Here is a 139,196-nt window from a genome sequence, read left to right as displayed (position 1 = left end):
GTGTTGATGATGACGACGACGACGATGATGATGATGATGACGAGGATGGGGCTGCTGATGGTGATGGTATAATAAGGATGAAATGGAAATGATAGATGTGTAAAGGATATAATAGTGGATGGAATGAAAATCAAATTCAAATCATTTTTTTTTGGGGGGGGGGGTTGGGGATACTTGTCCTTTGAACATTTGAGATATATGACCATGTCCAAGCTTAATGATCTTTGATACTATGCTTAACATGCATTAACAATTAGATGGCTTAACATCAACTATCCATAACCAACCAATCAATTAATCTGTCGGTCGGTCGATCGATCGATAAATGCACGCACTTACCAATTAAACAGTCGGTCAAGTCAGTAAGCCCCACTGGCGGATCCAGGGAGGAGAGCGATTTTTCCCACCGCAGTTGTGGACATCAATATGAATATTCATATTGCGGTGGGAAAAATAATTCCGCAGCCGGCCGTGCCCCCCCCCCCCCTCCCCTTTGAGAGGCACAATTAAATGTGTAATGTAAAAATGCCGTTTAGTAATTTTTTTTTTTGCTTGTCAAATTTTCCTTTGAAAAATGTGCCCCCCCCCCTTTGGAAAATCCTGGATCCGCCCCTGGTAAACCCTAATCAATTGAATCAATCTATTAAACCAATCACTCATTCACAATTACCCTCTCACACATTCACAGTTAAAGGGATGCTCCGGGCTGAGAATAATATGATTTAAACAAATAAAGAAAAATCAGACAAACAAAACGCTGAAAATTTGATCAAAATCGGACTATAGGAATAACAAAGATATGGCATTCTAAAGATATGAATTATTCCGGTAAAACAGTTCTAGGCATGTCTCCATGAATATTCAATGTACAAAATAATCGATGATATCATATCCTCACTTTCTTATCCTTTTGTATTTTATTATATGAAATTAGGTTAATTATTCAAATTTTTTCTACCAAAGAACTGAAAAAATTGGATTGACAACTGATTTAGTGCAGTAGTTATTCATTGCTTCAACTTATTTCATTATAAAGGAGACACATGACATTATTCACACATAATATGAAAAAAAATGAGAAAATTATGATTTCATGTAATAACATAAGAAAAAGGAAAGTGGGGATATTACATAATCAGCCCATCAACTTAATATTTATGATGACGTGCATATAACTATTTTCACAAAAATTGCTAAACTTTAAAATTCAATAACTTCGTGAACTGTTTTCCGATTTTGATAAAATTTTCAGCATTTTGCTCTGTGAATTTGACTCTTAAATATTTTCAGCCCGGAGTATCCGTTTAACCTCTCACTCATGCAGGCAACCAATTACCATTCAAGCAATCCATCAATAATCAATTAACCCCTCACTCAATCAATTCGACACACTCACTCACTCGATCACTCAGTATACTCACACCCTCACTCACTCACCATAACTCACTCACTCATGCACTCACTCACTCGATCACTCAGTATACTCACGCACTCACACCCTCACTCACTCACTATAACTCACTCACTCATGCACTCACTCACTCGATCACTCAGCCTACTCACACCCTCACTCACTCACTCACTCATGCACTCACTCCGTGACTCACTCACACACCTATACTCGATCACTAACTCAGTTACACCCTCACTCACTCACTCACTGATCCTTCACACACTCCACACTCAGTTACACCCTCACTCACTCACTCGATCACTCAGTATACTCACACCCTCACTCACTCACTCATGCACTCACTACGTGACTCACTCACACACCTACCCTCGATCACTAACTCAGTTAATTACTCACTCACACTGAACCTTCACACACTCACTCCACTCAACCATTCAACCAACCATGCATCTCGATGAGGAAAAATATAAGGGTGTATATTAATTCGTTTACTAATCGTGAACTTTTGGAAATTCATATACAGGTCCCTGGGTATCCACAGCAAAATATGATATAGAGAATATACTTTTGTAATGTTACGTAATTTCCATTTTTATTCAATTTGTTTATTTTCATTTATCTATTTATCATTTCTTCATTACTTTTTTTACGGGGAAAATTTTCTAACCCGGACCCCATTACATTACAATAGTAATTTTATATATTATTTTATAATAGTAATTAAAAGTATTTTTAAGATAAAAGTGTTGCTAGTTTTAGAGTCCCCTCGGGGCCCCGTCTTGCAAATAGTTACGATTGATCCGATCAATCGCAACTATAATATGGACGGCCAGCAACGTCAACATCTATTATGCATGTTTGTTCAAAATATTTTCTCGCCAAGATGTACATGCATTCATTGTTTTCTTGAAAATTCACTGCACCGGGCACTTCTCTTTGCATAAAAGGACATTGTGCAAATTTTTCGTCCAAGAAAATATGGTATGGATGGATTTCCATAGAGTTACGATTGATCGGACCAATCGTACTCTTTGTGAGACGGGATCTCCCTCTTTTCAGTTGACCCACTGTGTCACATTATAGTCTAGACCCTATACCGCTTTTAGAGATGAAATCCATCTCAGAACAAGCATAACGTTGAAAATTCACCAAAATCGGATGTAAAATAAGAAAGTAATGACATTTTAAAAGTTTGCTTATTATTTTTTTCCACAAACTTTATCTCATTGATATGCAAATGAGTGAGTCAATGATGTACGTCCCTCACTTTCTATTTTTATTGCTTTATTTCATCACGTTTATTGTTATGCAATAATTCGATTTTTTGACAATAATTATCCTCTTGATTGAACCACAACATGTTTTCAAAAGTGGCATTTCCTCATGTTCAGGGAAGAATAAAGTTTTGTTTCACATGAAAAATTGAGAAGTTTGTAATACCCTCAATGCAACAAAATCAATACCGATAATGTGCCCCTATCTCTTTGGCGGAGTGCGAGAGCTATAGTCATAGATGCATGCGATCAAGCCAGCGCTAGCTAGCTAGCTAGCTAGCGCCATCGATCAATCTCCCAGAAACTGTACGTACCGGTACGGAACCGGTGGTATCAGCAGTCGCCCTACGCGGGATCGAGATGCAGATGTAGGATTTTCTTCTTTGTCTTGCTTGTACCAAACATGAACTGCTCATAAATATGATTCAGGGATCGACTATGCAAATGTGATCAGTTGTTATCGGCACGGGAAACTTGTATTTTGGCACTGGAATCGTGTATCTACGTATTCAGACTGTTCGTTTTATAGCGGGAACCATCTCATCTGCATCTTCGTTTCCGCCCGGAACTTCAGCGCTTCACAAACTGAAATTCTGCTACCTGTATTGCCCAGCGCCAGCGGCTAAGTATGACTATGAGGTACATTCTCCACAAAAGTGCACCAATAGGATTGGACAAACTTTCAAATTTTGACATACGAAAAGTAATTAAACTCATTTGAATTCAGAAACTTAAATACTTCGAGAACACATAACAACAAACGGGTGATTTTTGACCCCAACATATTTTTCAAGAAATAGCATTGAACTTGAACACCTTTTTACATAGTTTTTACCACCCGTCAGATACGTTACCATTAGGCCTTAGACAAGAAAAATCGCTGTGGATGTATCATTTGTGGACCAATAGTATCAGTAAATATTTCAAAGTAAACGTAACTAATATACACACATGATTAAAAAGTAATTCTTGACATTTGATTGGTCGAGATGTATCAAAATGATAAATGTTAGAAGTCTGTAAGTCAAAATCAGCGCGAAAAAAATAGTATATTTTCAGATAAAATACATTACCTAAATTGCAATTCATATCTCTAATACAATTTGATCTTATATTGCTTTGAAACATTAATAAAAATCATACATAAATGCTGAAATTATTAAAGAAATTTCATTGTAAGCACACTTTACTACAGATTTCATACATTCTGAATTACAAGAAAAGAGAAAATTGGTAACGTATCTGACATACTTCCACAAAATTTCGTTTACTGTGGTTTATATCTCAAGATAACGATAAACTCAATCGTGCAATATATTTTACATCCAAACGAATTATCAACTACGAACATTCAGATTTATAATCCCGATTAAAAAACACTACTCAGTAATGCAAAGTCATGTATTCATCTAGCATATATACGTGCATGCAAATATATAACTGTAATATGTCAATATGGTAACGTATCTTACAGACATCTATACTACAAAATGTTGTTACTGTGACGCAATAACATAATTATGTTCTGTTTGAAATGTATGAGCTAAACTTTTGATTTAAAGTGCACAACGTAGTCCATTTCCTTCTATAAACTCATTGATAATATATCTAACACTATTAAGATGGAACAATATCATCAAATTTATTACCTGCGAGTGCAAGGCAAATATATAACTGTAATATGTCAATATGGTAACGTATCTTACAGACATCAATACTACAAAATGTTGTTACTGTGACTTATAATAGTAACATGCGTAAACTCACTCTTGCATTTTGTCTTTCATCAAAATGTTATATCCACCTCGAACATAATGATTATTTATGATGATCACCTTGACATAGTTCAGTAAATAAAATTATGCATCGATAAACAAACACAGACAAAATTAACCTAAGACATAATTATAATACTGTTTCAAATATATGACCAAAGCTTTTGATTTCTAATGTGTACAGTCTATTATGTAGCTTTGTTAACTTTTAATGAAATATGTAACATCATGCAGTTTGTAAAAACATGATAAATTTGATTACATCCGAGTGTTTAGACAAATATATAACTGCAACGTAGGGTAACGTATTTGACTGTTGATAATTTAAACTTATAAGTACAATGTTATTTCACTTGGGCTATACTTGGTGTTTCGGCTCATTCTTAACAATTAATCACGCTGAATAGTTATAAAAAGATTTGTATAAATTAATGTATTTCCACATGTTCTGTCATAAAATTTGTTTTTAAAATTTTAACGTAGCAGACACAACTCTCAAGTAATTAAAATGTCTTTGTAGCACATCTGATTCATCATCCACTCAAATATTTCGGTACATTAAAGCTTACACTATATTGACGGATTCTACTTTTTCATATTTTTGTACATTCAGAGAGCCAAGACAAAACAACTAGACTACGGAATCGAAATATTCTCCTTCCACATATCAGTTGACAATTAACATTATGTTGCCGCTTGTACATAATGTGGCACGTATTAAAGCAAAAAGCCGGGTAAAAAAAATGATTAGCATGATTTAAGAAGGAAAATACAAACCGGATAACAACCGACAGCAAGTAAAGAAAATATTATATTTCAAAATTTCACATTTTCAGAAAACATATTCTAATGAGCAAGTTGTTCATGTCATCCCCTCATAATTTGTCACGTTTAAATGACATTTTGGATTGTTTTTGCAAGCATTGAGGCAACCATACCCCTTTAAGATATGTCAGAACAAATATTTCAGAACAAATAGCATCTCTCATTCATTTTGTTTTAATTTGGGGTTAGTTGAATAGGAAAACTTTACTGTATCATATTTGATAAATGGATTTTTTAAAGGATTTCTGTAAATTAAATGTGAAGAAAATTGTAAGGGAATTACATCATTAACTTGATCATAAAAAAAGAAATGTTTCCGAAAAAAAATTAATAACGTCATTATTTTCCTTTTTTATTAAAATATGCCATTTTCATCATTCTTGCATCACAGGGAAAGGATTCCTTTTCTTTGTAAATTGTTCGAAAAATGGGAGGATATGGAAAGTGCATAAATACAAGTAATGCTGTCCAAATATTTGTCACCTGCAAATTCTTATATTGATCCTTTTACTTTGTGCTTCTTTATATTTTTTGGCCAAATCTTCGATTAGTGTCAACTGTTCGATGGTTAACTCAGATTTTCTCTCTGACTTTCCGGATCTCAGCACGCGTTTTACCCATGTCTTTTTTTTTCTCTGAAATAAACGAGAGACAGACAGAGAGGAAAAATATCAGCATGGGAGTTTTATATGTACATTATTTTATAATTAATAACAAATAAATATAAAATAGTTAGTCGTCGTGTACGTAAAAACATGACATTAATATCTAATAAGATACGTTACCAGTCGGGTAAGATACGTTACCGTGCCTATCTGGTAACATTCTAATGTTCATTCGAGCTATCACACACACTAAACAATCGCATGCATACGTGTTAGATGTCTTAAGCCTATAACTGTTCCATCAACTTCAAATAACTCTCAAATGTATCATAGTACTCAAACAGATAAATGAACTATATTCTGTCAATATTCAAAAAATGAAAATTCTTACCAACCACGTAGCTGGGATGAATAACAAACGGCGAGAAGCCTTACATCTCCCTCAGACTCTCAGCACGTAACGCTCAATGCTTTGAAGGGTGGAGAAGCGCTAAAAGCGTGTGCAAAATTAGAGAATGCGCGAATGGGCCTATCAACGCGCAATGCGGTAACGTATTTGACGGTAACGTATTTGACGGCCTTTAGGATCAACCTTGTGTTTTCACAAAATAACAACCTTTTCTTTCGTAACTCCCATGTATTACCATAAGCAATGTAGAGTGCTCTAATACAAAATACATTATAACTTTGTTAACCAAGTTATTTTTCTGTAATAGAGCAAAGTTTCAGTAACGTATCTTATTTTACCTTATGGTAACATACACAATTGAAAACTTTGTGTCTGAATATATTCATTATTATAGAGATTCAGTATACACTATTTGTATTTATATAGCCTTGAAATGGACTTCATTCACTACACCGAAATACAGATCACTGCATTATTGTCTTCGTTCTTTTTAGGGCATCATACAAAAAGTAACGTATCTTATCCCGATTTGGAGACACCTTCGCTAAGACCGCAGGAAAAAATATACAAAAGTTTTTTCGCTAAGCAATATGCTTTTTTATTTAGGCACCGAAGGCACTATAAATTAGTGGACAAAACATGAAGTTCGGATATTACGGTAAAGAGCGGGAGTATGAAATATAATCACACAGGTCGCTGGAGACATGGGTAAAATGAGCATATATATATTTTGTGCTGTCGCATATAATTTTTTCATGAGGTGTGGTGACCTCAGTTGATTTTAATTTTACTCAACATATTCTGTAGTATAAATAAAAGTCAAAAAATTGGTTTCTTGATGAATTAAATTATGGTTTATAGCCTAGAGAAGGTTGGAGACACGAAAATGTCCTTTGGTGCCCCTTTTCGGAGAATGGCCCATGAGTATGAGACCATCCTGTTGCTAGTCTGACTGAGAGTGAGGCTGAATTTCTGAACACCCACATACAGAAGGGTTGCATCAGGGAGTTGCCTGGTTGCATCACTGTCTCCCATTAACTGGTGAGTCGGGTTGGTGTAATACCGACCCGTTATTTCATTTTCTCATTTCTGTTTTGGCTAAATAAAAGTAACTAAGTAATGTTAGTGTTACTGTTAGCGCTAAGTTCAATCAATCTTGGATTGAAATCTTTTATGGTCATGGGCATGGCAGTAGACTCTAGTCTCTACCTATATATAGGTATCTATCTCTATATATCACAACCTTGTTCATTGAATGAGTGGTCTCTACCTAGTTGTAATTGTAATAGGTGAGTAGCATACCTTAGACCAGGGAAGTGTTATAGTCTAGAGTTAGATCACGTGTTCACTGCAACCACCCTGCCTGTGGGGAATCTACAGGTTGGACTATGGGCTGAATATCACTTGTGACCAAAATTACTAATTTCCGTACAGTTGCAATTTATTTTTCATTAATAACTTGGGAATAATTTTTGTATTCACTAGAGCGCTCAAAAACTTGAATTTTGGGCATATTTTTGTGTACGCCCTCTATTGGTGGAAAATAATATGGCAAGAAAATTTTCATTTTTTTATCTCTATTTTTAATTAAGAAAAAAATAATTTAAAGAATCAAATTTACTTAAGGGCCAAGTTGTATGACGAATAGGTGTAATGGAAACTGTCAGTGTAAAAAAATCAAGCATTTGTCCCAAAGAAAAAGAGGAAATAAGCCAAACATTGCCATCCTTATTTTGCCACACATGGAGATATAACTGAGAACAAGGTTATATCATAACCTTGTTCATTGAATGAGTGAGTTAGATCTAGTTTCAAGACTTAACTTTGATTATGTGTAGGTATCTACTTTGTGATCTAATTTAGACCTAGAATAGGCCTACCATTATTTTAGTTTTAAACAGAACTCAAGTCTCAAAATGGATAATATTAATAATACATGTTGTCTTAATTTTAAACTAATTTAGAAAAACATCAGCGAAACAAAAAAAGTCCATCCCTTACCTTACCTTACCTTACCGCAAATACTGGAAGAATGCTGAATTAGCAGTCGAGCTTCCAGGTCTATCTTCTAATTTTGTCAGCTTCCTTCATGCTTCAATAAGTATAAGGAGGCAGTAGGGCAAGTTGGTGAAAATTGACATCTCATATCTAATTAAGAGTAGTGGGAATCATAATGCTTATCTTTCCAGGGTCGGTCTAGCCACTTGTTCACTGCAACCATCCTGCCTGTGGGGAGTCTACAGGTTGGACTATGGCATGCCAATGCTGTACAGAGCACACACTTTAAAAAATGATTAAAATATCACTTTTGTGACCAAAATTACAAATTTCCATACAGTTGCAATTTATGTTTCATTAGTTCTTGGGAATAATTTTTGTATTCACTAGAGTGCTCAAAAACTTGAATTTTGGGCATATTTTTGTGTACGCCCTCTATTGGTGGAAAATGATATGGCAAGAAAATTTTCATTTTTTATCTCTATTTGTAATTAAGAAAAAAATAATTTAAAGAATCAAATTTTTTTAAGGGCCAAGTTGTATGACAAATAGGTGTAATGGAAACTGTCAGTGTAAAAAAAATCAAGCATTTGTCCCAAAGAAAAAGAGAAAATAAGCCAAACATTGCCATCCTTATTTTGCCACACATAGAGATATAACTGAGAACAAGGTTATATCATAACCTTGTTCATTGAATGAGTGGGTCAAGCCTGATTTTGAAGGTGTCTACTGTGGGAGCTTCAACTACCTCAGCTGGGAGAGAGTTCCAATCATTGACTACTCGGTGACTAAAAGCTTGCTTTCTCACATTTGTTCTGCATCTTGGCTTTACAAGTTTGAACCTATGACCTCTTGTAGTAGGTTTCAAGGTTTCAAGCTACACTGACTGCCTCCTTCAATGCAATCCTGAAGATTATTGCAGTATTGTAGTACTGGGGACCGGCAGGTGCAATACACCGGGTGAACACCCTACTCTTTGACGAATAGTGTATTGGTTTGAGCATGCATAGGTTGTGACTATCCTATACACGGGACCAACATTTGCGTCCTTTCCGATGGACGGAGTGTTTTCCAACAGTATTCACACCTGCACTGAATACAGTGGCGAGGCACGCTTACACACAACGCTATAGCATCAGATTTTTTGTTAGACGCGTTTCGGCATGAGCGGGACTCGAACCCCTCACGTTGAGATCTACGATCTTATCCGAAACATGCGCTCTAACCGACTGAGCTACGCTGCCTCCCCACTGTCAGCTAGTTGAAAAAAGTGGTCTGGGTTCAAGCCTGTAAACTTCATGAGTGATCTTATACACTATCACTGCGAGTGATGATTGAATGGGGTAACTAACTACCCTTTATCACGTGACCGACTTCTGATCAATCCTATACCAAGATTCTGAGTATGTGGAATATAATTGAAATTTAATAGTCACCATCATAGGTCTATAATTTATCCTTCTTAAAATCCAGGATTGCTGGTTTTATCATCTTCTAAAATACTCTGGCAGATGGTAAATTAAACTAGTGTACTGAGATAGGTGTAATTTCTTTCTGCATGTTTTTGGCAAATTGATTGTCAATGGAAAACTTACTTCTTTGCTACGTTTTAAATCGTTAGATCAAGAGGGTTTTTTTTTAGGGATCGCAAGGAAAATTTGCTGATACCCCACTGCCTTGGATTTTGTCATAGAAAATTGTGGAATCGTTGGGTTAATCGCTATAGCTGGACAATTGAAACTATCATAATCTGATATACATTGTATGGGAATGAGGTAATCCTGTAGATCTCCTGATTGTCAATGAAGTCCTACAAAAATATGTAAATGAATATCAGTTCACAAAGTTACTTACACAAAGTGTGTGTGCGTGGATGTCAGGGAAAACTCTTTGCTGTGCCAGAGTTTATCCAAGCGGAAGCCAGTCTTAAATATGTGGCAAGATTGCCTGCAGTTACAAGTGATTTTGTCAAGTTATTCCATAAACATAATTCAACAGAAAGAACAGATACATTATGTATAGGTCTACCCTTGCAAAACTGCATGACTATTTATTTAAAGCAGTGTTTCAATTGTCCAACTGAGTTTAGTGCTCAGGCTTTTGACATCGCACAAAAGCTTCCCTTGACAAAAGCCAAGATGGCAATGTGAACATATATTCTAAATAAGATTAAAAATTTGATTTGATATGACTTTCATGGAGTGTACTCATAATACTCGGAAGAGCTGATCTGCGGAAGATCTACGAAGGTTTTGGTGTGGCATTGCAATTAATTTATAATATTCCCAAATTAATAAAAAATGTTTTGGTTGGACATTTGACAATTGCAAATTGTGTGGTCTAGAAATTTGTAGTTGGTCACTCGGGTCGTTGGCAGAAATACAGACATGTAAAGTCTCAGGCATTACATGTAGGCATGAGACTCCCTCAGTAGGGACTCAATATTGCAGGCTCTGCCCCCCCCCCCAGATCTCTTTCCAACGCCTGCATCACATCCCATCCTCATCTCATGTCGAGCCACAGTTCCCTGCCTAAAATCTGATGCATCGCTGCACCAGCCCAAGTTTTCAAATCGGCGCGCTATTGCTGATCCGGCAAATTATCCCGATCTGAAGATTATTTGTAACGGAGACGCAATTATCGTGCTAGTTCGCTGGATTAATCTCGAGATTGCAATCCCAAGTCAACTTTGGATTATTTGCAAAATAGTGCAGACGCACTCAGGATTATTTATTCACGGCGTCAGACCATAATGCATTGATGCCTCGCTCAAGTAGGAATCGCTCTTCTTGCGATGGTGGAGACGGGTTTCTTGAATCTCGAGATTAATCGCGAGGAGGGCCGATTGGGCTAAAATCTCGAGATTGAGCAAACTCGGGCAGGTGCAGCACCGCCTAATGTAGATGCACTCTGCGATACAGACTACGACCCTATAGATCACAATCTCCTGAGTAACGGAATGAAGCTATAAATTCCTAATTACCCTGGGAGATTCACCTCTCCATTGTTTCCTACAGTATAATGATCATAACTTTGGCAAACTTCCCTAGTTACTTTCAGGTCTTTCAGGACCTTCACCATTGTCCTTCTCCAGGATGCCAAATATCCCATCTCATCCTGGAGATCAGCTGATTAGGGACTGTTACATATAAAGTCCTGATATAATAATTTGCAATTTACTGACACCATTCAATTTGATTGACTGAGCACTGCATGTAGTAAACTTGTAATAGAATTCAGGAATTTGTTCTTTTAGTTAGTCTTTATGAAATGGGAAAGCACTACAGAAACAGATTGAATACCTGTATGGCTTTTATCTCGAAATAGGTGTAGAGTGGCCAAATGATCAAAGATACACCTCACAAAAACAGTCGTAAACAAGCAAGCTCAAAAATCATATCAAACAGCCAGAGGCACCAAATAAGAAGAACCTAAAATCTAATTGTAGCTGAACTATAAAACTAAAAAATAAAGATGTCGACAAAATGAAGTCCAGTGATGCTCTGATTTATTGGCCTGAAATCCAGACCTCACTAGGCATTGCCTTTACAAATAATAGCCTATACTAGTATTAAAATATATTAAAAAATAGTGTCACATGATTGATTCAACCAATAGAGAAAGAAAGAATGGTAGAACCCAGAAAAGTGGAAGAACCAAGGGTGAAAGGTGAACCAATGAGGATGAGATAGGATGATATGAATGAAGAGGAATGTTCTGAATATAAATGAGAAAAGGACAATAAAAACATGTGGAGCTGCATGGAGTTGGAATGGCAATGGAATGTCCGTGACGTAGAAACTATTAAAGGAATGAGAGAAACAGGCGTGTGACAATGGCATAGAAATGGGAAGTGAAAAGAAGTATGGAAAGCAAAGTGAAATAAACATTTGATTAAACCAAGAAGATTCTATGACTGGAGTTCCAACAGGCAACAAATTTATTCAAGCAGCTGTTCATTTCTAAAGAAGCACAAAAGAAAGAACGGCAATAAGGACCTTTTTGATGTCCGCCTTCAAAGCCGCCAGTTTCAATGAAGAAATCCGAGGGGTGAAATTTTACGAATATTCATTTGTATCAATTTTTCATGTTTCATATTAATAAACAAACTGAACTTTGAATGCATGACAAAACATCAATAACCAAGCACTATTACAACGAGATATTTGCCCATATTATATCATATCAATTAACCTTTAATTAGTGAAAAAAGAAAAAATTTGACCGTTACTGCGGCGAATGAAAATTTCAAATGTGGTCGGTTGAATATTGTTATTCATTACTGTATACATGCCAGATGAGTGCCCGCACCTGCCCAGTCGAGCAAATTTGAGTCATATTTCAGGACATATTGCATAGTTTATTTTCGCATGACTCCGATTTATGTACTACACATATAACCAGACCAAGATGCGGCGAAAAAGTAATTATCACAAAAGCATATTTCCCTTTATGTATGACCTATAGCTGCGGAGTCATGCGGGAATCATTTGTCTACACAATTGTAAGAGATGTTGAGCAAAGTGCATGCCTGACATACTTTCTGCTGGCGGTTCTTAACCTTGTTCAAATAGATTTTATTTGCTGTTACTCCATCTCATTTGAAACCTCCTTGATTAAACATGGTAAAATTCAACCCTTACATAAGCTTCTGTTCATGCAAAATGTTTTCTATCTGTATAGATGTGACAGCATGCAATTGATCCATGGCATTTGTGCAACATTTGCTCCGCTATAAATTCTAGGTACTAAAGCGAACAAACATTTAAACCCTGGATTTAACACTGTACATGTACCTTGAACCTAACCCTAAAGTTAAACCCAACGTAAAACCCTTTTGTAACCCTAACCCTTCAACTTAAAGCAATTGTCGCAGGTGCAAATGATGTGTCACCATCAGGCAAAACATTATTTGTTAATTTTCAGGTGCTATATGTACATTATATTTCACACCCTACTGCCTAAATCTGTGACTTTGGATTTTGTAAGTTAACATTGCAGTGACTGGGGATTTTAGAGGCGAAATCGCCCTAGTCCCCATGTAATTTTTTCCCCTGGTCACCGTGCAATTTGCCAAATCAATTAGCCTGCCTTTTAATCGGTGACAATGCCATCACTTATGATCAGGATTTGGTGGGAGCGTTACCTGACCACTAGGCCTACACCCTAAACAGTGGCGGACCATGACCCGGAGGAGACATAGCATTGGAGGGGCACGTCATTGTTCACAAACAATACAGTGCCCCTCCAATCATTTTCTCCTCCGGGTCACGGTCCGCCACTGACCCCAAACATGTAGAACTTTGTGTATTATCAGGGAGAACTGCCAGACCGTGGCCAGTGGAAATATGCCTGTCTTTTTTTTAACCAAGTTTTTTTTGGCTGCCTTCTCAAGAGCAAACTTCGGCTGATAAAGTACTGTACTGCCTTTGGGTAACTGGAAATTTCATCATAAATTCCAGATTGAAATGAAGACCTGTATCTCAGGAAACATGTCTTTTGCAACAGAAGTTAGTAGTTTTTAATGAAACACCTTTCTGAGTTAATGATCACCTTTTTTCAGATTACAACTTTTTGACGGAACAGGTTTTTTTCTCTTTAACTAACACAGTCTGAGTCAAACTGGTGGTGCGCACAATCTTTTTTTTTTTTGGGGGGGGGGGATTGAACCATCTGTGTTTAATAGCTCCATGGTTGAACTAAGGTTGAATCATGTAAGTGAAATAGTCTTTCTGATAAAGTATGAAGCTCTTGAAATAACTGTTTGCCTCAAGTCACGTGCATGTACATGTAATATATATATATGTTTTTCATCAGGGGTTTAAACTTATTGAACTTTAATATTATTATCTAAACTATTTTAGTACCTAAAGGTGTCAGGAAGTATCATAATATATATTTTGAGGAACACGCTCCATAGCCATAGGTGCTTTCATACCCTCTCGATCACAAAAAACACCTGGGCCGTGTTCAGGCAAAAATAATTTCTGGGGGCTATGTACAGTACAATGAATTGGATCTGTATTACTAGACTACACTAGCATTATGGGTCAGGAAACTGGCCAGGTATGAGTAGTTGAGGACTGGAGATGGCGCTATTGGTTCGTACCTGCTTTAAACAGTGCTCCTACATCTTGTGAATCCCAACTCCACAGTTGAAGATCTGCACTGTTTACAAAATTTGAATGGAGCTTGGAAAAATGATATGTGTGAACTTTAGTAATTTTAAGTATCATTATCAATCATGAAAGTTATGAAAAGGCAAATTATGTTTCTGCTGATGCTGCCATTGCTGCTGTGACGTGGAGGATAACAATCACTGGCACACTTGCAATAAACTTGAGGAAGCCATCCCGCTATAAAATCGAGATTTAAATTCACCCTGATGATAAAAGTTGGTTTAACCACTGTAATTTTGCCTGCAGGCATGCTTCCGGGAAATGGAAGCATGTCCTCATGTGACGCATTATAAAAAGATTTAAAGGGGAATCCAACCCAAATAAAAACTTGATTTTATAAGGAAAAGAAAAATCAGACAATTTGATATGTAAAAGTTTTAACAATATTGGACAAACAACAAGAAAGTTATGAATTTTCAAAAGTTGTAAATATTGGTAATCACTATACCCATGGAGACTTCAAATTGGCCGCATATGGGATGTCTTAGTGATGTAAGGCAAGGACTACTCTTCCATGTACTCCAATACACATTATGGCTAAAATGTCATTTTTTCCAAAAGTTTTATTTCAAATTATATTTTTCTTTCATGGGGACATAAAACAATATACTACCTGGGTTGTAGTTAGATTACTGCCCTAGGGGAATGGGTACTTAGGAGAAAACCACAAATCCCTGATAATAAAGTACATGGCCTATGGGAAAGTTGTCCTTGCCCCTTGTCATAATTTAATACTCAGTTGCCAATTTGAAATCTACATAGTATTAGTGATCTCAATCTATAAGCAGCTATAACTTTCTTATTGCTTATCCGATTTCTTTCAAACTTTCACCATTCTGTTTAATTTATTTTTCTTCTTCCCAATACAACATTTTATGGCCAAGGCTGGATTCCCCTTTAAGTACTTTGGTATCAATAGAAAGTAGAGAAAAGTTCTGTTATTTTGATAGATAATTATAATCATATATATTTTATGTGATGACAAAACAGAAAAATCTTGTATAAAAATGGCATATGATCCACACAAGACACATGAATACACATGGACATGCACAGTATAAATGTAATAAAGTATGTATGTTGAGTGTGTTACCTTTGTAAAAACAGGAATTGGTATGTACATGTAATAAGAGAACTAATTCCAATGATAAGACTAATTGATAGTATTACTTATTTGTTGCTTTACAAGTACAGGATGTGTGATTTTAATAAACAGGAGAAATGAAAACAAAAGATCGACTGGTCCCCTTGCCCCTGCCCCCAAAATGGAAAATTCCCAATTTTGGGGCCATTTTTTGCATTATTATTATTTTTTTGTTCGGCATTTCAAACAACAAACAAAACCATAGAATGATGACATAACAAAGTTTGATAGAATTTCAAAACGGACTCCCCGCTGTAGTTTTTGGTCCTGTCTTACAAAGTTTTGCGATTGATCCGATCAATCGCAACTATGGAAAGCCAGCAAAGTCAACATATAAAAGGCATGTTTGTTCAAAAAAATTCTAGATATGAATGTATAACTTCATTGATTTCTTGACAATTTGGTGTGATCTCCTTTGTTTACAAAGGACATTTTGAAAATTTCCTGTAGAAAAAATTATGACACTGATGGATTTCCTTAGAGTTACGATTGATTGGATCAATCATAACTCTTTGTAAGATGGGGCCCTGGAGTTGCCTGGAAGAAAAAAAGAAATGTAAAGTTCCTGTAACCCGCAAGTCATTCCTTCCAACTCCAGGTAAGGCAGCGAGGGATATCTCTTACAAACATATACATATTATATGCAAACATATAATTCAATGTTATAAGTTCAAAGTCAATGAACTGCAAAATAAATATAAACATCCATCCATTTGTCACTAATGTATATATGTCAACAATAAAGCAAATGAGAATAAATAGCAGATAATTGAACCGGTATTATATGAAAGTTGAGTTCGAGGGAAAAATCCAACATGAGTCAAACGGCAAGTTTAAAGTATGCGATATACAAAACAAAAAATGAGGAAATATTGCTATTCAATCTAATTCAAAATATATATTACACAAAATGAATGAATAGAAATTATGAATCAGCATATGTTAAGTTTTAAACATGGTTTTGTCAGTTGTCTGTGCATAATTTATTCAAACTGAGATTTTAGCTGATTAAGAAAAGAGAATAGTGAGACAAAGACAGCTGCATCCCTGATTGAGTATGGTAAATTATTCCAAATTCTTGCAGATATTAATCACTATAACTCAAGTTAAGGTTAAAGGTATTCTTTTAATTTAGTGTCTATTTAAAGCTGATAATGTGGAATTGAATGGAAGTGAATTGAGGAACTAATTACACAACTAAAGATTAAAGTTTAAAGAAGACCCTTTCAGTGAAGAGAATACCTGCAAACTATTCATGAACGGAAACCATGCCGCTATTAAAAAAAAAGTGACTTATAAAATTTTACGGGGAATGATTGAGATTGGATTTATTTGCTTGAGATTTTTATATCATGCTGGTATTGTAAGGTATCATAAAAATTCTCAGGAAGTCACAGCTGTTTGAAAGTACCGGTACAGTAATACCTGCATTGTGTATTTAATGGCAATCAAAGGAACACTTTAAAGATACAGACACCCAGATGCCAAATGATACCTTTGTCGCTGGAAATCCAAAGCTCTTTATATAGGAGCGCCATGAGCATCTAGCAAGGTGGATACGTGCGCTATACAAATCCTATATTATTATAATATTTATTTAAAGCATATAAATATATTAGACCTAGGGACAGTGATTTTCTGTTTTATAGTAACAGAAAATCTTGTTTGGAGAACTCAATAAATTCACCTTTGCAGGTAATGGAATGAGATTCATGTTTTTGCTGTGTCCATTTTATTTGCCAAACAGACTTTCCATTTTTGATCAAGTTTGAAACAGAATAACGGATTTTTAGAAATGAAAACAAAAAGTTGAAGAACAGAACCAAATCATTGTCCCTAAAACTCCCTTATCTTTTATAGGCCTTTAATACATGTTCGATGAAAGTGTGTACTTACAATGCTATTTTGAAATCTACATTGAGGTCTCATGAGATGTAGATTTCAAAATCGCCATTCTGATTTAAGGCTGGGTATTGTATGTTATCATTATTAATTTGAAGGTACCATATGTATAAAAATATGCAGTTCTGATTTATACCCAAGTGTACATGTACTGACAGCAGTATTGCCCAAAATAGTCACAAATATGGTGAGGGAAAGTCATAAACTCAAGTAAAGAATACTCGTACACAATAATACCCCTTTCATAAACCCAATAAAACCTATCCTCCAATTAGCCGCCTAAGAGTAATGCGGATAATTCAATAAAAATTGCGTTCACAAACTCCGAAAATTATCCGCATTATTTTTACGAGCGCCCGTCATGAAAAAGGCGGATAATCGTCATGACAACTGGACAAGCCCCCTCCGATGCGGTTGTGTTGGAAAAGGGTGACCTTGTGACCGCACCATGGCAATTATCCGCATTATTTGGAAATACGTTCATAAACTCAAAATTTTGTCCCGATGCTGCTATTATGCGGATAATAGCAGCATCAGAATAATGCGGATAACTCTTGTCCTCCTCTGATTTTACGACCAAATTATGCTGCTATTAGCCGCATAATTGGGTTTTATTGGGTTTATGAAAGGGGTATTAGTTCTCCCTAGCTCTCTCCTCAAATGTCCTTTAGCACAAAGTGTTAAAGTAGTGATTGATTGTGGAGCTTAATTATCATGATGAATTGCAATGATCATTATCTACAATCAATCTAATTAATTGTATCATCATAAGTCACTATTCAAAAAGCTTTATGTTTTGGCCGCCCTGCCCCCCTCCCATTGATCATTACATGTACGTAGTGTATAATCAATCTTTTTAATTGTATGTAGCTGGACAAGTCACTATCAAATCTTCGTTTTGGCTGCCCTGGTGCCCGTCTTGCATAGAGTTGATGTGATCAACCTCAACTGTATGGAAATCCATCAACGTGAAAATTTTTTACAAAAAATTTGCATGATAAACACGTTTTTGTAGACATAGAGTAGAACACTGAAATTCAAGAAAAAACAATGAATGTACACTGTACAGTATGAATTTATAGCATATCCATAATATTTTTGAGCAAACTCTCATTTTATATGTTGATGTTGCTGGCTTTCCATAGTTGTGGTTTATCAGGGCCCCGTCTACAAAGAGTTACGATAAATCCAATCAATCTGAACTGTATCAATCCATCCATGCCATAATTTTTTCTACAGGAAACAAAGAAAATCGCACTTAATTTCCAAGAGAATGATGAATGTATGCATACATGTACATCATATCTAGAAAATATTTTGAATTAACATACATTTTAGATGTTGATGTTGCTGGCAATCCATAGTTGTGGTTGATTTGATCAATCGCAACTCTTTGTAAGAAGGGGCCCAGATCAATCAAAACTCTTTGTAAGATGTTTCCCAGATCAATCCCAACTCTTTGTAAGATGGGGCCCAGATCAATTGCAACTCTTTGTAAGATGGGGTCCAGATCAATTGCAACTCTTTGTAAGATGGGGTCCAGATCAATCCCAACTCTTTGTAAGATGGGGCCCAGATCAATCAAAACTCTTTGTAAGATGGGGCCCAGATCAATGGCAACTCTTTGTAAGACGGGGCCCAGATCAATTGCAACTCTTTGTAAGATGGGGTCCAGATCAATCCCAACTCTTTGTAAGATGGGGCCCAGATCAATCAAAACTCTTTGTAAGATGGGGTCCAGATCAATTGCAACTCTTTGTAAGATGGGGCCCAGATCAATCCCAACTCTTTGTAAGATGGGGTCCAGATCAATCCCAACTCTTTGTAAGATGGGGCCCAGATCAATCAAAACTCTTTGTAAGATGGGGTCCAGATCAATCCCAACTCTTTGTAAGATGGGGCCCAGATCAATTGCAACTCTTTGTAAGATGGGGTCCAGATCAATGGTAACTCTTTGTAAGACAGGGCCCAGATCAATCCCAACTCTTTGTAAGATGGGGCCCAGATCAATCAAAACTCTTTGTAAGATGGGGCCCAGATCAATGGCAACTCTTTGTAAGACGGGGCCCAGATCAATTGCAACTCTTTGTAAGATGGGGTCCAGATCAATCCCAACTCTTTGTAAGATGGGGCCCAGATCAATCAAAACTCTTTGTAAGATGGGGCCCAGATCAATCCCAACTCTTTGTAAGATGGGGCCCAGATCAATCAAAACTCTTTGTAAGATGGGGCCCAGATCAATGGCAACTCTTTGTAAGATGGGGCCCAGATCAATGGTAACTCTTTGTAAGACAGGGCCCAGATCAATCGCAACTCTTTGTAAGACGGGGCCCAGATCAATGGTAACTCTTTGTAAGACAGGGCCCAGATCAATCGCAACTCTTTGTAAGATGGGGCCCAGATCAATCACAACTCTTTGTAAGATAGGGCCCAGATCAATAACAACTCTTTGTAAGATAGGGCCCATATCAATCACAACTCTTTGTAAGATGGGGCCCTCCCCCCATAAATATCAACTACATGTACATGTAAGGAAATCCATGGGTGTCATCATTTTTCATGCAGGAAATTTCCACAATGTCCCTTTGAAACCGAAGAGGAGCACACTGAATTGTCCCGACAAAGATGTATGCAGGAGTATAAATCATTGATGTAGAAAATATTTTGGACAACTATTTTTATATGTTGGGATTTCTGGCTTTCTATAGTTGTGGTTGATAGGATCAATTACAACTCTTTGTAAGACGGGCCCCAGGTCCTCTTGGACAATTTCTGGGCCCGTTGTATAAAAGTTACCATTATGGTATCTTTGCTATCTAATGGTAACTCGCTGCTTGCATGGAATCTTTGATTCTGATTGGCTGTTGATCAGCGTTACCATGGTAGTTAACATCGGATAGCAAAGTTACATTCTTAAATAAGTTTTGGTCATGACTGAGTCGATGTATAGGTTTTACAGTACACCATGTATCATTTTGTGGGCTCGTGATAGGTCCTGAAAAGGACAACCCAAACTCCCAACACATGCCCACAAAAGAATACATGGTTTACCGTGAAACCTGAAAACCTGTTCTTTCTCCACCATGGAAACCTTCTAAACTTACATTTTTGGCCGGACATATCTAAGTCTCCCTGCAGCCATGACTTTTATGATATATTGGATGTTTCTAGTTTTTGTGCATGTTAATATCTTTCATCTTCAGCCAGTCATGCCGACAAAGAACCATTTCATAGAATACAAAGAGCAGAGATGGCTAATCTGCAGTTCATACTGCCTGCAACCTCATGCATGAATAGACAAAAGTCAGCATTGAATTTCTTGTAAGTGCTTTTCTTCTGTATTTCAAAGGTCCGCCGGTCTCTTCCCCAAAATCATCTGATTGTGACTCAGCAAGACTATTGTACAGATTGTCAGAAACATTCAAAGGGACCACCTCCGACAATTTGGCAAACATTATTGTCATAGTTTGCAGGAAATTGTAGGGCCTATATTGTAGGTCTTTATACGTAGTTCAGTTTGTTGATCAGCGTTGTGGGTTTGCGTTGGAACTTGTGGGGCATCGTGGTCTGGTGGTTGCCACTCTTTGTCTTTCAGTCAGAGGGACGTGGGTTTGAATCCTAACCGTGGCATGTTTTCCTTCAGCAAGAAATTTACCAACATTGTGTTGCTCTCTACCCAGGTGAGGTGAATGGGTTCCCTGCAGGATTAATTCTTAGAATCATGGACCTTACAAGTGCATGCTTCAATGTAGGCTTCGGTACCAAGTGCCTTTAGCAGTTGGAGCTAGAGCTGGGGCAATATATAGTGTGCCATTGATCAGGCAACTAGAAAATCAGCAACTCATATTAAAGTGCTATATGTAATATTATATTAACTATTTCCACACACCTGTCTGCTTTTGCATTTCTTTGTAATCCATTGATATCTGAACTCTCATTTCAGTGCTGTTATCTTGCCATTAGAAATTCTGAATTAATCATCCAAGGGCAAGGCCATCAAAAGACGTTTACGAGGTCAGTCTCTCCACAGTGCAAGCCTACTTGTATGTCTTCGAACTCTTCATTCACACTATTATCCAATGGGAAGGGGAGTTGCCCTTCCCTGTTATAATCTGAATATTCATGGTCTATAGATGGAGAAGTGCAAGCCTATGTCTTTGAACTCTTCGTTCACACTATTATCCAATGGGAAGGGGAGCCCGGGGGGCCACTTCCATTCACGAGTGGATACCATGCGCGACCATGAGATCTCAAAAAGCACTCTAAACACGTATTTTCCATATTCTGAAATTGCACCTCTAACAAGTATTGGCGTGTGAAACCCTACCCTTAACAAGTATTGGAAACAAAACGATACTATTAGCAAGTATTCCCTGAATTGAACCCCTAAACAAGTACAGCAGTATGTCACGGACGTCGGTTTTACCTTTACCTACATCATTGGGTTTAGAACAGCCCAATTCGCGCAAATAACACAGTGTTGACTCCTAGAGCAAAAAGTATCCTTTATAAAACATTTTAGTCTTGATTTTTATACCCTCGCAAATTTGACCCTAAACACGTACGTAGCTTTCCTAGCGAAATAGATACCCTTTTTTCATTATTTTAGTGTTTTTGACACCCTTATTACGTTACGTACGTAATGTGCCCTATCTTAAAAAAGACATCCTTTTTACGTGTTTTTTTTGGCCGTTCATGGTATCCACTCGTCAATGTAAGTGGCCCCCCCCCCCCTGGAAAGGGGAGTTGCCCTTCCCTGTTATAATCTGAATATTCATGTTCATAGACGGAGAAAATCTCTCTCGATCCGCATTCCGATCTCAGCGAGTGAGGTTCGGGGACAAGATTTGGAGGGGAGAGTGATCTTGGGTGCAGAATTGATGGGGCACTGCTGCTTTTATTGAATGTGCGCACGGCATGCTCTTGACAAAAGTGCTTCTGCTTTCTTGCTCTTGCTTTCAGTAAAAATGATTTGACAAGCAGTAGAAAACAATATGGTTATCAATAAAAAAGTGTCTAAATTTCTTTCCCCGAATAGTTTGCAATGTATACCTTCTTTACTTCTTATGGGGGGGGGGGTGAACCCTAAACTTCCTGTTTGTATAGCCTTGATGTATTCCTTCAACTTCTCTTGAAAGTACATTACCTGCCATGAATAGCACTTTTTCTTTACCTTTTCCAATTAATGGCTTTTTTGCAAAAGTATTGTATTTCAGTACAAATATATTTGTATGCACATCACTACCTTAAGTAATACATGTGCATGTTTATCTACCAATGCCCCTATTCTTTGAAATTCAGCTTTTCATCGAACAAGGTCTGAAACACTCTGTGCCTAAGTAAAAGGGTCATTAACTTGACTCACCCAAGATGTGGTTGGGAGAGCTATAATGGGTGTGCGAGTAACTAATGTAAAATTGCAATCCTGGGATCTTTTTTCCTTCATCATTTCTGCCTGTCACAACCAATCACTCTGACACGGGTTCCATCGGAGGAAACACGCCATCCTCTTCCGTGCAGAGAAAGAGCTATTTTAGACCAGTCTTCAGGAAACTGTAAATCAAAGTGGATGAAACCGCATTATATTTAATTTCAGACCAGACCATTAATGTTGCGTGGAGGTAGTGAAACGATTCGCACCCTTATTGATCAGAAGAGGTGTTTTGAGGATGTGCTATCGGTCCATTATCTCCAGGTTTTTATAGTGCAGCGTGACCAATATTGGTGGAAGATAGTATCAAATGTTTCCTTTTCCCCTCAGTCATAGCCTGATAGTTTGGTCTTCATATTATTATGGACATTGTGTGGTCTCTGTACTTTGGTAGTTTTGAGGAAGGATTGCAGGATTTTACCACATTTCTTGAAGTTAGAATTCAGAGGTAAGATGTGACATACCAGTAGTCAGGCAGCATATGTCATGATTTACCGGCTACTTCGACAAATTGGCGAAGTCTGATTTTTCACTTTTATGTGCTTGGTGACATTACAAGGAACAACTTTCAACTTGGTGACAAATTTCTAATGGTCATCTTGACTATGTTAGTGGTCAAAATGGGGTCAATAGGGGTACATTTTTTAAATTGACCCAATTCTGTCGAGTGACACATCAAATTGTTTGTCTTGTTATACTGTACTGAACAAAAAAGTGTACACAATCATATACTCTTGACCTCCCGTTAAAAAGTTATGACCAGAAATGTCAAAGGTCAACAATCTTTCGTTAAATGGCAAATTACACTGAAAGGGTTATGAAAGCTCGTTTTTTCTGTGTTTTATTGCATGTGTTTATTTTTTTTCCATTGTCCATTGTTAGAAGTCCTTATCCAGAAGATATAAAGGGTCAAGACAAGGTCAGAGAAAGGTCAAGAGGTCAACAAACTTTCATTGGAAGCCAAAATACACGTCTAAAAGTGGTTAGAAGTTTAGAAGTCTTATTTTTCGTGGGTTCTTTATTTTGAAAAGTCTATATCTAAGAAGACATTGTATATAAAGGGGTCAAATGTGCTTATTTAGAACAAAATAGATCAACAGAGATAAACGTCGAAATACATTCAGTGTGGTATCATGGTATTGCAGGAATACCTTGAAACGACTTGACAAACCCGCCCTTAAAATCTTATCTTCATGATGTGATAAGTGCAACCAGATATTTTCTTTTTATTTAGGAATTCAAGTTCAATTCATTTTCAATTTACTATTCTTTTATATGTAAAGAAATATTTCCTTGATTTGCTTTGTACAGAATATTTCAATTAACCGAAATCATTGTAATGTATTGGGGTATACGTATAATACTATGTTAACAGAATAAACATCTATTATTGATCAGTGCTCGCAGCTCCTAAAGAAAGATGCCTAACAGTTAATTTGGATTAACTTGCGAATAAGATAATGAGGTTAGGATTGAGGATGATATGATAAGGTGGGCAGAAATTGCTCCTCAATAAATTAATTCTAATGTATGACGGTTATATTATTTCTGACAAAGAGACAACATCGTGCAGGCATGCTCATTGTGGGTGTCCATTATGCTGATGTGATATATTCTGACCATTACTTGATCTCTGGAGCCAAGAAGGACTACACATTTCTGGTGCATGCTGTTCTGAACTTATCATCGGGGCCCTTTTGCATTTTGTAAAGTGAAATTTAAGGATTTCGTGCATATTTTTGGTCAATTATATTTATTTTTCAGTAAATATGCAAGTCTTCACAATTTCTGGGGGCAGCTGTTCCCCTTCCCGCTGTGGTATGGCTGTGGTTTAATTCAATCACAGTCATATGTGATTATTATTTCTATAGTAACATCCAGGTAGTTCAGCAAGTAGGAAAACACAAGACCGACAAAAGAACAAAAACACAAAATCTGCATGTTTGCACATCACTATCGTGAGAACTGATATTAAAGGAGAATGAAACTCTTGGAGCAAGTTAGCTTTTGTGAAAGCAGAAAAATCAAAGAATGAGATCAACAAAAGTTTGAGTAAAATAGGACTAGCAATAGAAGAGTTATGAGCATTTGAATGTCGAGATCACTAATGCTATGGAGATCCTCCCATTGGCAATGCGACCAAGATCTATGATGTCACAGATGAACAACTCTCCCCTTTTGGACACTGAAAATATACCCCAAAACATCTCTTTTTGCTCATTCTAATCATATGACAAACGATTCATCAATGATATAATGTTGTGAAACCTCTGTACTTGTCCTCTCATAAAGAGAACACCTCACCTTGTGATAGACTCTATAAAAGTGAGAATATAAGTGAAATAAGTACTTAAAGTAATGAGGGAGTTGTACGTGTGTGACATCACAGATCTTGGTCGCATTGCCAATGGGAGGATCTACATGGCATTAGTGATCTCAATATTCAAATGCTCATAACTTTCTTATTATTCATTCAATCTTCCACAAACTTTCAACAAAGTGTTTCTTTGATTTTTCTCTTTGATATGGATTCAGCTGGTTTCAAGGGTTTCATTCTCCTTTAAGTTTAGTTTCACGTTGTATGCTCTGGAAAAAAACACACTTTATAAAATAGTACAAGCCGTGTTAATGGCAGCACATAATCAGGAATGTGTAGTCCTTCTTGGCTCCAGAGATAGAGTAATGGTCAGAATATATCACATCAGCATCACCATGAATGAGCATGCTTGCAAGATGTTGCCTCTTTGTCAGAAATAATATAACCGTCACACGTTAGAATCAATTAAGGAGCAATTGGAGTCCAAGTTATCATATCATCCTCGATCCTAGCTATCCTCATTATCTTATTCGTAAGTTAATCCAAATAAGATGTTAGGCATCTTTCTTAGGAGCTGGGAACACTGATCAATCGATGTGTCTGTTAACATAGTCCACATATATACCACAATACGTACTTTCAATACTTTCTGTTGGTCAAAATATTATGTACAAAGCAAATGGATGAAATGTATCTTTACATATCAAAGACTAAATTGAAAATAAATTGAATTCCTAAATCAAGAAACTCGGAAAGAGCTGGTTGCACTTATAACATCATGAAGATGATACAACTTTTAAGGGCATTATTGGGTTTGTCAAGCCGTTTCACGGTATTCCTGCAATACCATGTTACCACACTGATTGTATTCAACGTCAATCTCTGTTATCTACTCTGTTCCTAAATAAGAACATATGACCCCTTTATATATAATGTCTTCTTAGATATAGACTTTAAAATAAAGAACCCACGAAAAATAAGACTTCTAAACTTCTAATCGCTTTTAGAGGTGTATTTTGGCTTCCAATGAAAGTTTGTTGACCTTTTGACCTTTCCCTGACCTTGTCTTGACCCTTTATATCTTCTGGATAAGGACTTCTGATGATGGATTTATCAAAATAGAAAATAAAAAAAACACAGAAAAATTAGCTTTCTTCACACCTTCAGTGTAATTTGCCATTTAACGAAAGTTTGTTGACCTTTTGAAATTTCCGGTCATAACTCTTTAACAGGAGGTCAAGAGTATATGATTGTGTACACTTTTTTGTTCAGTATAACAAGACAAACAATTTGATGTGTCACTTGACAGAATCGGGGCAATTTAAAAAAATTACCCCTATTGACCCCATTTTGACCACTAACATGGTCAAAATGACCATTATAAATTTGTCACCAAGTTGAAAGTTGTTCCTTGTGATGTCACCAATCACATGAAAATGAAAAATCAGACTTAGCCAATTTTTCGAAGTAAATGACATACATGTATGCTGCCTGACTAACAGCAGGTGAAACTCTGGCCAAGGTCAATACAGTACATGTAAGTTCAAGGTCAGTGAAATTTCTTTAGAGAAGAAACACTGTTCCTTTCTGATGACTTGTACTGTAACTGTGAATCTATTCAGCTACTGCACATGTGTATTTGAAGTGCTTAACAATTGGACCTACAATGTATGTGTCGAAAGTGCGAAAGTTGACGGGTAAAGTCACACTTTTGTATATTAACTATTTAATGAATAGGTTTTGTGGAGGGACCACATTCATGTAGATGCAGCAGGCAATGGGTTTGATTCATCAACAAGCAAATTTATGATTAATCGGCATTTATCTTCAGCTCTCCCTCTTTATTTTTTATGATTTATATCGTGGTTCTCTCTTTTCTGTTTTATCAATATAGGTTTTTATGAGTGGTAGCTGAAGACTGTGTTGTGTGTGCTACAGCTGAGCTAATGACATTGTATCACCAAAGAACCAAAACTACTGAAGTACTTCAGCCATGTCGTCTCACGGGGAAAAGATTAACGAGGAACAGATTAATGAGGAACAGATTAACGAGGAACAGATTAACAAGGAACAGATTAACAAGGGACAGATTAATGAAGCATGGTTCGACAAGGAGCAGATTAATGGGGTTGGGCCAGAGGAATACGATGATTCGCAAACGCAAGAGTCTATGAGTGGGACAATACATACAGATGTTACTCTTGAAGCTGATCAAGGCATGGAAGATTTAGCGGAAGAGGAAGGTGACTTAGATGAGAAAGACACCGATTGTCATGGAGACGATGGACAGACAGGTAGAGAAGGTGAAGGAGGAGGTGATGATGATCCCATTGATGAAGAGGACATTGGAAAGCCTGATGAGGTCCTACTGGTGCCAACAAATGGTAAATGAACAGGATTTTATTTTCATCTACAATTAAAGGAATGCTCCAGGCCGAAAAATATTTATATCTGAATAAATAGAGTAAAATTCACAGAGCAAAATGCTTAAAATTTCATCAAAATCTGTTGACAAATAGTGAAGTTATTGATTTGTTAAGTTTAACAATATAATTATATTGTGAAAACAGTTACATGCACGTAATCATGAATATTCATTAGATGGGCTGATGTCACATCCCCACTTTCCTTTTTCTTATGTTGTTAGATGAAATTATAATTATTTCATTTTTGTCTCACCTGCATAGCAGAGTGAGACTATAGGCGCCGCTTTTCCGACGGCGGCGGCGGCGGCGTCAACACCAAATCTTAACCTGAGGTTAAGTTTTTGAAATGACAGCATAACTTAGAAAGTATATGGACCTAGTTCATGAAACTTGGCCATAAGGTTAATCAAGTATTACTGAACATCCTGCCTGAGTTTCATGTCACATGACCAAGGTCAAAGGTCATTTAGGGTCAATGAACTTAGACCATGTTGGGGGAATCAACATCAAAATCTTAACCTAAGGTTAAGTTTTTGAAATGTCATCATAACTTAGAAAATATATGGACCTAGTTCATGAAACTTATACAAAAGGTTAATCAAGTATCACTGAACATCCTGCATGAGTTTCACATCACATGACCAAGGTCAAAGGTCATTTAGGGTCAATGAACTTTGGCCGAATTGGGGGTATCTGTTGAATTACCATCATAACTTTGAAAGTTTATGGATCTGATTCATGAAACTTGGACATAATAGTAATCAAGTATTACTGAACATCCTGTGCAAGTTTCAGGTCACATGATCAAGGTCAAAGGTCATTTAGGGTCAATGAACTTTGGCCAAATTGGGGTATTTGTTGAATTACAGCCATAAATTTGAAAGTGTGTTGGTCTAGTTCATAAAACTTGGACATAATAGTAATCAAGTATCACTGAACATCCTGTGCGAGTTTCAGGTCACATGATCAAGGTCAAAGGTCATGTAAGGTCAAAGAACTTTGGCCACGTTGGGGGTATTTGTTGAATTGCCATCATATCTCTATAAGTGTATTGGTCTAGTTCATAAAACGTGGAAATAAGAGTAACCAAGTATCACTGAACATCTTGTGCGAGTTATAGTAGTTTTCAAAATCAGCACTGCTGCTATATTGAATCGCGTGATGCAGGTGAGACGGCCAGAGGCATTCCACTTGTTTCATACATGTCTCCCTTGTAATGAAATAAGTTACAGCAATGAATATCTAATGCACTTAATCAGTTGTTATTCCAATATTTTGGTTCATGAAGGAAAAAATTTGAAGAAATCTAATTTCATATATATATAATAAAATACAAAAGAATAAGTGGGGATATGACATCATCAGTTTTCCCACTGACTATTCATGAAGACATGCCAAGAAATGTTTCACTGGAATAATGCAAATTTTTCAAATGCTATAACTTCGCTATTTGTCATCAGATTTTGATGAAATTTTCAGCATTTTGCTTTGTGAATTGCACTCTATTTATTTAGATAATATATATATTTTTTCAGCCCGCACCATCCCTTTAATGGAAGATCCGAGGATACATCCTGTACCTTCTTCGACAATCAGATACATTACCCCTTTGATCTGCTTTCTGTGTTTGAACCACCAATAAATCAAACTGAAATGAGTGTCTAATGTTGAAGCCCTCAAAACAAGAAACAGGTTTATCATGTCTGATTTGATATTTAGACATGTTTAGGGGGTGAAATTTGTCAATAATGCATGTGGTAATGTGTGAGTAATATAGGAGGTTTCCAATCCAGAAACAGGCCTTAAATTTTAATTATTTTGGTCAACATACATGTAGCTTTTATGGCCATGGAGTTATCTAACCCTTTGAAGGTCAAGTCCACCCCAGAGAAATGGTGATTTGAAAAAAGAGAGAAAAATCAAACTAGCATAATGCTGAAAGTTTCATCAAAATCGGATGTAAAATAAGAAAGTTATGACATTTTAAAGTTTTGCTGTATTTTTCACAAAACAGTGATATGCACAACTGAGTGACATGCAAATGAGACAGACGATGATGTCCCTCACTCACTATTTCTTTTGTTTTTTTTATTGTTTACAGATTTGACAATAAGGACCAACTTGACTGAACCATAGTTAAACAATGCTAATTCCACATGTTCAAGGAGAAATTAATCGTTGTTTCACTTGACAATGAGGATAAAATGAGAATATTTCATACAATGAAATACAAAAAGAAATAGTGAGTGGATGACGTCATCAGTCTCCTCATTTGCATACCGACCACGATGTGCACATAACTGTTTTGTGAAATGAAGCAAAATTTTAAAATTTCATAACTTTCTTATTTCACATCCGATTTTGATGAAATTTTCAGTGTTATGCTTAGTGGATTTTACTCTTTTTATTCGAATCAACTTCGGGTTTGGGATGACTTGTCCTTTAAGTCACTTGGGGGGGGGGGAATTAAGTTAAACTTGAGTCAAAGTAAAATGTTTGTGAAGCACCCCCCCCCCCTTGTACAGTTTGGCTCACCCTGGTGAAAGGGGTGAATAGCAGGTCACTATGAGAAGTAATGGCACAATGCTGTCATTCATCATACAGCACATGCGGATATTGTATGATGCATCAATAATTGCCAACCCTGGGACAGAAGATGGTCAAAAAATTGATTATTTTTGACATGGCATGGGTGCATTTTGTTATCACCTTGCATCTCAGCCTATACTTAAGACTTGGAGAGTGTTGTGATAATGATAATAATAATAGGCATTTATATTGCGCCATCTGTCTGGAAATATTCCAAGGCACATTATTATTACCCCAGCTTTAGCTCAAGCAGCCTTCCAGCACTCAGTGCATTTCAAGGAATTCATCCTGCTGGGTGCCCATTCACCTCACCTGCGTTGAGTGCAGCACAGTGTGGGTAAATTTCTTGCTGAAGGAACACATACCATAGATGGGATTCGAACCCATGTCCCTCTGATTGAGAGACAAGTGTCGTAACCACTAGACCACGACGTCCCCTTGATGATTTATCACACTGGCAACAAAAGTTATTTGAAAATGATATTTGTATAAAAAGTATCGCCCTGCAATCCATATATTGCAATTATGTACATTTGTATTGCCATTCCACGTAATGCCATCATCCACTTGTACAAATGTTATGGAAATTCCCTTCAAATATTGAACTGCTGCACAAAAAGTGTTATTGAAATTAATTATCGAGCATGAAGTGTTAACTTCCCAAGAAATTTGTATAATATGCTGCTGTTTATTCTGTTTTGAAGATGTGTTTTTATGATTCAAAGAAAGTCCCCCTCCAAAATATGATGTTGTTAGTTTGTCAAATGTTTTTTAACTGGCAAAACAGTAATCTATTTAGCTTTTTAAAGAAATCATAAGAAAAAAATAAGAACAGTGATTTTAATCTGTATAAAAATTATTTTGCTTGTACATGTAATTAATCTGGTGGTGATCGGATCTCTTCTATTCAACTCATATGTATTTCACTCCACAAAATTACAAACAATCCTGATTATTACTTGACCTCTTATGTGTTTTGAATGTTCCAATCATAACAATCGAAAGAGGTGGACTTGGACTATGTTTTTCATGCACATGTACTGAAGATGAAATATTCATATTCAATTGCAAATAAAAACAAAATTGATCTTGCATGATTATAAATGCTTTGTGGATTGAACTCGTAGATTTGTGAAGTACATGTAAAGGCAAACCACTGTACTATAATTCATGATTTGACTTGACTCAACCTTTAATGCTCTTGTCAAATAGGAAATATTGATGTGCTGAAGATTAATGCTATTTGTTGGTTGGAATTCCAGGAGAAGCTGTGGATATAAAAGAAGAACCAAGCCAGCCTCAAGGCGGAAATGAAGAAGTCATTGCATTCAGTGGGAAATATCAAAAGATTGAAACGTAAGTACTCATAATTGGATCTCTCTTGCTGGTGCCAGTCTATTGTGTAAATATTTCTTTAAGAAATGGAAATGCATTGAATTTAAGCAGTCTTGAGGATTATTTACGAGTGCACATTTTGAATTCATTTGATGGAATTCTTTGAAAAGAAAACGGCATAGGGAGGGTACAATGTAGAGCGTTTTAGATTCAAGTTGAAATTTTGTTGATTTGAAATGAATTGAAGTTGAGCAGTCATGGAACTTTTACAAGTGCACATATTGAATTCATTTGGTGGAATTCTTTCAAAAGAAAACGGCATGGTGAGGGGAGGGTGTTTTCACAAAGATGAATTTTTTTTTTTTTCATCTGTAATGATGATTAATGACTCGTTTACCCCCACATTCAGACGTTCACAGTGCATGATATTATTATTACCCTGGTCATAGCAGAGAGAGATGCCATAGTAACTCTGCTCAACATGCTCAAGCATATACATGTAAGGTAGCCATTTACATACACCCCTGGGTCAAGAGTGGTAAATGTCTACAGACAAATGACTTGCCAAATATTAGTGCTGTGGTGGGATTTGGAACGAAGCCTTGTGGTTCAAACTCCAGGAACTTATCCAAGGATCCGCAACATCCAATAAAAACTGATGAAAGAGTGACAGTATGTTTGTACCTTAAGATATGATAATCTTTATTTAATATCAGGGACAAATTGGCAACTTTGACATGTAACTGTCATTTCTAAAGCAGGGTTCACATCTTTCATTTCCTTCATGAACAAAATTTCACTTTGTCTTAAATAATGGTTGTAAGGCCTATTCCTTTCAAAATTTATAGCATGAAATCTTTATAGAGTGAAATTAGAAACAATAATGATAAAATAATGCAACATTTATTTAGCACTCGGTGCAGATATTTCAAGGGCTGCATGCTGTTACCCCAACAATAGCACCAACAAAACACTGAAAATTTCATACAAAGGAATTAAAAATAAATACTGTAGGAAAATTAAGGCATTGTAGTGAATCTCACCCATATAATATCTTCCTCATGAAATTATTAACTTTTTCCTGCAACAGGGCTCTGTTGCATAAAGGTTGCTATTATGGTAACCGTGGTAACTATGGTCAACAATCAATCAAAATCAACTACTCGATAAAAGTTAACATTGGATTGCAAAGTTACCATGATGGTAACTTTTATGCTATGGGACCCAGACCTAGGGGCCCATTTTATAAAACATGTTATGATAACAAATTTGCAGTAACAGTTTAAAGCTACCGAAATCCTTCAATGTGATTGGCTGATGCATTTGTTATAAGAAATCTTTGATGAAATTGGGCCCAGGTGAAGTAATTGGGTACTTGAGGATGTTTCATAAAGCCGTTTTTCTTAGATTGCCAATAATCTTATTCTAAAAACAAAATATGGCAAGCCTAAATTGGTATCTCAACTTCAGTTACATTTTCTGAAATGGAAATATACATGCTTGCCAACGTTGATTGAAAATTCCTGAAAAGGTTAACACACATTTCTCTCTTTACAGGAGGCATGTCATGGACGACGCATCGCTCATTTCAAAATTGTATTTTCACTGGCTGAACTTTGCGTTTTACAAAGCATGGAAACGCGGCTTGAAACCTGATGATCTATTTCCCTGCTCACCGCATGAGAGTGCCAGCCTTAATCACAATAGGTAAATATACTGATTTTTTTTTTTTTTTTAAGTCTGATGCTTCAATTATATCTTCTAGTATTATTTTTTCAAGTCTCTTATACTGTTTTATATATACTGTGTTATATGTACATGCTTATAGATGCAATTGAGCAATAAATATAACTTGCTATATATTGAGATTTATTGATAATGCATTTTTTTGGTTTGTTATATTCTGTTTCTTCGAGAGCTTGAAACACGATATACTGTACATGTATATTAATTTTTCTCTAGATTTTTTGCTGTCCATATTATACATATCATTTTAAGTAGATCACTCAAATTATTACCCTTATTCTCTGTTCAGACCACGTGGTAATGTCAGAAACAAGTGATGTTATTCTTTTAATATTATTTTTATTTGTGAAATATATTTTTTCTAATAATTCTTTATCTTCCACTTACTTACCCTTATTCCTTTTACTTTGAAATATGAACTCTTTCTTCCCTTTAACATGTATTATCTACATATCATTTATTTTATCTCTTTTCCCTTCTGTATATTTGTTTGTTTCTGTCTCCCTCATCCTCTTTTGCTCCTTTCTCACTATTTCCTCATTTTCTTGCCTCCATACATCCCCACTTCCTTACTTCATGCATACTACACCTTACAGGTTTTCCCAGCTGTGGAACGAAGAACTTGCCATGAGAGGTCCTAAGAATGCGTCGTTGGGCCTGGTTGTTTTCAGATTCTTACTCTTGAGGATTATTGCTGGTAGTATGACAATGCTGATGGGCCTTTCAGTGTCTCTCTTTTCTTCTGTGAGTAATTGCTAATTGTCATAATGACACATAAATGCCAGTCATGGTATTGATGTCAAATTGAGTTGAATTGGAAGTTGTGGCATTAATGTAAAATTGAGTTGAAACGGAATCTCACAAAATTACCACCCAATTGCTTGTTTGTATGAATAAGAAAATATATCCCAAATAATTCTTGTCGAAAATGAATAATTGTGGAAAAAGAAGTAAAGTAAAGCACTCTAGTTGAGTGTACTAGATCTAGATGTACGATGACTTGGTGACAACTGACATTGGTTTTACAGACTTTTTCATCGATATCATTGATTGTTGCAACTACATTAGTTTAGTTTTGTCCAGATTGAAGTTTGATCAACAAGTGGGTCTTCACACAAGACTATCTATCACAAATAAAACTTGCTGTTTCAATTCCTGAGCGAGGGGCCTTCTGTACCCAAGTTATAGGAGGCTGGGCATGCAGACCACTTCATTCGAGTGAAGGGCTTGCTCAGCACAATAGCATTGAGCATGGCGAGACAAATTGTTTGACTGACAAATCACTGTGCATCTCATACTTCAAGTCTACCAAAATGTCCCAAAGTTATGCAGACGAACTTGTGACCATCCTCCTGATTCCACCTTGATTTCATGATTGTGGTCGTAACATTGGTTATTCTCTAAATTGCATCACATCCCAGGCATATATTGTGCGTCAACTCCTCGAATACATCCAGCAGACAGAGTCAGACACCCTGTATGGAATGCTCTGGGTGCTTGGGCTGTTGCTATGTCAGTTGACCCAGGTCACCCTACTCTCATATCAGTTCTACCTGAATACGAGGACGGGGACTAAGCTCCGGGCCGCCATTGTTTCAACCATCTACAGACGGGCTATTAGTGTGAGGACTCTGAAGGGCAAGTCGGCCGGGGAGGTGAGTGTCATTTCAATCTCAGTGGTCCCGTTTTATCAAGAATTGTTATAATAAGAAATGCCCAGTTTCTATTACTAGTTTACCATCAATCATATCAATTGATTTCAGTAGCTTTAAACTGCTATTGCAAATTTGTTGTTGTAAGTTTTATGAAATTGGCCCCAGGGCCCTATAACATAAAGCTTAGCAATTGGTCGTTGGGGAGGTTTTCACCATGGATCATACACATTAATCAATGCAATCAATCATAGAAATAGCTCCAGAATTAAGATATATATATCTGTGCCCAGGTTAGTGAATGATCCTCGGACTGATTTCTAAAATTTATTGCATTGGCTATCATGTGTGAGCGATCATAAAATCTACTACTTGATCAACCAATAGGCTTAAAGTTGAATTAAGAAGACGATTCCAAATATTGAGATATTTACATTAATAGCAACCTTACAACCCCCCAAACACTAATAGGTGATTCGACCCCCCATTTTCTTTTTTCAAAATAGTGAATTTGAACGATTTATCCCTACCCATTTTCCCTGAGTTCGCTCCTGCAATGCCTACCGAGACGGGTGTTCTTTGAGTGTGACGTCACCGGGGGGTAAAGCAGTGCCGTTTTGTGTACTATGCACGTACTCCTTCATATGGAATAACTGCAGTTGAAGTTGTATCTGCGAGCCATAGAACTTGCAAAGAGGAAATGATTAAAATATTTGTGGCCGTACTATTATTCCAAATATGTGAATTCCCTCAGAATGATACCATAGACCCTAAAGGAATAATTTCAAGGTGAATAATATGAAATTTGATCGAGATCTTCTCACCAGTCGATAACGTAGCAGACGTGTTATTATGACATATTTATCCGCGTGTGACGCGGCTCTTGCAAAAAAACACAGTTGGTTGCGGAATTGCTTTGTGCCGACCGGCCGCCCGCTCCGGCGCAGCTAGCTGTCGAGCGACCGTACCGTTCTTGTTGTCTTCAACCATAGAGATGTATACTAATTACTATATATATCTTTCTGTCTTCAACTCACTTGCGAATTGCGTTTGTATGTGTGACGGTGACCCCTAGCGTAATTAAATATAGAAAACAACTCAGAAGGCCGAGAAAGAATACTATACGTTTGGTTTAAGATTGTTCTGTGGAATGAGCTATGAGTGGAAATGATCCAGAGGATATAAAAGTGGAGTCAAAGACAAAAGAAAAGAAGAAAAAACGCCAGGGGATCGCTGCACGGCCATGAACTAAGTCGACATACCAGACCATAACAGTACACTCAATGCCTAGCTGGGTGTTGTGTGTACTAGTATTATGCGTTCAGCGCGCGCTGAGCTCGCCGCCGGAATTACTTTCCAGCTACTCACTTGATTTCAAAGAACATCGTGATAAAATAAATGAGAAATAATGAAAATATCATTCAATAACTCACTGTTTGCTATCTTACATCATGATTGAAGAGTTCATGGTGGTTATTCATACTGTTTTTTATACAGGGAAAGTAAAGATTTGTACATATCAGTCATATTTGTTTGATTTGAGTTGCTTTGAAAAAAAATTGTAAAATATCTTTCTCTCTCTGCATAGCATTTCTGTATGACATTCAGGCACCTCTTATACTAAATTCCCCCCGGTGACGTCACACTCCGAGTGACTTTTCTGTACACTCGTCTCTCGGGCTCTGACAGGTGGCTAATTTCATAGACTTTCAAAGCAAAATATCGAGAAGGCAGAGGATTTTTGTGACATGCTATCTGTTTGAACAACTTATATATACTATATATTGTACGTAGAACCTATATTTATGGAAACTCACCCCCTTCTTAATTCAACTTTAATAGTATCGGTTCCAGCTTTCGTCTTGTGTTCTAGGAGAATTGTTCAGATTTGTGACTATCAATCTGTTACTTATGATCATTCTGCCCCGATAGTGAACGAATAGAAACTGATTGATTGACTTGGGGAAAAAAAAACCAGCAATTACACCCAATGCCCTATTTACATGATATGTTAATAGCTATTGATGTTCCAGTGCATGTTATCAACCAAAAATGCCTGTCACATGGTGCATATTTAAATCTATCTAAACAAATCGACTACAGAAAAGTGCCGTCATCAATTTTCCATTTGTCATTTCAATATTAACATTACCAAAGTACAGTCGAGCATGGTGAAAAATCCCCACATACCAGATTTGACATGAATCATTTCATGTTGACCCAAGGTACCAGTGAAAAGTTTTTATTCATAAGGCCATATTTTGGAACCCATGGACCAATGTCTTACCGAATTGAGGTTTTGGATGTTATTAATCATGCTTTACCAAGGTATGATACAAAAAACACAGTGCCCCCCCCAAAAAAAAAATGTGACATTACCACTTTGGTGCTCTATATAGGAATGCAATTTAACATCCCATGCACTACTATAGCAGGTTGTATCATCGATTATTAGTCAAAATGTTAAAAGACACCATTTCTTTGTCTTTTTTTTTTGTTTGCTTTAGTCGGATCATCTGTCTGATACCACTGACTTCTCTTTTCTTTTTCAGATCATAAATCTGTGTACTAACGATGGACAGAGATTATATGAAATGGGTCTATACGGACCAACGCTCCTTTGCGGACCCCCTATAGCTGTTGCTGGCATAATTTATACCTATTTCCTGATTGGACCGGCGGCTTTATTTGGAACTGGCATCTTCTTCATGTTCTACCCAATCACGGTAAGCTCCTGAGCATGTGGGTCCGAAAATATATGGGACTCTTGTGTGTTTGGTGCTTGTTGGTTAAGGGTTGATACATGTAGGTGAATGTTATTCAAGAAGTGTGTGTCTGTGTGTGAGTGTGGATGTTATTTATATGTGTGGATCCATGAGATCGAATGCTATTTATTTGATGTGTGGGTGATATTTGATTGGTGTGTGGGTGTGGATGCTATTTCATTGTTGTATGGGTGTGGATGCAATTTTATTGGTGTGTGGGTGTGTGTGATATTTGACTGGTGTTAGAGTGTGGATGCCATTTGATTGGTGTGTGGGTGTGGATGCTATTTTATTGTTGTATGGTTGTGGATGCAATTTTATTGGTGTGTGGGTGCGGGTGATATTTGATTGGTGTGTGGGTGTGGATGCTATTTGATCGGAGTGTGGGTTTTGGTGCTATTTGATTGGTGTGTGGGTGTGGATGCCATTTAATTGGTGTGTGGGTGTGGATGCTATTTGATTGGTGTTTGTGGGTGTGAATGCTGTTTGATTGGTGTGTGGGTGTGAATGCTATTTGATTGGTGTGTGGGTGTGGATGCTATTTGATTGATGTTGGTGAGGAAGCTCTATGAATGGTGGGTGGTTGTGGGTGCTATTAGATTGGTCTGTGCATGCAGGTGATATTTGATTAGTGTGTGGCTGGATATACTATTTGGTATATAGGTTTTGGATGCTATTTGATTGGTGTGTGTGTGGATGCTACTTGATTGGTGTCAGGGTGTGGATTATATTCAAATTTGTGTGTGGGTGTGGTTGCTTTTGGATTGGTATTTAGGTGTGGATGCTATTTGATTGGTATGTGGGTGTGGATGCTATTGGATTGATGAGTGGGTTTTGGTGCAATTTCATTGGTGTGTGGGTGTGGATGCTTTTTGATTGGTGTTGGTGAGGAAGCTCTATGAATGGTGGGTGGTTGTGGGTGCTATTAGATTGGTCTGTGCATGCAGGTGATATTTGATTAGTGTGTGGCTGGATATACTATTTGGTATATAGGTTTTGGATGCTATTTGATTGGTGTGTGTGTGGATGCTACTTGATTGGTGTCAGGGTGTGGATTATATTCAAATTTGTGTGTGGGTGTGGTTGCTTTTGGATTGGTATTTAGGTGTGGATGCTATTTGATTGGTATGTGGGTGTGGATGCTATTGGATTGATGAGTGGGTTTTGGTGCAATTTCATTGGTGTGTGGGTGTGGATGATATTTGATTGGTGTTTGGGTGTGGATGCTTTTTGATTGGTGTTGGTGAGGAAGCTCTATGAATGGTGGGTGGGTGTGGGTGCTATTAGATTGGTCTGTACATGCAGGTGATATTTGATTAGTGTATGGCTGGATATACTATTTGGTATATGGGTTTTGGATGCTATTTGATTGGTGTGAGGGTGTGGATGATATTCAAATGTGTGTGTGTGTTTTTTTGCTTTTGGATTGGTATTTAGGTGTGGATGCTATTTGATTGGTGTGTGGGTGTGAATGCAATTTTATTGGTGTGTGGGTGTGCATGCTATTTGATTGGTATGTGGGTGTGGATGCTATTTGATTGGTATGTGGGTTTTGGTGCAATTTCATTGGTCTGTGGATGTGGATGCTATTTGATTGGTGTGTGGGTGTGAATGCTATTTGATTGGTGTGTGGGTGTGAATGCTATTAGATTGGTGTGTGGGTGTGGATGCTATTTGATTAGTGTGTGGATGCTATTTGATTGGTGTGGGGGTGTGAATGCTATTTGATTGGTGTGTGGGTGTGAATGCCATTTGATTGGTGTGTGGGTGTGGATGCTATTTGATTGGTGTGTGGGTGTGGATGCTATTTGATTGGTGTGTGGGTGTAGGTACTATTTGGTGTTTGGCTGTGGATGATATTTGATTGGTGTGTGGTGTAGTACTATTTGATTGATGTGTGGGTGTGGGTGATCTTTGATTGGGGTGTGTGATATTTTATTGGGGTGTGTGTGTGGATGCTATTTGATTGGTTTGTGGGTGTGGGTGATATTTCATTGATGTGTGGGTGTGGATGCTATTTGATTGGTGTGTAGGTGTGAATGCTATTTGATTGGTGTGTGGATGCTATTTGATTGGTGTGTGGGTGTGAATGCTATTTGATTGTTGGGTGGGAGTGGATGCTATTTGATTGGTGTGTGGGTGTGGATGCTATTTAATTGGTGTGGGGGTGTGAATGCTATTTGATTGGTGTGTGGGTGTGAATGCCATTTGATTGGTGTGTGGGTGTGGATGCTATTTGATTGGTGTGTGGGTGTGGATGCTATTTGATTGGTGTGTGGGTGTAGGTACTATTTGGTGTTTGGCTGTGGATGATATTTGATTGGTGTGTGGTGTAGTACTATTTGATTGATGTGTGGGTGTGGGTGATCTTTGATTGGGGTGTGTGATATTTTATTGGGGTGTGTGTGTGGATGCTATTTGATTGGTTTGTGGGTGTGGGTGATATTTCATTGATGTGTGGGTGTGGATGCTATTTGATTGGTGTGTAGGTGTGAATGCTATTTGATTGGTGTGTGGATGCTATTTGATTGGTGTGTGGGTGTGAATGCTATTTGATTGTTGGGTGGGAGTGGATGCTATTTGATTGGTGTGTGGGTGTGGATGCTATTTAATTGTTGTGTGGGTGTGAATGCTATTTGATTGGTGTGTGGGTGTGGATGCTATTTGATTGGTGTGTGGGTGTGGATGCTATTTGATTGGTGTGTGGGTGTGAATGCTATTTGATTGTTGGGTGGGAGTGGATGCTATTTGATTGGTATGTGGGTGTGGATGCTATTCGATTAGTGTGTTGGTGTGGGTGTTATTTGAGTGGTGTCTGGGAGTGGATGCATTTTGATTGTGTGGGTGTGAGTGATATTTGATTGGTGTGTGGGTGTGGATACTATTTGATTGATGTTGGTGAGGAAGCTCTATGAATGGTGGGTGGTTGTGGGTGCTATTAGATTGGTCTGTGCATGCAGGTGATATTTGATTAGTGTGTGGCTGGATATACTATTTGGTATATAGGTTTTGGATGCTATTTGATTGGTGTGTGTGTGGATGCTACTTGATTGGTGTCAGGGTGTGGATTATATTCAAATTTGTGTGTGGGTGTGGTTGCTTTTTGAGTGGTATTTAGGTGTGGATGCTATTTGATTGGTATGTGGGTGTGGATGCTATTGGATTGATGAGTGGGTTTTGGTGCAATTTCATTGGTGTGTGGGTGTGGATGATATTTGATTGGTGTTTGGGTGTGGATGCTTTTTGATTGGTGTTGGTGAGGAAGCTCTATGAATGGTGGGTGGTTGTGGGTGCTATTAGATTGGTCTGTGCATGCAGGTGATATTTGATTAGTGTGTGGCTGGATATACTATTTGGTATATAGGTTTTGGATGCTATTTGATTGGTGTGTGTGTGGGTGCTACTTGATTGGTGTCAGGGTGTGGATTATATTCAAATTTGTGTGTGGGTGTGGTTGCTTTTGGATTGGTATTTAGGTGTGGATGCTATTTGATTGGTATGTGGGTGTGGATGCTATTTGATTGGTATGTGGGTTTTGGTGCAATTTCATTGGTCTGTGGATGTGGATGCTATTTGATTGGTGTTTGGGTGTGGATGCTTTTTGATTGGTGTTGGTGAGGAAGCTCTATGAATGGTGGGTGGGTGTGGGTGCTATTAGATTGGTCTGTACATGCAGGTGATATTTGATTAGTGTGTGGCTGGATATACTATTTGGTATATAGGTTTTGGATGCTATTTGATTGGTGTGTGTGTGGATGCTACTTGATTGGTGTCAGGGTGTGGATTATATTCAAATTTGTGTGTGGGTGTGGTTGCTTTTGGATTGGTATTTAGGTGTGGATGCTATTTGATTGGTATGTGGGTGTGGATGCTATTTGATTGGTATGTGGGTTTTGGTGCAATTTCATTGGTCTGTGGATGTGGATGCTATTTGATTGGTGTGTTGGTGTGGATGCTATTTGATTAGTGTGTGGGTGCTAATTGATTGGTGTGTGGGTGTGAATGCTATTTGATCGGTTGTGGATGCCAGTTGATTGATGTGTGGGTGTGGGTGATATTTGATTGGTGTTTAGTTGTGGTTGCTATTTGATTGGTGTGTTGGTGTGGATGTTTTTGATCAGCGGGTTAGTGTGTTGGTGTGGATGCTATTTCATTGTTGTGTGGTTGTGAATGCTAATTCATTGGTTTGTGGGTGTGGGTGATATTTCATTGATGTGTGGGTGTAGATGCTATTTGATTGGTGTGTGGATGTGGATACTAAATTTCATTGGTGTGTGGGTGTGGATGCTATTTGATTTGTGTGTGGGTGTGGAAACTATTTAAAATGTTTTACAAATTGTTGACCCATAATGGACCCACATGGAACATATAGCATGCATGTACAAGATAAAGCATCATTGCTAGAGCCTTCACAAGGAATACATGAACATTGGTAGGCAAAGGTCTCTCTCTCTCTCAGAATGTATCCTTACTGGATAACATAATCCCATTCCTTTCTTATCATATTTACAGTTCAACAGTAGTTCATCTGTTGGTTTATTGTTTCACACATGCTTGAAATTATTTTTATGTACTGTGCAAACTTGTATTATTGACATTTTTCTTGATCACTGATTGTTGTAATATGTTGTGTGCGTGAGGTCATGTTCTCCTTCTTGTGTAGTCATTGTTGACTTTGTTGAAGAATTTCCCTTAAGTTTGCTCTGAATGAAAGAATGTATATGAGAGAAAGAAATAGAAGAATTGTCTCATTGCCCTACTAGAGTTGTTCACCCCTAGGAAGGTGGAAATTTGTGACTAAGTGATGAATCATGAATGTTAATGTGAATTTTTCCTGCTTTGAATGTCATGTGATATTGTAAGATAAGAATCACCCTTGGGTGGTACAAACTTCTCCAATTTTCCAGGACACCTTAGGCATTACGCAGTCAGTGGAGTTTTTTTTTAGGGGGAGGGGGTATGTGATAGAGAGGCATTACAGTATTCCCATTGTAAACTCAAAGTAGAAGCCATTGACCTTGATAAAATTTACTTGAATGAAATTATCTTTGTGTTATGTGAATTCCTGTTTCATCTTTGGATAGCTGTACATAAAAATGGGAATTACCAATGTAAACTCCTCAAATTAAAAATTGAAATCTGACTTCAATCAATTGTTATAATTTCTCTCAAGATTGTCTTAGAATAATGTTACATTTACCTTCAGAATGTTATTAATTTTCTATCAAATGTTAACTTATGCACTATGATTTAAATAGAAGTGTACTGCTTTGAAAAGTGTGGTGAAGTCAACATTTAAAAGCTGAAAAAATTACCAACCCTCAAAATTTTCTATTTTATTTCTGTGTAGGTGAGTGATTTTTATGCCCCCGCAGACGAATTCTGGATGGGGCATTAAGCGTTGCCCCTGTCCGTCCGTCCGTCCCCCCACTTGGTTTCGCGCGATAAGTCGAAAAATATTCAATGGATATAAAAACAATTATAGGGTGTAGGTAGATGACACCAAAATACAGGCTAAGTTCGAATTCGGAGTCCGCAGGTCAAAGGTCACAGTTAATTAAATATGCAAGTTGGTTTCCGCGCAATAACTCGACAAATATTTAATGGAGTTTATGAAATTTTGGTGTGTCGGTAGATGAAACCAAAGTACAGGCTAAGTTCAAATTCGGAGTCCACAGGTCAAAGGTCACAGCTCATTAAATATGCGAGTTGGTTTCCGCGCTATAATTCGCAAAACATTTTATGGATTTTAATATTTCTTGGTGTGTATGTGGATGATACAAAATACAGGCTAAGTTCGAATTCTGAGTCCGCAGGTCAGAGGTCACAGCTCATTAAATATGCGAGTTGGTTTCCGCGCAATAAATCGACAAATATTTAATGGATTTTAAAAAAATTTGGTATGTAGGTAGTTGACACCAAAAGACAGGCTAAGTTCGAATTCGGAGTCCGCAGGTCACGGTCGAAGGTCACAGCTCATTATGTATGCCAGTTGGGTCAAAGGTCTAAATTTGTTCATTTTATATATATCCATATTGGTTTCTGCATGATAGTTCAATCTTATCGAATGAATTTCTGATCACGTTAAGCGAGGGCATCTGTGTCCTTTGAACACGTCAAATTTCTAGTTTTCCAAATGATTTACTTTCATGCATTCAAACATCAACAAAAACATGGGTTCAAACAAACATGCATTCTTATATTGGGGCACATAGGAAAAAAGGGCACAAAAAATGCTTATCACATGGGCATTGAGGCTAGTCAAAAATGGCATCAAATGCCCTTTATAAAGTCGTTCAATTTAATGTTTTTTTCTGTATTTTATAAATCTTTGTATCACCATAGATGGGAATGGCCAAACTAGTCGCTTACTTCAGACGTCAAGCCATTCAGATTACTGATAAGAGAGTTCGTCTGATGAATGAAGTCATCTCCAGCATCAAACTTATCAAGATGTATGCGTGGGAAATGCCTTTCTCCAAGAAAATATTCAGTAAGTGATATACAAAACTCTATCAGGTGTGATGAAGCTCAATTCAGCTTCAAAGGGAAGTTCACCCTGACTATAGATTGCTTTTGAGAAAAGCGGAAGAGAACTTAGAGATAAGCATTGTGACTGTTTTACCAAACTCCATCAAAGAATAAAATAGGATTTTATGAATTTTGAAAGTTTGAATTTGTGTTGTCATATGCAAGCAACTGCTTCATATGTAATACGGTTACTTTACATTGTTTTTCTCTTTACTGGGGCCTGTTGCAGAAACAGTTGTGTTTATTAAACACATCTAAAGAAATCAAACGCAAGTCCCTAATACAGGATTCTATTGGTTAAATATCAAGTTGCGTTAGATATTTGGAATTGCGTTTGATGGCAACTCTTTCAGCAACAGGCCCTTGGTTGTCTGCAGAACTGAGACATACCCAGAGTAAGAAAATGTTATTTTATTTTATGTCTACACAATTCTTTATAGGAAATATAGTACATTTCTTCATATCAACTTATTATCATTCAATATTTACAAAAGCTTTTTACCATGTTTATGCACATCTTGATTTAGCATGACTTGTTTGTGCATTTGCAATCTTTGGACATGGTTTCACAGTGGAACATCATTGTGATCAACCTTAAAATTCTTCCTGCTTTTTCTCGGCAGATATGCGTGGAGAAGAACAAAGAGCGCTGCAGAAGGGAGGGTATTTGCAAAGTTTTAGTACCATGACTCTTCCTTTGGTCCCAGTTCTAGCGGCGATGCTTACCTTAGTCCTACACACAGCCCTTGGAAACAATCTAACTCCAGCTCAGGTAGAGGCTTTTAATCCGTCCACATCAATGAATTCAATCACTTATTGATCATCCTTCATTTTTCAAATTGGCAACCTTTATGTTTTTCTTTCATCACATATTTTAACTTATCAAATGTAAATAGAGATTAATAGAGACTGATTTTAATAGAGAATTTGTTTTTGCAAAAAGTATGTTCATCAATTTGTGTCAAAAAGAATTGATTTTGACATATCAATTATGTTGCCAATTGTAAGGATTTGAATTATTATTCTAGTACAATGCCTCCGCCGTTGGTCCCGGTTCTAGCAACTACGCTCACCTTGTCCTATATTCTTTTGAAATTTATGAAATTCTTATTGTATTAAAAAATGTTGGTCCTCCACAGGCTTTCTCCTACATTTCCTGTTTGACTGCCATGCGTTTGATCCTTGTGATGACCCCTATGGGGGTCAAGGCTGTCTCGGAGTCTGTAGTGGCATTTCCACGCATCAAGGTAATGTTCAGACTTAGTTGTAACTCGGAGGTGATCATCTTCCATTAAAACATCCTCAAGAAAGTTATACTTTCAGTTTCAGGAGAAAATGAAAAATCATCTTATTGACTGGAATATGTCTTTCATAGTCTCGGTATTTTCCCTTTAAACTAAAATGTTGTTCAAGAATTTTATAGTCTCATATTTTCATGCATAGTATTTAGTGAATAAATCTTGATAAAGCTTCCCATATTAAAACAACAACAAATGTGTCGTCCACTGTGAAAAGTCCCAGAAATTGTGCATAAATTACGATAGGTCCTCATCATTATGGATATATCTGTGTTTGCCAGCTGGGTAATGTGGGGCTGTATTTAGTCAGTTTTAATGGTCAATGCCTAAGTGTTCTGGAACATCTGGTAACCTGATCTACGTGTACCATCATTCTCTTGAACATTTCCAGGAATTGCTTCTGATGGAGGACGTCAAGCCGTTCACCGACAAACCGTCGTCTCCCAACCTCGCCCTCGAGATCGTCAAGGCCACGTTTGCCTGGGACAAGGAGCAGGCCGTGATTGCCGCCGATGGCAAGGGGCTGGCAAGCAAGGAGAAGAAGAATGGCAATGTGAGGGTGAAGAAGGATGGGGGAGCGGAGCAGGAAGAAGGGGAAGAGTCTGCGATTCCCTTGGTCGAAGGAGGAGGATCCAAGGATGAGGAAAATGAAGAGATAGTGAAGACGCTCTTTGATGTTGATTTGAAGATTGAAAAGGTTTGTGGAAGTAGGGATGGACATCCAGTGTCTTCATCCATCTTTGTTATCATCAACGTCATTACTGTAACTCCAAACTGATGATGGGGGTGGTGGTGATGGTGGTAGTGATGATGGTGGTGATGATGATGATGTTGATGACAACAACAATTTGATATCGATGATGCATGATGATGATGATGATGATGATGATGGTGATGATAATAATGTTGGTAGTGGTGGTGATGATGGTGGATGGGGTGATGATGATAATGAGGAGGAGGATTGCTATTGTAATGATAGTGATACAGGTGATATTGATGATGATCACGATAGTTATAATGAAAATGACGAATTTCGTTCTCATTATGGTGATGATGAATATAATGCATATGGTAATACTGATGATAATTATTATTTTGATTATTATTTTCATGCTGATTGTGATGTTAATTATAAAGGTAAGGCAGAAGAAAAATTAACAGGGCTGTATGTTGTCCCTCATCACCTTTATCCGTATAGGATTCTCTGGTAGGAATTTGTGGAAGCGTTGGCAGCGGTAAATCATCGCTCATCAACGCCATCCTGAGTCACATGATCATGGTCAACGGATCGGTAGCGGTCGATGGCACATTCGCCTATGTCCCCCAGCAGGCATGCATCATGAATACAACATTGCGAGAGAATATCCTGTTCGGGTTGGAGTTTGACGAGGATCGCTATGTGGATGTCGTGGAAGCGTGCGGACTCGCTCCTGACCTGGAGATACTAGCAAATGGTGACCTAACGGAGGTAAGCAGGGTTATCTTATGTCACCTCTTGGTCTTTAGGATGAATATGGCCACACAATCTTATATGGTTTAGGAGGTTCCTGCTCACTTGGTCTTAATGCAGTTGGTCTTCTTCTTAGATAGTGTATGAACTGGTTATGAACCATGTAGGTGACATAGAAGTTAGACCAATTAGGTATTTGACTCATAGGTGAATAATTAGACTAAATGACAGACCAAGCGCAGTGTAGACTAAACGGCGATTGGACCGAATTGATAGTAAACCAAATGTGGCATTAGACTATATGAGAAGTGGACCTATTGAGTATAAACCTAGTTTCTACTTTCCAACCAGACCCTCCCTCGGCTGTATATACCATGTATTTGTATGCTAGAACTTTATAGAGCGAGTTGGCTCAGTTGAGCATCTGCTTTTCGAACTGAAGATCATGGGTTTGAGTCCACCCTTGGCTGGTGAGTGAAGCATGTGGGTTTTTTTTACGTGCCCCTCCATTGTTTCATAGACACAGGCTATGTCACAATAGAAAACGCTGTCCCTCGGATAGGATGTTGAATGGATGCCTCATGTAGTGGAGAGTCTTCAAATTTGCATTTTAAGAACAAACTACACTATTCGTATAAGTTTTTTTGGGAAACCCCGGTTTAGTGGTCCACTTGCACATCCCCAATCAGCTATATCGGAAGGATACACACACTGGTCTTGGTGATTCAATGCACATTTCCCTTCTCCGGCACAGGTGATGCCAAAACAAATATTAATGATAATGATTAATGCTATCACTGTCTCAGATTGGTGAGAGGGGTATCAACCTGAGTGGCGGCCAGAAGCAGCGTATCAGCATGGCGAGGGCGGTATACTCCCAGCGAGATATTTATTTATTAGACGACCCTCTCAGTGCTGTAGATGCCCATGTTGGACAACATATCTTCGACAATGTCATCAAGAAACTACTCAAAGGCAAGGCAGTGCTGTTTGTGACCCATCAACTTCAGGTATGTGATAAACATCAAACGAAAAAAATAGCATTCTTAGCAATAGAAGTTCTCATTCTCTTTTAATGTCAGATATATGTACATGTGGCATGCACCTATAACCCAAGTTACATCAGGAAAGTTACAAATCGATGCAAAAGTCCAAGGTTCAAGCCCTGGTTACATCTTTCGGATGGTGATGTTGAAGTTTGGTCCCAGAGCATTACCGTTAATTGCCTTGTATCCCTCCATTTTTCAATCTCAGTTTCTCAGTCAGTGCAACCGTGTGCTCTTCATGAAGTCCGGTCGCATCTCGGCCGATGGCGCGCACAACACCCTGATGAAGAGCGACCCGGAGTACAACGCTCTCCTTCAGAACTTCATGCAGGAGCAGGAGATGAAGCGGGCCTCGGTCCACTCCTCCAAAGACGGAGGACGCGGCCGTGCGCTCTCCTCCATCTCCCTGACCTCCCTAGACTCCAGGCAACGGTCCGAGAGCTTCCGTACCCTGACGCAGTCCTTCAGGGCGCGGTCCAACCAGATGCTGCGTCAGGTTTCGAACCGTTCCACCCACTCCATCCCGGAGCAGACGCCTCTCCCGATCCAGGAATCAGAGACTAACAAGATAAAGCAAGCGGGTAAGCTCCAAAGGCTTCTTATTCACCCTAATTTATTTTGGTATTATTCTTATTTCTCCTATCATTGTAGGAGTTTGCTGGAGGCATTTTTTCGAGGTTGTCTGTCTGCCCATCTTGTTTTTATTCTAGCGATAACTAAAGTACCGTTTGATTGATCAGCTTCAAAACTTTATTCAATTAGGAAATATACATTTTAGAAGTGATGGTGATTTGGTCATATGGTCAAAAGTTCAAACTTATTTCACTTGAAAAAGCCCTTAAACTTTTAATAGTTCATAGGTCACTTTCACCAGTTTTACAAATGGTACTTGAATATAGCTAGAGGTTTTTGTCTCGCCTGCATAGCAGAGCGAGACTATAGGCGCCGCTTTTCCGACGGCGGCGGCGGCGGCGTCAACATCAAATCTTAACCTAAGGTTAAGTTTTTGAAATGACATCATAACTTAGAAAGTATATGGACCTAGTTCATGAAACTTGGACATAAGGTTAATCAAGTATTACCGAACATCCTGCTTGAGTTTCAGGTCACATGACTAAGGTCAAAGGTCATTTAGGGTCAATGAACTTAGACCATGTTGGGAGAATTATTTTCAAAATCTTAACCGAAGGTTAAGTTTTTGAAATGACATCATAACTTAGAAAGTATATGGACCTAGTTCATGAAACTTGGGCATAAGGTTAATCAAGTATTAGTGAACATCCTGCTCGAGTTTCAGGTCACACGGCAAAGGTCAAAGGTCATTTAGGGTCAATGAACTTTGGTCAAGTTGGGGGTATTTGTTGAATTACCTTCATAACTTTGAAAATTTATGGATCTAGTTCATGAAACTTAGACATTAGGTTAGTCAAGTACCACTGAATATCCTGTGCGAGTTTCAGGTCACATGACCATGGTCAATGGTCATTTAAGGTCAATGAACTTTGGCCGTGTTGGGGGTCTTTGTTAAATTACCATCCTAACTCTGAAGGTTTATGGATCTAGTTCATAAAACTTGGAAATAAGAGTAATCGAGTATCACTGAACACCCTGTAAGAGTTTCAGGTCACATGACCATGGTCAATGGTCATTTAAGGTCAATGAACTTTGGCCGTGTTGGGGGTCTTTGTTAAATTACCATCCTAACTCTGAAGGTTTATGGATCTAGTTCATAAAACTTGGACATAAGGTTAATCAAGTATTAGTGAACATCCTTCCTGAGTTTCAGGTCACATGGCCAAGGTCAAAGGTAATTTAGGGTCAATGAACTTTGGCCAAGTTGGGGGTATTTGTTGAATTACCTTCATAACTTTGAAAATTTATGGATCTAGTTCATGAAACTTAGACATTAGGTTAATCAAGTACCACTGAATATCCTGTGTGAGTTTCAGGTCACATGACCATGGTCAATGGTCATTTAAGGTCAATGAACTTTGGGGGTATTTGTTGAATTACCATCATAACTCTGAAATTTATGGATCTATTTCATAAAACTTGGGATATAAGAGTAATCAAGTATCACTAAACATCCCCTGTGAGTTTCAGGTCACAAAACCAAGGTCAAAGGTCAGTTAAGGTCAATAAAGTTAGGCCATGTTGGGGTAATTGTTGAATTGCCATCATAACTTTGAAAGTTTATGGATAGAGTGAATGAAATGTGGACATGGGTGTATTTGACAAGTCTTAAGTCACCGTTCAAATGTCATCTATGGTCAATGAACGTGGTATTATGTCATTATATGAATGGTGTTTTTGTGAATGATTATTTTATTGTAGTTTTCAAAGTTAGCACTGCTGCTATATTAAATTGCGTAATGCAGGCGAGACTGCCAGAGGCGTTCCACTTGTTTTATGTATTGAATACTTGAAAGTAATTTATGCCGAATGATTCACTTTGATATAATGTATTATTTTAGAAATTGATTGACATTCTTCTTGGTGTATAATTTTTTTTACTTTAATCAATCTTGATGTATTATTGGAAAATGCATAAAACTATGTCATTTTTTGAAGGTTTAGATGGAAAAACAATATTTTCTTCAATTCATTGCTTTTCTTCCATTTCTTTTTATTGATCTTTCTCTAAAAAGCATTTGCCTTCAGCTTTTGTGCAGCGTTCCTTTCAAACAATGACATGAATATGATCTGCAAATGCATGATTATCTTTGCTATTCATCTTTAACTTGATGCTCCTCTCCTGTCACTTTTATGATTTGCTTATATTCATTTCATTTTACAAGCAGATGACCAAACAGATGATTCGGAATACCTGCCCATGTTCGAATGTGAGTTGCTTACACTTGTACATCATCAGATATTAAAAAAATCAGTTTCATTAAAAATAACCCCTGTATTTAGTAGAGATTTAGTCTAAGAATTATTTCATCAGACATGATCATGTCATCAGATATTCAGAAAAAATCATTTGCAATATGCGAGCCTGTATTAAAGCCTTTATTAACTTTCAGTCAAAGAATTTTTGAAACTGAGTGTTTCACATTTCAAGTACATCATTTATCTGAACAGGTGTTATGAAAGAGTTCATATAAAAGCTGAGACTCTTTGGATCGCTTCATTTGTGTGTAATGTGTCCATAGAAGTGGAACAAATTCATAAGCTTAGAGGTTGGCAACCCATCAAATACATGTGTTCATAGATCATGTCATGCAGGGTTTTCTCCCAAATTTTAGAAATCAGCTGCCATAATATATAAATTCTTTCCATGACATGTTTATTCATCACTTCCATTGAGTGTGAAATTCACATTCTTCACCAGCTGAACATCATTATTCCAAATTTCAACTACTGTAGTTCATATGGTGTTCATTTGTCAAAAATAAATTTGAGCGAGGGGTATTGAATATCATTAATATTTTTTGATGTTTGCAAATAAAAATTGTATTACAATACTCATGTGTAGAAAGAAATGTAATTTCAGTCAAAATTGTAGAATCAACATGAGGAAATCATCCTTATCATAAAGATATGTATCTAAGAAACATTGAACCTCAGGAAGACTTGTTATGTAGCTTTTTATTTCCCTATATGCATTTTATTTTCTTTCTCTTTGCTTTTTCTCAATTTTTGAGTTGCCAATTTGACGTTGTCTCTTCACGTTCTTTCAATGCATGCCATTACCATTAAAATAAATGACATCAAATAGCGAGGGAAGACGTAAGAAAAGAAAATTCTGATGGAGAGAACGAAGAATCGGAAGAAGAATACGAAGAAGAGGGCGAAGATGAGTGTGATGATGATGAAGATGATAGTGTCGTGTATGATGGTCAGTATAGTATCACGTTTGTTTCATCGTCATTTTGCAGTTGTCTTTTTAAATCGTCTGCTGCTTTGCTTTCCATATCACGCAAACACATACTATAGCCATCCATATGAAAAATGCACAGTGTAATATGAAGTATATATACACAACAAAAAAAGTAAGTCCCCCCTTGAACAAACATCAATAATTTCCGAACCAATACGAGTTTTTGATATATTTTTACATGAGCGTGTGGGTAATTTTATAAGCTACCTTCTGAGTAAATGTTATGGATGTATTTTACGTCATGCTTCAGTGAGCACCGTCAGAAGGCAAAAATGTCACTTTTCAAAAGTCACAAGCCAAAAATCATGACTTTGATTCCATTTTATTGGAACTGATTCCACATTCTCATTTTCATAATGAAAAAAAGTCAGAAGGCTTGTAAAAGGTACTTTCTAAAAGACGATACATTTTTTTGGCTAAATTTCACGGTTAAATAAACACAAGTCCAAATTTGCTATAATTGGATTTTTTACACATTTTCATCAATAAAAATGATAGAATATGATGACAGTTATTTTGGGGAAGAGTATCTTCAACAATATTCATCGTTTCACGGTTCAATGAACATTTATTGAAAACAAAAAAATACGGTTTTCAAATATCATAGGCAAGTATTGTTTCATTTTGGTAACTGAAACTGATCTTTTATAAACTTTTTCGTTATGTTCATGACCAGTTAACACGCTTCAATGATTCAAAGGCGTTTAATTAAGCATTCACACTTGAATGAACATGTGGAATGTGATTAGCTCTTTTTTACGTTATTGGAAAAATTCAATTTGTAACTATGGATATCTGTCACAAACCTCCTTGCATGGTTCATTTGATTTGATTTTTATGAAAATCCCGATGTTTAATGCATCAGTGAGCACATAATATTCGAAAATTATGCAAATGATAAGAAAGTTCAAGGCCTTGGCCCCACTTTGTGCCGTATCGAATTGTTATTTTGGTGTGCGCACCTTTTGGATAGTGTTACTCTGAAGCCATGTGCGAAGTTTCATGAAATAACTGTTAGCAGAAGTAACAAAAACCGTCCATGAAACAAACCCCTTATTTCATATTTGTTAAAAGTCTGACTTCCTCTCTCATAGACTTGTGTACATTATGGGTGCGTATGTTTAAGAATAAGTAACCCCTTATTCGATATGGTGGAACTTTTTTTCAAGGCTGTCTTTAGCAATGTCACTTGGCAGTAATGTTTATCAACCTATGGGCAGAATTCTGTGCAAAAATGAAATAGATTTGTTTATTTACGGAGGAGTGAGCACGCATCAAAGTAGGAAAATTGGTATTTTCAATGTCACAGACTCATTTTAAAGGGTAATAAGGTGAATATTGGGGGCAAATTCAGTTTCAAATGTGACTTTAATTGCTGTTTTTTTATCATCCATCATTTCTATCACCACACACTTTCCGAACTTTTAACATTTTCATGGTTGAGCGAGCACATTCGAAAACTTAGGAATGAATACTCTTTATACTGCATAAATGTATTCTGTTCCTAACAATTTCTCATGATCAGTTTAATTTATGGACAAATCAGTAGTGAATCCAGAATTTAAAAATGGGGGAGGGGCTTATAATCGGGGGAGCCACCAACATTTTCAAATATTTATATGACCTAACAAGTTGTAGAGGATACTACCAAAAACCCCTATGATGATACGTCACAATACAGGGGCCGCGGAACGGTTTTCAAAGTGTGGGGGAGGGGCTGAGCTAAAAGTGGGGGGCTGGTTGATGGCTGACCATGCAACAAATTACAATCGTATGGTAATTTTTACACTTTTGTACATGCTTTTGGAAAAAAGTGGGCCCCCCACCCCGCTTCTGCGGCCCCTGCGATATTGTGCTCACTCAACCATGAACATACGATATCAAAATTGTGTGTGGAGTGGCTAAATGATGGATAGTAAAACAGCATAAACACCATAAAATTCACCTTAAAAACAACTTTTGCCCAACTTTGTATTTGCACAATCTGTTAACGACTCTTGTGACTTTCAAAAATTGTCATTTTTAATTCAATCTTTAATTACTCATGCATGACTCAACCGATCAATCTCATTTTTCCCCGGGAGTTGCTTAATGAGGGTAGAAAATTACCTACGAAATATCATATCTCAAAATAACTCGGTTCAAAAGTTACAGCAATTTGATTTAGGGGGACTTACTTTTTTTGTTGTGTATATTCCAGCTTTACATATTTCTTGTGTTTCCTCTTTGCATGAGTTTTCATTTATTCCAAATTATCCATCCATCCCATTTATTTGTTTGAAATCCATTTTGTATTCTTCTTTCTTTACATCCTTCATGTTTTTATCCTTTCTACATTTTATTAATTTATAACCTTACCCTACATTTAATTATTCAAAGTTGTACAAATGCTGTCCTTTCCTGTATTCATTTTACTGTGAACAAAATGTATCATTAACTGATAATTAAAGGTTAATGATTTCCGGATTCAAGAGAGCGCCGTTGATGATGATGAAGAGCATTTGTATAGATTCTACGCAGATGCCTTATTCTGAATGACCGAACCCTGATGATTTTCACAGAGCTGCCAAGTAGTACGATTTTTCCGTATTTAGTACGTTTTTGCAACCAAAATACGGCAGTACGTTTTTACTTTTAAAAATACGTTTTTTGTACATGTATTTAAAAAAAAAAATAATAATAGTAATAATTTTTTTTTTTTTTTAATTTTATTTTTTTTACAAAATCGAAATTTATTGAGAAAAATCATCTCTATATGTCTCTATTTCATAAAACGTACACAAATATGGTTATTAGATCAATGTAATTTCAGGTAACTTGTTTTTTTTCAATCATTTTGTAAAAACCAGAGTGAGATATACACAAGTTTCAATGTTTTGTTTTTTTCATCTGCAAGAGCAGTGCACATTTTAGCTTGCATGCAGCTTGAGCGCAGTGATGGGCGAGTGAGCCAAGCATTTTATTATGAAATACACTTTTTTTTGGAAAAATACAAAATATTTATCTCACACGGTAAAAATACTGATTTTTTTGTCAAAATACTGATTTTGGGGGATAAGAATACTGAAAATGCAAAATACAACTTGGCAGCTCTGTTTTCAGTTCACGTACGCTTCTGCTGCTGTTTGAAATCTTGGTAGGTTGGCTCCTCCTCCTGCTGTGTGAAGTGACGTCAGCAGATGTCCGTAAAGAGATTCATCCGATTGGTAGAACTCGAATACAACAAATTTTTATCTTTTCACAATCAATTTGGATTTTGCCTTTGCCTACTGGTTTCTGCAGGCTTCCTCAGACTGGTGCTGATTGATTCGCCGCAGATGGGGTAGTATCGCCAGCGCGGCAGTCACAAGGTAAAAACCAAATTGATTGTGACGAGATGAAAATTTGTTTTATTTGACGTCAGCAGATGTTTTGGCCCACGCTGATGTAGCCAAAAGCAGCGCAGCGTATGTGCACTGTTCATAAAGGCATGTGATGCGCGAGTAGCTGATGATTGACAACTGCATGCAAATTGCGTCGATGATCTTCATAATGAAGATGGTGGCGTGTACGTAACCAACCAACAGCGCCATGTTGAATCCAGGAATTGGGCACCTTTAAAGAGGGAAAGTAGTGCTCATGGGGCTTGTTTTTTAAAACTTGTTATGATACCAGCTTTGCAATAGCAATTTAAACCTACTGCAATAAATCTTGCTGAGCTGGGGCTCGTTTCATATAATAACGAATTTGCAAGAACAGATTCAAAAGCTACTGAAATCATTCAATCTAATTGCATGATAGTAAATTTGTAATGTTATAGAAATTGTGCATTTGTTGTTCTAACAAATCTTCATGAAATGGGGCCCTGATGTAATTTATTATGATATTAAATTTGTTATAACATTTGTGGATTTGTTATTATAACAAGACTTAAAGAAACAAAACAAATAGTCAGTGGATATTGCAGTGTAGCATATTTAGATTCAGATTATCATTATATCATGATATTATTTATGAAAATGATTTTTATTTACCTTGTTGATGATATGTATACATATGCAGCTGTTAAGAAGCTTTTTATTACTTGAATAGCCCTATTCGTTGAAATAGAATGTATTAACCCACATTTGCACAAAGTAAAATCTAATATTTTATGTACATGTAGTGTGTTGTTTTCATGAAAGATGAAGCATTGAGAAGTAGATGTAAGCTTATTACATTTATGGGAAAAAAAACCTGCAAATACAGAGAAAGCTTTTTTTTTCAAAACTGCTAACACTTGCTCTCGAAAATTGGAAAATGAATAGGACTGTAGACTGCTTAAGCCCCATTTTATTTCTTATCTCGATAAGGGTCCTGTTTCAGAAAAAGTTACCATTATAGTAACTTTGCCATCAAATGGTAACTTGCAGGGAATCCTTGATTTTGATTGGCTGTTGATCAGTGTTACCATGGTAGTTACCATTGGATGGCAAAAGTTACCATAATAGTAACTTTTGTGCAACGGGAGCCGATATGTTGTTTGATGTTGGGGTTACAGGTCATTGCCTTCCAAAAATTGTTGAATTCCGGCAATCATTATAATAATTATACAAGAAGCGAATGGGCATGAGTGTGATGGTATGAGATTTTGCATGAGGTGAAAGAAAGAATCCCTATTTAATGAGGCATTGCCGAGTTGAATAGAGTGTCTCTTTCTTTCACCGAATGTGAAATGTCGTCCCCTTGCATGTATAAGAATATTCTCTATTTGTGTTTTAAATGCCTCGGAAAATAGCTAAAATGCAAAGAATGATTTCTTTTTTCCTTTGTCACATTTATGAAAGTTAAAGAAATATTGAAAGCAAAAAGCAAAATTCCTCAAGCATGTGAAGCACACATCTGTAGCAGTGGTGTGCAAATGAAAGCATTATGAATTGAATCGTTATGCGCAGCGGTACATTTTGGATGGTACATGTGCAATGGTATGAATGTTTTACATTCAGCCCAAGAAGCTATTAAAGTTGGCATTGTAAAAAGATATATGGTAATAGTAGTAATAATGATTTTTTATTGAGCTTGCTATCAAGGGATGCTTATGGCACCAGCCCAGCAACAGTTTTTTTAATCTTGATTTTCTTCCATTGAAATTTTAATTTCTTAAGAAACCAATTGTTTTCTTTTGTTTGTCTGTTAGTAGTCACACAAAATTTTCATCAGGTAAAAATGATATTTTCTTTGTGCATGGGCTATTTTACCTGCTTTTGTCAATGTTCACTTTTTGTTTTTCATCTAGAATTTACAAGCTCTGTTTTTACATTTCATTGGCTAAGTTGCCCCAACCATCTTTTAGTCACAACATTGAGTAATGACTCTTCATTGGGTGCTAATAGGAATTTTTTGCCAACAGTTAAAATTTGACATAAAAGTTTAACATTAAAAAATGACATATCTTCCCTGTGTATGTATGCGTGTGGCACTAAACCATTGAGATTTCTTGCCTGTGGGCACCGCACTGCTCTCTTTCTAATTCGTTTTAGTGTAGTAAGGTGATGGTTGCATGCTCACAGACATTGTTGTTATTTGTTGTGTAATCATTTTTTATAAGTTTTGTTATATATTTTGAAATATTGTCAATGACAGTAGTCAGATTTCTTTGCAAGGTAAGTGACGTCAGTGGAGCGTTTCATGAAAGGACCTGTCGGAAATGACATCTGACAAGTCCTGTTTTGTTAACAAATTTTTTCGGCATTACTCCCATTTGTTTAAGATCAGTATGCTCGATCTGTAATGAAAATCATAAGATCAGTATGCTCGATCTGTAATGAAAATCATAATATCATAAGTCAGAAAAAAAAAATTGTTTTATCCGACAGTTACCATGGTAACAGTACTCGTCAACCAAGAAATGAAAAGTGAAAAACATCCTTCTGTCCCATTCCTCGATTTCCTCCGAGATATTCTACAGTTCAGGGTTGCTTTAATTTCTGTCCTGATATAAAATTTGTTGTAATATTCATTTGTCTCAATGTACCAGCTCTCTACGATATTCAGAGCTCCATGAGTATCAATACATGTACCTACCATTTCTACTGAAAATTGCTAACCGGTCCAAACACCACATAGTCAATATGATTAGATGAACTGTTCATGAACCAAATTTGACTTGACGAAGTGCAAAGATGTTAGTAAGAGGAAATTAAATCATCTGGGCATTAGACTAAAGGGATGCTCCGGGCTGGAAATATTTATAGCTAAGAGTAAAATTCACAGATCAAAATTCTGAAAATTTCATCAAAATCGGATAACAAATAACAAAGATATCGAATTTCAAAGATTTACGTTATTCCGGTGGAACAGTTCTAGGCATGTCTTCATGAATATTCATTAGGTGGGCTGATGATGTCACATCCCCACTTTCCCTTTTCTTACATGTATGTCATTACATGAAATCATAATTGTTTCATTTTTTTATAAATGTATAAATGATGTGTCTCTATTATTATGAAATAAGTTGCAGCAAGAAATAACTAATGCACTTAATCAATTGTCAATCCAATTGTTTTAGTTCTTGGTAGGAAAATCTAGAATAAACCTTATTTCATATAATAAATACAAAGAAACAAGTGGGGATATAACATCATCAGCCCACCTAACAAATATTCATGAAGACATGGCTAGAACTGTTTCACAGGAATAATGCAAATCTTTGAAATTCAATAACTTTGTTATTTGATTTTGATCAAAGTTTCAGCATTTTGCTCTGTGAATTTTACTCTATTTATTGAAATATAGATATCTTCAGCCCGGAGTATACCTTTAAATCAGCCAAAACTGTGGGTATTAGATCAAGTGTCTATCGCACCTTATTGATAGCAGACCTGGTGGGTTTAGCCATGATGGTGTCAGAACTCCGGAGAATTAAGACCATCTGCAAACTGCAGTTACCAGCACTTCATTTGCTTCCGTGGCATTTGCTCCGTCGACAATCGCTCCGCTATAAATTCCACACACTAATTGAATGACTAACTTCAACCCTGTAGTTTAATCTTGAACCTAACTTGAAACCCTATTGCAACCCTAACCCTACATCTTAGATGAAATGAAGCCCAGAGCATTTGTCACAGGACAAAATGTTGCGCCATCCTTCATGTACATGTATACGAGAAATGGTTTATTGATGATTTACATGACTGGCAGCCAGGGGCTGAAATATACATGTTTAGATAACATAAGAACATACAAAGACATTATACAAGAGTAGATAAATAAAAAAATATATATATGATAGGCATTCAATACATAAATTACACACAACAAAGATAAACATCCAATTCAGAGCATAGGGACGAATTTGGCAGTGATATGCGCTATAATAAGCATGTTGGTAGTATTATTATTATTATCATATATAATACATCAAATTAAATAAAGGATTTCTGAATGTAAGTGAATTGGAAATCACATTGAGTCAAATATTGCATAAATACATGTAGAAAGGAAGAGTGCATTTGATGAAATGAACTGGCAAAAGAAAAGAAAATCATGTTCAGCAGGTCAAATTCAATTCGATAATAGATCAAGTACTGAAGATGATTATAACTGATTAATGTATGTGGCTGTAAGGTGTTACATTATACTAGTCATACAAGAAGAAGAGTCATATTTGTTATGTATTTCTCTCTCACTACAGGAAAGCTGAACCAACCCGAAGCGATAGAGACAAAAGCCAAACCCTCCAAGACCTACCTAGCCTACATGAAGTCTGCTGGCGGCGTCGTGGTCTCGCTGCTTGTCATCCTGATCTTTCTCATCTCCCAGGCTCTGGCGACGTTCAGCAGCTTCTGGCTGAGTCATTGGCTGGAACAGGGAAATGGGACCAAAATAGATGTGGTTAGTGTCACTTTTTTTCTCTCTTGAGGGTATGGATTAACATTGTGGGAAGTACATGTAGGACAATTTTCTTCTGACAAAATGAGAGGTATACAGCCGCATATTTTTTCAGTTACCTTTTACCAGCAACCTTAAAGCTAAATTACAGTAGTTGCATTATGATTAAAACACTAATTTCGCGAGAAAGTCTGCAAAACCAAGGTTAAGTATGACTATATCATCGTGGATCTAGATCTGGTACAGTTACATAAACTGAACTTTGTGAAATCATAAAATCTAAGCTGAAATACGATCACACTGAAGACCGCCAACACAGATAGGCACACGTGGGACAGTGTATTATTATTGCTGGAATAAAGACCAGACGGAAGTGACCCAATATGCGCTTATTTTGCTTATTTCTCAGCGATTACACAATTTCTTCCAGAATCCTTTGGCACATATTTTTTATTCATACAAACAGACACTTGGGTGGTCATTATATTAGATTCTGTAAAAAGTTATTTTGAGATCGTTACCAGAACTGGAATTTACCTTTAATAGCACCACCTCAAGACCTCAACAGCTCAAATCTGGCCAGGTTTGTTACCCATAATGCAACATTCTGAGAAGTATGTAGTGTTGTAAGATTCACCCACTTGAATGATAACATACTACTGTACAATAAATCACCACTCAATACATTCATACAAAGTAATTGTGTTACTTACCAATTGGGGAAACATTTTATTTTCCTCTAAAACAAAAAAAAACAAAAAAAAAATTAGGCTCTCTATACAAATGTGGAGCGTTGTGGCCCAGCGGATTAGCCCAGTGGATTAGTCTTCGGTCTTTGAAACAGAGGTTCGTGGGTTCAAATCCCAGCCATGGCGTAATTTCCTTCGGCAAGAAATTTATCCACATTGTGCTGCACTCGACCCAGGAGAGGTAAATGGGTACCTGGCAGGAATTTATTCCTTGAAATGCCACTGCGCTGTAAAAGGCTGCGAGGCTAAAGCCAGGGTAATAATATCCAATTAAGTGCATAGGGACCCATTTGGCAGTGATATGCGCTATATAAGCATGTTGGTATTAGTATATTATTATTAAATTAAATAATGGGTTTATTTATTATATGTATGAATAGCTATGTCTAAAGATATATTTTAAGACCTTTTCACAGTCAATGAGAGACCATACACAGTATTCTTCCCTTTTAAAAGGATGGATTTACTTTGCGGGAAGTAGGACAATTTTCTTCTGATTGAACGAGAGGTATACAGCTGCATATTAATACCTAGTGTGTTATCAACAATACCTCTAGAGGGTGTTTAACAAAGATAGAATGCTGACCAAGAGTTGCACTTGAATTCCCAATTGAGTGTGGTACATAAAACGAAATGGCACTGGTGAGATCATGCACATAGAACGCACACTGCTGTGTATTCAAATGCAAAGTGCACAATATTTGCGCACAAATCTTAATGCATTGCGCTTTCACATTGCTCCTGTAATAAATTTATTACAACATTCCTTCTTTTTTGTCTCGCCTGCATAGCAGAGCGAGACTATACATGTAGGCGCCGCTTTTCCGACGGCGGCGGCAGCGGCGGCGTCAACATCAAATCTTAACCTAAGGTTAAGTTTTTGAAATGACATCATAACTTAGAAAGTATATGGATCTAGTTCATGAAACTTGGACATACGGTTAATCAAGTATTACTGAACATCCTGCCTGAGTTTCAGGTCACATGACCAAGGTCAAAGGTCATTTAGGGTCAATGAACTTTGACCATTTTGGGAGAATTATTTTCAAAATCTTAACCAAAGGTTAAGTTTTTGAAATGACATCATAACTTAGAAAGTATATGGACCTAGTTCATGAAACTTGGGCATAAGGTTAATCAAGTATTAGTGAATATCCTGCTCGAGTTTCAGGTCACGTGACCAAGGTCAAAGGTCATTTAGGGTCAATGAACTTTGGTCAAGTTGGGGGTATTTGTTGAATTACTATCATAACTTTGAAAATTTATGGATCTAGTTCATGAAACTTGGACATAAGGTTAATCAAGTATTAGCGAACATCATGTGCGAGTTTCAGGTCACATGACCATGGTCAATGGTCATTTAAGGTCAATGAACTTTGGCCGTGTTGGGTGTATTTGTTAAATTACCATCCTAACTCTGAAAGTTTACGGATCTAGTTCATAAAACTTGGACATAAGAGTAATCAAGTATCACTGAACATCCTGTATGAGTTTCAGGTCACATGACCATGGTCAAAGGTCATTAAAGGTCAATGAACTTTGGCCGTGTTGGGGGTATTTGTTGAATTACTGTACCATCCTAACTCTGAAAGTTTATGCATCTAGTTCATAAAACTTGGGATATAAGAGTAATCAAGTATCACTGAACATCCCCTGTGAGTTTCAGGTCACAAAACCAAGGTCAACGGTCAGTTAAGGTCAATAAACTTAGGCCATGTTGGGGTAATTGTTGAATTGCCATCATAACTTTGAAAGTTTATAGATAGAGTGAATGAAATGTGGACATGGGTGTAGTTGACAAGTCTTAAGTCACCGTTCAAATGTCATTTATGGTCAATGAACGTGGTATTATGTCATTATATGAATGGTGTTTTTGTGAATGATTATTTTATAGTAGTTTTCAAAGTTAGCACTGCTGCTATATTAAATCGCGTAATGCAGGCGAGACTGCCAGAGGCGTTCCACTTGTTTCTCTGTGACATCACTTTTAGCTTGCAAAAGATTGCAAGTTGCACGTTTACATAACTATCGGCTTGTTGTCTGATAAAATGAAGTTTACAATAGATAAATGGTTTATTACTAAAAATCAAGACGATGCATTTACAAGGCAACAATGACACAAAAAATGTTCAAACAATAGCACAGATTATTACAAAATAAATAATACGGATAAAGTAAGGTATCGAAACTACTTGTGTTGTGGAATTCTAGAAAGAAATATTCACATTTTTGAAAACATGATTGAATTGTTTTCTTTTCCTGATTGTTCTGATTGAATTTCTCAACTTCTAAAGTATTGATCAACATGGAGGGTACCAATGATGATGGAGCGTTGTGGCCCAGTGGATTAGTCTTCCGACTTTGAAACAGAGGTTCATGGGTTCGAATCCCAGCCATGGCATAATTTCCTTCAGCAAGAAATTTATCCACATTGTGCTGCACTCAACCCAGGTGAGGTGAATGTGTACCCGGCAGGATTAATTCCTTGAATGCATGAGCGCTGAAAAGCAGCTCGAGCTAGAGCCGGGGTAATAATAATAACAACGCGACTCAGAATAGAATATTTCTAGATAGATGGCGCTATATAGATGCCTATTATTATTATTATTATTATTATGATAATGATAATGTCTTATTTACTCAGGGTAACCACTTCAATCTGTTTGTTTCTTTGTTTGTTCTAGAATGCCTCTACAATAGGAAAGGATTTTGATCCGTACCTGCATATGAACGTGTCCGACAATCCTCGATTGAGGTTCTATCAACTTGTCTATGTGGCTTCGGTACTTGGATGCATATTATTTGGTTGCTTACGGGCCTGTGTATACGTTAAGGTAAGGACTTGCGCATTGATTATGTATCAGAAAGTCTGAGGGGAACAAAAGGGCAAATTGCCACTTTGTCTACACACACTTTGTCTACTTTTCTTTGGTCTTATCCCATCAGGGGGGTGTTTCACCAAGATTTGGTTATGACTTGGGTCGCACTGAAATGCCGACACGTAGATGATATGCAACATGTGATCTTATACATGTACATGTAGATCAATGACATAGATCAACGCAGTAGTGCGCGTCCTCTCGGCATGATCTGACCAATGCTGTCATGCCTTTTATACCGCGCGCAACTAGACATTTAAGTGAGACTCTAAGTCATACTTAAATCTTTGTGAAACACCCCCCTGGTCTAATTCTAGTTCATCTACGCCCAGTTCATGTAGTAACCATTTGATATAATTATTACTTTTTGTCTCGCCTGCATATATGGTGACAGCAGTGAGATCAAAGTAAAATCTTGATTAATCAAGGTTTAGTTTTTGAAATGTCATTAAACTTTGAAAGTTTATGGATCCAATTCATGAAACTTGGACATAAAGGGCGAGAAGTATCTGACATATTATATTTGTTTTCAGACCACTCTTCGAGCATCGTCCAATTTTCATAACAAGGTCTTTCTCAAGTATCACTGATCATCTTTTCATTAAAATTCAGGTCACATGATAATTGTCAATGAACTCTGACCGTGTTTTGGAATTAACATTGAAATCTTAACCAAGGTTAAGTTTTTGAAATGTTATCATAACTTTGAAAGTAAATGGATCTAGTTCATGAAACTTAGACATAAAGGGCAAGTAGTATCTGATATGTTATATTTGTCACTTTTATTTGTTTGATATTCATTTTCAGACCACTCTGCGAGCATCGTCCAATTTTCATAACAAGGTCTTTCTCAACATCATACACAGTCCTATGTCTTTCTTTGATGTAACACCATCCGGACAGATTCTCAACAGGTTCTCTAAAGACCTTGATGAAGGTAAAGAGAGTGGGTCAGATTAGGAGAGAGACATAGAGAAAGTCAGAGACAGGCAAAGACAGATAGACAGAGAAAGAAAGAGAGAGACAGAGCCAATTTTCAAATTAAAGAGACAAACTACTATAATAATGATAATATATAGCATTTATGAGGCGCCGATTTATCTAGTTTCCTATTCAATGGCGCACTATATATTACCCCGGCTTTAGCTCCAGCTGCTAAAGGCGCTTGGTGCATTCAAGGAATTAATCCTGCCGGGTACCCATTCACCTCACCTGGGTTGAGTGCAGCACAATGTGGATCAATTTCTTACTGATGGAAACCACACCATGGTTAGGAATCGAACCTGCGACCCTCTCATTGAAAGACGAGATTCGTTACCACTAGACCACGACGCCCCCACTATGGCCTCATGTGACAAAGATCTTTTAATAGACTTAAGTCAAACTTAAACTGCAAATGAGTTTAAAATCCTTTTCTCTTAACTACACAAATTTAAACCAATTGGGAGGAGGTATTAAATGGGTAGTGAACTGTGTGTGGTCTCTCATTGACTGTGTGTTATAAATACATAGTCTTAAAATATACGTTTTCAGATATCTACTAATATTACAGAGAATAAATTGACCTATAATTGTATTTTGTGCAGAGAAACTGAACTGTTTTGAGAGGAATAGTAATTGTTTTGCTACTTGTAACATAATTATTGCGGTATAAATGTATTGAGTAGTTAATTAGCATGTTATCATTCAAGTGGGTTTATATTACTAGACTACACTAGCATTATGGGTCAGGACACTGGCCAGGTACGAGTAGTTGAGGACTTGAGATGGCGCTATGGGTTCGTATCTGCTTTAAGGGCGATTGATGTGAGTGTGAAGTGAATTCGGTCGTCCCCGTTCATTGAGACAATACCAGATTTATAACTTTGGATTGATGATTGATGATGATGATATTATACTTCAGGTTTGATGTCAATCTTCTGCAACCCTCCATAAGATGGGGTCATGCAAGCAATTGCAAATTTGCAGTCCATTGTAAGAATTAAAGGGGAATCCAACCCAAATAAAAATTTGCTTTGAGAGGAAAAAAAAAATCAGACAAGTTGATATGTGAAAGTTTGAACAATATCGGACAAACAACAAGAAAGTTATGAATTTTTAAAAGTTGTGAATATTGGTAATTACTATACCTATGGATATTTCAAATTGGCAACATATGTGATGTCAAAGTGATGTAAGGCAAGGACTACTCTTCCATGTACTCCAATACATAAAATGACTAAAATTACATTTTTTTTCAAAAGTTTTATTTCAAATTATATTTTTCTTTCATGAGGACATAAAACAACATACTGCCTAGGCTATATTTAGATTACAGCCCCAGGGGAATGGGTACTTGGGAGAAAACCACAAATCACTGATAATAAAGTACATGGCCTATGGAAAAGTTGTCCTTGCCTCTTGTCATAATTTACTTACCCAGTTGCCAATTTGAAATCTACATACTCTTAGAGATCTCAATTTTGAAACAGCCATAACTTTATTGCTTGTCCGATTTCTTTCAAACTTTTACCATTCTGTTTTATTTATTTTTCTCCTTTCAAACACAACATATTATGGCCAGGGCTGGATTCCCCTTTAAGATTGATTTGATGGGGGGGGGCTGAAATTGAATTGAAATTAAAATTGGAATTCATTTCTTTCGATGCCTCGTAAGTGGCGTTTTGGCAAAACGACCATATAAGACTGGAAATAGACAAATTAAGGATTGGACCGTATGAAAATAATACCACGTTTGGTAATAGATGAAATGGGTCTTGACAAGCCCAGCTTTTCAGCAGTCCCCTCCATACCCAACCTGTTATATAAGCTGCCGATTGTACATTATGAACCCATTGCTAACTTAAAGGTCAATCAATAGAGAAAAATAAAACGAACATAACGCTGCAAATTTCATCAAAATCGGATGTAAAATAAGAAAGTTATGACGTTTTTAAGTTTCGCTTATTTTTCATAAAACAGTTAAACGCACAACTCGGCGATATGCAAATGAGAGAGTCGATGATGTCCATCACTCACTATTTCTTTTGTTTTTTATTGTTTGAATTATACAATATTTCAATTATTACAGATTTTACAATAAGGACCAACTTGACTTACCCATAAACTGTTAAAATAATGGTAATTCCACATGTTCAGGGAGTAATAAAATCTTGTTTCACAAGACAATGGGGAGAAAATTAGAATTGTTCGTATTTCATATAATAAAATACAAAAGAAATAGTGAGTGGGTGACGTCATCAGTCTGCCAATTTGCATACCGTCCAGGATGTGTATATAACTGTTTTTGTGAAATTAAGCAAAATTTTAAAATGTCATAACTTTCTTATTTTACATCCGATTTTGATGAAATTTTCAGTGTTTTGCTTGTTGGATTTTTCTCCTTCTTTTAAAATTAACTTTTTGGTGGGGTGGACTTGTCCTTTAAGTTCAATGTTTTACATTGTACAATGCATACTATGTCACTTGACACTTGAATTATATTTGATATATAAGGAAGTGAAATGAAATGAAAATGATATGATGGTGCTACATGATATGGCAATTATTAGACTAAATGATGATGAATCTTCTCTTTAACTTCTATTTTCTTCCAGCTGATATTCGTCTTCCATTCGTCATGGAGTCCTTCCTCCAAAACGGCATCTTCGTCCTCTTCAACCTTTTGACCGTTATCTACATCTTACCGTGGTTTCTTGTGGGCGTGGTGGTAGTGGTCATCTTCTTTACCGGTCTAAACCGTTTCTATCGGCCCGGTCTGCGGAACATCAAGATGCTGGACAACACGCTTCGCTCGCCTTGGTTCTCGCACGTTACCACGACGATGCACAGTCTCTCCACCATCCATGCCTACGAGAAGAGAGATGAGTTTATTCAGAAGTGAGAACAATATTTTTTCTTGAAATGTTTATTTTAGACATATCAGTCTTGCTCCTAAAGCCAAAATTCCAAGAAGTAAAATAATTTTGTTTGAAGTTCGACATAGTGCTAGGAATACTAAAATCAGACTCACTTTGCTAGTCTGAGTAAAGTCTTCATAGGATTCAAATCTCAGCTGATGATGTCATTATGATACAGTATTAATTTGCTATTATTCCTACACGAAGGCTCAAACCAGACCCGAATTTCAAGTTAGTATACATACATGTACCACTTCAGTACTTTGAACGTCCTGAAGGTTGGAATGTTCATATAAAATGCTTTTACATTTTCTTTGAAATCGTATCACAAAGGATTGTGATTGTGATTCCTTGCTTAAAACCTCACACATTGTTGGATAGGTTTCTGGGATATTTGCACCTTTAAGTATTTATTTCTTCATGTAACAGCACTTCATGTAATTTTCTTTTCCTTTTATCTTTATTGTATTATAAGTTTTCATTCTTTCCATATTGATATCTGCACTAATTCATTTCCTCACATATTACACTAGTGATAATCTTCCATTGCCTTAATATTGAATATCGCTTTCAAACTCTTGTTCACCGTCTAGGTTTGAGAAGCAATTGGACAAACACTCCGTGCCTATGATGCTCTTCATGTTGGCCAATCGGTGGCTTGCGACTCGCTTTGACGTCATGACGAGCCTGCTGGGATGCCTGACGGCGACCTCTATTGTCCTTAGCCATGGCAGTATACCACCCGGCCTGGCAGGGCTGGCTCTAACCTTTACTATGCAGGTAAAAATTGGCCCGTAATTTCTTGGTCAAAACTATTTTGTTACTAGGGAGCAAGTTACATCAGTCAGTAAAGCGTCTGCCTACTGAACCAAACTTCTTAGGTTCAAGTCCATCCCGGGTGGATGACTGAAGCCTGTGTTGTGTGTAAACATGTCTATAGATGCATGCCATGTTACAGTGGAAACACTCTGTCCCTCTGATAGGACATTTAATGGAGGCCCCATGTAGAGGAGAGTCGCCAACTTTGCCCCTTAAGAACCCACTGCACTATTTGTATAAGAGCAGGGGAAAACCCCAGTGTAGTTGTCCACCTGCACCCCCAATCATAGAGATTCAGTTCACTTTTCACCTTCCAGGCTCTGGTGATGCCAAAACAAATAATAAATAAAAATTGTCATTCCTGTATAAATATTTGTAATACTTGCAATGCTTTTAATTCATTGTAAATTTCTTGAGGGCCCTCAGTTTTCTCCTTTAATTTACTTCACTTCATGAACTCTGTGATTTTGATTGGCTGTGAGCATTGTTGCCATGGATACCAAAGTACCATACAAGTAACTTTTATCCAACGAGCCTTGGGTTTTTCTCTACTTAACCATACTTGACCAATATCTTATGCATTTTCTCTTTCTTTATTCTTCAGTTCCTAGGTATATTCCAGTTCACGTTGAGATTGGCTGCTGAAGTCGAGGCTAGATTTACATCCGTTCAAAGAATAATTGATTACACCGTGAGTCCTTTATTATCAATTACTACGATACAGTAAACAGTGCGTCCCACAAAAAACGAAACCGAGATTTATCGATGATTTATCATAACTTAATCACAAATACAATAGTAATTTCAGATGAAAGAGGAGATTCTAAGCTTTACAATGGTACATGTAGGTCACTTGTCTATTGCATTTGTGATTAAGTTATGAAAAATCATCGATAAATCTTGGTTTTGTATTTTCTGGGACGCACTGTATTGCATTTAGTAGTGGCTTGGTATTGTTACATACATTATATTGCGCACACAAGTTTATATAATATACTCTTGATACATTTAGGTGTAGAAGATGTATATTCTGTAAAATCTTCATTGTTTTCTGACCAATTAAAGATACCAAGATTTTCTGATTTAAAAAGAGAAACAACAGTTTTTTGGCCAAAGAATTTCACATTAACATTATTACTGAACATCTATTGGTTCTAGAATTATAAGATGATTAAACAAACAAACAAAAGAGGTCTAAAATGCCTTGCAGTGATCATTGTAGGAGAGGGATTTCTCAGATATTTTTTTTTAAGTATCATTCCTGTGTGTGAAATATTTGGCATATGCAGTATACAGGATCGGGAATCAATGAATATGAAATCTTCCATGTAACTCTTAACATTGCCAAAAATTATAATAATCGGAATAATACTGAATATACAGAAAGTGAACTATACATCTTTATATTGACGGAAGCAACACATCGTTGCTTGGCTGTTTAAAACCTTGCATCGAAAAGTTTAAAAAGAAAAATTGAGCAGCTCAGAAAAAAAGCTTGATCTTAAAGTTACCAGTAAAATATAAAGTGACAATTTCCTCTCACATAGAAAGAGTTTTGCAGGAATTAGCAGACTGTTATCAGACAATATTTTCATGAAGTTGCTATCTTTGCAATGATTTTTATTTTGAGATATGAGATTTTACCAGCCCAGCGACATAATTCATTTTAACAGAAATTACCAAGAGAAGTGGCCCCTACCATCGCTGGACAAGAGCCCCCTGAGAACTGGCCGGACCATGGTCGTATCACATTCCGAAGGGTAAAGTTACGTTACCGTGACAACTTGCCCCTTGTGCTGAAAGGCGTGACGTTTTATGTGAAGCCGCGAGAGAAGATCGGCATCGTGGGAAGGACGGGCTCAGGTAAGAGTGATTACTTACTGGCCGGAGGATTTTTATTATTACTGGGATGGCAGGATCAAACCTTGTATTCATAAAAGTTCATTGTTCAGGAGATTGGAAAACCATGACTGCCATTATATCGATGGGATAGTCTGCCTTTCGATGTTGCATAATGCCTGCTGATGATCGCTTGAGACTGATCAAACCTATGAAATATGATCATTTTAGGAGTTTAATGAGTTATATATTGGAGCTCTTGTTCTTTGGCTCAGCATTTGTAATCATATTAAACACGCTTCTGTTTTAATAGTCACACTCTACATGTATTTATGTTCTCAAATTCCATTTCTTATCTTTTCAAGTACTTAATTATTACTTAAGATGTATACATGTATATTTGATATTTTTACAAGGCACTTCATGAATATAAGTTTTGATTACCGTAACGGTCTATTAACCGCACCTTTTCCTCGTGGGGATAGAAGCAAATGTCGGGGGTGCGGTTTATCCACGGTGATACATGTAGGTCCGAGCCAGACTCGGCCTGAAAAAAAAAAGTCTATTTCCCCCTGAACCAAGGTAACCGGTATCGTTATTTTCCAGGCAAGTCGTATTTTGTTCTTGCATTTTACCGCTGAGCTGAGCCATCTGAAGGAAGCATATAGATAGGAAAGATATCTGTAAAATGGGAAAAAGAGATCTTGGATCAAATACTTAATTTTATTTGATAAGTATATTTTGACATTTTGACAAGGCTCTTCATAAATTTATGTTCCAAATTATGATTTTTTAGGCAAGTCATCCCTTGGTGTCGCTCTTTACCGCCTTGCTGAGCCGTGCGGAGGAAGCATGTTTATTGATAAGAGAGATATCTGTAAGATGGGATTACGAGATCTCAGATCAAAGATCTCCATCATACCGCAAGATCCCGTCCTGTTTATAGGAACTGTCAGGTAAGTAAGCCAGACATATTTCTACATTTTACATCTTCATCTTAATGTGTCACCACAGTAGTTATATGTATTGGGGTTAAATGATTAAAGCATATTAAGCCATAGAATTGTGATTCTTGGTTGAGAAGACAATTGCCTTTGTTTTAAAAAATCATGTTTTTGAGCAATTTTTTTAATCTGATGTGCCCTTACAAAATGTTGGGTAAGTTTGGAACTGTGCACCCGGGCATCGATAATGTGCAAGACTTAAAAATAAAAAGGCAGTGGGGGTGCAGTAAAAAAAAAATTGTGCAGGGTCATTACAAAATTTGTCGGGGGCGGATTTGATTGACTTCCCCTCTCTCCAGTTAACGAAATGATTAAAGCCAATTAAGCCACACATTAGTATATCATGCCTGCCCACTTTGTACAGGTTCATCTATATGTGATACCATGGTGATGATATATGTCAGGATCAAAGCCAACTTAAGTTTTGATAAATCCCCTCAAGAGTGCATGTGACTTTATATTTAATTTCATTACAAGTTTGAATCTTTGTGCTCTAAAAACAAATATGATGTGGAGGATATGAAATGAAAATGTGCTTTACTGGATACATTTTATAATGTTTCATGAAACTGAACTGTCTATTATTTTCATTTCTTTTTCAGGATATAATTTTCTATTGCTTTCTGTTATTCTAACATAGAAAAAATCAAAAGGTCAAAGTTCACAATGGGTGTTATAGTGTACTTTATAGAGTATTTCTTTCTCACAATAATGAAAGAAATGTTTTAAGGATCACTAACAAAACTTGGCTCAAATATTAGTTCTGATCTGCTTTCGGGGTCATGAAGGTCTTTATTGGAAAAATGTTGAAGCTGTGTATTTACTATATTTGGGGTTTATCATTGCCGGAAGCATAAATGTCTTTAACTGCGAGCAGTCGAGGATCTATCATGTCTTTTGGGTTTTCTTGTCAACACCTTCAAAGAGTTACAATTGATCCAATCAACCTCAACTATATGGAAGTCCATCAATGTCATAATTTTATTATACCCGGAATTTGCATAATGTCTTTGGTAAACAAAATGGAGCACACTGTATTGACAAGAAAATATATGAATATACATCATATTTACACAGCATTTTGCGGAAAGATGCATTATGTGTGTTGCTTGTTTGCCATAGTTGTGGTTGATCGGATCAATCCCAACTCTTTGCAAGACAGGGCCCGTATATCCTTACATGTATGTTCTATTTCCTTCCACTATCAAGGTACAACTTGGATCCATTTGATGAACATTCAGATGATAGTATATGGAGAGCTTTAGAGAGGACTCATATGAAGGATACGGTATGTGTCATATTATTTCTTGCTTTATAATAATAATATTCTGCATTTATATAGCGCTTAAAACATCGGAACGACGTCTCTAAGCGCTTTACAGACATATTATTACCCCGGTCATCGGATCCTTGCATGCCTGCATACAATGTATGCACCTTCTCCACTCCCTGGGGAGCATTCCAATAAGATTTCCAAGACTCAATTGCTAGGCATACTACATATAGGCTTTCACATCCTACCGGGTACCCATTGAACACCTGGGTGGAGAGTGGCAAAGTGTGGATTAACGCCTTGCCAAAGGACGCTAGGCCATGGTGGGATTCGAACACACGACCCTCTGATTACAAGGCGAGAGTCAGAACCGCTACACCACGACGCTTCTACAGGTGTGAGTGCCCCTATAGAATGCTCTGATACACAAACAGCATTGTTTCTAATTTACGATGATAGTAATGATGATTATGTAATATTAACTGGCCTTGATGGGAACATCAAATATATTGCCTGCAAGAGAATCACATTGCCTGAGTCTTTAGACGAAGGCAATATGCTTCTTTATAGGGCAATATATTGGATGGTAAGAACATGGTTCTATTGTGTCATGCTTACATGTATATCAGGGGTTCTGAGCTTCACAATTGTGTCGGTCGCGTATCCAGTGTTGTCTTGTTTTCATTGACATTATGACATATATTTTTGTTGCGTTCAACAATATGACGTGATCTCTTTCTATGGGTCCTCAGATGCCCGGATGTAAGACTATGTAAAATACATAGGTATAATTGTATCTTGCACATAACGTCTCGTCACAGGAACTCATATGATGTCTCAACTCTGAATGTTGCTGGTTCTATCATTCAGCCAGTCTCCAAGGCACGGGATCTAGGGGTAATTGTCGAGAATGAACTAGGAATGAAGTCCCATGTTAACAATATTTGTAGGGCTGCTGCAATTGGGTTACACAAAATTGGGAAAATGAGAAAATATCTTGATAGGAAAACAACAGAAAAGTTAGTACATGCCTTCATCTTAAGTCACTTAGATAATAATAATAGTTTACTATTCGGAATACAGGAATCGCTTCTTGATAAATTACAACACATCCAAAATTCTGCTGCAAGACTTATAACTCGAAAAGGAAAATTTGAACACATCACCCCTATTTTATCTGACCTTCACTGGCTACCCATTCGATCAAGGATCAAATATAAACTTCTCATATTAACATTCAAATGTATTCATGGTATTGCCCCTGCTTATCTTCAAGTACTTGTCCAGATTCATAAACCCAAGCGTAATCTCCGTTCTGGCTCACAAAATCTTCTCTCTGTAATTACTGTCAAGACCAAATCATATGGGGATCGGGCTTTCCAGAAAGCTGCACCAGCACTATGGAATTCTCTACCACCGACATTAAGAAATATTACCCAGCTTGAGAAATTCAAAGTTCAATTAAAAACCCACCTCTTTCAGAATGTTTGATTTAGTCAATCGCGCATAGAGACCTGTAGGTGTTATGCGTTTTTAAGAAATGTACTATTATTATTATTATCAACATATTCAACTGCACTGTTATACACCAAAGCTCCTTGGAGTGAAAATTACTGAGACTTGCTCCTTTTTTTTTAACTTTCTTATACAGATATCCAAACTAGACCATCAGCTAATGGCTCCAGTGATTGAGAATGGTGAAAATTTCTCAGTTGGGGAAAGACAACTCATGTGCATGGCAAGAGCGCTTCTTAGAAATAGTAAGGTAAGCTGAGAAGTAATTAGGTACCAGTCTCTCTCAGTAGGAGATAATTTATGTTTATGAAAATAGTTTTGCTTAGAAACAGTAAGTTGAGCTGAGAAGTGATTAGTTACCAGTCTCTTTTAGTATAAGAAAGACAACTTGTGTTATTGGAAAGAGCTCTTCTTAGAAATAGTAAGGTAAGCTGAGAAGTGATTAGTTACCAGTCTCAGTATAATTCATGTTTATAAAAAGAGTTTTGCTGAGAAATTGCAAGGTGAGCTGAGAAGTGATTATTTACCAGTCTCTTTTAGTATAAGAAAGACAACTTGTGTTATTGGAAAGAGCTCTTCTTAAAAATAGGATGGTAAGCAAAAAGAAGACCATTTACTAGTCTCCCTTGAGAAAGACAACTCTTGCATACATGTAGAGCATGAATAACATCATGTGTCTACAACAGGTAGATTGCTTCCATACAGGCTTGTATTCTGAATTAGGGTTTGATTTAAAGTTTGGTCTCAAGTAACAATGGAAAGCCATGAAACTGATGAATGTTTGAATACGATCTTTGTGATTTCCTTACTGAGGTACATACATGTACATTCTAGCTCTTCTTCCTCCAGTTAAACAGAACTGTATTTTTATTTTGCTCATTTTCTTCTACTGTAGATCCTGTTTTTAGACGAAGCTACAGCAGCTATTGACAGTGAGACGGACACTCTCATCCAAGCTACCATAAGGGAAGCCTTCCGTGACTGTACTATGCTCACCATAGCGCATCGTCTCAACACCATTGTTGATTCGCATCGCATACTCGTCATGGACGATGGAAAGGTAGGACTGTGGTGATGATGAGGAGGAGGAGGATGATAATCAAGTCATAAAGATTGTTATTCATTCAGTTTGAGTTTCTTAATTTATTATAAGAAAAATCTTCTGCACTAATGATCATTAGGAAGGCAAATATTGGTAGTAGTGATGATAATGATGATGGTAGTGATGGTGATGATGATGATGATGATGTTGATGATGGTGGTGATGATGATGATGATGGTTGTGATGGTGATGATGATGATGATGTTACGATACTGCAACAAATAACAATGAAAATTTAGTTTTCTTTTTTTTTTTATTACAGGAAATAACTAACCATACACAAACAAATCAAGAATAATAATAATCTTACACCTCTTGAAGTGTCAGATGTGCAATCCAAAGTTATGATGTCCAGTATTTATTTAATTCAGATAAAATCCAAGTTGGTTGGTGAAGTTTCCTTAAATTAAAGTTCACAATGACAGCGATGATGAAATTGATGTTGAAGCACGATTAATACCAAGAGTCACTGTAACGAGTTGAAATGTCCGTGAAGACGATGTTGATGATGATTAACAGTCAATTTCAGCAATCCATGGCTTGAAAAGCATTCATTAAAACAGGTTGATGATCTCGATGAGAACTGAGAATTTCCTCTCTCAAAAAAACTGCAAACAGTTCATTGATGGCGTGCAAATAATTCCACAGAAGATAAATGTTGTATTCCAGGTGGAAATAAACTATGCTCTTGACATAAAGTCTGGTGTGAAACTCTGAGTTTGGATCTGACATGATATTCTCCTTGAAGAAACTGCCAGCTTATATATAAATTATTCACTATTCTGGAAGCTTGTAGTATTCACTATTCTGGAAGCTTTTAGTATTGTCTACAAAAAGAACATTCTGCCAATTTCTAGAGCAGTGTAATTTTAGACGCCTCTTGAATGACCTCAGTGAAATTAACAAGGTAAACAAAATAGCTAAGCCTATTCTTTTCACTGCCACTAGTCTATTGTCTACATTCCATAAATAACAGATTATTCAGCCTATTAAATAGACATGCCTATAAACAAAGCTTTAATGAGACATTCTGGAATGTTCTTAATCATTCTATGCTATGAATATCCTTTAAGAGAAAATAAATGAATGTAATTGCTCTTACAATTCTTCTTATATATAACAATGATGATGATGGTGATGGTGCAAACGGTGATGATGATGATAATGATGATGGTGATGATGACGATGATGGTGATGATGATGATGATGATGATGATGATGATGTTGATGGTGAAAGCTTACTCATAACAGGTAAATTTAATGATTGTAGAAAAAAAATGTTTTCTCTCATTGTTATAATTTCTTCCAGATTGCCGAGTTTGATCGTCCTAGCGCTCTGATGAACAAACCAAACTCTATATTCAAATCGATGATGGAGGCCGTCGCTGCCCAGAAAGAACTCGCCGAGGTGTTCGGTTCAGCAAATAGCCTTCAAGTGCCTTCCCCCATCTAGCATCTTCACATGTGCATCGATTATGAATGCCAATCTATAGCAATGGTGAGGCGGTACATACATAGGGACAGTGATTTTCCGCGATCGCGGAAAACGGACGGAATTCACGGAAATGGGCTTTTTAAACGGAAAGTGGCATTTCAAACGGAAAATCACGGAAAAAGTATTTTCCCTCAAAATACACAGAATAGCAACAGAAATTACTCCAAAATCACAACAAAATGAGAATATTAAATGGCCACAAAACCCCAGAAAACACGATCTCACTTCGCTACTATCATGACAATTCACACATCGTGACTGCACTCGACATCAGCACACTCGATTGTACCCCTCACCCGTACCGTACCCGGCCGGCCGGGTTGGGCTTCACATGCACACATATCGTTCTACTACACGGTCGTGTGTTGCTGCCCTCTACGTTTGAAGATGTAACAGCACGATATCGTGGACTTAACATCCAAGATGGCGGATTGGCAAAAGCTGTTGACTGATGATAACGATGTCCAAAAACCCCAAAATTATCGATAAAATATCATTTCACCGTGAAATAATGCTAATAATGTGAAAGGTGAGGATGTATGCATGCTAAATGGGTTTGTAAAAATATTTTATGCACCCGCATAGATCCGATTAGAACGGATTCTATTGTGTTGTTGGTACAGTAGCAGATACAAATTTTGACCAGTGCGAGTGTACGTGTTGTGATTTTGCTATTCAATGTGTAAACGGAATTGTCACTTTTCCGTGTGTACAAAGTCTATGGGGAAATGGAATTTCCGTTTTCTGACATGCTGAAACGGAATTTGAGATTTTCTGAAACGGAAAAGGCAATTTTTTGAAACGGAAAATCACTGTCCCTACATACAGGTGGAGTGTTGTGTTCATCGTATTGTATCTGTGAAGGCATGATGATCTATCAATTATCTTTCACTTTGTGAATTACGTAGAAAGATGACATCATGATGAAGCCGGTGATGGATTGGGTTGCTGCTCAGAAGAACTTGTTGAAGGTTTTCAGTTCATCGAAAAGCCTTCAAGTTCTTTTACCAGTCTAGCGCCTGTACATCCATGTAAATTGTGGATGAATCCCATTTCAGTGGCGGATCAGCTGGATTTAGTGTTTGCAGCGCATTGTACCTGCAAGTGGATTGGTTTGTATTGGGTGATTTCAAGTAGGGTGTTTGGGTCGGAAGCACAATTTGATCGCGTTTCCAAGCTTCAAAACTTATTCTGAGTTTACACAAATAATCCGGATCGCAATATTGACAGCTCAACACCAAGTGGGTGACTTTTCAGGAGCATCTTCATTTTATGTTTTGTGTTGTACTCGTGTTAAAATTGACCAAACACCAACACCAAAAGGTTAACTCTGAACTTGAAATCACCTAATGTCTGTAGTATCACGACACCTTGTCTATTGGTTTGAAATTGCAACCGAAAGATGCTTGCCGAGGTATAATGACCACATTCCATAGACGTGGTTATCATTATTTAAATGGTACAAGTATCATTATTTAAATGGTACAAGTATTCAGAAGAAATTCAGATTTACAGGTGTAATATCGAAAAATGTCTTGAAGAATGTTCTGGGTGTCATTTCCATGTTGAAAGTATGACCAAATGTAGCAATTTTTTTTTTGTGTATTCTTGATGAGAGAAGTTAAGGTGAGGGAAAGGTTATGTTCATAGACGGTGCTGATAGATAATGATAGACAGAATAACTGTATTCTAACAGTAAAATTATGGTAATATTGATACTGTAACAGAAAATGTTACAGCACTTGGTCATCATTTCTGTGCCTCTGCTGCCATCTACATGTGTGAATGTATGATGTATTTCTTAATAATTATGATGAATGATGCAACTTGACAATGATTTATGTGCCTTCTCTGCCAATTTTTTATCTAAATCTTTAAAATATGATTATGTGTTCTTCAATATTGAAGGAGGATGCTACTGCTTTTGAATGATTTGGCTGAGGGCCTTTCTAACATTTATAATGTTAGTTAGTGGATACAATTATGAAAACTGTAAGTTTTGTGTAATTAACATTTGTACAATACATGTACATGTATCTATTTATGGAAATATTTTCTATGTAGGCATGAATATATAAATAGTGTTTCTATGACATTATATAACTCCTCCAAAGAGAATTATGTAAATTTACTTTGCTTTTTCATTCTCAATGTTTGAAAAGTGAGAACATGATTAGTCATGTGTGAACGATCTTGGGTTTCTTCAGGATATATTTTTTTACTACTAGTACATATCACTGTCACATGGTGTAGTGGTTCTGACTTCTGTCCCTTAATCAGAGGGTCGCAGGTTCAAATCCTACTCCAGGTGTCATTTTCCTTCAGCAAGAAATTCATCCATATTGTGCTGCACTCAACCCAGGGGAGGTAAATGGGTACCTGGCAGGAATTAATTTCCTGAAATGCAGTGTGCGTAAATCAGCTTCTCTGCTAAAGTTAGGGTAATAATGGTGCATTACTGTACGTATAGAGTGCCTAGAGACTTCTGACAAATAAGTCTTAGGTGCTATGCTAGCAAATTTACATATTCTATTATGCACACTGTACCTTTAAGTGATCATTAGTGAGGATTTCCAATCTTTTACCGTTGCAAATACAAGTTTGTCAATTTCAGATGATGTGGCATCTGCTGCAAGTGAAATCTAAATAATGTAGAAATCCATGAATATAAGTTTCAAGTAAAAGGGAAAGAAATATTGTGAAAAGTATTCTTATGAAACTATCCCTATGTAGATTTGACTGTCGGTAGTGTGTAGTTGGAAGTGTTGTGGCTCAGTGGATGAGTCTCCGGACTTTAAATCACAAGGTCCGGGGTTCAAATGATCAAATCCCACTGCAGCACTCGCGTCATTTGGCAAGGTGTTAATCTAACTTTGCCACTCTCCACCCAGGAGTAGTAAAAATCTAATAGAAATCTGGTAGGAAGGAATTCCTTGAATGCTCAAGCACCTGATCAGGGTAGCTGTGCTAAAGCTGGTGTAATAGTATGAAGTGCTTAAAACATTTGTATGAAGCGCTACATGTATATAAATGTTGCATATTATTGATATTATTATTTATCATTGTACTTGCACACATGGGGTGTATCACAGTATCTTAAAAAGAATAGCGCTTTTTTTTGGTTTGTTTAGTTGCCTTTTGTAAAAAAAGTTTTTAAAAAGTATTTCTTACAGTAAGCAGAATGTTTTTTTTTAAATATGGGATTTTCACCCCCCCCCCCCGGCCCACCTTACACTATTAAACTCATCTAGTTGAAATCCTCGTACAAAAACATATTGCGAAGTTATATTCACTGGTACTGGCAGCTTAAAACGTGAATCAACTCTTAGACCTCTATTTTGATGCTGCATTCCTGATCAGAAATATAAACACCACTGAGAATAAGTTGATATTCTGTAATGTTATTTAATAATAAACTTACATCATCAGCAATTCTATGAAATTAACTCTTACTCTTATTAATGTTAGAGGTGCAATAGTTTTCGTGTACATTATGTTCACACAGGGTTTATTTATGGAGTTAAAAGTTAACAATGGCTGAATTCTGTGACGTCTCTTTTGAAATAATTTGTAATAAGTTAGCTGAATATAACTCACATTTTGTGCCATACACGGTGCTGTAAAGATCAGGACCTTTCCTGAAATATCTTGTATTTTTACTGCTGCATACTTATTAGGGGGGTGATATTTACCCCATCTTTTCTGGGGTCATTTTCACAAAGAGTTAAGTGTAACATTTGTAAACTTTATTTATTTTGTTATATAATGGTTCATGATCATGGCTTCTTTTTTAATCATTGAATGTATGCTGAGATATAATTCATTTACTGTTGTTAGACGTTAACCTTGTTTGTGTTTAAAGTTAGTTGATTATATAGGTATCTGCTAAATGTAATTGATATCATTTGTAAACTTCTTTACATTTGCAAATGTGACTGTTTTTGTTGAACTATAATTTTCCTATATGGGGATCATAAACCTTTCAATTTCATTATAATTATTATTAGTAGTATTATTATTATTATTATTATTATTTTCATCATTATTATCATCATCATCATCTTATTAAGGTCATGAAAGTACTATATTTTAGCACTTATTTTACTTTATATCTTTTATTTATGTCTTTCATTTCATGATTGTGGAATAATGAATCTCATTTGCAATAGAGATGCCATTCAGCTCATTGTCATTGTTGTTTTATATCACGTTATTCTTATCCTCAAAATTTTTGTTTTATATTTCACATTATTAATAATTATTATTAGTCTCACTGTTTTTAGTTTTATATTTCACATTATTGTTAGTCATGATTTTTTTTGTTTTTTTTTCACATTATGGTTATTCTTAATATTTTGGTTTTATATGTTACATTCATAAGTCTGGATACATGTAGGTTTGGTTTGTATGTCACATTATAATAAGCCAGTTCACGGTTAGCTCATGATCAACTTTTCTCCAATGACCTTTGTGATTTTTCATTAGGATAAGCACTATCAATTTCAAATGTAGATGTTGCATAAGCTTTACCGGTAGAGTATTCAAATTCTAAGAACAAAAGGCATTGTATAGACCAGGTGACTAGAATAGTACATCAGGGATAAAGTTTGGAAATCTGTTTTATTGTCTGCCTATGGCACATTTGACTATTGTTTAGGCTACTGTCAAATACCAGTGATTATGAAGGCTCTATTTATTACTCTTCAGCTTGGATGTGATAAATATTTTGAAAGGAATACATGAATAATCATCAAATCAGAAATGCCTATGTCGGTGAATTCGAAAGCCACCTTCATGGTGGTCTCCAATGACCTTTTTCTGCTCGTGCGCAGTTTACAACCGTGAACAGGCTTATTAGTCTTAATATTTTTGGGGAAGGGGGGAGGTTCACCATAAAAAAGCTTGCCTTCTGCTTGGTTGAAAAGTTAACAATGGGAGGAATGGCATTTTGTGTTTCCTCTTCTGAATTGTATTTTCTTTCAAAGAAAAATCATACATTTCCTGAAATTCTACACCATTTCTTAAAAAGTATTTAAAAAGAGACAGGTTTTGGATATGGTAGTCTATATTAATATGGATTTTTTTGGGTAATATATTAGCAAGAATGAGGAGTGAGGAAGCAAAAATAATTGTCATCTCTGAAGAGATAATTCTGCTGGAGTTTTGGATTTTAAAGAAATATTTGCTAATTTATTCAACAAAATATTTATGAAAACTTGCTGAAAAATCAGGGCCTAGAGTTCGCAGTGATTTAATGAAATAAAAATAAAATATGTGTGTGAGTTATTATAAAGTATTTAGCCTTCCTATTGAACTTGACACAGTTTTATATCTTGGATATTTCCCAGAAAAGTTAGAAATCTTATAAGAGTCTTAGGCTGAGTTAGAAGTTTTAATCCTTAATGTCTTACTTATTTGGACTATGCACAAAAATTCTAAAAGTATTGTACTGTAATGTGTACTGTTTTCAAGAAAAAAAATGTGGTGCATTATGTAATGTATTGTCAATAAAATTGTAAATGAAGTGCTGACTTTTATTCAGAAAAATTGTTTTCTATATGTATAACATAAAACCTCAGCAGTTGATCATGGGTTGATTTTTTTACGATTGATCATACACAGTCATCAATGCAATGAATCCTAGAAATCAGCTTTATGATCAAACGCTGAGCTCCGTATTAAGGGGCACTAGAACGAATTTGTTAATTAAAGATAATCAATGATTATTGCTTATTGATATTTGATATTGTCTGTCTTGTTCCTATTGGAATAAGAATGGTATACTGTTTTTGCTAAAAAATATGATTTTGGTTTTATGAAAGGACCTACACTTGGTGTAGAATGAGAAAAATGCAGTATAAATAGTAGAATAATCAAGAGGAATGCATGTTTATGTCGTTTTTGTTATGCGATTAACTTGTGCACTTGTATATTGTTCAAATGATTTGAAAAGCCCATTGCATGCTAATACAAATTGAATATGAATACTTGCAAAATGAAGTACATTTTTGTTTTATGAAGTGTAATTCAATATTATGGAACGTTGGATATTTGGAGAAAGGAGAGAGAGAGACACACACAGAGGGAGGGAAGGGGAGAGAGAGAGTGAGGAAGCGAGAGCAAGTAGGAGATAGGGGGTTATAAATGACAGAAAGAGAGAGAGAGGGGAATTTGCCAATTTTTCTCGAACTTGACGGTTTCCTAAGTTCCAAACCTCTTTCTGCAGGCAGTGAAAAGTTTACAAATTTGCAAACCTCTCTCTGCCTTGCATGATGTCAGAGCAAGGTTTGCACATTTGTAAACCTTGGCTCTGACATCAAGGTTTCCAAAACCTGCAAACCTCTCTCCACCGTGAAGGTTTCCAAATCACCAAGTACATTTAGTAAATTTAGTAACGTCTATCTCACTCGAGACAGTAAAACACGGGAGAAATCTGCTTTTTGCTTCTTTTTTTTCTTCCTTTTTTTTAGTTGAATAATTTCCCTTTTCTCTAAAAGAGATATAAATAATATTAATAACCACTTAGAATATTGTACTGCGAAAAGGTTTGATTTTCTTGAAGAGGTATTGAAGTTTCAAACCTGATATAAACGTAAACTTCCCGAGTACCAGTTATTCCACTTCAACTGTAGGCCTATAAAGTTTAACTGAATAAATAAAATAAAGGGCCTATACCATTACTAGTAATTTTGTGACATATGATTACAAAAAAAAACTGGTATTGATCTTTTTTTTTTAAAAGTATTTGATCAAATTCAATGTTGAAAATAATAGCACATATCTCATACATGTACCACTTACTGCCTATGCGCTTCTAAAACTACTTGGATATTATTACCATGGCGTAAGCCCGACAATCATTTTACAGCACAATAGCATTTTAGGGAATAAATTCTTGCCAGGTTGCCATTTATTTTAGTTGAACGCAGCACATTGCTGATCGATGTCTAGCTAAACAAAATTATGTCGTAGCTGCATGCAGGGATTGAAACCCACAACCCTCTGTTTCAAAGTCAGGAGACTGATCCACTGGGCCACACTGTTCCACAATTCATATATCATATAGATTTCCTTTAATCTTTAATTCGCGAATGAGATTAAAACAACAAACCAATTGACTATTTCCAGGGAGGCTGAATCGCCAAACAAAATGAAACACAACATTAAAAAAACATGGAATGACAATCAATATCCCAACCAGGGGCGGTTCCAGGATTTTCTAAGGGGAGGGGGGTGTCCAGGAGAAAAAATTAACAAGCCCCCCCCCCAAAAAAAAAAAAAATGGGGGGGGGTCTACTTCCAATTGATGGTGATTTATATCCGGACAATTTTGACAAGCAAAAAAAAAAGAAAAAAAGGTTTTCACTATATAATGATGGAGGACATTTTATTCCAGGAAAAAAAAATGATAAGCCAAAAAAAGGGGGTCCCCACTTGCGTATACACGACATATGTCTCTAACAAATATTTGTTATGCCCTCAAGGGGGGGTGGCAGCAAGGGCCGGATGTGCCCATACTTGGATCCTCCACTGGCCCCAACCTAGGATAGGGTGCATATATTATGTTAATGGCCCTCAATACGTGGATTCCAATTTGCATACATTAACCGTTGCTATATCCGGCAAACCCGGATAATCAAGAATTTGATTCTGCTTGTCGGAATGCATAACATTTTGAATACATTACAATCAGACAAGTCTTCGGGTTGTTATGCTTCCAATTCGATCGGCATTTCTCTCCCCGCAACCAATATAGGCCTCCATGTATAGGTATTCCTTTCAATAAATAGAATACACTTCTTTGAAAGCAGTTGCTAAGACTGGAAAGCTATGGAAAAGAGCAGTCTTTTAATGTTTGAATGGTATGCGTGGTATTTAAATACGTAATCAGACCGGTATGACATCAAGCACAACACATCAGAGAATTGGAAAGGGTGCGCAAACCGCTAAACTTTAACTTCACTTGGTTTTACAAAGTACAGGGACAGTCTGTTCTCAATAGCGTTCAAGCGTTCACCGTTCGTTTTAATACAAACCCGATCGGATCCACAGATCGATAAAGCTATACAACAACGTTATAATTTCACCTATACTGAAAAAGTGCTTTGAGGTAAGAGATGAATGCTTTTGTAGACATTTTATTATTATTTGATGATGGGATTTTACATCGTTCCATGATCAAAAGATATTATAATAGTCTTTATACTAGATAAGAGGGATGCCAGAGTTAGTTTCACTTATCATGAAATGATTGAAAATTATAGGCCTCCAAAATTTCTTTTTACGAAAGTGTTCTTTTATGTTTCAATTTGTCACAAAAATAAAGTATTTCTGGACCAACTAAACTCAGATGTAAGATTTTAATGAATGTCTTATTTAGTATGCACCCTTGTTAAAATTATTAAACACGCAAAAGAATATGCTGTACATTTAATTTCAAATTAAGCTAAAACTTGTGCATTCTCCCATAGTATGCAATTGAATGGGAGACAGAAAAGAACATCCGTTATCATCCTTGGTTCATTATAGGCAGGGGCGGATACAGGATTTTCCAAAGGGGGGGGGGCAAATTTTTCGGAGGAAAATTTTTAAAAGTCAAAAAAAGGGGGATTTCAACCACAAATTAAGGATATTTCGACCCGAAAAAATTTGACAAGCAAAAAAAAAAAGAAAGATTTGTAACCCAATCAGAGTTGATGTTCAACACTATTCTTTTAGAAAATGTTGACTGGAACCGTTTTCCCTCCTGGGATAATAAAAATACAGCTTAAGATCACCTTATCTCCCTTACCTATCAATATACAACCACACCGCTCATTATTTATTTTGTGCTGTTTTTATCTCAGAATCAATTGAAGAGAGAAGAGAAAAAAAAAAGAAAGATGTCCAATCTTCAATTTGAGACGACAGTGAATGAGCTGATTAAGCTGGATGCTCCGGTTACTATGGGAACAGGAAGCGATCTTCCGAGGTGGCAGAGAAAGGCTATGGAAAATAGAGGTAGGGCTATTTTGATGATGATGATGACGATGGTGATGATGATGACGATGATGATGATGATGATGATGAGGATGATGATGTTGAGGACGGTGTTGATGATAATGAGGATGGTGATGATGATGATGATAGTGATGAAAGTGATGATAGTTATGAATATGATGATGTTGATGATGATGCATGGTGACGACAGTAGTGATGATGGTGAAGAAGATGTTGATGATGAAAAGAACGTGATTATAATGGTGGAAGTCGGGTACTCTGCGTCTCCCCTCTTGAGAAACGTGACTATATGCACACACCTGTGATAGTAGTGGTGGTAAAAGAGAATTTGATCGTAGCTAGATATATTGTTGATGCTGGTGAGTATGTTGTTGATGATGATTATGATTATGATGATGATGATGATGATGTAAATGATAATGATGGTGATGGTGGTGATGGTGATAATTATGCATCATGACGATGGTGGTAGCGCTGTTGTGGTGGCGCAGTGGTGGTGTAGGTGATGATGACGTCGATGGTGATAAAGATGATGATGGAGATGATGATGCTGATGACTGTGATTGCGATGATGGTGATGGTGATAATTATGATGACGATGTTGATGATGGTGGTGGTGATGGTGGTGATGGTGCATGGTGATAGTGATGATTTCGAAAATGATGATTCATGATTATTGATCGTACATGTGACGATGACAACGGTGATTGCGAGGGTGCCTAGATTTTCATTGATCTCAGTGTCAATTATATACATCATCACGGATTCAAACAGTACATTTCTTGTATCGTCGTATTTTGCCAGAGAGGGGACTTGTCCTATCACCTTCCAATAACAGGAAAACCCCTTCCCGAGGGGCTACGAAGACTCCATCACGTCGGCGGAACTCCAAACAAACTCCAAGTAAAACACCCACTGCTAAGAAGACAGGAAAGACTCCAGGCAGGGAGCCTCTTAAACAACATCAAGGAGGAGATAGGTATGTATTATAAGTCTTAAAGTTCTTTGAATCTGTTCAGATCACGGGAGGTGCAATCGGGGCGGGGGGGATAGGGCGACCGTCCTTGTGATTCTTCAAGTAGTGCAGAAAAAGGGGGGAAAGGGAAGAAAGAATGCAGAACAGAAAATTATAAAATAAGAGGTATGGGACGTATAACTCTATGAATATCCCATAATTAAATTTAGAAAAAAAAAACAGCTCAACTACTGGGTCGTCTGGCCTACCATCAGAATTTCCGAGCGTCACCCCTTATTCAGATGGTTGTATTCCGACGGGACGGGATATTTGTTACTATTATCCCCAATATTCAGGTACCGATATTTACGACTTTAGTCGTTGATCAATAGATCATCGTTCGACTTAATCCTATTCAATTTCAGATTTATCCCCAACCGGGCCCTGATGGACTACGACCTTAGTCATTTCAAACTGACCCAAGGTGACCAGCCCACATTCGACGAGGAGATGCAGGAAGCGGATGAGGTATCGACCTACAACACATCAGCCATCAAAGACCACCTGGGTGAACATAAGGACGCCAAGATCCTGACCTTCAAGCAGAGAGCACCCAAAGCGCAAGAAGGTGGGACACGTATACATTGCCATCAAATGCTACATTGCACCTGTGCATTCTTTTGTATATCGTGAGAAAATGGGAAGCTGAATTTGTTTTCGTTTTGTTACTCCATGCTTAAAAAACTAATTTGAAAGAGCTAGAGAGAGAGGGGGTGGGTAAGTTTGACAGAAAAAGTGTTCGGATATTACTTTGCGATTTTCGACGGCATCAGTGCAGACAGTATGAGAACAATGCAATTCCACTCGAATTATCCGATTAACGGATGAGGCTGCCTCCCATATTAGAAAGGATACGTGTGTGTTAATGGCTGAATATATAACAAGACCATGCAACGCTCCATTCTTTATATTTACATGTTTATCTTTTATTGATATGTTTATTTTTCATATCAACTCTTGGTAGGCTACTCCAACAACTTGAAGGTGCTTTACAGTTCGACTCAGGACCGGCCGAAGAAACCGACCAGTCGGTTTATACCACAGACAGCAGAACGGATCCTGGATGCACCGGAACTCCACGATGACTTCTGTACGTGTTCATTTCAATAGCAGGGAGTTTTCGCTCAACGACGGGGTCAAGAACATAGAAAATGTATTGTCAAATGCCCTTCATGAGAATGAACAACCAAGACTAATTTAAGTCTTTGTCGAAAGTTGATGAATCAAAACAGCAGTTTTGTCCTGGACTCCAGGCAAACGACATATTTGTAATTTTTCGTCAGCTTCGAAACTGAGGACGAATCTGCTGTTCCGGTTCACTAATTTTCGACCCCCCCCAAAAAAAAAAGAATACTGGATGTTCTTTGACATAATGACATGAAGGGCATCTGGCGACAGTGGCGTAGCTAGGATTTTTTTCACGGGGGGGGGCACTGGGGGGTCCTTGCTTTTTCAGGGGGGGCACCGGCCATTTTTCCGGTGTGTGTGTGTGTATGTGTCACAAGGGCGGATCCGACTTTCGCCATTAGGGGATGGGGCCCGAAATTATCTTCACCTATATCAGTCACTTCTTAGTTTTATTCTTATAAAACAACATAAACATGAAATAATCTCATAAGCCTTATAAAAAGTGCGAGCGCGAAGCGCGAGCGATTTTTTTTTTATTTTTTACTTTCATGTATTTTTTCCTGAAAATTTAATTTTCTGGGCAATGTTATGTGTGATCCTGAACAAGATTCGTATGTAACTAGATGGTTACTGCGAACGCCAAGCGTGAACAGAAATTTTTATCAACTGTTCTAGCATTATCGAAAAGGACTGCTTAAGGACTGCTTACAGTTACCCACGAAGACGGTATATATTTCAATAATGCGAGCGCGAAGCGCGAGCAAATTTTTTGACATTCCGACCTAAAAAATTGTCTTTCTAAGCACTTTTTGTATTAATAAATGGAGTAGATATGTAACTAAATAATTGATGCGAGCGCGAAGCGCGAGAGGAAGAAATTTTAAAATTGAGATTTTAGACCTAAAAGCGGGACACTCTATTCATATTTTGTAAATCATAAATAGAATATAGTCAATTGGGTATAATTAATAATGCGATTGTGAAGCGTGAGTAGACGATTATTGATATTCTGATGTGAAACTGGATAATTTAAGTACATTTTAAATAAAGAACATGCAGGCTATCGCGCATGTTTTAGATTTAGACCTAGAATCTGGGAATTCATTATGGAATACAATATGAACTTGGCAAATCAAACAATGTGACCGCGCAGCGTGAGCTTAAAATGCTGATATGTAGACCATAAAACGGACCGATTTCACAGAGCACTTAAATTTGTAAATGAAAAAAAAATAATGAAAGCTCGATGTCCGAGCTAAAATATGTTTTGCATATTGACTTCAAAACTTGCTCCATATCAGCCTATTGAGCAAGATATGAATCTCATCGAACAGGCAATTCTGGCGCGAAGCGCCAGCAAAATTTTTATATAGTAACATGAAAAGATTTGTTTTTTAATTGCAAGTCTTCCCCTCACATTATTTCATTCACTCGTCTTCCTCCTCTTATTTTCCTCTTCTTTTTTTTCTTCTGTCTTTCTTCTTCTTTTCCTTTTTCTTTTCTTCTTTCTCCCTTTTTTTTTTTTTTTTTTTTTGCTCTGCCAATTTTTTCTGGGGGGGCACACCAAATATCAGGGGGGGCACGTGCCCCCCCAGGCCCCCCCGTAGCTACGCCACTGTCTGGCGATACATTTTTTGATGTTCTACGTCTTCATACGTCTTGGAGCGAAATTCCCCTATTCGTTACAAGAAAAAAAAACTCGTAATGACTCAAGACTTCATCTCTAGGCGGTAGGCCTATCCTGCATTGGGGATACATCATCTCTAGGCGGTAGGCCTATCCTGCATTGGGGATACATGCAGTCATGACCAGAGATGGGAATCGTTTTTTTTTTTTTTTTTTTTTTTGGGGGGGGGCAGTAAAGAGGATTGGGGGTTTGGCATAACCCCCAAAATATATCATTGTATATAATTTAGAAACTATCCCTAATAAGAAGTTCAATAATGCCATACAAGCTATTTTGCCATTGCTCACTATAGTCTATACTAGTCTATTAATCTTTCTTTATACTTTTCATTATTTTGTTGATGAGTTTCTTTAAACACTATTTCTATTTACTAAATGCTAAAAAGTATGTAATGCATTTTTACCGAGATGTTTTTTTCATGGTTGAATTTATCCACATTCTCTGAAAATATATCATAATTTCGATTTCATTTGATCTACTTTTTAGACCTAAACCTGATGAGTTGGAGTTCAAAGAACATTCTAAGCATCGCTCTTGGCAACGCGGTTTACCTATGGAACGCCAACTCGGGGGAGATTGACCATCTCTTTCAATTAGAGAGTCCAGGGGATTACATTTCATCGGTGCAATGGCTTCAAGACACGGATTGTCTCGCAGTTGGGAACTCGATGGGCCAAGTGCTGGTAAGAAGTCGAGAAAATAATGCTACTTTGGGGCTTACTCAGTTCAGTAATTTATTTTTGCTTTGTGGTGATGTTTGTTTTTGAATTTCGCTATGAGATTTCAGTAATACGAGTATAGCATGAGACCCCCCCCCCCCTTTAAGGGGATGGGCTTTATCTCAGACAATTTGTGAGTAAGCGATTCCCCCGCCCCATCCACCTTTACTAGTTCACCATTGACCATTACCACCCAACAGCAGGTCCTTGGCATCAAACACAGTACCTGGTCCGGGGAGGATTTAGTGGATTTGATTCTTTTTCCCATTTTCACATTTCCCATCTCCTTCCTCCCCTTTTTCCCTATTCATCCTTTCGTCGCTTTTTTATTCTTTCAATCATAATTAAGCATCTACTGAAGATGTGAAAACACTCAAACACACAGAACTTCTTACTCATCTGAATACTAAATGACATTCCTCTTTTCTGTTCCTTTTTAAGCTAAATATAGTATTAGGATGGGGGGTCGGGTGTCCGGACACTTTATATTTTTGAAGCCTTCCTTTTTTTCTTTGGATTACACTAAAAATACTAAATCAATAGTTGTAATCATCTTCTACTTTGTTCTCTATAATATTTCCTAACATTTTGTATTAAAAATTGATGAAACTTCGCTTGTAAATTTTTGCAGATGACTTTCTAAAATTGACCGTCCGGACACACAACATGTCCGGACACACAACCACCTGGTCCGGGGAGAATTTAGTGGAGTTGATTCTTTTTCCCATTTTCCCTCTCCCCTTCTTTCAATTCTTCTTTCAATCATAATTAAGCATCTACTGAAGATATGAAAACACTCAAACACAAAGAACTTCTTACTCATCAGAATACTAAATGGCATTCCTCTTTTCGGTTTTTCTGTTCTTTTTAAAGTTTAATATCGTATTACAGGGCCCTGGGAGCGATTTTTAAATTGGAGGTGATGGTTTGGAAGAAAAAAAAAGGTTCTCATTACAAAATGAAGGTCATTTGGTTCAATTTCTACTTTTTGGTATACCGACCTGATTTTCAGGAAGTGCTGCCTATGGTGTATATAACACACACAGCACCCTAACAAAAATCTTGCTTCCTTGGGCCATGTTATCAGTTAAATCCGTCATTTTTTTCTACTGCACTACCATTTCTTTTTTCTCTCTCCGTCTTTCTCTGTTTTTCCTTGTTTCTGGTTGTCCAATCTTCTTCTTTTTCCTCTTCCTCTTCTTATTTTCCCTTTTCTTATACTTATCCTTCTTTACCTTATTCACTTTCTTCTTCTATTCTTTTCTTATATCTATTTCTCTTCTTCTTCTCCTCCTCTTCTTCTTCTTTTTCTCCTTTTTCTTCTTCTTCTTTTTCTTCATCCTCCGACTTTGCATTATTTTCCAATGCAGCTCTGGGACGTTTCGAAACAAAAGTGTCTTCGATGCATGGGAGGTCATCCCGCGCGAGTTGGATCGCTGGCTTGGAATTCCTACATTCTGTCGAGGTATTCGTATATTCGTATATAGTTTGTCTTTATTAAAAAATAAGAATGGTCGATGAAGGTTAACCAACACAAAGAGAGTAGGATATGACTTATGTCAAGGAACTTGCTAGTTATAAAAGTTAACATGCTTTGAAAAGATACCGACTATTTTCATTTATGGGTTGTTGCTTTTTGGGCCATCATATTCTAAGGTCATAGTCCTTGCACGCCGTTTGTGATGACATCAGTAACATTTCAACCAACGGGCGCTAGGAAATCTTAGATTATGCTGAAAAGAGAAAATAACTATTCGAAAATTAAAGCAGAGGCATTTATGTATGTTTGGTAAAAATTACAATTGAAATAGCAGAGGTCACACGTTTGATCCCTGTGGAACTGTTACTGTTCGTCGTCTTTTTGAAGATCGCTCTATATAAGCTTTTCACAACACCTTATCATATTTTCTCTATGAAGCGGTGGACGAGCAGGAAATATTCACCACCACGATGTCCGAATCGCCGACCACCTGGTAGCTTCGATCGAAGGACATACACAAGAAGTCTGTGGCATGGCTTGGAGCCCCGATTTTAAATATATTGCCACCGGTGGAAACGACAACGTTCTCAATATATGGGACTCTACGAGAGCAATGGCAGGATCTGAACCGCTCTATTCACTCGCGCAACACCAAGCTGCTGTTAAGGTAAGATAAATAATAGGTCTAGTATATAAGAACGATGGTCATCATGGTGATTGTCGTCGTAGTGGTGGCGGCAATGATGATGATGATCATCATCATCTAATCCTGCACTACTGCAGCTTCTTATACTACATTAGATTCTACTCCTATATTGACATGATTGATAGGCCTAATAATTTATTATGACTATCATGAAGAAGATAACGACGACGATGGTATTGCCGATGATCATGATGGTGATACTGATAATGACGACGATGACTATAGCGAAGCCTGGGGATTGTTTGTTAACATATTTGAAAAGTTGTCAGACCTGTCAATATTCCTTCATTTTGATTGGCTGAGAAGAACTGTTACTATAGTAACTGTCGGATAAAATGTCCAAGTCATGAAACGCTCTCCTTGTATACTGCCCCTAAGATTTACAATACGTACGATATGATAATGACGACGACGACGATGATGATGGTGATGATGTGGATGAGGATGATAGTGATGACAATGATGATGACGACGACGGTAGTGATGGTACCCAAAGGCACTAAATTCGTTTTAACTAGTAGAAACAAAAATCATCTCGGGCGTAAGATAAATCGCAGAGTAATTTTAAGAAATATCACAAAAATCATCTTTCTCTAAACACTTTCGTTCCATTGATTATGAATAAATATAGACCTGCAATAACAATCTCGTAATGTAACTTACATGTTCTCCTGGCAATGACGTATAATGTCAGAAATTTGAGTATTTTACAATAAATAATTGATTGCCACCCCCTGGAATTATTTATTTTTTAATCCAGTAATATGGTGCCCCCGATTTTACTTGCAGGCTATCAGCTGGTGTCCATGGCAACCGAATGTGCTTGGTAGCGGTGGCGGGACGGCCGACAGGACGATACGATTTTGGAATGCTCAGAGCGGATTGTGTATGAAAACCACAGATGCGAAGTCACAGGTATTATATGGCCGTTCTCTTAATGTAGTTGCCCCCCTTTACTTGTCTTTAGAAATATTGATCGAGCAGGCACAGATGATTCATGTCATGTGTTTGATGATGTGGAGGTTGATTTAGCCTGGTTGATTTAGCCTGAATACTGACCTAGTTCTTTTCTCTTCTCTACTAGGTATTATTATGTATTTTACATAGTTTGATTGAAGCTTCGATATGTCCTTTCTTCTATTCTTTCTATTTCTTTTATTTCTTCATATTCTCCTCTTCTTGTTGTTATTGTCGTCACGTTTATGCTGTTGTTCTTCTCCTTATTTATTTCCCTTCGTTATCAGTTTCTTCCGTCTCCTTCTACTCCTCGTCCCCTCTCTTCTTCTGTTCCTCCTCTTCCTTCTCCTTCTTTTCTTCTTCTTCTTCGTTATATTCTTGTATATATCTTATTTATTGTCTATATATCTTATTTATTGGTAATAGTAAATTCTGATTTTTTTCTTCATTTTTAATATGTAAATAGTATAATTTTAACATTTTATTATCTTAATTCTGTATATTGAGGACCCCACTGGAAATAAGCTTTCGAGCTTTCGTGGGTCATCCTGTGCAAGCCTGTTGTTTTAATGCTACTGTATATATGTTATGGTGACTTGCCAAATAAAATCAATCAATCAAAGAGGCAAGGTGACCTGTAGGTGATTTATGAAAGAAATTGGGTAGGACTATTGTGTTCAATATTCTTATTTTCCTGAATCTCACACTTTTTTCACTTTATATAATTTAAAAAATCAACTTTGGCCATGCCGAGATTATATATGTGTGGCGTCGCGCGAAAACCAGACTATTGGTGAGAGACAATAAATGCGCTAGGACGTCATTTAAATACGCGTGTCATCAAACTTTTGTCTGGCGCGCGTCGCGAGGAAAAACAAAACAAACAATTCGCGGGAAATAAAAAAAAATGTCAGGCGCATTTTTATTTTTCAGAACTGTGGATATCGGCTCGATATATTTGGTGGCGGGTTCGGATATATGTTGATTGGATTTAATTCCCTTGGCTGAAATCCATGAAGGTAAGTTAAACTATATTGCAGATTGAGTTGTTTTGTTAAATTAATTGATAATTGCGATGCGAGGAACATGGCAACTAAACGTGTGAATGTGAATTTTGTGTTGCGTGTTTATATGGATCGATCGAGAGAGAGCTTTTTTAGGAACGACTTTAAACGTCAAATTACATGCGACTGCTGCAGCGATTCGCGGTATTTGTCCGGGACTTTGACGGCCTTTTTAAGATCTAACTTATGTCTGCCTAGGCTATCAACTAGATTTAGATCTTTACCTTGATTTACCTTGATGTTGGGCATAAAGTATAGGGCCTAGGAGACTTATTTGCCCCTCTGCATCTTCTTAGAACTTGTCCTCAGTTATAAACATAACAATTTCACATGCATGTGTGGGTTTGGACGATTTGTGAAAAATTCAGTGTCTGGGTCGAAGCGATTGTACTTGGTTTTCCAGGCCTTCTCTAAATTTGATTTGAATGAATTAATACTGCTACTGTTCACGACCTCAGAAGGTAGGTCATTCCATAGATTGATTACTCGTTGCGAGAAATCGTGTTGCCTGAGTGTTGATTGTGCTCTTAACTTAATTATTTTTCTAGAATGTCCTCTTGTCCGAGATTGAGTGTCAAGTTTGAAGAAATTTGCACAGTCCAAATCATCTATGCCCTGAATAATCTTAAACGTTTGGATCATATCCGCTCTGTTTCTCCTATAGGATAACGTTGGTAGATTTAGTTTCTTCAGTCGTTCCATATAGCTCAGGTTCTTCAGATGTGGAATTAGCTTGGTTGCTCTACGTTGGATTTTTTCCAGTTTTATGATGTCTTTCTTGAGATAGGGGTGCCATACACTACTGCAGTATTCTAAAGATGGTCGTATGATTGACTTGTAAAGTTGAACCAGACCTCTTTCATCCAAGTTTGAGAAAGTTCTCTTGATAAGTCCTAAAAGGCGGTTTGCTTTGGCACAAGCTTTGATCACATGTTTAGAAAATTGCAAATTGTTATCAAAGGTTACTCCCAGGTCGTTTTCCTCAGTCACTTTTGGAATTACAGAAGTGTCGTCTGGTACTAGTAGGTAGCTCATACCTGGATTTTTTCTTCCAATAGACATTACTTTGCATTTCTTCTGGTTGAAGGTTAACTGCCAGTCTCCTGCCCACGACGAAAGGTTGAACAAATCATCCTGGAGGCTTACGTTATCATCTTCGTCACGGCGGGGTGCATACAGTTTTGTGTCATCTGCAAATAATTTGACTACAGAGTTCTTAGAAATCACATCCGGAAGATCATTGATGAAGACAATAAAGAGGGTAGGGCCGATAACACTACCTTGAGGAATTCCACTGGTCACCTCACATTCCTTGGACAGTGCTCCATCTACTATCACGCTTTGTTTGCGATCAGAGAGAAACGCTTTAATCCATGTCCATACTTTTCCTTGAATTCCATATCCTTGTACTTTTGCGAGGAGTCTAGTATGGGGAACACTATCAAACGCTTTGCGGTAGTCCAGGTAAATGCAATCGACTATATCCTTTGCATCAAGGGCAGTACTCCAATCATTTGTGACTTCCAGTAGTTGGGTAGTACAAGATCTTCCTTTCCTGAACCCGTGTTGATGAGGCGTTAGTAGGTTATTGGATTCTAAGTGATCCAATATCTGATCCCTAACAATTTTTTCCATAATCTTACAAACAACACTTGTAAGACTTACAGGTCGATAATTCTCTGGAACATTTTTCGGTCCCTTTTTGTGAATGGGTACCACGTTAGCAGAGCGCCACAAGTCAGGGATCTGTCCTGTAATCATTGAGGTGGTGAAAATATCTACCAATACTGGGGCTACCATCTCCTGTAATTCCTTCAAGATCCTAATATGAATTCCATCAGGACCTGGAGATTTGTCTTGGTCCAGACGTCTTAGTATTTTAATTATAGCTGAACTGTCTATGTGGATATCAACTAAGGGATCCACGAAGCATCTGTTCTTGAACTGTGGAATTTCCAAAGTATTTTCAACAGTAAAAACTGAGCTGAAAAACTTATTGAAGACTTCTGATTTCTCTTCGTTGCTTTCGGCATAAGAATTCTCATCATTTATTAAAGTAGGTATTCCTGACTTGGATTTTGTCTTGCTGTGTATATACCTCCAGAAACTCTTTGAGTTGTGCTTGATTTCAGATGAAAGTTTTTTTTCAAAGTCCCTCTTAGCACTGTTAACCTTTTTTGTTGCTTCATTTCTCATGGTGGTATATATAGCTCTGGATTTGACCGTATTTCTTTTCTTGCGTCTGTCCCTCTGAAGAACATTCCATGCCTTATGTTTATCTTTAATTGATCTCTTCACTTCAGCATTCATCCATAGTGGTTTAGGTTTGCAATTTGTGGATACAAGTGGAACATATCTTTCAGTTAGATATGTCATAGCATTGACAAATGACTTGTATTTATCATCAACTTGATCACAATTAAAAACATCACAGAATATATCGTTCTTCCCTGCATCTTTCCTCATTTCATCGTAATGACCTTTGTAATACGCATGTCGATTTCCTCTCTTGAGCTCACTACCTAGTGCTAAAAAAAGTTCAAAGGATATGGCGAGGTGGTCGCTTTTTCCAAGAGGAGCTTTGAATTGGATATTGCTTATCATGTCTGGCTGGTTTGTAAGCACAAGATCAAGAATATTGCTCACTTGTCCTTCACGTAGCCTGGTAGGTTCTGTAACTAGTTGACTCATAAACATATCCTCTATACAATCTATAAATCTGGAGCTAAAGTTATCTATGGGATCAGAGGTTTTCGGCGGATTCCATGTCACTTGTGGGAGATTAAAATCGCCAACGACTAAGGTAAGTGGAAAGCCTAGCCCTTCGATCTCCCTCAATAGACTTAGTAAGGATTCATTATTCTCAGCATGACTGTTCGGACTGCGATATATACATCCAATAAGTATTGTAGGTTTACCTGGTTTTGGAGTAATACTGCACCAGATACTTTCGGCAAAATTATCACTTGTGAGAACTAAGTTTGCTTTTAGATCCATTTTAGTATAAATGACAACACCTCTTTTGCGAAATTCCAAATCTGGCAAGAACATGTCATATCCTGGAATAGCGTATTCAACATCTTCTATTTCCGTCCTGGAGAATTTAGGGCATATCTCTGACAAGGCGATAATTGCTGGATTTTCAGCTTCAATTCTACATATCAGCTCATTTCTTTTGTTCATCAGAGAGTCAACATTGCTATAAAAACATTTGTAGGGTAGTCATTGCTCTGTTTCAGATTCTTTATCTGATTCTGAGTCAGATCTACTTTCTTCTTCAGTTGGAATGTAGTCTCCGAGGGTAATATCTTTCCTGGGACTATCGTAGCGCAGGTTCACGCTTTCTTCGATAAGAACTTGAGTGTTAGAGTTATTGCCTGGTTGACTAAATTCCTTTTGGCTACTGGCATTGTCCTTCGTAGCCTTTATTCTCTCACTATCTTGGTGTTTGAAAGACCTTGAAGACTTTGAGATCCTTCCTCTGAATATTCTGAGGTCTGTTTCGCCGTTCTCACGTCTACTGTGTAGTTCCTTCCTTAAGAGCTTCCTGTCTTCTCTCTGTTGGAGTGTCAAGTCTGGTGAGATGTAAGTGTTCTTCCACCTCTCTGAATTTCTAAGGTGTTTTGCATTCCTGAGAATTTCCCTCTTTTTCATCTGATTGGGATCATCTGACAATTCTACGAGAAGGACGCGATGTTTGTCTGGATTCCATCTTCCCAATCTAGTTACCTTTGCAATGTTCACATCTGCTACTTTCACCCCTGCGTTGAGGATTTCCCTTACGCATGCAATATCATCTTGCTGCCTTATGTTGCGTACATTACTTCCAGATTCTAAAACACCGAAAATAACAATGTTGTTTTTCCGCTTTTCTCTTTCTTCTATCTCAACAACTGATTTGGTGATAACCTCAACCAAGCCTTCTTGTCCATGCCTTTGATTGGGTTGGTGTGAATCAATCAAACTTGCATCATTCCTTGGTTCTATACCTCCAGCAGCATAAGCGTAAGACCGATTTGATGATGATCTACCTTGAGTAGGATGTGGTTGAGATTCACACACCGGCAATCCTTGTATACTGGATATTGAGTCATGCATCTGTTTCATGGCATTTTCTATCTTCTGATTCACCTCCTTTTTCATCCCTTCTAGTAAATTCTCAATATCTGTACATGTTGCTGGTGTAGTAGTGGATGGTCTTATGTTATCCATACCCACACCGGGCTTAGAGTGGGTGGACCTTACAGCTTCTCTTGCTCCTTTAATAGCCATTTTCTCACATTCTTTGCAGAACCAATGACATTTCTCACCAGCTTTACTTCGAATTACATTGTAAACTTCTATGGTTATGTCTTGGCATGGTAAACACACCCATCGATCACAAGCTTCACACTCGATTAATTGTTTCCTTCCTGATTTCTTACAAAGCTGGCATACAAGGGAAAAATCTTCCACATCAGCTTTGTTTCCCTTCTTGGACTTTGTCTCAGCTTTTTTATTGCTAGAAGTAGAACTGATTACACTTGATGATCCCCTTTGGCTTTTGCCAGCTCTCCCTTTCTTCTCATGTTTAATGTTAGAGCCTTGCTCAGTGAGAATAATACGCTTGGTTTTATTCAATGATGCTCTGCTATTTGAAGATGCCGGTTCATCCACTATAACCTCCGAATCTGAAATTTGATCATTGATTGAGTCTTCGGTTATCTCTTCATTTTCACATTTTTTCTCACTTTTTCCGATCTGCACCTACTTAGATAGGCCTTTGTTACATACTTGTAACCATGTAAGATAAATCTATCACATGCATCACATGCAACAAGTTTGTAAAAAATGTATATAAAAAAAAATCAAAATTGGACAAGGAGTAAAAGAGCTATGATAATTTAAAGATATGGATTTCGGTGAAACAGTTCTATGCATGTTTTTATGAATTTACTTGACAAACTGATGCAAAGATGTCTCACCTTGTTACATGAAATTATGTTTGATCTATTCCCCCCCCCCCTCCAAGACTAGATATTAATTAATGCAAAAGGGTGACATATCATTCACACACGTATGACCAAATAAAATAAGTATACCCAGTTGTTGTGTGTCCGGACGATCAATTTTAGAAAGTCATTTGGAAAAAATTACAAGTGAAGTTTTCAATTTTTGGTACAAAATGTTAGGAAATATTATAAAGAACAAAATAGAAGATGATTACAAGTATTGAATTCGTATTTTTAGTGTAATCCAAAGACAAAAAAGAAGGCTTCAAAAATATAAAGTGTCCGGACACCCGACCCCCCATCCTATGATTTCATGTTTTGATATAAGAAAAGTTAAAGTGGGGTGTCATCATCAGCCCATCTAACGAATATTTATTAAGACGTGCATATAACTGTTTTTATAATGCATGAAAACCCTTTTAGATCTAGTTGTTATCAGATTTTGATGAAATTTGCAGCATTTGCTTACATTTGATGAAATTATTTTCAGCTCGGAGTACCCTTTTAAATCGGTTAATTATGGACATTTTTCAAATCCCCTCTCCTAACAAATTCTTATTTGTCGGACTTCTGATTTTAAATTTGGTTTTTTTTTCGGAGGGGGTGGGGTCCATTTGGTATGAGGTTCACCAAAGCTGTGCAAATGATATCGAAATTATAACTAGAAAACAGATTGTCACAATTTATAAGAAATTGATTAAAAAATAACAATATATTTTGGGGGGCGGGTGGGAGGGGGGGGGGGTATTTCTTATTTTTATCTACAATCTGGTCGAGCTACATTACATGAGGTTCGCCAACTTTCTACACAAAATCATTCAATATTAAAAAAAAAATGAAAAGGCATATTTTTGAAAATAAAAAAAATTATTATAGTTTTAATTGGTTTTTTTTAAGTTTTTTTTTCTTAAGTAGTTTTTTTTTAAATAAACTTTAACTCTGAAAATTTGTTAACTAATTGGCCTTGTTTTCTTTCGTTCTGTTAAACATGTTAAAGGCACGGTATCTACAGAGCAACTGTATTAGTGCAGTGAGGACAAGACATCCCAGAATCAACATACAGCTGACAGCAGCCCTTCAAGAAGTACTTTAAGACTCTGATATGGGATTCACCATTACCACAGCTTCAGGTAGCTTTCCATGCTTTATCCATTTTCTGTATGGAAATAGTGTGCCAGTTTTGACTTTATCATGTCAGTTGTAACCGATTTCTCCACGAATTTGGTTAATTGCCGTTTTATAAGATATTGTTTTAAAATTAATTTTACCACTATTAGTACATGAAATCTAGAATTATGGAAAATATAAAAAAATATAAAATGATAAAAACCATAAAAAATGAAAAAATATAGAATTTGGATAAAGGCTCATGCAGAGAAAACTTTTTGCAAGTGATAAATCAAAATTAAACATTTAAATATGAACATCTCATGAATTTTGGAGGGATTTTTTTTTTACCCAACAATAGTTAATCTTATTATTTTTGGTAAATAAAATATGACATCAGGGAGTACTTCCACCTTTACAAGTAACATTTACACAAAGTCAAAGAGTGAAAAGTTAATGTATGTTAAATATCATGTTGATGATAAATGTCCATGAATCATGAAGAAATGAGAGTGTAATGTGATTGTTTTTATGTATGTATTCATCAAACATGCAGATTCGAGTCATCGGAACGTGGCATTTTTAAGACTGGAACATGAAGAAAGCAAACAATGCAGAGGAAGAAAATTATCCCCTTTGGTGAATCCTGCTGACATACTCTCTCAGATACTCCCAGATAAGCTATCAACTGGATTTTCCAAATAGAGGGAATATGATATATGGAAAGATCTTAGATGAGGACAAGGCACCTCGCCCCCCCCCCGTAGGAGAGGAAATTGGAACAATGAATACATGTTTTACTTTGAATGAACAAACTCTATGAAGTTTTTCGATAAAAAAAAACTTAAACTTAATTTGTAACGTTTGCTGACCCATTAGAAGGATGTCATTGTAGAAAATTGAAACGTGGTAAGTTTGCTGCTGTATTAAGAAGTTTGTTATAATGTTAAAGACACACACTAAGGGGAGATTATCGTGTTTTATATCCTTTTTAGTGCAAATTTGGACAGTGGAGAGCGATGCACATTCCTGAGTTTTGTTAATACTGCTGCATAGAAGAGAGTAAATGTATGTAGTCTCTTCCATATCAAGAATTAAACTCTGATATTATTTTTTTAATGATGTTTACAACGCATATCATTACACACGTGTACAGAGTGTAGCAGAGAAAAGAAGATTATGTATTTGTGATTATTTGTTAGTTATAATACCTGTCGTTTTAATATGTGGAGCCAAGTTTTTATGCACAGTTTTATTCTTCTTTTCAAACGAAGTGACCACAAAAAAAAAATTTCAGTGATCCAGATAATTTGGCAGCAATTTGTGAATTATATTTTCATGACTTCCCCATCCCTAAAAAGAAACCAAATGTGGCCCATTTCATGAAATGTTGATATGATCCCTTGCTCGAATGAAAACAGTGAACCTTCTGCTTCCTGATTCGCTACTTCAAAGAGAGTTGATATTTCTTTAAGAGTTGCTGTCATATTAAATCTTTATGAAATGTAGCTCGCATCAGCTTTTCACTATTGTTTATTGCCACCGAAAAAACTTGGTTTTGCAAAATTGAATTTTGTTTGTGTTTATTTTCCAAAGCTTAAGCATGATTCTTTTTTTAGATTGTACGAGAAAGTGAAGTATGGACAAACAGCAAGGTGGTGTCTTTTTTTTTTTTGGGGGGGGGGGGGGTTATGGGCAGGGACAAATCTAGGATGGAGGTGGGCAGGGGCTTTCGCCCCACTTTTTTTCCCCCAGAACGCATGTATAAACATGTAAAAAAAATTACCATTTGATTGTGATTTTTTTTTGCATGGTCAGCCCCTCCCATTTTCAAAAAAATGTTCTGCGGCGCCTGTGGGGGTGGGCACCCCCCCAAAAAAAATGATAAGCTGCCCCCCCCCCAACAACAACAAAATCAGATGAATAATCCAACACCATCTGCCCCTGGTCATTGGATCTGAGAACCTCCTCCCATGTTAAAACTACGCGCTATGACGAACTATATATAGTATGACAAATAGTCTCCATAAGGGTTTTTTTTGCATGTAATGTGAGTGTGTGGGTGTGGGTTCTAGTGTGGGTGTGGTTGAATATGTAGAATAATTTGTTTTATTGTATTCGCCTAGCTGAGTATATATATATGCCAGGTATGTTGGGCGTTACAAAAGCACCAACATTTCCCTATCATGAAAAGATGAATAATAAGCCCGACTACCATGACGACCCATACAGGCAGGCAGGGGGGGGGGTACCCCTGATTCAATTGGCCATATCTCTAATTTAAATATGAATTAGACTCTAATATTTTGTATACACATTGTACATGGGTCCAGGTACCAGAAAACATTAAAAAACCGAAATCCCAAATTTCACCTATAATACCCATTTTCCCAGGATGGCCCACAATTATAGATCATTGTTTGTGTGAGTGTGTCTGTGTTTAGAAAAGGGTGTATGTGATTGAAAATATTTTGCATTAATTTTAAACCTATTTTATAGGGGGGGGGTGTTGCTGCGTTCTGTATAAAGAGTTTCCTATGGCAAACAGGGGGGGGGGGATATTTAAATTTTGTGAACGATGGATGTTGAAAACGGTGGTTTTAAAAAAGGTAAAGTTATTATTTCTGGGTGAGGATGGATTTATGGCTACGGCCCAAATTAAAATTAAAAAGTTTGTGAATGATATTTAGTTTAGATATATATATATTGTTTTACTTAATTCCAGGCTTACTCAGTTTACATCTTACGAAGATGACATTGTTCTCCCTGTATTAAAAATATTAAGAACACAATTAAAATGTGCGAATTGAACGGAACGAGGTGACGATCCTTCATTTGTGTTAATTGATTGGCTAATGACTTCATAAAAAAAATCAGAAAACCATTTCGAAATCGCGTCCTTGCCCTGCCCGCCATTGTTTTAATATGTTGCTATCTCCCGAAGATAAGAAAAATCTTAATTGACGAATTGAGCGAGATGACCGTACTTCTTTTGTGCTCATTGTTTGAATATTTCATTGAAATATTAGATTTTTTGTCAAAGACCACCCTGCCCTTCATTGCCTCGCTATGTCGCTATCTACCGAAGATAAGACCACATATATGACCAAATGTCTATTCATCTACCAAACACATACAAATACATTATAACATTGTGTAATATTCTCTTGCTTCACCGTGATTCCTAGAGAGCGATAAAATATTTCTATAATTTTGTAATTCAAGTGAAAAAAGGAAAAGAAAACGACGGACGTCATTGTTACGATGTCTTAGGCCTACCCCCCATCAAGACAACTTGCCCCCCGGATTGCAATCAGTATCGTTCTAGCGGACAAAGTTTTAAACATTAAAGAAAGGCGCCGAAATGGAGCAACTATTCCCTGATTAAAGAATAATGCAAGTATAAACAGAAAGAAAATAATACAGAAGAGCTGATGAAAAGTAAAAGAAAAAAAATAAGCGCGAAAATAAAGAGATGTGATTGGCTGTCTGAAGGGCGAGGGCACAGGGTTAGTTAGGCTCATGATTTTTGGTTCAGAATGAGAAGATAAGGGTTGGGGTTTATTTGGTTTTGGAGGTTAGGTTTTATGTCTAGCTTAACGTGCATATTTTCCATCGGAGCAATTGTCGCCGGAGCAAATGTCGCTGGAGCAAATGTCGCTGGAGCAAATGTCATAGAACCATCTGAAGATGGTCAGTCAGCCCTCTATCTGTGTCATTGTTAAATCATTTTTTTTTTGTGTGGTTGGTATCAAACAACCTTTGCATTCTTAATGTTTTGTTTCGTTGCAGGTGAGTGCAATCTTGTGGTCACGTGAGCACAAAGAGCTAATCACAGGCCACGGGTTTGCGCAGAATCAGCTGACTATCTGGAAATACGTCACCATGGAAAGAATCTGTGATTTGAAAGGTTAGATTTTATTTGGGATTGTCCCTATAGTTGTCATCATCATCACCATCACTATCGCCATCCTCGTCATCATTGTCACTGCCAACACAATCATCATCATCATCATCACTGTCCTCGTCATCGTCACCACCACCATCACCATCTTCGGCATCAGCATCAGCATACTCGTCATCATCACCATCTTCATCATCAACATCCTCATCATCATCATCCTCATTATCTTCCACCATTGCCATCATCATCGTCATCATCACCTTTGTCATCAAAATCATCACGATCATCGTCAGCAGCATCACCATCTTCGTCATCACCATCATCATCATCGTCACCATCCCCATCATTTTCATCTTCATCATCCTCACCGCCATCACAAAAACCACACTACCACAATCAAAACCACTGCCATCAAATTTGTAATCTTAATCGATCACCGTCTGAATCCTATGAAAAATTTAATGGATTTTCTTTCTATCCTCAGGTCATACCAGCCGTGTATTGGCCATGTGCCTGTCGCCGGACGGAACCACCGTCGTTTCCGCTGGAGCCGACGAGACGCTCCGATTCTGGAATTGTTTCGCTCACCTGAAGAAGACAAAGAAACCATCCACTAGCTCGAGAAGCAGCGAACCGTCCAAGGCACTGAACACAAGAACCATAAGATGATGTAATGTTGACATAATGTTTAGATTGTTTCGTGACATCCAAGGATTCTAAGAATGCTTTTAATGTTTCATGACATCCAAGCCAAGGAATCTATGATCAAAGATATTTTGACCGAGTATGGATGAATAATCAAGATGGACGCCCAATAAATATATACAGGTGATTGGCAGGCGTTATAATCTCCCAAAGATTGGTTGAAATACTTTGAATCATGAAGGGGATTAAAAGGAAGGAGACTTGGTTTGCTTTTAGGTTATGTAATTCTGCTCTTATGACAGCCACAGTGGGGGAAGCAAAGGAAAAAGTCTAAAAGAAAGATGAATGCAAAGGAGAATGAAAGAAGAGGGAAAGCAGAAAACGAATGGGAAGAAAAATGACAAGCAAAAAGGGGAGGAGAAAACAAAAGGAATAGGATGAAGCAGAGATGGAGAAGTAGAAGATGGAAGAAAGAAAGCGAGATCCCAAAATCTATATACACCTGGAAAAGATCATGAAAAAGAGAGTAAAAGTTCATAAAAGACATACAAATGAATTGCAATATTTGGAAATGTGTAAAATAACTATAATAGTTCTTTTTAAGCAGTTCTTTTTTTAAAACAAAATTTGTTTTCATGCACAAAAAATATAAATTGAAATTGTATTTTGTTGTTGTAAAATAGATAAGTGTTGTGAATGTCCATTTGTGTTATATATGTATCTCCTATTAAATTTTAAAGTAACATCAGCTCAGCTCATTAATTAAGTAGAGTGGGGGTGTTGCCACCGGGGGGGGGGGGGGGATGGGGATAAATGTAAAAAAATAATAAGCAGGCAAATATGGGATTTGTTTGAATATATATTTATGTTTATTTTAAAGATCTTACTCAATGTTGTTTAAATATTTGATTCATCTAGGGGTGGCCAAAACTGTTATGACACTGATGATGCTGGAACTAATATTTACTGCCAATTCCAGTCGACATGTCTTGTAGAAAATGGTCAAGATATCTACATGTACAATAATAGCTTTCCTGCATTCTGAAGAGATTTACCTTAACAAGAGTACCAAGAATATCAAGGGACTAAGGGATCGAATTACATTTGCCTTTCCAGTAAATTGTTAATTTTTTAATGAAAATATCGACCTAAAATAATAAATAATGTAGAAGCGCCCAAAGATAATGCTAAATAAGGTAGAAGCATTAAAAAATGTTGAAGACCATGCAGGTACATTATATTTTGTAAATCATACATGAAATTTCAAAAAATAAAAATGTTTCAAGTGCAAAATTGTAAGTAGCAATGAAGAATTAATGTACATGGTGCATGCATGTCTTATATTGGGCAATAGAGATGCACACTATATACAAGTACTGTACCCACTACCTAATCATCTAATTTACTGAGGAACTGCATAATTTTTATAACATTAGTCATCTATATCCTTCGTCTGTGTTTACTTCAAAGATGTGTGATATTTTACTCATGTAATAAATCAAAACTCGTAAAATGAACAAATTAGTTGTATTCTCATTTTGTTTTTATTTTGAACATTATTTATACCCTTTACAACAAACGATAGTACGCATAATTCAATTCATTGAATACCGTGTAAGTGAAAACAAAATAGCCTGTATTCTGAAGTCGGGTTTAATAGACCATGGTCTAAATCTGTGTTAAAATTATGGGAAGTCAAACAAGTCATTTTACGCCTCACTTCTAAAATGGTGAAGATGACTATCTTATTTATCCTTCTCAGACAGATAAAGATTCGAGAGACAAATGAGCTCATACATTGAACCTCAATTGTTAGAGATTTATGTCACAACTGGCTGTCCATAGTTAGACCACAACTTTAGACCAGAGTTTGAATTAAACCCGACTTCAGAATATATGGACCAAAAACTATTAACCTGGTAGGAATTTACTCCAGGGCAATAGCATAAAATAATAACCAAAAAGTTGAAACAAATACATTAGGTCGGACGTACCTACGTAATGGAATTGCCCTTTATTTACTTCCCGATAATGCAGAATCATTAAAATTACCTTCTATACATAATTCTCCAGATTTAACAAATTTGTCTTCTTCATCATCCATGATGAACTAAACCATGCTTGACGTTCCTAGGCCCCGTCTTACAAGGAGTTATGATTGATTCGATCAAGTATATGACAATCCAATGTCATATACAATTTTTCTACAGGAAATGTCCACAATGTCCTTTGAAAACAAAGAGGAGCATACTGAATTGTCAAGACAACAGTGAATGTATGAATATAGATATCTAGAAAATATTTTAAACAAACATTATTAGTTTAGATGTTGATGGCTTTCCATAGTTGTGATTGATTGGATCAATTGTAACTCTTTGTAAGACAGGGCCCTGGACTCCATCTTACAAAGAGTAACAATTGATCCCATCAACCACAATTATGGAAAGCCAGCAACGCCACAATCTAAAATGCATGTTTGTTCCCACATGTTTTCTAGATATGATGCATACTTGTACATTAATCTTTGGCAATTTGGTATGCTCTTTGTTTACAAAGAGCACTTTGCGAATCTCCCGTAGGAAAAAATATGACGATGAGAATGGTTTCCATATAGTTGAAGTTGATTGGATCAATCACAACTCTTTGTTAGACGGGGCCCTGGTATACAAAATCAAAGTATTGAAAATACATCAAATGATGTAGACTTTGTGACATCATCATTTCTCTCTTGGACATGGCCACTTTCACTGTTGGAGGGCTTCAAACCTCAAAACCAACTTTATCTTATGTAGATTGGAATTTACAAACCTACTAACAGGTAGTAAGCAAAAAAAATGCTTTGGCTAATTATTTGGCTCCAGAGAACATGAAGTAGATAATTTAATCAAGAATCAGCTCCAATCTACATCACACGGTAGATGTAAACAAGTGCACATGTATTATGCATCTAAAACTAGCTCCAGCTATGTTCATAAATTACGTGGCAAAGCTCAACATGTTTGTACAAATATTATATTCGAGTGCTTCAAGAAACTTTTGCAATAAAATTTTACTGAGTGGGGGGTGCCTTCGTAATATAAATATATTATAAGATCTGCTTACAATGAAATACATGTATGACTGCAGATAATAGCTAGAGATTTCTTGCTAATCTGTTAGTGGTGGTCAATAAAATACTTATCATGCTTTCAATTTCTTGCCCCCCATACATGAGCTTTTAATAAATCAAGGTTGCATTTTGCATATTCTTGTCTTTAAACTATATACATCTGTTTCTGCCATGCATCCATAAGAAAAATTAAATATATTCTGTGTACATGTACATACAGAGATTACAACAGAAAATAAGACAAGGTTTTGAGTGCAATTTTAATATCGTTATCTGATTTCCTTTCCTTTTCTGATGGGATAAGAATTGCAAAACTGCTTAATATGAACAGCATCAAGAACATATGATTAATCAGAGCAATTGACAGAAAAAATCCTTTTCTATAGATCTATTGACTAGTTACCACAATAGATGTCTTAAAGAACATGCCAAGTTATGGATAATCCTCAGGGAATACTGTCATAATCTTACATCTTGGGTTTTTGTGTTCAAGCAACCAATCTATATCAAAGAATCACGGTTTTCAAACATGCTTAGGCAAAAAAAGGGGTTTCTGCAAATTATGAGCATTATATGACCATGATCAAGACTGCAAAAATGAAGTGCTGAAAACAGGTTAGTATCGAAACATGATTCTGCCAGAAACCTGACTGTTGTTACTGCTTTCATGTAACAGGGTTCTCGATGTTAAATTGATGCCAAACTGCCCCATGGTGGCAGGCTTTCACTGGAACACTTGATTGAGGTTGACATGGACAAACCTGAGCCACAAAACTAAGCTGTTCCCAGTCAAAGGAAAGCTAAAATGTAAGTATCACAATGCAAAACACAAAGAAGAACCATGATTTATGTTTCCTGGTTGGACACTTGCATTAACACTGCCTTTGACAACCATATGTGTAACAGAATTCACTTATCTCTATGAGATGTCAATTAACTTAAGTCTTCTGGCTGACTCGTGAAACCAGCCCCTGCTCTTCAAATGCTAATCTTTAGGAAGTAGAAAAGACACTATCACAAAAGTAGGTCCTCATAAGAAGAGTCCTCGCATTCTTCTTCCCATGCCTTGACGGTCGTAGAGTACGTTGAACTTGTTGACAAACTGTTGGTAAAGAATAAAGATAGAAAGAAATAAGGAAAAAAGATTTTGATATCAAAGTTTGTTTCACCCAACATGAGACAAGAAATAACATTTCATTAAAACACAGAAGCAGCATGAAAATGAGTTTGGTAAAGAGTTATATACAGCACCCTTAAGCAGAGAACATACATAACAATGACATTAATAAATATACTTCAAAAAATAATAAAACAAGAACAATATGACAGGAAATAACATGAACATACCATACAATAACATTAATGATGATGATAGTAACAACAGTACCACCAGGGGCCTGTTTCATAAAACTTGTTTATAATAACAAACTTACAATATCAGTTAAAAGCTACTGAAATCCTTCGATTGGATTGGCTGACAGTATTATCTGTTATAGAAATTGTGTGCTTGTTACTATAACAAATCATTTTTGAAATGAGACTCAGGACCTTGCTACTCCACGACATCGACATGATCAGAGAAAAGACAAACAACTCGGTTCCAACAAATCATTCTTGGTAAAGTTTGACTTGTGCTTGGAAGTTTGAGTATTGAAATAGCAAACAGTAGATGACAGGTTTAGAAATCTCACTGAGTGATTTAATGATTTCTTTTCTAGATTATTCTCAAACATGCAATCTTTAGTAACTCATTTGCAATCAGGGAACATTCCTTCAATCTTACCTGATTTATTGTGTTGCAGCCTTTAGTAATTGCCCCTAGATAGGCCATAAGAGTTACATCATTGCATTGCTGTAAAAAACAAAAACAAACAAAAGTAATTAGCGACATTCTTCATTATCCAAATAACAAAGAGATATAAAGTCACATTTTGACAATGCCTTAAGATAAATGCCAGTGGAAGAGCCGTGGTGTAGTGGTTCTGACTCTCGCCTTGTAAACAGAGGGTCGTGTGTTCGAATCCCACCGCGGTCTAGCGTCCTTTGGCAAGGCGTTAATCCACACTTTGCCACTCTCGACCCAGGTGCTAAATGGGTACCCGGTAGGATGCGAAAGATATTGTATGTTTGAATTTGCCAGCGCCAAATGAGGCTGCGATGAATGCAAGGAATGCTCCCCAGGGAGTGGAAATTGTGCACTTTTCGTGCGGGATTGAAATGAATCCAATGACCGGGTAATAATAAGCTATAACGCGCTTTGAGCCATTCTGGGAAAAGCGCTATATAAAAATTGGCTATTATTATTATTATTAATTGTGGTAACAATCTAAAAATGAATTTGATCAGAATCCAATAAAATGACCATCCCAGTGCTTGTATGTATTAATAAAAATATGTGCGAAATGGCTCTGAGTAATGAGCACAATAAACACAAATTCCATCAAATGTCAGGGGTTTGTTCGAAGCGAAATTAATACACTGCCCCGCATACGCTTTTCTGTTAAAGGTCATCAGAATGATCTGTTTCCAGCTAAGATTTCATGATATCAGAAAAATAAGTTAACATGAATGTACCAGATCTAGATCAATGATAATATGGTGCCAATTAACCTTGAATTAAAAGACTTTCTCATGAAATAATTGTTAGCTGCCACTACTTTCTTTTCCAGTTAACATTTAACTTGCAAACATGAACAAGACGTTTACAAAAAATGCCATCCTGGAAGATAATCCTTTCAAGGAATGAATTTCCTACTAGATACATGTAACCATTTACTACGCCTGGGTCAAGGGCAGCTCAAAATGGAAGAAATTCATGCCAAATTTCAATGTTTTCAAGTAATAAGGATACGGTAACTTACATTGTAGAATTCTGTATCAAACTTTTCTAGATGCAGGACCGGTAGCCTGTGGCAGAGACTGTTGGCATCCCGGAGAATCTCATGGTTCATGGGCACCTCACCAGACTGGACAGCTTTCACGTAATCCAAGATCAGCTTTACGCGACTGTGCAGCATCTTCACGGCGTTGTGTTGTGCTATCAGGTGCTCCGCAACTAGATGAAAAACAGTATAAAAGAGTCATGAAGATGCTTGACAACTAGCAACATATAAAACAAATAACAGTCAATAACGGCTGTAAGATATGATGATGTTATACTGGGGGCGTCGAGGTCTAGTGGTTATGACTCTCGCCTTTCAATCAGAGGGATGTGATTTCGAATCTCAGCCATGGGGTGTTACTTTCAGAAAGAAATTTACCCACATTCTGCTTCAGTCAACCCACAGGAGGTGAATGAGTACCCGGCAGGATTAATTCCTTGAATGAATGGAGCGCATTTAGCAGCTTGAACTATATCTGGGGTAATATATATAGTGCGCCATCGAATAGGCTACTAGATAAGCGCCTCATAAATGCTATACAAGTTTAAAAACCCCATTTATAGGGGCAATATCCTATTTAGTGTAAATATCCCCTTGAAAATCCTTCTTAAATGGATAAAATCCCACTAACTGGCAGCTCTGGTAATGCACAGTGATTAAGTGATGGATTGAAGTTTTTAATTTTTGGCATTCACTTTATATACTCTAAACTATATAAATATATATATTTTTCATTTGTATTTCAGTCAGCTCCATAGCTGTTATGATGATTATCATAAGAAGAAGGTAAATATGATCATACCACTTACCCACAGAGCTTTCCATAGTTTCACTGTTGGTTACCCTAGCAACATGATCAACACCTATTCTTTCAGCCTCTTCTGTTGCTAGGGTAAAATGCAGCTCCACAAATAGCATGGTTGCTATGCCGTTGATCAGATCAATCACTGATTCAAACATGTGGACGGGAAGCTGTTAAATTGTTAAAAAGTAATGAATAAAATTTAAGATATCCATGTATATCTGCGATCACCAGTTACTGTAGATAGATATCATAATCACTAGTGTACTTAACAGCATCTTCTCCCTGAAATGTGACAGTTGTAAATCACAAATATTCAGACTACTTGAAATTCTTTATAACTAGTTGTCATATGGATAAATCCTGGTCATGTCACTATTATGAACTCATCATTAGTAACCTTCATTTTTTAAATTAAAATCATGATATAGTATGGCAATCATTACAATTCATTGCAACAATATTCAAAGCAATGACACTGTTAAAACTAGTCTTTAAAATGCTTACATACACTCTTTCTAATTGTGAGCCTATGATTACTAGTATTTAACATGCTAAATAAATTCAAATTATAATACATCATATTTTTATTTTATTACATTATAATTACAATACATTATTTTTTCAAAATTTCATTGCATTATAATTTTGTAAGTGCAATGTATTATTAATACATATTGAATTTGAGGCTTATTTGAATTACTGTTAATGTTATCATCTAGGTCCAATGACACAAAGGTTTGCGATTGATCATATGCTTGAATTCCCCATTAATTGTACATTGTAGTCAATGAATTCAATCATAAAAAGCTGTTCTACAAAGATTGCTAAGCTTTGTGTTACAGGCCCAAGAACTGCAGTAATACTCACATCAGTCTGTCTTGATAATGGATTCAGCTTCAAGAAGATGGGGCTCTCATTGATTTCACAAATCTGTTTAGAACGAGAATGAAAATATAAAAACCATTTTGAATTTATACTAAAAATTTGCATTACAGGATTATTAATGTCTGTATGCATGAACATAGTCCAAGTACAGGCTGTAATATGAGAACATTACACATGCAATACTGTAATATCTGTACCAGAACTCTTCAGACCAACTCCTCAAGACAAATCCTCTGGAGGCCTCAAGGAAAAGTTATCCATGGGGCAGTATATACTGTCTTTCAGCCCGGGAACTGCCGGATAGGATCTGTCCCTATATCAGAACAAATCTTAAGGACAGCTCCCCTATACCCTTTTTACACACGCTAAAATTTCCTTAACCCCGTACTATAGGTGGGGCTAAATTGCCATTTAGCCCCACCTATAGTACGGGGTTAAGCTTAGCCCACTTTCTTTTTACACAGCATTTTTGCAAAGTGGGCTAACCCCACCTTTAGTACGGGATTATTTGGCCCTGCAAAAAAGCAGGGTTATCCCAGCAATTGCGGTGCTAAGAGCGATAGTACGGGGTTAAGATCGCTAGTGTAAAACGAAAGTGGGCTAAGCTTAACCCCGTACTATAGGTGGGGCTAAATGGCAATTTGGCCCCACCTATAGTACGGGGTTAAGGAAATTGTAGCGTGTGTAAAAAGGTACGAGTGAAGTACTTGTACTACGAATGATCAACAAAAACCACTAGTCCGGGGTTAGCGAGTTTCGTGTGTGAAAAGCAAGCATTCCTTATCCGGGGTTAGCAATAACAATTTGGCATGTGTAAAAAGGAAAAAAAATAGTACGGGGTTAAGGATAGTACGGGGTTAGCGATAGTCCGGGGCTAAGAAAATCCTGTGTAAAAAGGGTACTAGTTGACTAAAGGAGAACTTATCAGTTCTCCTTCAGCTCTGTCAGCTCTGTAACTGAACAACTTTTAAGGACAACTCCTCTATATGACTCAAGGTTACAAATTTTCTCATCCAAGAGAATAGCCAGATTGGATTTGTCCAATTAAAAAAAAATCCCCTGTAGGTCTCATAGAAAACTTGTCAGTGACACGGAAAATCTTATCATCAAGGGCAGTTGGGCTTTTTCTGTTTCGTCCAATATCCACTTGGTCTGCACCAATTAGTCTATTAACCTTTGTGAAAAATAAATAGAAGACGAAGAGAGATTAGACCAGTATGAGCATTAGAATAATTGAAAATTAGATAGAATAATTGAGAATTAGACTTAGTGGCATTAGACCAAGTGTAGAATGGACCAAACAGCAATCAAACCAATTGGGCTTAGCCTGTGTGGTATTAGACTATCTGAGAAATAGAACAAGATGATGTTGCAAGAAAATTGTTGCAATCAAGAGCAGATTTCAGTCGCACATTCACAAATGATAGACCAATTTCAACTAAAGCAAATCAAGTTACATGTATACTTGTTGATGCAAGAAGCAGACTAGCAATCCGTTGCAAATTTGCAATTAATTAAAATACTTGTGATTGATTTGAAGATCAATGATTGACTTGGAATCGATAGCAAGATTCTTGCAACTCCCAATAAGTTAATATTACCTGTTTGTGAACTTTGATATCAGATTCATCCGGTGATCCTCCAGTGGTGTACCAACCAAGAAACTCAAGATCTTTAAAAACCTGCTTGACTGAAATAACAAAATAGAAACAAGGACTTCCATCATGTTTCCTAGAAGCAATTTATCAAACATCATTAATTGTTAACTAAAAAGGACAATAATTTAATCTCACCTACATAAAAGCAATAACTTGTTCAAACTTCTATTTCCACACCACAAACATTAGCGCATGCCCTGCCCTCTGTGTGTATCTCACTAGGCCACACACACACCATGTTCTGATTAACCCCCGCTTAAGGGCACATCCCCCTGGGGATCTGTGGGTGGCTGTGTGATTGTTCCAATCATCTAAAAATTTTGATTTTTAACTTCCTACAGCTTCAATTGTGATCAAGCAAATCACTTAACCTGCCTGTAATGGACGTGTGTGATAAACTGGGAAGTTCGTTTTATCCTATCTCATTTTCATTGGTCTTTCTTTTGCTATTTTGTGACTTTGTATTCTGAAACCAATGCTATAGCCTCTCTGTGACTGAACCAATCTCTTAATTATTGACATGTGCTTAGTAGAGATTATTAAAGCTAGCCTGGGTAAAAATATTGTTCATTTTGACTGAGTGGAACTTGTGCAGTGCCCTTGTATAGTTTGATCAGTTTCTTTTGGAATCTAGCTTATTTCTGCAATGGGCCAATTGAACACCTAATTTTATGTATTATTTTCAACTCATTCTTTCACATATATGTGCAAAGTTTACACACTTACATTGTTCTTCTTTTGTGTTGTAGTATTCCCTGTCGATGATGATATCTCCCTCCACGGTGTCAAAGAGAAGCTCAAATGAATTGAGGACCTCTATGTTTCTGCCTTCTTGTTTACCAATCAAAGCACCAAGAACTGCGGAAATAAAAATAATGAAATTTATTAACATGCTGTACAAAATAAATATGGGAAGTTTAAAGAAGGAAAGACAAATTTCTCTCAAAATTAAGGAAATACAGAAGGAATGGTGTAAAGAAGAAAGCAGAACACAAAATATAGGGCTAATCACTGGCGGATCCGGGGGGGGGGGGGGCAAATCTCGCCCCTTTGAAAGTGAACACTTTTTTTTCCTTGTCAAACTTTTTCGTGGACAAGATGTGCCTAATTTTTGGTTAAAAACCTTCTTTTTTGTTTGCTTGTCAAATTTTTCCTCGGGAAAATGTGCCCCCCCCCCTTTGGAAAATCCTGGATCTGCAAGTCAATATCAGGTCCCAAAGTCACTTGAAAGTCATGCATTTCATTGCAAATTTGCAATTGATTGATGGTCTGCTCCTTGCATTGATAAACAAATTATAAATTGATTTATTTTAGGTAGAATTTATCGGTCACTTTGCAATTGATTTCAAATATTTTTTTTGCAACACCTTCTAAAAGACATCAATTCTGCACAAAACAACAAGAATTGAACATTGAATTGTTGAATTCCAGAGCTTTGTCCTTGTTGTCTGAACCAACAATGCACATGATAAAATGGAATACATTGCAAAATCGTTGAGCCAATTACCAGCAAGGCAATTGAAACTGTGAGGTGTTTTGATTGTCCTGGCAAGCTGTTGGCCCAATGACATTGCATAACGGCTTTCTATGACAAAAAAAGTCAAATGGTCTGGGCCCCTGCAACACAAAGTTTATCTAGCAATTATGAAATGGCCTATCAAGATCATCGTTGCATGCGCATTTTGCTCATACTAGTACTACTTACTAAGAACCAATAAGAACTGTTCTTTAAAATCAGTGACTAATCACTAACTTTTGACTTTGATGGAATAACCAGTTTTTCTTTTTAGAATTAAAATTCTTCTTGCACTTTTGCAGTTCTTTCCGTTCTTAAATTAAAAAAAACTTTTGACTATTTGTTTGGTCTAATTTTGTAGCATTTTTCGAAGAAAAGTCAGATTTCAATATTAGTAAAAACATATCATATTCACATGTTTATATCTTGACACAGACAGGGGAGCCAGGCGCTAGTGTAGTTTTGCACCTCCCCGTTTAATGGTTTTCAAACATGTACAATCTCACCCTAAATAATTCACAACCTAAAATACTTGCATCTGAGCCTCCAAAGTCCAGTAGAAGTTGAATATTTGCCGTTTTGACACTTTTTTTTACAAAGTTTTACAACTATTTCGGAATCACTCGGTCGCTTGAAGCTCAGCGCTGCACATAAGCAGTCGGTACGCGTACAGTACGTACCAACTAGTGAAGTGCAAGAAGAGCGAGTTTTTCTATGGTATCTTCAAAAAGATTTTTTCCCCTCTTTCAGCTTGCACCAAGTATTACGGTAGTGGTTGTGCAGAGTGGTTGATGTTTGTTGTGTGAAGGTGTGTGTGGGGTGTGCGTGTGTGTGCTTGTTTGAATGAAATAAGAAATGTAAAAAATGTGAATACACGTAGATTTAGCGATGAAATAAGAAATAATAATGTAGAGCCTTGTTTTGAACTCTAGACCTAGAGTTCAAAACAAGGCTCTAAACCGAGACCGAGTGTTTCCGAAATAGGTGTAATTTGTAAAACTTTGTAAAAAAGTGTCAAAACGGCAAATATTCAACTTCTACTGGACTTTGGAGGCTCAGATGCAAGTATTTTAGGTTGTGAATTATTTAGGGTGAGATTGTACATGTTTGAAAACCATTAAACGGGGAGGTGCGAAACTACACTAGCGCCGGGAGCCAACTTCAGCCAACCTTGTTACACTCACACAATCACAGACACAGCATCATTGACATTGTCACATTCACAGTCACTCACACGTCTTTGTGAACACACATGATATACAATGCGTGGGACAATGTAGAGTACAAATACAATTACAAAACTGTCTTACCCTGGGTAGGTTTTCCTTCTTGTGCACGGATTCTAGTCCAATGTTCTGAAATATTCATGACAACCAGGGGATGAAGAGCAACTGCCACGCTTCCTGTCCCTCCAGAAGCCATAACAGCTGACTGTGAAGAGGATGAACTCCCTTCGATTTCCATTTCCGACGCCATCTTGAACTTGATGTAGTCTTTGACTTGATTACGTAACGAATATGGGCGTGGCTTACCATAATTTTCATTCACAGGATCGGATCAGAATTTGAGTGCGGTGGAAAAATGAGTCAGACATTATTTTCGTCTTTCGGAGTTTGTTTCATGAATTTTTCCATTCAAGTTGAGCTAAAAATCGAGGGAGTGGATCTATAAGTTATTTGTTTGTGATATTTTCAACAAAGATGGCAGATCCTACGAGCGCACCGCTTGAAGAATGCCCGTTGTTTAATGGTGACGTTACAAAATGTGTGAGTGTAGCTGTAGTCGCAGTCTTAACATTTGATTTGGCCAGAGGTCCCCCGTGCAATCCCGGCTTTGCCTTGGCTTTGGCCGGGGCTTTTTAGGGGTTCGTTTGGTTTAGGCTAGGCTAGATCTAAAAAAAAAAAAACAGTTTGCATTTTTTTTAAAGAAACAGATGTGGAAGCAAAATGAGCATGCAAAATAAACAAGAGGCAAGAAATAAGATGGGGAAAAACGTTTATTGTAATTGTAAAATGACATGATTGAATGAGATGAAAAAAGAAAATGAATGGGAATGGCATGATATAATTTATGATGAGGAGTCCGACTCCAACCTCCAAGAAGTCAACTGAAAACAAATATAAGAACAAGGTATATTGGTTGGTTGGTTGGTGTTGGAGTTAAGTTGGCGCTCTTCAATCTGGTAGATTATCTGCGCCAGGTCGTTTCCGAGTTAGTTGCTTAATTCCCGCATCAATGTCCTCGGCGTTAGACTAGTCTTACCTGTCATATAGCGAGGTGCAATATAATTATGATTAGTTACCATATATTGCTAATCAGAACTGCAATGCATCATGGGATTGAAAAGGGGGCAAGCTAGCTGCTATTCAGACGACTGTTCACAATCACATTTCGACTTGCGGCTGGGAGTAACGTAATCCTTATTTTCACAATTTCAAGAATTTTCATCATGCCAGGTGACCGGTGGTGATCATTGGGCTGTTTTTGGTTGTGTCTCTGCCCCCTTTTTGATCCCATCATGCTTTGCGGTGCAGCGACCTCTGTTGATATTTGCTGATTCGCGATAAACCTTATTAACCTAAAAGATTGATCTTGACGTTGCTTGTAAAATTAACAAGTTGAAAGGTAGGGAGAAGGAGGTGAAAGCTTTATTCTTCATTTGATTTCCTGGGATTAATTTTTTGTAGTCTATTTTAAACATGAACGTTATAATGAAATGAAACCATACTTTTTCAACATTGTTACTTTAGATTAAGGGGAATCTAACCTTGGACCTTGGTATTCAATAGACTGAAAATTTTGAAGTCTCTGTTTTGTTGGGTGGTGGAATATGTCTTGGTTCACTATTCCTCCTCCATAGACCAAAGTCATTGTTTCCACTCTGATATGTCTGCAGCCAGTGCAGGAACCTATTGTATTAAACCCCAAAATTCAGATTGATTTTGACTGTTAATACAAACATTTTCATCAAAATATATTAAAAATGATCAGAATCTTGTCTGATTCACCACCTCAGTGCAATTTTGTGACAAATTAAGAATAAAAAATTCTGAATTCCCATTTTTAGGGGAATAGTACAATTGAACCTATGGGAATAGGGCCCTCAGCCCCTCACACTGTGTGTGAGATACATGTAGCTAGTGTCTATGTAGGAGGAGAAACCAGAAAGTATAAAAATGTTTAAAAAATTCTCCAAACAGACAGATTTCAGCTGTTCAGGTAACAAAATTACGGTAATGTGTGGAAGGAGAAAGAAAAATGGAGAGAGGTTTGAAGGAAATTGGACAAGGGATTTACGTTTTAAAGAATGTAAACTAGATCTACATTGTATGTTTATTTTAAAGTGGCAGCAAGGAAGACAACTCTCTCATTTGTTGTACTGTAGTTATTGTACTGTAAAATAGGCCCTATTAAGAATTCATGTTTTTCTCCTTAAAGCCCCTTTCCCTTTTGGATGAAGCATATTGAGACATGTCCTCATGAAAGAATTTATACAGTCTTGAGTATAATTTTTGGAGAAAAAAAATAAATTATCCCCTCCCTACATCATTTCACAAGTCGCATGAGGAGGAAGGAATACAGGGAGAGAAGAAAATAAGGGGAGAAGGAGAGAAAAAAAAGGGAGAAGGAGAGGAAGAGGAGAATTGTATAGTAAGGAGGAGAAAGTAGAATAGTACATTGTAGATGGTGATTTTATGGGAATTAGATCACAATCAACCCCAGAATTGTAAAAAAAATATGTGGAAATAACTATGATTATGTAAAATGTTCCAGTAAAGTCAGTTAATTGGTGTCTTTTAAAAGAATATGAGTGACGCATTGTCACATGACTCTTCATTATATACTGAACTCATTGCAAGCTCCAAGGAGGTTTACAAAATATTGCAGAACTACATGTATGTAGGAAAAAAAATGCAAAATTTAGGTTATGAAGAGTACATGTGTGTATTGTTTGTAGTTCAAGAGTAACTGAAAGAAAAGTAAAATAAAGTTCTGATTTATTGTCAGCTGTCATTAAAAGTACATGTATGTAATCACTCCATAACGTGTAGTTGCATGTTTGAAAAGCGTGCAGATGAATGGATTTCCAGAACATTGATGCCCAAAATGGAATTTAAAACCCAGATTACACAACCTCTGGTGTTAACCTCTTCACAAAATAAACTAGTACTTTCACATTTCTTTTTTTTTTCTACCCAGAATACTATTTATGGGATTCGAAAGGCTCTCGCTGCCCTCTCTTTAATTGGATGGTAAGTTTATGACATCTACACAGATCTACTTGTACATGTACATTGTACAGTGGATTAATTCTTAAAGACACTTAAAGGGGAAGTAGTCTACCCTAGTATCATGTTGATATTGATAAATGCAGAAAACTACATGTAAAAAGCATATGGAAGAAGGTTTAACATCTTTGTGAAATTTTCTTATTAATCAAAATTTTGATTGTGTCATGCTGCATGCGGCAGCTGTCCCATATGTCATGATTGATTTAATAGTGCAAACCATGCTTTTTAATAGTTTTTTTATTTCATAAAAGCATTGTACAATGTACATGTATGTACTTTTATGGAATAATGTGTCTGATGGTGTAATGAATGCATTGATAAAAATCATTTTATATTTTCTGAAAAAATTATATTTTATGGATTTTTAAATCATGTATTTGGAGAGCTGTCCATATATGAAATGTGAAAGAAGAAAGAAAACAAATAATTGAGGAATGAATGCAATTTTGTTTTTATAATATTTGTATATTTGACTGAATTGACAACAATGATTCTGTTACATAGTAGTGGCCACATACATGTACATGTATGGAGAAATCATAGCTTTTTAGAATGGTGCATACATGTAGGTACTGTCTCTGAAAGAAAATAAAATAAATTCCACTTGAATATGAATGTATACCCAGTGGTTGTGTGTCCGGACAGGTTGTGTGTCCGGACGATCAATTTTAGAAAGTCATTTGGAAAAATTTGAAAGCGAAATTTCATAAATTTTTAGTACAAAATGTTAGGAAATATTATAAAGAACAAAATAGAAGATGATTACAAGTATTGAATTCATATTTTTAGTGTAATCCAAAGACAAAAAAGAAGGCTTCAAAAATATAAAGTGTCCGGACACCCGACCCCCCATCCTACATGTATGCTTGGATTTAGAATGTAAGAAAGAAAGGGATTGTTAAATGTTTGTTTGTCCTTTATATCTTCAGTGTTTTCATGATAACAGTGATCTGGATCTTTAAGAAGTATGAACTCTTTGTACAAAGACTAATCCTGTGGCTCACGGTGGCAGCATTCTTTGGAAGTATATCAAAGTTTTTGGTAAGTGATATATCAAATTATGTGATGTGTTATATAATTGTAGACTAATATAAAGTCATCTACATACAGATTGGTTGAGTGTAGTATGGGAATTGTGCAGATGTTACTGTAGGATTCTTGTGTCTAATTTCAGAGGAAGTTTCATTCATTCATAAAAATTGCAAAATTAATTACATGAGATACAGTAACTATTATCTTCTGTGTTTCCTAAAATGAATACAGCTGCTTTGGGTCAGACTTGCATCAGTTTGCCATGTTTTATTATGTTTTTCTTGCTTTTTGTAATTTCCTCTTTTATAGGAAAGCCCAAGAGGAGACAGTGCAGTCTGTAACTTTGAAGGATGGTGGACACAATTTTGGGGTAAGATCTTGCCATGAAAATTGCCATAAAATTATATTTTTATATGATTTTGATATCGTTTTCTTTGTCAGCGGGAAAATTAGTGCTCAGCAGGTACTGTGTTGGGTCAAGATTACAGAATATTTCAAATTTCATTTTTTTTTCTAATTTCTTTTCTCAGACTGGGTGACATTGATGTGGGTCAGCTGTATAACCTTTAACCTTTACTTGATTTCAATATGGATGATCAACACAGAGAGAAGAGAAATGTGAGTAGCAGTAAGCTGAAATTTCTATGTTTATTTGTTATTTTGCATATATAGACAATTAATTTGATATATTGGTAGTCTCATTATTTGTTATAAGGGCCTACCTCTGATGGAATTTTATTACGAAGGTTATGAAAAATATGTTTGTACAGATTTTCCATTGTAAAGGAGTTGTTTAAAGGTGTAATGAAGCTCGTGATTTCCCCAGTTTATGCAAGTTAGACATGTATTTGCAAGTGTTCAAATTTATTAAGGAAACTTTCAATTTCTTTGTTTTTGATTTTTTAGACTGGGGTTTGTCAGATATTTATGGTGTATACATTTTGTCACAAGTTCAGTTTATGTAACTGTACCAGATCTAGATCCTTGATGATATAGTGACAATTAAGCTTTGTTCAACACACTTTCTCGTGAAATCAGTGTTTACTGCAACTACTTTCATTTATCTTTATATGCACAGAGTAAACCCTAATCCCTAGTCATTGTATGTATGATTAATATGAATTTTACAGAGTTTGTTATAAGACTTTGGGTGTTGTTTTGATGCTAAAATATTTGGGGATATATATCAAAAGCTCTGACTTTTGTCAGAGCATGTATAATGCATGTAGCCCCTTGGATTGGATAAATATTTCTTGTTACTTGGAACCCACCCCCCCCCCTTGCTTTGAATGTCGTAACACCTTCATGTAGTACTGTATTCCTAAACTAATTGTGCTTTATCTAATTACACGTACATGTTTGCTGGTAATAATAATATAAAATATTCCTACCCTGCCTTTTACACCATGAATGGATACATATAAAACACTTTGATATTAAAATCACTATAAACAGTAACTTTCCAGACTCTTTAGTTTTGAAAGCAATCCCTGTTTTGAAACTAAAATAAACTATTTTTACCCCTTTTTTAACATATGATATGCATTAAGGTACTTGTAATATCATGGTATGAGTATTGAGTATCGACACATACAAGTATCAATTTTGTCTTTTACCGATGGTCATTACATTTCCTTCTTCCTGTTCTAAATCCTGTTAAAATGCTCCTTTCTACCACACAATGCAGTCTGTATTGCAAACAAATTTCAAAGCGAATTGTAGTTTTTCCTGCATATGAATAATGTGCGGAATGTGGAAGATTAAGAAAAATAGTCATGAAAGGAAGAATAGACGATGATAAGATAGTAGAAATGAGAGTAGAGGAGAAGGAGGAAAAGGGGAAGGAGGAGAAGGGGCAAAAAGAGGGAGGAGCAGTAGAGGAGGAGGAGGGGAAGGAGGAGAGAAGGAGAAGAAGAAAAAGAATAAAGAGGAGGAGAGGAAGGGGGAGAAGAAGGAGGAGAAAGAGGAGAAGAAGGAGGAGGAGAAGAAGAAGAAAGAGGAGGAGGAGAAGAAGAAGAAAGAGGAGGAGGAGAAGAAGGAGAAAGCAGAGGAGGAGGACCCTCCATACATGTACAATGTAGACACCTGTTTTGCAACATCCCAGAGCTGAATAATAAAATGAATCAAAGAGTTGGAAAAGAAGAAAAAAAAGAGGAAGAAGGACAAAGAAACAAAATAAACAGGGAAGCGGAGTGACAAGAAGGACGGAGGAGCCGTGGTGTGGTGGTTCCGACTCTCGCCTTATAAACAGAGGGTCGTGTGTTCAATTCCCACCGCGGTCTGGCGTCCTTTGTCTAGGTGTTATATCATCCTCTATTCTTTCTTTCTTTCTTTCATTGTTGAGCGTTGTGGCCCAGTGGATTAGTTTTCGGACTTTGAAACAGAGGGTCGTGGGTTCGATTCCCAGGCATGGCGTTATTTCCTTTGGCAAGAATTTTATCCACTTTGAGCTGCACTCGACCTACATGTAGGTGTGGTAAATGGGTACCTGGCAGGAATTTATTCCTTGAAATGCCACCGCGCTGTAAAAGGCCACGGGCTAAAGCCAGGGTAATAATATCCAATTAAGCGCATAGGGACGCATTTAGCAGTGATATACGCTACATTTTAAAGCATGTTGGTATGATTATTATAGACGTTCATCCACACTTTGCCTAAGTACTAAATGTGTACCCAGTAGGATGTGAAAGTCATTGTAGCTTGTCCAGTACTGTGTGGGCCTCGCCGGCGACTGACTGGAATACTCCCCAGGGAGTGGAGGATGTGCATACATTGTGTGCGGGAACGACTGATTGAATCCGATGACCGGGGTAATAATATATCTGAAAAGCGCTTAGACACGTCGTTCCGATGTATTAAGCGCTATATAAAAGCGGATTATTATTATTATTATTATTATTATTAAGAACAGGAGGAAGAGGAAAAAATATGAAAAAGATGAAGTAGGAAGTGTAATGCAATTAAAAGGAATATTGAGATACAATAAAGGAAGTGATACTGGGATACAAACAAACCATAAATAGGGTGTATTTATATTTTCTACTGTATGTCCATTAATCACAAAATTAATACATTTTTGTTTCTGTGCAAAATTCAGAATATACCATCTAGTGACCTGGGGTTTTTCCTTTCTCATGGCTTGTCTACCGTTGATTGGTAATCATTATGGTCCAGCTGGAGCTTGGTGGTAAGTTACAAATTATGTCATACATGTATATAACTGCCCAGAAATTATGTCAGAGTGCCCCCCATACAATTATGGACCTGCTGGGGCTTGGTGATAAGTTACAAATTATGTCATACATGTATATAACTGCCCAGAAATTATGCCAGATTGCCCCCCATACAATTTTCCGTCCACCATTTCTCTCACTTTATTCTCTAATTAATGATTAATTTCACATTACATTACTAGTATTCACAAAATAAGATCCTCAAATTCTAAACTTTTTCAAGTTTTGGTTTCAAAGAATTTATGGGGGAACAGACTCATGCAGGACCAGTTTGAAAACCCAGAAAAGTCACCTTCAAAGGTGCAACCTGAATAAATAATGAGGTTTTTTTTTTGCATTCAACCATCTACAGTGTACATGTATGTATTGAAGGATATCCTTGTATAATTTTAACTTATAATGTAAGTTCTTTCTTTCTGTAATTTGCTCTGAAGTGCCCTGAGATTCTAATTAAGATGGAAAGTGTGCTATACAAATACTATGTATTAGTATAATTATAATTATTTCTTCTCAACATTTTTCCTTCTAGTTGGATACCGGCAGAGTACCCAGTATGGCGATTCTTCATGTGAGTTTCCCTGGTTCTTTTACTACACACCTTGTGCAAGTGTTATTATTATATGTTTGGCGTCACCTGTGCCTGGGAGGTGAAAAGCGAATTGAATCACTAATGACGCACAGGTGGACCACTACACTGAGTTTCCGCCTATTCTTATACGAGTAGTGCAGTGGGTTCTTAACGGGGGGCGTCCATTTAACGTCCTATCCGAGGGACGGTGTATTTTCCACTGTAACATAGCCTGCATCTATTGAACAGAGGAGGGACGTTTACACACAACACAGGCTTCAGCCATCCGCACGGGGTGGACTTGAAACCCATGATCTTTGGTTCAAAAGGCAGACGCTTTACCGACAGAGCCAACTCGCTCCCTCATGTTAACCTTGTTGCATTTTGTGGGCCAATTTCTGAAATTTAGCAATGCAGACTAAAGGGGTTTTGCAAGAAAAGATTTGCTATTAATTGCAAATTGCTGTTGCCAAATTACAACTGATATATCAATTGTAACAATACCAAATTGAAGTGTACTACTTGCTGAAAGAAGCAGACTCAGAATCAAGTGTTTATTTGCAATTAATTGCCAGACTTGTGATTGATTTTGTGCCTAAAATTTGACATGCAATTGATTGCAACATTTATAAAGTTCCCCTTGATAAGATTCCAAGATTAATCAATGATGGTTTAATATCATTGTTTGCACAATTCTATATTGACATATAAAAAGATGATCGTTTTGTAGGTTATGTAGTCATTTAATCTTTTCATTGATGATTAATTGATTTATTTGATTATCAATTTACTGGTTGGTTTTCTATTACTTGTCACTTTTTTGTTAATTATATTAAAACCCAATGACATTTTTTAGAATCACAGTTATGCTTGTTAGAAAGGTGAAACTATCAAGCAAATATTAAAATTTCTTGATAAAACACTCATTATGATATCGTTATTTTGTCTTCTGTTTTAGCTGGTATGGGCCACTCTTTTTGCTGATAATTCTGATGTTTGCTGTCTATGCGTATATTACATACAAGCTGAGAAAAAGGGTAAGTACATTAATAATAAAAAAGAAACTGCATTAAATGCAGGACAAAATCATCCTGCTTAATTATTCACACATTTTCCACCTTCAATTTGCCATGATACTTCTGTCAGATATTTCTACATGTACATGTATATTATTAAATTCATTGCCCCAGTATTTGTATTTCCTGATATATTAATATCACAAAAGTATATTTTAATTTATTTATTTCCAGGTTTTTTATATGTGATATGGAGATATTGTGCGCCATTGGTTTAATTTGTTATTATCTCTCCACAGAACAATGATATTCAAACTTGCCTATTGCTGGGACCATTTGTACTCTTTTGATATTTATTTTGTTGCGTTATTTGCATGTTATATTTCCCAATTTTGAATAATGATTTTTCTTGTACCGTTTTATGTATTTTATCTTCAAACACTTTATTTTGTATATTGGGTCTTTGCTGATTACATGTACCTCTTTTCAAAATGAATTCATAAACAAGGTTTGCATTTTTAATGTATTGTTCAAATTGTCTGCTTGCTTTCTAATGAGCTAATTAAAATCCTTTCTAAACCACTTAAAGATATTTTACGATTGCTTTGTAGTACAGTGTATTTTATAAATTATTACTGTAATTATAATCCACATATTTTCTATTTCCAATTCTGTTGCCATAGATACGAAGTTGGCAGGGGACTTATGAACCTGAAATAGAGCGAAATAGACAGCTAATACGAGAGGAGATCAAGCCGCTCAGAGCGTACCCATTTATTTATCTTGTGCTTTCTATATTTCCGCTAATAAACAGGTAATGGCAAAGTGTGATTATTTAGATGATGGTAAGATTACATGCCAAATGTCAAATACATACATGTACTTATTTTAAGTTATTAGTATGGTATTTCTAAATTATGGAGTGTATTTCTACACCGGTGTGTTGTCTCACAACCTCGAGGTCGGGAGTTCAAACCCGGCCGCGTCAGACCAACAGACGTTAAAAGATGGGAGTTGTACTACCCTGTTTGGCGTTCAACAATACAAGGGATAGAGCTACGTTGATCTGGCGCTGCACAGTGGCTGCCGGGCCCACGATCAATCGGGCAAAATTAATTTTCTGTGGATTTCTGTTTCTGATTTCTGTTTTGAACAATAAGATATGGATTTTCGATTTGTGATTTTCTTTTAAAGTGCATATACATAGAAAATTAATGAATTTGTGAATTTGACCTTTTAAACAAAAGCAGTGAATGTTTGAAGTAGAAACGCACAAATTCATGAATGGCATGATGGTAATATTCATTTTAGATTTATATTCATTGCTCTTCGAACACAATTCTATGGGACACAATCCACCTACATGTGTGTATAGAAAGTTACTGCTCCCCTTCAAAATCACTTTAAACCTAATGATGGACATATTTCTTTCAATATTTCTTAATTTCACCTCTTTTTTTCCTCACCTATGTGCAGGATTCAGAATGCCGTGAATCCTGATAATGCCGTCTTTGTGTTGTATCTCTTCCACGCTTTGTCTGCTCCGCTGGTTGGTCTGGTTAATGCCATCGTTTATGGCCTCGATCCAGAGACGCGAAGTCGTTTAACGTGGACTCAAATAAAGGTAAATGTAAATTATGCATTGATTTCTTTTTTTTTTATTCCTTGAAATTCTTTTTTGTATGAATGAATTTAGAAATGTTTAGATTATCCAACAGAAGTGAGGACACCCCTCGTGGATATGTTAATTTTAATATGAAGCATGGATTTTCATATAATTGGTGTTCCACAAGGATCTTTAATTGCCCTATATATTCATTAGGTGTAAAGAAAATAAAATTAATCCTAATTCATTCATTTCATTACATTATGATCTACACACATTTTAAATCCCCTCTATAAATTTCAAGGAAACAGTTTGCAATTCTCTTTCATGAGTGAAAAATAATCTTGAATCAAGTTTTAAAGCATTTATCCAGACTTGTTCTCTTGGATTTACTACAGGCCTATCAGTACATAAACCATTCACATTTTTTTTTCATATGTGGAGCATCGGTGTACTTATGTATTCACAGTGCATTGTAATATCATAATTGTTATGTAACAAGCTTTGAAATAATTTATTTAATGAACGCCATTATACTGATACATAATACATCCAGTATTGCTCCATATACATGTACATCTTAAACATCTTAAAGTATGGTTCATTAATATTATATATGCATGCAAAATAATTTATTTTCAAGAGCTATTATACGTATGTTCAAAGCTGAAAATGGATTGATGCTAATCATACTTTACAGAAAATATTCCAGTTGGAAATTTTGTCAAAGTTTTAGAAATTTGCGTTACATGGTATAAAATATTCGGGAATATTTTCAATCTCAAACTGTGTCATTTTCCTGGTCGCAATTCTCTCTCTTCCACTGTGATTCTCTCTTTTATATTTGTAACTGACTGCTTCCATATTGTTAGTAGATCTACATACATGTAGTACTTGGAACACATAATTGCATCCGATTTGTTAGTTTTTCCTAATATTATTAATAACTGAATTCTGTTTTGTGTGTAGCCTATAGTTTGACATACACTACACAAGAGTTGCACCTACATGTAGCTCATAGATATGTTAAATGTATTTCATGTTCTGGGAATTTCATTGACAGAAAATCCTTTTTGAATTATTTTGATGTCCTTTTACAATATCTTATATGCGTGTTCAACTCTTGCAAATCATACTACTTTGCATCTATCAAATTTACTTCAAGTCTTTTATCAGTAATTCACTGCTAATTGCCGAGGATTGATCAAGTATCCACTTGTCTGTTCTTGTTTCGATGCATTCAATATATAGTTTGATTCGATTTGGGTTTTGATTAGTTCTTACCGTTGACTGTCTTTACAGTCATACAATTGAAGAAGCTTTATCCTTCTTGATCGATTGTGAAAGAGAATTTGAGAGACTGAAAAAGAGAAACCGAAAGAAAAACAATTCAGTAGACACTCTTTTTCTTCTCCAAGTTGGGAGGTTGCAACATGTTTAAAGGGGAAGTTCACCCTGAAAAAAAAAAGTTTGTTGTAAAAATACCAGTAGATTTAGTAATGCAGGGGCCACGGAAGCAGGGGGGCTGGGGGGGGTGGTTTTCCAAAACCGTGTACAAAAACGTAAAAATGACCATATGATTGTGATTTTTTGCATGGTCACCCCCACTTTTGGCTCAGCCCCCCCACTTTGAAAACTGTTCTGCGGCCCCTGTAATGGGATGGATCTAGACTTCGTATTCATTTAAGACCATGATACATTTTTAAAACAGCTTAATAATAGTATTTACATTATTTCATGCACCTCTTTTAATAGATGAGTAATGATCAAAAGTATTATTGACATGTGCATAACATGTACAAAATGATTTTAAGAATAATAAAGTATCTCATTGCATATTATTGTGTAACATTTTAATTTGAAAGATATGAAAATAATATTCTTATTATCTTTGAGGGGCGCAGTGAACCATTAACTTATGATCTGGATCTCTATTTATAGTAATATAGGTCTGCTTGGTTATAGTCACAATTGCATTGAATTGCATATGTTATTCCAAAAAGAAGAAAAAGGAATTGTTAGCTTTGATCTTGCCACCCACCCTACAGGGCGCTCTTCAAAAACGTACGGCTCACCAACCAATCCGGGAGTACCCCTTGGTCTCCGCCCCCGAGACGCCCGATTTGGAAGACGTCTCGGTCCTGGCGATGAGACCGCCTCCGGTCAAACGAAAGCATTACCAGCATTTAGCCATGGCGTAGGGCCACAACCAGTAACATCTGAATATTATGTTAGTCCCGTACTCATGTTTTCGTGTTGCTTCTGCCTGACTGCCTGCTAATAGATCACATGTAGATCACATGTAGTCCCATGCATGCACTCTTATGTTATGATTTATCTTTGGTTTGTGTTTTCATCTTTTTATTTTAAATTTGAATCATCATTCATTGCAGAGGCTCATGCAAATTCATTAATTTTGACTACATACATGTACATGTACATACCAGATATTAAAGTTAACACTTTCATCAGACATAGCAAGTATCACACATGAGGCGTGACATTCTCCGGAATCAAGTCCTCTTGTTTCATTCCCCCCCTCCCCAAATCTCTTTCTCATGCCATCACAGCCTACCCTCATATTTATTACACAATGTATGGTAATCTCATGCCGAGTCTTGTATGGTTCCCTGCCTATGAACTTGCATGCATCACAAGTCTTTGAACTTTGCAAAACGGTTTTAATTTCAATTGGTCTAATGCCAATTCGTCCAATTACCAACCGCATCTACTATCATTTGATCTACCGTCAGTTCGTCCACTATCCACAGGGTCTAATTCCCATTTCGTCCACTCACTATTTCGTCTAATAACCAGTTCGTCCATTAGCCATATTTAGTCCATATACCATTTGGTCTAATCGGACCAAAGTGTAAATTGGGCGAAATGGATGGAAATAAAATGGATATTAGACCAACTGGTTATGAGACAAAATGGTCATAGGGGAACTGGTGATTAGACGAAGTGTTGATTGGACCAAATGGTTATTGGACCAAATGGTTGTTAGACCAAATGCTGATGGACGGAATGGCATTAGACTAAATGAAGGTAGACCATGTGGTGAGTGGACGAGTTGGCAGAAGACAAAATGGCAATTTACCAGCTTACATGTACATGTACACTGTACTTAACCATTATGTCCGAATATGAATAGTTTATATGACTTTGGTCAATGATTTGTTTCATAATTAACAATATTTGGTCATGTGTGTTACTGCGATATATCAATATAATAATAAAAGAATTATTAGATATTCAATATTAATAAATACCGCATAATTGCATGAGTGTAGATTGTCCTTTGTGTTATGCTATATTTCATTTATTTTCCTTTCCCAATTTCTTGATAATAATTAAATATACAACTTGAAGACACTTTTGGTGTATCCATGCAACCTACCTGTATAAATAAGTCTACTTTGTATTCAGTAGTGAACCAGATACTTTGATCATTTTCCTTTTTTTTCCCCCATTTTAAGTTTCTAATAGCATAGAATTTTGAATTTTCTCACAGGAAATTGAAAACATTTTGTAATGGTTGATTTCATAATTTTTTGTTTTTAGTTTTGAACATTGTATGCTTATTGTTATTTCATGCCACATTTTTTTTAAATGAATGGTTGTTATTTCCACCCCCTTTGCCTTTTTATCTTGCCTTTACAATTTATATTTTGTGAAAATATTTGTTTCTGCACAAGTTAATTTTAATAGAATCATGCATATACAGTTGTAGCCTATGCTATTTATAGAATGTCTTTTGACAAGAATCACAATTTAGTTTTGGCTTCATCGTATTTTACATAGTGTCTGTTTTTTACATGTTAATTTAGATCTGTATACATGTATATCATTGATACTTTTGAGAAATGCTATTTTTATAGTAAACTAACCCCTATGAATAGAAGACGTTGTATCGATTTGTAGACATATTGCATTAAAGGTCAAGTCCACCTCAAAAAATGTAGATTTGGATCAATAGAGAAAAATCAGACAAGCATAATGCTGAAAATTTCATCAAAATCGGATGTAAAATAAGAAAGTTATGACATTTCGCTTATTTTTCAAAAGATAGTTATATGCACAATTCAGTCACGTGCGAATGAGAGAATCGATGATGTCCTACACTCACTATTTCTTTTGTTTTTTATTGTTTGAATTATACAATATTTCAATTTTCACAGATTTGGCAATAAGGACCAACATGACTGAACCATAAAATGTTAAACAATGGCAATTCCACATGTTCAGGGCGAAATAAAACTTATTTTCACAGGACAATGAGGAGAAAATTGTAATAATTCATATTTCATGTAATAAAATACAAAAGAAATAGTGAGTGAGTGATGTCATCAGTTCCCTCATTTGCATACTGACCGGGATGTGCATATAACTATTTTGTGAAATTAAGCAAAACTTTAAAAAGTCATAACTTTTACATCCGATTTTGATGAAATTTTCAGTGTTATGCTTGTTGGATTTTTCTCTTTTTATTCAAATCAACTTTTTGTTGGGGTGGACTTGTCTTTTAAGTAGTCATTCAGACTTTCATGATCAAATAGAATTGAGTGTTTTGATAAGTATCTTTGAAATCAAAGCCAGTTTTTGCATCATGACTATCACTAGTGCATATTTGTGTTGCATCATACATTTTAGAAAACTATTAAAAGTGGCATGGAATTGATGATGGTCACTGGATATCTTTCACAATTTTTTAATAGGCTCAGGTTACTGGAAGTTTTATAGGGGCCATGCCCCCACTTTAAATGGATAATAGTCTACAACTCAAAGAGTAAACAATCACATGGCCTATCTCACTCGCTGACTCCACTTTTTTTTATAATGATTTATTTTGAAGTTTTCATTGCACCATCAAAAAGGACCAGGAAATTAGTGGAAGTGACCTCCCGGTTTTTAAATACTCACTGCCCTTGGGAGAAATACTCTCAAGAAAACAGCTAGGTTTATGAATGAAATTAGTGGCAACTTAACTGTCAGCTATATATCTGTAGTGGGAACCCCCCCCCCCCCAAAAAAAAAAAAAAAAAAAAATCTGCAGAAAGCAAAAAGAAAAAGGTAAACTCAAAAAGAAGGAAAAGTGCTCCTGCCTTATTTTTTTTCATGCTATGGCTTTGGGCAGCATTCAGGAAAGTATCCTTCAAAATAATTCTCAAAAAAATTATTCGTAATTGACTTTTCAAATTGATATAATAGTATTAATGGCCCTACCCTTGAGTAATTGAGGCATTTCCGGTAAGAAGGAAACAGGATAGGCATTCTAGGAATATACCTCTTATGTTTTTTGTATGAGGGAAATTAAGAAATTAATTTAACAAAGATTTCATTTGATATCCTGTCACTCTCTGTCCTGTGTCTATCATTGATATCTTCATATACTATTGTTTACCCTCTTTCTCTTTATTAATTTTGCTTTCTCTCTCTACTTACCCTCTTATTTCTCTCCTATAACCCCCTCTCTTTCCTGGTCTCCCTCTCCCACCCTTTCCTCTGTATATTCTTTACTCTTTTCTCCATCACTCTCACCTTCTCTCTCCCAGCTTGCACTCAAATCAAGACGAGCCGAGAAAGCCGTCATCCAGGAGTACACCATTCACACAGAAATTCCCGCCCCGGACGCCCCGCCCACCGAGATCCCCGACCTAGCCAGCCCGGGCCCCGAAGATAATCTGACAGACAGACCCTTTGACCAGCCCTCGGTGGAAGGGGACAAGAAGAGCGATGCCGAAGGAGAAGGGGATGTGATAGCCGGAGGAGGAGCCGCCAGTGGGGGTAATGATGGGGAGGCGACTATTGACATTGTGTGAATCGACAAAGTTCCAAATGTCAAAGTGCTCTAAATTTGACGTCCCAGACAGAGGCCAACCTCGGCCCTGATCATAAACCCAGTCAAAGATTGATCCTTTGACCAGTGCTGAGGGGAAGGGGTCAAGAAGAGCGCTGCTGGAGGAGAAGGGAGTTTGACAGAGGGGGGGGGGGCAGTGGGGGGTACCAAGGGGGAGGGGTTCATTGACATGGGTATAAGTTAGAATGCATCAAGAAAGGTACAAATTTCAGACAGTGCTGGATTTGATTGCTGCTGTTTTGTGAGCTCACTTGAGTTTGTCTCAAACCGGGGGGGGGGGGGGGGGTGTTTCATAAAGCTGTTCGTAAGTTAAGAGCAACTTTAAGTATGACTGGTGATCCTTTCTTATGGTGAATGGTATATTGAATTGGCGATAGTTTAGCGCATAAGAAAGGTTCACCAGTCGTTCTTAAAGTCGCTCATAACTTACGAACAGCTTTATGAAACGGGCTCCAGGCAGCAGGTAAAGCCTGAATTCAGTGCTTGTCAACAAAACTGTTTAACCTCTGTCGATCGAGCCTTGCTCAACGTACAGTGTAGGTGCTTAATTTCAACAACCTTCCGTACAGCAGTTGACTGTTACTGGCAGTGTAGCAGATTGCATGGATTGCACGCATTTACTACATGAACTTTGCATACTGGTAACTATCATGGACCCATTTCATGACACCAAAATAATTCCAGCTTGATTCCATACATGTATCTACATGTATGGAAAGCCAAGCTGGGTGATACGCAGATTGGACAAAATGCTGATGCATGGAATTTGCATGTAAGTACATGTAGATAACATTTGTCCACAGATGATTATTGTGCTGCTTGGCTTTCTTTATGAAGAGAATCTAGCCCTAATTAACTGCTTGTTCATGTTCATCAATAGTCAAGGCTCCTCACTAACTTTTTTTTGGTGGCCAGTTCAGTCCACCAAAATCATCAGTTTCATATTTCTGGTCACCCGCAAAACAAATTTGGTGTCCCTGAAACAATAGTAAAACATTGCAATGTATAAAAAACTTTGGTAGCCCAACTGAGCCACCAAGTGTGGGCTTTTACAGAATTTTGGTAGCCCGACTCTAATCGTTGGTTGCCCCGGGACACTGGGCCACTACTCTCAAGCCCTGATTAAGTGTTTATCTTCGACTAGTTAGTGAACCCCACTAGAAAATGTATATTTAAAGTGTTCAAGTTCTGCCATTGTTATGTCACGTGATAAAGTATTGCATTGAATAAAGTTTGTTTCTCTGGGCTCGCGAAAGGCTGTAGTGTTGTCTATATTCAACACTCGGCATGAAGGTATGCATTTTGTGGTGGAGTTCACTAACTTTTGAGCACGACTGTTTGTGCACTTACTACATGTAAACTAAAGTGTAATCACGTGTAATTTCCAGGCAGTTGCAGGACTATACAATATGTCACAATATCAGTGATATTTTATTGTAAACAACAATACGCTGTAGTCTAATAATAAGCCTGTTCACTGTTGTAAACTGCGCACGAGCAGAAAAAGGTCATTTTAGATAAACCATGAAGGTGGCTTTCAAATTCACTGACATAGGCATTTGTGATTTGATGATTATTCATGTATTCCTTTCAAAATATTTTATCACATCCAAGCTGAAAAGTAATAAATAGAGGCTTCATAATCACTGGTATTTGACAGTAGCCTAAACAATAGTCAAATGTGCCAAAGGCAGACAATAAAACAGATTTCCAAACTTTATCCCTGATGTACTATTCTAGTCACCTGGTCTATACAATGCCTTTTGTTCTTAGAATTTGAATACTCTACCGGTAAAGCTTACGCAACATCTACATTTGAAAATGATAGTGCTTATCCTAATGAAAAATCACAAAGGTCATTTGAGAAAAGTTGATCATGAGCTAACCGTGAACTAGCTTATTGTTTGCTGGGGCCGATTTATGGTCTTTGTGAAATTTGTGAAGTATTTAACAGTGAAATATATACATGTATTGTTCAGGTATTGATGCTTATATAATGTTGAATCTGTCTTCAAAACAAGTATTATATATTATGTCATCCAACAAAATATAGTTTTGGTGAAAAAGTACTATAAAGATTATGATATATTGCATACATTTTTTTTTAAACAGGAGTTAAGAATATTATGCAGAAAGATATTTACATACATGTATAACCTTGATGTTATGTAGTTAACTCACATTACAGGATAATTGTTCACGAGCTTTGCATTTTTTTCCATTGATTAAAAAAGGTATAAATGAATTCGGTTTCAATACTTATGTAATGAAATATTTTGAATACTTTTTGTGAAAGAAAACCACATTTCACATACAGTGTACTGTATACCAAAGTCTATTCTCCTGTATGTGTATGAGAGAGTATATGTGGATTTAATTGTTTGATACCATATCCAAATTTGTCACCAGAGTACAAATGTTATTAAAGATAATACATGTACATGTATATATAATAGATGTAATGATTATTGGCCAGTTATTTTTTTTTTCTTAGAGAGTAGCGCACATGAATAAATGAGACTTATTGTTCCATTATATACATGTATCCCCAAATGGTCGACACTTTCATTGTATTGAGAATTTTTCACTTGTTTTTTTTCTTGTTTTTCCCCCCAATTTTTAAAAAATGTTTTGATAATTATTTTTAATCTAATCAAGTAATGTATGCTTTGCTTGGTATCTCTTCTGTAATGCTCCGCATAATAATAGTAATAATTGGTATTTATATAGCGCTTTATCAATCTACGACTGTTCAAAGCGCTTCACAATTATTACCCGGTCACTGGATTCATAGCATTTCAAGCAGCCTGTTAGGCGCAAACTTGCTAAACCAACCACAATGACGGTTGTTTCCTACCGGTACCCAATTAGCACCTGGGTGAGAGTGGCAAAGTGTGGATTGACGCCTTGCCAAAGGACGCTAGACCATGGTGGGATTCGAACACACGACCCTCTGATTACAAGGCGAGAGTCAGAACCGCTACACCACGGCGCTTCCGCATGTAGTTGAGAAAGTGCATACATTGTGTTCTGTGCGGGCATGCCAAGATCCAATGAATGTATAATAATCTGTAAAGCGCATTATTGATATTGCCAAGTCTATCAAGCACAAATCAATGTGATGAAATAATATCATACTGTACATGTAAATTGCGTAATAGTCTAGTGCCCCTTTAGGATTTGACATTGTAGGTGTATATCTACATGTAGATATTGGACATCTATGGATATTATAGGGAACTTGTAGTTGTCTAATATATTTGTATATCTGTCTTCAAGCAAAGTGGGTATACATGTATGTATTACCAATATTAATTATATTATTCTATGAAGTATTAATATTACATGTACATGTTTGTACCTCATGTGGAAAATGTGTAATAAATTATGAGAAAACGTTCTTTATTCAACAATCACGAAAATTCACCCGTATCTTGGTAAGTTTTCGCTTGCTAGGGTGCAACTGCAAAAACTAGGAAAATTTTCGTGATTGTGGAATAGAGAACGTTTTCTCATGTCTACACACCGATCAGATGAACCTATTCAGTGTGTAAATAAATTTTATTTCTATATATTGAATGTATGTAGATACATCGAGTATTGCTGCTGAACGTGTGTATTCATTACGTTTGGTATTGCTGTGGGTCGAATGTAATAAAAGAAAAATGTTTGCTAAAATATACCTTTTTATTTTTGTAACGTACATGTAAATATGTGCCCAGTGTGTATATGTGCTAAAGAGCTTTCCGTTTTTATATAAAATATGTGTAAACTCAGATTAGTGCTACGTGCACTAAAAAAGAAAGCTTTACTATAAAATGAAGAAAATTAAATTAGATTAAATTCAAATCACATGTGATGTAATGGAGTAAAATTGTATATTACATGTACTTTAGATTTAAGATAAGTTTTAATATAAACTGTAAAATCATCCAGACATATACATATAACTTGTAATGTCAAATCTTGGAAAGGATCTGACCAATAATGAGAAGGGGTGAAAGTCTGATACATAGAGGTTATAAAGATCCTTTTTCAGTACTTCAGTACATTTTGAATAGTATAGGATTTATCAATATAGCACACGTGTGCAGATATAAGTTAGAGTACATTGAATGACTGTACTTGCCTTTGATTGGCCGTTAAATGCAGACTTTAATATTTAAGCAGATTTCTATTTCTTTTGTGTTCCAAACGATTTATCCAAGGCAAACTACCCTGTTAATCTACATATACAATATAAAGCTTATTTCACAAATAAATGTACTGTTGTAGATTGTGTAATACTATAAAAAATTATTAATTTTCGAGGGTTTGTCTAAGAAGGCTTCTATATTGTGGGTGCTATGAAATATGTACACTTAAGTGTTTTACTGATGCCTTTTTAAAATTATTTTTGCTTGAGTAAATTTCTGTGAATATAAGTTTTTTTTAAAGTAAGTTTATACAATGTACTCAATCTATGTCAGTGATGCGAAGTTCATGCCCAAGATATGAAATAAATGTAAGTAATCCTACTATGCGAGTCAGTGTCTAAGTGGTGTTTGATAATTCAATGCTGCGGTGTTGAGAGGTAATGGGGGCGATTGTCAAATACGAAGAGCATACTGCTTCTTGTATACATTGTATGGTTCCATTACTATACTCTGGCCACAATAGCTCCACTCTAAATTCCACACACTAATCAAATGACTAACTTCAACCCTGGATTTAACACTATACCCTACCCTAAATCTAACCATACAGCACTAATGACTAACATAAAACCGTATTGTAACCCTAACTATCACCCTACATGTACATCTTAGACGAAATACATGTACAGCCCGGAGCAATCGCCGCAGGATCAAATGTCGTGTCACCGTAACTAGACACTTTTCATCCACTTTAAGTTTATATTGAGGAAAAACTTCAGTCTAAAGTCCAGTTTCTCCCAGTTGAACATGGGGGTCCACATTCACCTTACAATTGCAGTAAGAAACATGACCCCCCCCCCCATTCAACTATTCTGTGCATCCTCATAACCCAACCCACATATTATCCTCCACATGCTTTTTCCATACGGTCTTTGTTCGTCCCCTCCTCGAACCTTGAACTCGAAGCCCTTTAAAAGGTGCCCATCATCCCTACCAACATGCCCCACTTGACCTCATCCAATCTTCCTCTTCTTCCAAACCCATCATCTGCATAAGTCCTCCGTCTTCTATCCATCCAACTTCACACCACACCACATCGGTCTCGCCATTGCTTGTTCTCTCCATCTGAAAATCTCATTTTCATCCAAACATCACTCCCATTCAGCGTCGCAGATCTCGAACAATTCTACACCATTCCTTTCATCATCAAAGGGGAGCATCCGATAAGAAAAATGCCATGTTGACCTGCAGCAATCTGGTCCCCGTAACATGAAGCTTAGCGATCAATTGTGAGGATGATTTTTGTGATTGATCATGCACAATAATCAATGCAATCAATCGCAGAAATCGGCTCCATGATCAATTGCTAAGCTTCATGTTACAGGTCCCTGTTGTAAGTTTCTCCATTAAGACAGGGTTGCGTATCTTCAACCCTGGACCCAGCAACATAAAGCTTTGTAAATTGATCATAAGGCTGATATCTATGATTGATCATACACAATAATCAATGCAATCACTCGTAGAAATCAGCTCCACGATCAATCGCAAAGCTTCATGTTATGGGGTCCAGGAGGAATTGCACATTGGTGTAGAGAGGCCCATATTCTGAACTTGGGTTTAAATCCCAACCCTGGTTTGAATTTGTGGTTTAACTATGGATAGCCAATTGGGGCACGAATATCTATTAGTACAATTTCAATTTATTAACTCACATGACACTCTAATCATTCATAACTGCTGGGAATGATAACTGAAGTATTTTTCTTCATTATGCAAGCA

At 36.7% G+C, this 139,196-nt stretch overlaps 4 protein-coding genes and 1 long non-coding RNA gene across 8 annotated transcripts; 4 read left to right on the top strand and 1 right to left on the bottom strand.

Annotated features, from left to right (window-relative positions):
* The first annotated feature begins 20,928 nt into the window (after nucleotides 1–20,928).
* On the top strand, nucleotides 20,929–78,304 carry LOC129278825 (ATP-binding cassette sub-family C member 5-like). Its single transcript, XM_064111150.1, has 28 exons — nucleotides 20,929–21,205; nucleotides 27,168–27,657; nucleotides 31,551–31,644; nucleotides 33,181–33,330; nucleotides 33,966–34,113; nucleotides 34,791–35,024; nucleotides 37,574–37,747; nucleotides 44,132–44,279; nucleotides 44,941–45,089; nucleotides 45,457–45,564; nucleotides 46,007–46,312; nucleotides 46,814–47,083; nucleotides 47,872–48,075; nucleotides 48,320–48,692; nucleotides 50,913–50,954; nucleotides 51,833–51,952; nucleotides 59,646–59,845; nucleotides 63,276–63,425; nucleotides 64,278–64,407; nucleotides 67,067–67,349; nucleotides 67,963–68,149; nucleotides 68,793–68,879; nucleotides 69,862–70,051; nucleotides 70,824–70,983; nucleotides 72,241–72,319; nucleotides 73,956–74,069; nucleotides 74,715–74,879; nucleotides 76,231–78,304. The coding sequence occupies exons 2-28, from the start codon at nucleotides 27,267–27,269 to the stop codon at nucleotides 76,372–76,374; spliced, it is 4,800 nt and encodes a 1,599-aa protein (XP_063967220.1). The 5' UTR covers nucleotides 20,929–21,205; nucleotides 27,168–27,266; the 3' UTR covers nucleotides 76,375–78,304.
* Nucleotides 78,305–84,147: 5,843 nt separating this feature from the next.
* LOC129279626 (cell division cycle protein 20 homolog) lies at nucleotides 84,148–93,267 on the top strand. The gene is made up of 10 exons (XM_064111606.1): nucleotides 84,148–84,526; nucleotides 85,263–85,416; nucleotides 86,221–86,395; nucleotides 86,797–86,999; nucleotides 87,396–87,521; nucleotides 89,733–89,929; nucleotides 91,336–91,430; nucleotides 91,884–92,112; nucleotides 92,941–93,066; nucleotides 93,259–93,267. The coding sequence occupies exons 2-10, from the start codon at nucleotides 85,299–85,301 to the stop codon at nucleotides 93,265–93,267; spliced, it is 1,278 nt and encodes a 425-aa protein (XP_063967676.1). The 5' UTR covers nucleotides 84,148–84,526; nucleotides 85,263–85,298.
* Nucleotides 93,268–104,059: 10,792 nt separating this feature from the next.
* Nucleotides 104,060–106,343, top strand: LOC135156995 (uncharacterized). Its single transcript, XR_010296073.1, has 2 exons — nucleotides 104,060–104,180; nucleotides 104,659–106,343. It is a non-coding gene; the product is annotated as an uncharacterized LOC135156995 (long non-coding RNA).
* Nucleotides 106,341–117,466, bottom strand: LOC129279141 (COP9 signalosome complex subunit 6-like). 3 transcript variants are annotated; one of them, XR_010296072.1, is made up of 10 exons: nucleotides 116,985–117,194; nucleotides 114,885–115,016; nucleotides 114,102–114,190; nucleotides 112,483–112,545; nucleotides 111,620–111,782; nucleotides 110,790–110,983; nucleotides 109,712–109,780; nucleotides 107,255–109,030; nucleotides 106,736–107,192; nucleotides 106,341–106,460 (listed from the first exon to the last, which is right to left on the bottom strand). XR_010296072.1 is itself a non-coding variant. In XM_064111263.1 (8 exons), exons 1-8 carry the CDS (start codon nucleotides 117,148–117,150, stop codon nucleotides 108,959–108,961), a joined length of 948 nt encoding a protein of 315 aa, XP_063967333.1. In that variant the 5' UTR covers nucleotides 117,151–117,466; the 3' UTR covers nucleotides 106,341–108,958. The 3 variants fall into 3 exon arrangements, 1 of the variants encoding a protein (XP_063967333.1); XR_010296071.1 differs by having other exon boundaries at nucleotides 106,736–109,030; nucleotides 116,985–117,466; XM_064111263.1 differs by having other exon boundaries at nucleotides 106,341–109,030; nucleotides 116,985–117,466.
* LOC129279340 (cyclic AMP receptor-like protein A) lies at nucleotides 117,177–137,798 on the top strand. 2 transcript variants are annotated; one of them, XM_064111262.1, is made up of 12 exons: nucleotides 117,217–117,440; nucleotides 119,875–119,927; nucleotides 120,896–121,007; nucleotides 121,308–121,368; nucleotides 121,529–121,616; nucleotides 124,096–124,185; nucleotides 124,761–124,799; nucleotides 125,758–125,836; nucleotides 126,499–126,629; nucleotides 127,292–127,439; nucleotides 129,470–129,651; nucleotides 132,977–137,798. In XM_064111262.1, the coding sequence occupies exons 1-11, from the start codon at nucleotides 117,375–117,377 to the stop codon at nucleotides 129,620–129,622; spliced, it is 1,020 nt and encodes a 339-aa protein (XP_063967332.1). In that variant the 5' UTR covers nucleotides 117,217–117,374; the 3' UTR covers nucleotides 129,623–129,651; nucleotides 132,977–137,798. The 2 variants fall into 2 exon arrangements, with proteins under 2 accessions (XP_054771405.2, XP_063967332.1); XM_054915430.2 differs by lacking the exon at nucleotides 129,470–129,651 and having other exon boundaries at nucleotides 117,177–117,440.
* Nucleotides 137,799–139,196: the final 1,398 nt, after the last annotated feature.

This window comes from Lytechinus pictus, chromosome 16 (assembly GCF_037042905.1).
Source record: "Lytechinus pictus isolate F3 Inbred chromosome 16, Lp3.0, whole genome shotgun sequence".
Classification (NCBI taxonomy): domain Eukaryota; kingdom Metazoa; phylum Echinodermata; class Echinoidea; order Temnopleuroida; family Toxopneustidae; genus Lytechinus; species Lytechinus pictus.
This window is presented reverse-complemented; position numbering and strand designations above follow the sequence as displayed.

Excerpts from the sequence above, each read along its gene's own strand:
- LOC129278825 (XM_064111150.1), top strand. The coding sequence starts at position 27,267 with ATGTCGTCTCACGGGGAAAAGATTAACGAGGAACAGATTAATGAGGAA. Across the intron at positions 47,084-47,871 it reads CAAATGGTGACCTAACGGAG|ATTGGTGAGAGGGGTATCAA; the intron begins GTAAGCAGGGTT and ends TCACTGTCTCAG. Across the intron at positions 59,846-63,275 it reads ATGGGACCAAAATAGATGTG|AATGCCTCTACAATAGGAAA; the intron begins GTTAGTGTCACT and ends TGTTTGTTCTAG.
- LOC129279340 (XM_054915430.2), top strand. The coding sequence starts at position 117,375 with ATGGCAGATCCTACGAGCGCACCGCTTGAAGAATGCCCGTTGTTTAAT. Across the intron at positions 121,008-121,307 it reads GAAGTATATCAAAGTTTTTG|GAAAGCCCAAGAGGAGACAG; the intron begins GTAAGTGATATA and ends CCTCTTTTATAG. Across the intron at positions 121,369-121,528 it reads ATGGTGGACACAATTTTGGG|ACTGGGTGACATTGATGTGG; the intron begins GTAAGATCTTGC and ends TTCTTTTCTCAG.
- LOC129279626 (XM_064111606.1), top strand. The coding sequence starts at position 85,299 with ATGTCCAATCTTCAATTTGAGACGACAGTGAATGAGCTGATTAAGCTG. Across the intron at positions 85,417-86,220 it reads AAAGGCTATGGAAAATAGAG|AGAGGGGACTTGTCCTATCA; the intron begins GTAGGGCTATTT and ends GTATTTTGCCAG. Across the intron at positions 92,113-92,940 it reads AACACCAAGCTGCTGTTAAG|GCTATCAGCTGGTGTCCATG; the intron begins GTAAGATAAATA and ends TTTTACTTGCAG.
- LOC129279141 (XM_064111263.1), bottom strand. The coding sequence starts at position 117,150 with ATGGCGTCGGAAATGGAAATCGAAGGGAGTTCATCCTCTTCACAGTCA. Across the intron at positions 115,017-116,984 it reads AGAAGGAAAACCTACCCAGG|TTCTTGGTGCTTTGATTGGT; the intron begins GTAAGACAGTTT and ends TTATTTCCGCAG. Across the intron at positions 110,984-111,619 it reads AACTATGGAAAGCTCTGTGG|TTGCGGAGCACCTGATAGCA; the intron begins GTAAGTGGTATG and ends TTTTTCATCTAG.